Raw genomic sequence first — 132028 nt, forward strand, 5'->3', positions numbered from 1 at the left:
TGACAAACTGCATTGTGACTGGACTAAAAGAGGAAAAAATAAGCCTTTCAAACTATGAACTATTTTTGTGCCATAAAGAATCATTCAACTCTAAAAGGGAAAAACCCTAATTTAAAAGATATCATTATTATATTGAAAGGTGTTGGACTGGATTTAATTCTTTCCATTCCAACATATTGGCCTCAGTTCAGTTTCCACCTCATTCAAAGCAATTAAAAATGTGGCAAATCCTTGATCAATTTTTTACCCTTAAATTGGGTCGGTTCTGAAGTTGTCACATTTTAATGGGTTCAGAGTCAGTTTATGCAAGAGACAATCAAATGTTTGCTTTTAAAAGCCCTATAAAAAGTAAGAGCTTTTAACCTTTTGAATGCATTAATAAAATGCTAATGACATCATGGCCAAGACCACATTTGGAGGTTCCCCAAAACTCCAAATGACTGTTGTGAAAACAGAATTTTAATCAAATGATCTGTTATTTTAACGGCCACTTACAAAACAGGAGATTTATTGAGAAGCATAAAGTTTGTTTGCATGAGTGAAAGCAAAGCTTTTAAGAATTACCTTCTTCTGGGTTTTTTTTGCCCCAGTTCCTTGCAACATAATACTACCAAATATTTGTGAATTGTGACTCAAGTCTGCAGTCTTATTTCTAGCAGAAAATAAAAGGGAGGCTGGAGAGCAAAAAAAAGTGGTGCCAATTTGTCTGCCCAGGCTCTGATTATTGGATGCAGAAATTTTTTTTTCCTTTAAGGGGAGAAGGATTTGGTGGGAATGTTTCTCCCTTCAGGGTGAGATATCTGATATCCATCCCGAGACCAATCATAAGGCCAAACTTTCATGCAAACTGCACAAGGGAAAAAAATTAAGTCTTTGGGTAAAATTCTCATCTAAATTTGCAGCAGATCCCTAGTTTCCGCTGGACAATTATGTCTCTTCTTACCATTTCTGATTGCAAAACACATTGATTTTTTTAAAAAGTTATTTCTGATAACTTGAGAACCCTTCGATCCCTAGCCCCCTCCCCCAACTCTTCGTCCTCTCTTTTGAGTCTCTGTTCCTCATTTCTGTCTCCCCCGTCTAGAAGTGCTATCCAGTGACCCCTGGTGCTGATTAAAGTTTCTCGGGTGACCCCTGAATGCATTTTATTACACTGGCTGGTCATAAAACCTGCTTAAACTGCTGGCTTATCCAAACTCCTACCTCTTCTGTGGAAAGCCCTACAGTCAGTCCAGCCTCAGGCAGGGAAAATACAAACAAGCAAACCAAGGAGGGCAGAGAAGCCTTGAACACAGACTTTGTCAATACCAAGGAGCCATCCGGCAGAGGGGAGGGGAAAACTTAGAATGAAGACAGACACTCACAAGGGTTCTGGAGGAAATCAGCTTAATACTAGTGTAGGTGGGACGTGGAGAAGTAGAAACATGAGAAAAGAGGGAAAAAAATTAAAACCCTTTGGTGTTTTAATTTTGATTTCTTTTTCCTTAAAATGATGTCACAACACTGAAATAGCTTACAAGGTGAAAGGTAAGCATCACTAACACAGGTCAGCATAAGACATCTCTGAAAACAACATACTCCTAAAACGGATCCCAGGAAAACATTTACTCAGCTTCTGGAAGCAACACAAGGAGGTTAGAAGCCTTTGTATATTTATGTATTTACTACATCTAGGTAAAAATATGTATTGTTATATTTACATGGCTCAGGAGAAACCAACTTACAGTGAGGTTTAGTTTAGCTGTTTATTTTCCTGGGCTGCTGAAGGGAGGCAAAATATATAAGATTCACAATCCTGCCTGGATGGAATTTCTGTGGCAGGGATAAGGCATGCAATGCTTATAGGAGAGGCCAGAGAAATCAGCGTTCGAAAGGAGAATGGTGTTATTGCGCATCAAAACCTATCAAGCTTTGGGTTTTCCCCTGGGACTAAAACTGAACATATGCATGTGTATCAAATCCAATTTAAAAAGTGTTTTGAATTTCATTCTCATTCGCGAAATCTGAAATTAAATCGGTAGGGTCAGTTCTCAGCCTTAAGCCAGAGTAGGAGGCTACAGTCTGGAAGTCCATCTGTTCAGTTCTGCAGGTAAGGTGCTACCTGTTGCCTTGCAGGCAACAGGATGAAGATCTGACACACAGAGTCAGCTCCTGGCAGCTGTCCCACCAACCACGGTAGAGATCCACAGAGGCAGGAGAAGAACACACTTTTCCTACCGGTCAGGTTCCCATTGCAGTGACACTGAACCTGGATGAGATCCAGACTCTGCTCTGAGCCCTTGACATTCCTAATGTCGAAGTGACAGGCCCCCCAGTTGCTGGGCAGTTTTTCAATACTTTGGTCATTTTCACACTAGCTAGAAATCTTTAAGAAGGTAAAATCAAGGGCCCAAAGTGAATCATTAATGACTATTTAATTGGCATCTTGTGATTAAGAAGTGATTTGTGGTGGTTACTCTTGACATCATTTTCTTTGTTCATGTGATTTTTTTAAACTCTTAGAAAATGTATGTCATTATTTTCCCTTTTGTTCAAAGAAATACAAAATAACCATGAATTCAACTACTCTGTAGACCAGAAGTGGTCCCTTTCACCTGTTTATACTTTTCGTGTAGTCACCAAGCAAAAGTCAAGCATTTCCCCAAAGATACTGTTAGTGGAAGCTGGTGACTTTGTTAATACCTAGAATGAACTGGTGAGATATGCTTTATTTATCTAATGTAATTGATCTAATGTAATTCATTCAGAGATTCTTCATAGTGAATGATAAATCTGATAACCAGTGACATTCATCAACCATTTTTATTTTTTATATGCAGCCCACATTACACCAGGAAAGGAGTTTGATACTGTTCCTGCTGTTGCTTGCCTATCTACTAGGCCTGGCAATTTACAGATGTAAACACTTCTTACTACAACCATATGGAGTAAATATAATTATTCCCAGTTTGTAGATGAGGAAACTAGGGCTTAGAGAAATTAGGTAATTGCCCAGCTTCCCATAACTAGTGAGTGTTACAGTCAGGAATGTGATTCTGGACAATCTGACTCTCTGCACTGACTTGGGTTCCAATTCACTCTGTAACCAACATCTCTTCATCAACTTTGCTGAGTCCCAAACAGAGTAAATAGAAAGGAAAGATCTGGGAAACAAACAAATGTACACTTGGTTGCTTATTTTATTTTTCTCAATATGTTAGGTCCAGAATATATGTTAAGCCACAACTCAAGGTTATTTTCTTCATGAAAACTTCCTGAGTAAACTAACTTACTCTCCACTTGATAAATCTATTTCTCACCTCTCCTTTCCTCAGTGGAATATAAATTTCTTTTAAATTCTATATATTTTAGTTGATTACATATAGTATGTCTTCTTAAAGGAAGTGATACATTTTTCTTTAAATGGTGGATAGTTTAAATAGTTAAAAAAAAAAAAAAAAAGCTTGTTCCATGCTTTCAGATAGAGGATGTAAAAAAGGAAAGTGGGTGCCAGATGTGCCAAAATGCTAAATAGTTTGGAGTTCAAGTTGAAGCTGGGAAACAGAGAGGGTAGATAGGTCAAAGTGGTAGTCAGCCTTCATGTATTTGATTAAAAAAGATGGTGAGTAAAGTGGTGGGGTGACAGAGTCTAGGAAGTTAAGATATAAAACGACCTAGTAAACACATTTCTTGGAATCTAGCCTAGAAAAAAAAATTATGAGGGAAAAGTTATGTGCAGGAAGATATTCACAATAGCAAAAGTTTGAAAACATTAGAGCTATCCAAAATTGGGAAAATAAATAATTAAATGCTGACATACACACTGTGAAATATTATTACAACTACTAAAAGTGGTAATATAATATAAAGTGAATAAATTACAAGTGTCATTACATTGTTATTACTCTAGGTGAAATGTACGTACAGATGAATAAAGATTGGAAAAGGATGCATAGAAACTTTCAAAGTTACTTTAACAAGAGTATTGGTTTAGGAATTTTTTTCTCTCAATTGTCCAAAGTTTCTGTAGCATTGGTATACAATACATTATCTACAATATAATAAACAATAATATATTTACTATAGTGCACAGTGGCAAGCAGTTATATGTGTAGAAATATTTGCGATATTTCTCTATAATATTTCTATAGCCCCATTATTTTCAAAGGACATTTGATTTATGTAAATATATGTATATTTATAGAAATTAATAAATTGATTACATTTATACATTTTAAAGTGATATTCTTAATTATTTTCCTCTTTTTCTTGACGTCTCCCTCCACTTTCCTCTGTCCCCTTCTCACCCCCACCCCAATAATCTAAAAGGTATTCACTACTGAAATCCCAGTGACTTAACACAATAAAAATTTGTCACTTATTTCAAATCTGATGAAGGTAAGGTGGTCCTCTTCCAATTTGTAACTATATCATCTGGAACATATGACCTTCAAGATCACTATACAAGAAAAGAGTTTTTAACTATTTTGGCCTGCAAGTGACACACAAATTCTACTGACAGACCATTAGCTGAATTAGTCACAAAGCCCCAGCTAAACTGTAAAACAGGCTGCAAAATCAAGGCAGCTCATGGAGTATGTAGTGGGCACTGTCATTGTGACAAATAGCCCGTTTTCTCCTTCCTTTCCACAGTCAATGTCTTCTCAAAAGAGACAACAAAAGTCCTATTCAGGTGCTGCCTCCATCTCAGAGTCCAGGATGTAAATTAGTATCTCCATCAAGACTGGAGAACTTTGAACTAAATACCCAAGTCATCTTCATACCCCAACCCTGCTGCTCAAGATGTTAATAAATAATGTTGGAACAGTGAACAGCCCCCATTTTGAAAGGGAAGAATGGAAGATACACAGCGGTCACTGGTCCTCAGAAGTTCTGAAGTCCTCTGGCCAGGCGATATGAAGGCCTCCTAGCTGGCATGGGGATGTGTGTGTGGGACAGCACCTTGGTCAGCCCCCAGTTCTGCTCTCTGAATCTTCTCTGTCTACTGTTCTCAATAACCTTTGTTTTCCCATACACCTGAAAAAGTCATTTAGGGAATATACCGTCCTTGGAACTATATACCTTTCTCAGTCTACTTTCTGCTTGCAGAAGTTTGAGGCCCTAATTGCCTGGTTTTTTAACAGATTTATTGTGATATAATTGATATATAAGTTGCCCATATTTAAAATATAATTTGATAGGTTTTGGCATATGTTTACATTGAGAAATCATCATATTCAGACAATAAACATATCCATCACATATAAAAATTTCCTCAAGCCCCTTAGAATTCTTCTCCACCTCCCCTTTCTGCCTCCCTCATCCTTAGGCAATAACTGATCTGCTTTCTAGATCATTTCATTTTCTAAAATTTTATATACATGGACTTTATATATAGTGCGTGCTTTTCTTTTTTTGGTCTGTTTTCTTTTACTCAGCATGATTATTTCGATATTCATGCATGCTGTACAGCAGGTGTGAACATCTCATTCCTTTTTATTACTGAGTAGTATTTCATCATATTCCCCTGTTAATAGATATTTGGGTTGTTTCTAGTTTTCGAATATTACCAATACAGCTGCTATGACACTCAAGAACAAGTCTTTTTATGGGAATATAAATTTATTTGTCTTGCTTAAAAACCTAAGCGTAGAACAACTAGGTCATATGGTTGCTGTATTTTTAAGTTTCAAAATCCCACCAAGCTGTTATCCAAAGTAATTGCACCATTTTACACTTCCACCAGCAGTATATGAGAGTTTCAATTTCTCCACTTCCACAACACTTAGTATGGTCAGTCTTTTTAATTTCAAACTTTCTGATAGGTGTGTAACATGATCTTCTTGTGGTTTGGACTTATATTTCAAAAATGGCCAATGACTTTGAACTTCTTTTTGTGTACTTATTTGCCATCAGCATCTCTCCTTTGGTGAAGTGTCATTTATACACTTTGGCCTTTTTTGATTGGGCTGTTTCTTTTCTTATTGAATTTGGAGAGTTCCTTCTATATTCTGGATATAAATCCTTTATCAGATATGTGATTTTTAATCATTTTCACTCAGCCAGAGGCTTGTCTTCTCATAGTAGTATCTTTCAAAGGGCAGAAATTCTTAATTTTGATGGTCCAATTTTCCAATTTTTTCTTTTGTGGGTCATGCTTTTGTTTTGTCTTCTTTAATTTTTTTTTTTTTTTAAATTTTTGCTGCACTGTACAGCATGCAGGATCTTAGTTTCCTGACCGGGGATGGAACCCGTGCCCCCTGCATTGGGAGCATGGAGTCTTAACCACTGGACCGCCAGGGAAGCACCTGGATCATGCTTTTGATGTTATATCTAATAAATCTTTTCCTAACTGAAGGCCATAAAGATTCCATGCATTGCTTTTATCGAGTGTTTTATAGTTTTAGGTATTACACTTAGGTTTATGATCAATTTGAGTGATTTTAATATGTATATGGATGGAAGTTATCCCCCCACCATACACACACATATAGATTTTCAATTGTTCTAGCACCTTTTAACATTATGAATTGTCTTTCTTTATCTCTAATATTTCTTACCTTAAAGTATCATTCGCCTTATATTAATATAATCACTCCTGCTCTCATAATTTTTATCAAATTTGTAATTGTTTTGACCATTATTTTTAGCATTATTTCTTTTTCTTTTTTTTAAATTAATTAATTAATTAATTAATTTTTGGCTGTGTTGGGTCTTCGTTTCTGTGCGAGGGCTTTCTCTAGTTGCGGCAAGCGGGGGCTATTCTTCATCGCGGTGCGTGGGCCTCTCACTATCGCGGCCTCTCTTGTTGCAGAGCACAGGCTCCAGACGCGCAGGCTCAGTAGCTGAGGCTCATGGGCCTAGTTGCTCCGCGGCATGTGGGATCTTCCCAGACCAGGGCTCGAACCCGTGTCCCCTGCACTGGCAGGCAGATTCTCAACCAATGCGCCACCAGGGAAGCCCTAGCATTATTTCCTTTAAAAAATTTCTGTCCCTCCCCTCCTCTCTTTGGGGACTAGAATCACGTGTATATTAGGTTGCTTAAAATTATACCACAACTAACTGAAGCTCTGTTCATCCTTTTTTCAATAACTTTTTTTCCTCTCTGTGATTCATTTTGAATTATTTCTATTGCTATGTCTTCTAATTCGCTAATCCTTTCCTCTGCAATATCTAATCTACCATTAATCCTGTCCAGTGTATTTTTCATCTTTGGCATTGTAATTTTCATTTTAAGAAGTTCAGCTTGGTTCTCTTTTATATCTTCCATGTTTCTGATTTACATATTCAAGCTTTTCTCTAGCTTCTTGAACATATAGAATGTACTTATAATTGTTTTTTAAATTAATTTATTTTTTATTGAAGTATAGTTGATTTACAATGTTTTTTTAAATTAAATTTTATTGGAGTATAGTTGATTTACAATGTTGTGTTAGTTTCTGCTGTAGAGCAAAGTGACTCATTTATATACATATATATTTTCAGATTCTTTTCCTATAATTGTTTCAATATCCTTGCCTATTAATTCTGTCATCTGTATCATTTATGATTTGATTTTGATTAATTGATCTTTTTCCCATATTATCAGCCATTATTGGTTGCATGCTTGATAATTTTTGATTGCATGCCAGACATTGTGAATTTCACTTTGTTGATGGCTAGGGAGTTTTTCATATGTTTGTTTTCCTATAAATATATTTGAGCTTTATTCTGAGACATTGTTAAATTATTTGGGAGCAGTTTAATCCTTTGGATCTTGCTTAAAGCTTTGTTAGACATAGTGGTGTTGAGTCAGGGACTAATTTTTCCTTATCTTGAGACAAAATCCTTCTGAGTACTCTAATCAAAGCTCTATACATTATGAATTGTTTTCACTCTTGCTCACAGGATTTTCCCTCTAATCCTTTCAGGTGCCTTTTCACTCAGTCTTGGGTATTTCATTACATGCATGTGTTGATCATTAGTTAGCTGAATACTTGAGAAGAACCCTCTACAGATGTCCAGAATTTTCTCTTTGTGCAGCTCTCTTCTCTCTAGTACTCTGCCTGCAAAATCTAGCCACGTTTTTACTACCCAGGCTCACATCTCTGTCTTTTCAACTCAGGGAGACTGCCATGCTCCACCTGTACTCCTTCATCTGTGCCCTGATTGGAAACTTTTTCTGGGCTTTAAGCTGGAATAATTGTAGGACTCACCTACTCTGTCTCCCATTTCTCAAAGATCATTTTTCGTCATTATCTCATGCCTAATGTCTTGAAAATCAATTTTTAATATATTTTCTTGGTTTCTTAGTTGTCTTATGTGGGATGGTAATTTTTTTTTGATGGTAAGTAGAAGCCTCCATATCTTGATCAAAATCTCACAGTTGGTCTAAGCTACTGGTTTCTTTGGCAATGTAGTTCCTTAAAATCTTGGTTGGCTTAACACTTAAAAAATGTAGTAGGCTCCTCATCCACTTGCTCAGTTTCATGTGCCAGTAACCACACTATAAATCTTATTGAGGCATAGTTTTCAGATCTGCTTTATGTCTTTGCTTTCTTATCTCTATGCTTGTCTTTCTCAACTTAATAATAGCCACCTAAAGGCTTTCAGGCTTAAAAGTGAGAAATCTGAATGTGATCACTTATGCCAACAAGGACCTTAATTTTTTTTTTTGTTACTATCTTACACTTTTTGAGGTTGATAAGCAACCAGTTTTTCCAACCTTGCATGATCCCAAATTTCTCATCTCTGTAATCCTTCTAACTTCTGCTTGAAAATTGGCCTATTTTTTTTTTGAGTTCATCACTTTCTTATAAGATTCTGACAAAATCAATTAGCAGTAGCCAATATTCACTACTAATTGTTGTCTTTTCTAATCTCTTCTGCTATGCATGAGGTCTGGCCTAATGCCCAAGTTACCATGAGTGATAATTTTACCTTTTCATTTTCTTTTTCTTGGGGGTGGGGGTGGGACACTGTATAACATCAATTTCTATCTTTCTTTCCTCTGATGTCAATTTTCTCACTGCCGGCTTCACACTAATATGAAGCATATATTTTAGATTTTTAATTTCAGCAACATCTCATTTCAAAATATTAATCACTGGATTAAGATAATTAATGTAGCTACCATAAGAGAAAAATGCCAAAATCTCTAAGGCTTAACAAAATAAGTTTAATTTTCCTCATGCAAAGTTTAATGTAGATTGGCAGTCTTCCTCAGACTTGTAGCTATGCCATCTGGAACATGTAGCCTCCAAGTTTTCCAAGGCAAGGGAAGAGAGAAATGCAGGAAACACATCATTTCTGAACTGTCTCATTTTTCCTCTCGGTCCATTGGTCAAGATTGTCATGTGGCCCCAACCTAACTCCAAAGATAGTTAGGAAATGTTGGGAAACATAAGGAGGTAATTGGGAGAAACAAGGGGGACATAATGATTAAATAATTCTTCCACAGCATGCTAATAACTTTGTATTGTACCATTCACATTTTCTTTATGGTCACATACTTCCATATATAAACGTATTATATATAGAAGGATGTGCAATGATAGGATTATGTGTATATAATATATGATAGATATAGTTATATACATATAATCTTATCATCTTATGTGTATACATAGATATAAAACCTTATCATTGTTTTCTAAAAATAGAATCATATTTATGCTATGTTATCTTTCTTTTTGTTTAGAAATATCTACTGGAAATCTTTCCAAATTAACTTCTAGACCTGTAGTTCATTCATTTTAATGACTCCATAATATTTCCAGGTGTGGTTGTACCATAATTTACTATTTCTATACTGAGGTATATTTACTTTATTAGCTCATTTTTTGTCAGTATCAACTGTGTTGTTTTTTTTTTTCAAGAAATTCATGTTCTTTTATTTATTTATTTATTTATTTATGACTGTGTTGAGTCTTCGTTTCTGTGCGAGGGCTTTCTCTAGTTGCGGCAAGTGGGGACCACTCCTCATCGCGGTGCGCGGGCCTCTCACCATCACGGCCTCTCTTGTTGCGGAGCACAGGCTCCAGATGCGCAGGCTCAGTAATTGTGGCTCACGGGCCCAGTTGCTCCGTGGCATGTGGGATCTTCCCAGACCAGGGCTCGAGCCCGTGTCCCCTGCATTGGCAGGCAGATTCTCAACCACTGCGCCACCAGGGAAGCCCTCAACTGTGTTTTAATATATCTAATCAAATAAAATTTATTTCTGGAAATTAATGGCTTTTCCCCTCTATGGGATAGATATTAAAGAGTGGGATTTAATGGGTAGAAGTGTACATGTTTTGTTACTTTTAATATTTTGCCGGATTGGTGGTCATAAAGGCTGAAAATATTCACATTTTCATGTACAATATATAAGAGAACCCATGTCTCCATGAATGTGACAATAGATGTTTCAATACATTTTAGTTTTGTCAATTTAATGGGGAATAAAGAGAATTAGGGAAATGCAAATTAAAGTAAGAATATCTTCATATATTAGTTAGCCATTTGGTTGCCTCTTCGTATTCTTTGCTATTGAGATTCACATCCCATTTTTGTCAAGTAGTAAGAACTTTTCATAGTCATAGTAAACATCTGGTGATCTTCTGAATTACAAATATTTTTCCCAAATCAATTTTATAAATTTTATAAATGTTTTGGGTATATTTCTGCATAATATAAAATATTTAATATTAAAACATATGATATATGATATTTTGTCATTCAAATATGTAAAGCTTAAATTAAAATTTTAATTTTAAATTAAAAATAAAAGTTTAATTTTCATATTATCAAAAAGTCTTTTATACTGCTGAGTCTCTTCTGCTCCTTGATTGTACTTGTTGTGTACTAGATTTTCTTGCAATATTTTATTATTTTTTTTACTTATTTAAGGTTTTAATCCATATGGAATTAATTTTTTCATAAAATAGATTTCAGTTTTATTTTTTTCAGATGGGTAGCCTTCTGTGCCAGCACTATTTATTAAATAATTCAGTATTTATTTTTCTCCTTTTCATATATCAAATCATGTATTTTCTGGGATTCTTTATTTTGTTTTATTGATCTATTTGTTTCTTCCTATGCCTATAACCATACTAATGCAATTTTAACTGTTTACTAATATATTCTGATAGTAAGGCAAGTCCCTATTCACTATTCACCTTTATCAAAATTTGCTTGGCTATTCTCAAAAATGTTTGCTCCCTTATAAACTTTAAAGTCTTTTTATCCATTTTCCCCAAGTCTCTGCAAGGATTAAAACCGAGATTATTTTAAATTTAAACAATAATTTTTGGAAAGTTGACACTTTTATTATATCAGATCTTTTCATCAAGGAATGTGGAAAACTTTTTAAAAATGGTTAGGTAAAAGTTAGTTATGAATCCATCTGTTCCTGGTACTGTTTTTAATGGTAAGTCTTTAATCTTTTGACAATCTCTTCTGTGGTAATTGATCCATTGCAGTTTTCCTGGGTCTTCTTTGATAATTTTGTTAGGAAATTCTTCTTTTCCTGACTTCAGATTTGTTGTTAAAAGTTTTATGTAATATTCTTTTATAAGTTTTTCATCTTTTATGAACCTGTGATGTCTCTTTTTAAATTCCTGCAGTTTTGTGAGAAATTTTAATCACATTACTATTTTTTTTCTTTTTAAAAATCCTATCGCGTTTATGTCTTTTCTCATCAGTCCTTTTAATTGAAGAATTAGACCTTTATTTGAACTTGAGGGAAATCTAATATCTGTTTCATTGCTTCACCTCCTTTTGTGATTTCTTCTTCGAGAACTTCCTTCATTCATATGTGGGGCTCCTGTTCTATCCTCCAAGGTTCTGTGTGTGTGTTTTCCATATTTGTGAAATATTATGTTGTGCTTTGAGATATTACTTTTATTTGACATCTCAGGCCACTAATTTGAGTCTAGGTGGTAGCCAACAATTCCATCAACTCATTTACTGAATTGCTTAGCTCAGAAATTATGATTTCACATACAGGAAGTATTTCAGAACTGCATTTGAATCTTTATGAATTGTCATCTGTCTCCTTCAGCAGCTGTGTGGGTGTTTTGTGCATTATGATCTATCTTCTTTTTGTAGATTGTTGGGCTCTCCTCAACTGATCACTTTTCATTATGAGCTCATTGTCTAGTTATTGGATTATCTCAAGTTGTCTATAGGCTCTTGCATTGTGGAAGGTGAAGCAGAATTTACAAACAAGAGGCTGACTCTTATTGAAGGACTGTATGAAAACCTTCCTGCTTCCAGCTATCCTCTCTCTCTTCTAATCCCAGGTATAATGAGAGTTCAACCTTTGCTTTGCTTCTCCTTAGCTCTTGAAGGTCAGAAGACCAGGCACATTCACTGATACTAATGCCAAACTTCTTCCAAGGATCCATACTGTCTTAGAAACAGGTGCTTTCCAGGTTTCTCAGTCTTCATCTTGGAGATCTCCAGGCTCTCCAAGACCATATAGAAAAAGCCCTATACAACATTTCTCCTCTGGGTGTCCCATAGAGTTTGGGTTTCACTGGAACATGAGTATATACCAATCAGCTTCAGTGGTCTGGAGGCTCAGAAAGCAGACTAGACAAAGTTGAAATAACAGGTAAAAAAAGATACATTCAGGGGGACTTCCCTGGTGGTCCAGTGGTTAAGACTCCATGCTTCCACTGCAGGGGGACACAGGTTCAATCTCTGGTCTGGGAACAAAGATCCTGCATGCCGCAAGATCCCTCACGCTGCATGGCATGGCCAGAAAAAAAAAAAAAAAATACATTCAGGTTACCACCTTCCTAGAAACTTCCCACTATTTTCTATAGAAATTATGGAAATTGAGAGAACACAGTGACAGAGTGATGAGGACTGTGAAAAACTGGGCACTCCACTCAATTATTGCCAACTAGGAAAGAAAACCCTGTGTTGCCATATCTACCCATTTTTTTCAAAAGCAGTCATAAATCCAGAATTTTATGTAATATCTTCCCATTTCAAAATATCAATGACTTGTTCAAATTTATTTTGTAAATACTTTGTGAGCCAAAACAAGTATGTCTGTAAGTTAAATTTAGCCTATAGGCTCCGAGGTTAGGATCTCTGGAGTAGATGGTACTCTGGACAATAGATGGGTATCTCTGACTTTGAAGTTCTGCATCATGGAGGGAAACTGTTATGCCTTCTCTTGAGGCAAGCTCCTTGAGGCAGATCCACATTCTCTACTTAGTTTTGCATTCCCCAAAGTTCCAAGTACAGCATAAGGTATGCACAGGACATTTCATACATGTTTATGGAATGAAGAAAGACAACTCTTGGTACCATCGTCAGAGACTAATGGATCATTGCTCTGGCTTTTGTAAAAATAAACAGTACTGCAGTTACGGAAGCTGCTAATGTGACAACTGAAAATGTAAGAGGGATGAGGCATGGGGTCATGAAAAACAAATTCCCTGAAATTCCTTTTCAGGTAAGTTGGATGTACAATGACAAGTTTTATACAAGACCAGAATATTTTCAACTGTCCAACTTTTCCGTGGCAAAGAGTTAGCTGGACAATGCTTAATGAATGAGGAAGACAGAAAGTTTTGTCCCAACCATGTGGATGTGAAGATTTCATACAATCACCTTAATGCAAAGCTTTGTCTAGTAAGGCAGTGTGAGGATGAACTCAGAACAATGGATTTTCATGATTTTTCTATTTGCCATGCTTCTCTATGAGACCTTTGTAAGGAAAGGAAAACAAGAAAATCATTGTTCTGTATTATACAAGCATGGAGTCTGAATACTATAATGCTGAAGAAATGGTTGTCTGAGATGAGAACTCAAACATGATTTTAAAATTGGAGGGAGAAAGGCCCAAAATCCAAGTTTTGAATTGCAAATCTACTTAATCTTTGATTGGGCTCTGATGGTCCATTCACCATAGTGCTGCTTCTATTAACCTGAGACCTATTCCTAATTACAACCTGCTTTTGGTGTTCCTGGATGACATCAAGATGTGTGGGATTAATAGACAATAACAGGCACACTGCGGAACAATTGTAGCAAAACACTGCATTCCCTCAAGAGCATGGAGGGTGATTTCCTGGGTCAAAATATTAATGTCTAGACTTTCAAGGCTGTTGTTATTATTCTGGGGGAAAAAAAAAAAGCATCATTCTACTGAGTCAACAGACCATCCTGGATTTATCATTGAACTCATCTCATTTTACTCTCTAATTTAAAATTTCTTTGTTTCTCTCTGACAGTTTGAAAACATACTACTATTAACCTCAAAGAGTATTGGATCCACTTATACATGATAGAAATATAATGTGTATAACAATATTACACAGGGCTTCCCTGGTGGCACAGTGGTTAAGAATCCACCTACCAATGCAGGGGACACAGGTTCGAGCCCTGGTCCGGGATGATCCCACATGCCGCGGAGCAACTAAGCCCATGCGCCACAACTACTGAGCCTGAGCTCTAGACCCTGCGAGCCCCAACTACTGAAGCCTGTGTGCCACAACTATTGAAGCCCGCGCGCCTAGAGCCTGTGCTCTGCAACAAGAGAAGCCACCGCAATGAGAAGCCTGCGCACTGCAACAAAGAGTAGCCCCCGCTCTCAGCAACTAGAGAAAACCTGGGTGCAAGCAAAGACACAATGCAGCCAAAAAAAAAATTAAATAAAGTGAATAAATAAATTAAAAAATAATAATAATAATATTACACATTTATTTATAATCTATCTACTTTCAAAGAAAGGATTTGAGGTGGGCTATTCAGAGTAAATGAAAGAGATTCAATCAGCCCTTTCCATCTGGGAATTTAAGAATCTAAGTGTACCCCAAAAATGCCAAATATGGCAATTTTCTCCAGGACTGTCACATTGCCCTACTTCCAAAGATATGACACCCAAAGAGTTCACAGCTGCGCTGTCATCGCAAGTTTAAATTTGACACTGGTGATATCAAAACCATGGAAAATAATTTTTTAAAAGTATCACAGCTGAGTTTTTGGATTACTTGTCATTAAGAAATAAGCTCCAGAAAAAAATAAAGAAAAAAAAAAAGAAAGAAATAAGCTCCACGGAGTTTGATAGAGACTACTGACATTAAAGGATGCTCAGTGAAGGAAATTTATTAAAGAATCAGCTGTGTCAAATGCTGTGCTAGGCCTTCCACATCCATTATCTCATTTAACTTCATAATAACCCCATTAACTAAGTATTATTATTTTTCTTACTCTGTATATCAGCAACAAATTTCAAAGAGGTTAAATACCTTCCCCAACAGCTGGTAAGTGACAGAATGAGGAAGCTTACTCATGTCTACCTGATTCCAAAGCTTCATGTGCTCTTTCCATTACAACTGGAATGTTTGGAATTCAGATTAAATTCCATTTTTGGCCTGGATTAAAGATCTGCTCTGTGGCATCTCTCAGGAGTCAAATAAAATAGAGGCTAATGAAAACAGCTGATTCACCTCCTAACAAAGCATAACACACCACGGAAGCAAGGGACAGGGTCTTACTCTTGGAACAAAATCATGGCAAGACTGAAAGCCTTCTCAGCCATTCCCTCTCAGAGAAGCCACGATAGCTAAAAGTCTACTATGAGTGTTTCTTCCTTATGCCCTCTTTTTTTTTTAAAAAAAAGAAACTATTTCTCTGGAATACAGGAAAGGTTTATACATGAAATAAATTCACATCCAGGTATTTTGTGACTAATCGGATATGCCTTCTTATGAGAGGAGAGAAAAGGCAGTCAACACATTTTTGGTGTGTGGAAGGCAGCAGGGCTGAAAAAAAGAATGGAAATCTGGAAATGAGAGAATGCTCCCTATTTTATCTCCTGCTTAGGTCAAATGCTAGACATAGTACTTGGGAAAAAAGGAGAAAATATGATTCTGGTGTATCTTTCTTGCATAATCTAGAAGCTTGCAATGGGCCTGAAATTTGTAGCCATGTTCTTAATGTGAAGGAAGTCTGCCTGAAGCTATTCATAAATTTTTATTCTATTCTAGTGATCACTGATGATTTGTATCATTTTACAGGCCAAGAATTGGCATCAAGGTCTTTTCTGAACTATTTGCTTTTATAATTTTCATAATCCTATACATGAAAGGTACACTTTGAAAAAGTTAGGAAGAGATTTCTTTACCTTATCTTTGTGAATTTGACCTTTGATTATCATTAAGTTTGAACCACAAATTATGGATTTGGCTAAGACCGGTCCTAGTTAGCAAATTGCGCAAAACCATAGAGAAAAAAAAGAAAAACTTAGTGATTTATTCTGTCTCATTGACTTTCCTGCTTGACTGAATATTAGAAAGTATAATGTAACTAAATATAGAATGTACCTCAGAACATAAGGGTTGAAAGACAAGAGCCAAACTCCAAGCACCGCCTATAGTTGGCAACACACAGAGTTCCGTTTTTAAACAACTTTTTTCAAAGCTTCTAAAAAATTATTATGCTCTTTAGAAAACACTGCCTAGCCCTGTCACATTGAGACAAGCCTGTGGAGTTGGCAGCCATCTTGTGCAGTGAAAGACAAAGTGTCTGGCTCTGAGCCAAGGAAAGCCAAAGTGATCAATATTACATTCTGAAAGCACCAATGGACCCTTTGTCCCAGAACTAACTCTTCTGGGAGATGTGCCAGAAGATTCACGTGTGCACATATGTGCACACATGCAGTAACATGATGATTCAGGAAATCTAGTCATATGGGAAGATCAAAAGCACAGCAGGATATTCCTGTGACTCTGGCATTGGTCAGCAATACTTCAATGTCCACATCCAAATATGAAGGCAGCTTAAAGAGTCCACAGATGGAAGATGAACAGAAACTTGAAAAAATGTACTAAGGCAGCTTATTTTTTTCCCGTTGTCCTTCCACCTACCATGAGCAGCCCTGGTACATTGTCAATCACTCCCTCACACCACTTTGAAGTATGACTCTGTCCCTGAATCCTACAGAGTGGATGCCAGCCTGGCCTCATCTCACCTCTTTAAGCCTCTGTCCTTCAGCACACTCACAAGTGTTTGGAACATATATTGGGGATGGAAGGGAATATGATCCCAGCCCCAAGTCCAGACGGCTACTAGAACACGTCATGTGTCTGGCACTGAAAAAGATCACATTGCCAGTTTAAAACTAGAGAAATGATCTCAGTTTTGAGGGGAAAGAAAAAAGAAAGTCCATGTGGCTGATGAGAGAACAATGAAAAGATACCTCACACACACAAAGATCATTTATCTAAAAATCAAGGTCATATTTGGGATCAGAAAAAAATAGACTTAGTGGATAACATTAATAGAAGGGCCTAATGAGGCACTCTTGCTACTGTTGTCCTTACAAATAAATTTTAAGAACACATTGAGCCAGGGAGGAAATTGGTATTCAATTTAGAACTTTTTCATACGTTTAATATCTGCCTCTCTCATCATGTTTGCAATTTTTACAGTCTTTGTTATGAATAGCTTCTCATCACATTTCTATGAGGGAGATCATCATAATTACAACCTTATGTTACGGGAGAGCAGAAAGAAGTGACTTGGCAAAGGTCATGTGGCAACGCAGTGTCCTAGACAGGAAGGGAACTGATATATCTGGAAACCATTGTGAGTTGTGCATTCCAGTGTGCCTGGCAGAAAACAAGGCTCAGGTTGCCCTAGCCAAAGCCCTGAGCTTATTCAGAAACATGCATGCTTGATGTGGATGTGATGTCTCTAAGAAGAAGAAATCAAGCTTTACTAGTAATAAATGGAGCAAAATCATGTTGGAAGCAATTTCCAAAATTACTGTTACTGCTAGGAGCGTTGGGAGTAAGATAGGGAAAGAATGAACTGCCTTTTAATACTGGAGCATTTGATTTGGCATTTAAATTGCTACAAAATCTGCTCTTAGCTAACAACCTATCATTTGCAAAAGCATATTAATTCATTTAAGGATGGTATCTCTTTCATGAGATGCTCCAGGAGGCTACGTCCTTGTGTTCTTGGATAGCCTTGTATAGTCCACGTGGCGATGGGACAAACCAACACTTCTATCCTAGGATGCTGCTTTGCAGTAGAAACTAGGTGTTTAAATAATTTTAGAAATAAAATATCATGAAGTTCATAATTTCTGAACAATGAATTAGCCTTCTTTCAGAACTTATCCAAACTGATAACTGTTGTTTTTCCACCAGAGTTAAAAAAAAAACTCCATCTCCCATTACAACATAGAAGAGAGTAAGACTGAAAACCCAAATGAGAGAAATTACAGAGTGTTGTAATCAGTATTTTTCAGAAACTGCCTGTTACCAGGTAAGTAAATATCCTTCTGTAGTTGTTTTTAAAACACTGCACTTACTATGGGCACTTTGAAATAAAGTGGAGAAATTGAGAATTTTCTGTAATTAATATTGAAATTCTGATGTATAGAAGTAAACATTTAAATCATAAGGTAAAGGACTAAAACTTCATTGGATACAGAAAAAGTCTACTAAATGAGAATATGACCCAAACTGGACAAGGGCAGACACATATCCCACAGCTATATCTGAACAAGTGGCTTTCCCCAATTATTCCACAGAGAAATTAAATGTTAATATGCCATATAGTTTATGCTTCAAATGCTTTAAAGTGATTATTAAATATTTCAAACAGCACATAGGAAATGGTATACTATCACCAGCTACATTTTTCAAACCTTACTCTCTTGTCATATTTGTTCCAGATCTAAGTTTTTTACAAGGAGACATAGCAGGTACATTTGAAGCTCACCATGGAACGCCACCCTCCACCCTCACCCCTGCATTTAATTTCCTCTCCTCTGTCTGCACCAGTAATTGGAAACTGGTGTGTATTTGTGGTTGTTGTTGTTGTCTTCATACTGCATTATATGTGGTTATATCAAAACCCATTATGCAGCATAATTTTGCACATTTAAAATTTTTACCCAAATGATATAATGTTGTTCACATTCTTTTCTACTTGTTTTCACCTTCCACATTGTTTTCAACATTTATTCAAGTTGATGTATATATGTGTGTGTGTGTGTGTGTGTGTGTGTGTGTGTATATATATATAGTTTAATCATTATAATCACTAAAATTGGTCTACTTGTGTGTGTAAGTTGGGGGAGAATACTATTTAATAACAGTTCACTGATTTTCATTTTTATTGTACATTTTATTTTGTTGTTTTATTTTACATTTCCTTGGTTATAATGAGATTGATCTCATTTTCTGTGGTATTCCTATTCATAGCCTTTGCTCATTTTCCCAGTGGGTTCTTTGACTTTTTAAATTAATTTGTAAGAGTTCTTAATATGTTATAGATACTAATTCTTTGACAATTACATGCCTTGCAAATAACTTATATTATGCTTCTTTCTACAACTGTTTATGTATTGCTGTATTTAATGTCATGCCCCATCTCTATTCTTTGACAGCTCCATTCACCATACACAGTTAATGACCCAAAAGAAATTTTACAGTAACTTCACTTTGCTTTCCTATCAACTCCATTCTTGTTCAATTCCAGATACAACTTGCTTCTGACGCTTGACTCCATTTCCTTTCATTGGCCCCAAATCTGATCTTTTGTATGACATTTAAACTTAGAGGTTTTGATATTCTCTGCTCCCTTAAACTCTTGTCAAGCACTCAACCTTGGTCATCTCAGCTCTTTTCCTCCTGATGCAGATTTTCTGGATTTGTATAACTCATGTACCATGTTCTCATGATGGTAGATCCTTTGGTCTAGCTTTAAATTTCCTAACAAATGCTAAACCTTTATCAACCTGATTTGTTTTCTTCAGGCATATATCACTGTCCTAAATCATCTTGTCCATGTCCAGAATCAAAGCAATACCACTGCTTCTTTATTATCTGTTTCGTGCTCTCTACCCTCCTACCACTATGTAAGCTCCATGAGATCAAGGATTTCGTCTTTTCACCATAGTATTCTCAATACTTTTAGAATGAATGAATGAATCCAGGTGTTCTTTGCACAACCTCTGAACTTTGGAAAGCTAATTCTAGCACAAGTCTTTCTAATTAAAGTTCTATACCATTCTCACACCATAATATACAACCGAAGAGATGAATAAATGAATAGAAGAATGAATGAAGTAATTTCAAAACTGCTTTCCTCCCAATATTCCCTATTTTCAGAATGGAGTCGTCATCTCCTTTTATTTTTCTAGTCCAAGAACCTCAGAGTCATCCTAAATCTTTCTCTTCTCCTTGCTCTAGCATACCCAATTTTGTCAGTTCTACTTTCTGAATATTTGCCCTCCCTCCGCATCTCCATGACCATTGCCCTAGTTTATCTCCATCCTCTTCATCTTCTACATGTCTATCAGAGGGATAATTCTAAACACAAGTGCTATTATGTTATACTCCTGCCCAGCTCTGCCACTAAGCTGCACGACCTTGGGCAAGTAACTTAACCATGTTGTACCTTACAGAGGATTGTTGTGGGGCTTAAATGAATTAATATAATGAGAAATAATAACATTTAGAACAGAACCTGGGATATGGTGACAGTCAATATATGTTACTTAGTATTTTTTTATTAGAACTCAGTATTCTTCAATGAACTTGCATTGCTTATAGGAAAACAAAAATATGTCACAGCACAAAACAACATTTTTGCCAGGCATGTAAGACCTTTACTATTTGACCCTGCCCACTGCTCTATACTCACTTCCCACTCTTCTCACTCTAAATTCTAGTAATACCAAATCACTTTGCATTCTCTATACATAACATGCTTCTTTATAACATTGCACACACTGGTGTCATCCTTTTCAAACTTCTCTTACCATTTAAGTCTCAGCTTTAATGCTGTGTCCTCTGATGAACCTTGCCAGACATATCTTGATAAAGTCAGGTGCTTCCCTGGAAGTACCACTTAACTTTGTGTATATGCCACTTACAGCTATTATCTTACTGTATTATTAAATTTTAAGTAGTATTTCTCAATCTTCAGTAAACTGTATACTTCTTTGGGGCAGAAATAGTTCATTTTATCTTTTTTCTTTTTCCTTTTTCCTAGTACCACGGTCCTGCATTTAGTACATATCCAACAATTATTTATTGAACAGATATATGAATTACCTGGGATGGCCTATATTATTGATAGGGGAATAACATTTTGAATAAAGGAAAACCCCACCATTATTATTCATGACTCTCTGCTGAGAAAAACTCCAATTCTGCATATTTAGTGATTTAAGTATGTAAGCTCATCCTTTGAAGAATCTCATAATTTCTGATCTATTTTACCTTCATATATTCCTTCTCTAACACTCTTCCTTTCTTTATGTAGATACAAGTTTCTGACCTGCATCGTTTTCCTTCTTTCTGAAGAATTTCTTTAATATTTCTTGCAGTGCAGGTGTCCTGACAAAAAATTCCCTCAATTTTTGTTTGTCTGAGAAAATCTTTGTCTTTCACTTTTGAAGGATAATTTCACTGAATAAAGAATTCTATTTTGGTGGATTTTTCTTTCAACACATTAATTATTTCACTCTACTCTTTTGCTTACATGGCTTCTGAAAATAAGTCTGATGCAATTTCTATCCTTGCTGTTCTGTAGGTAAGGTGTTTAAACTCTGGTTTCTTTCAAGATTTTTCTCTTTGTCTTTGATTGTCTGCCATTTCAATATTATGTACCTATGTTTAGATTTTTAATTTTATCCTGCTTGGTATTTTGTGAGCTTTCTGGATCTGTGTTTGGTGTCTATCACTAATTTTAGACAATTCCCAGTCATTATTGCTTCAAATATTTCATCTGTTCCTTTCTCTTTATTTTCTTTCTGATAGTCTCATTGTATGTATATTACACCTTTTGTAACTGTCCCAAAGTTCTTGAGTATTCTGTTCGGTATCATTTCATTCTTTTCATTCCTTTTTCTCTTTGCATTTCAGTTTAGAAGTTTCTATTAATGTTTCTTCAAGCTCTCTGATTCTTTCTTCAGTTGTGTCCAGTCTATTGAGGAGCCCATCAGAGGCATCTTTCATTCCTGCTACAGTGTTTTTGATTTCTGGTATGTCCTTTTGATTCTTTCCTAGAATTTCCACCTCCCTGATTACATCACCCATCTGTTCTTGCAGTCACCCACCTTTTTCTTTAGGGCTCTTAGCACATTAATCATAGTTGTTATAAAGTTTCAGCCTAATAATTCCAACATTCATGTCATACATGACTCTGGTTCTGATGCTTGCTCTGTCTCTTCAAACTGTACTTTTTGTCTTTTAGTATGCCTTATAACTTTTTATTGAAAGCTAGAAATGGTGTACTGGGTAAAAGAAACTGAGGAAAGCAGGCCTTTTTGTGAGGTTTTATGTTTATCATTCTAGGAGTTAGGCTGTGTTTACTGTTTGCTGTAGCTGTAGATGTCAGAGGCTAAAATTTCCTATGGTGGACTTACGGTTGGAGAAAAAGAAATAAAAGGAATCCAAATTGGAGAAGAAGAAGTAAAACTGTCACTGTTTGCAGATGAAATAATACTATACATAGAAAATCCGAAAGATGGTACCAGAAAACAACTAGACTTCATCAGTGAATTCAGTAAAGTTGCAGGATACAAAATTAATACACAGAAATATGTTGCATTTCTATACACTAACCAAGAAAGATCAGAGAGAGAAATTAAGGAAACAATCCCATTTACCATTGCATCAGGAAGAATAAAATACCTAGGAATAAACCTGGGAGGCAAAAGACCTGTACTCCAAAAACTATAAGATGCTGATGAAAGAAACAGAAGATGACACAAACAGAAGGAAGGATATACCATGTTCATGGACTGGAAGAATCAATATTGTCAAAGTGACCCAAGGTAATCTACAGATTCAATGCAATCCCTATCAAATTACTAATGGCATTTTTTGCAGATGTAGAACAGAAAAAATCTTAAAATTTGTATGGAAATACAAAAGACCTTGAATAGCCAAAGCAATCTTGAGGAAAAAAAAAAAAAAGAGCTGGGGGAATAAGGCTGCCTGACTTCAGATTATACTATAAAGCTATAGTAATCAAAGCAGTATGGTACTGGCACAAAGACAGACTTATAGATCAATGAAACAGGATAGAAAGCCCAGAAATAAACTCATACACGTATGGCCAATTAATCTATGACAAAGGAGGCAAGAATATACAGTCGAGAAAAGACAGTCTCTTCAATAAATGGTGCTGGGAAAAATGGACAGCCACATGTAAAAGAATGAAATTAGAACATTCTCTAACACCATACACAAAAATAAACTCAAAATGGATTAAAGACCTCAATGTAAGACCAGATACTATAAAATTCTTAGAGAAAAACATAGGCAGAACACTCTTTGACATAAATTGCAGCAATACTTTTTTGGCTCCACCTCCTAGAGTAATGAAAACAAAAATAAACAAATGGGACCTAATTAAACTTAAAAGCTTTTGCACAGCAAAGGAAACTATAAACAACAAAAAGACAACCCACAGAATGGGGGAAAATATTTGTGAACGATGCGACCAACAAGGGATTAATCTCCAAAATATACAAACAGCTCATGCAGCTCAATATCAAAAAACAAACAACCCAATGAAACAATGGGCAGAAGATCTAAATAGACATTTCTCCAAAGAAGACATACAGATGACCAAGAGGCATATGAAAAGACGCTCAACATCACTAATTATTAGAGAAATGCAAATCAAAACTACAATGAGGTATTACCTCACACCACTCAGAATGGCTATCATCAAAAAGTCTACAAACAATAAATGCTGGAGAGGGTGTGGAGAAAAGAGAACCCTCCTACATTGTTGGTAGGAATGTAAATTGGCATAGCTACTATGGAGAACAGTATGGAGTTTCCTTAAAAAAACTAAATATAGAGCTACCATATAATCCAGCAATCCCACTCCTGGGGACATATGTGGAGAAAGCCATAATTCAAAAAGATACGTGCACCCCAATGTTCATTGCAGCGCTATTTACAATAGCCAAGACATGGAAGCAACTTAAATTGTCATCGACAAAGGAATGGATAAAGAAGATGCGGTACATATATACAATGGAATATTACTCAGCCATTAAAAAGAATAAAATAATGCCAGTTGCAGCAAAATGGATGGACCTCGAGATTATCATACTAAGTGACGTAAATCAGACAAAGACAAGTATCATATGATATCACTTAGATGTGGAATCTAAAAAATGATACAAATGAACTTATTTACAAAAAAGAAATAGACTCACAGACTTAGAAAACAAACTTATGGTTACCAAAGCAGAAGGATGGGGGGGAGGGATAAATTAGGAGGTTGGAATTAACATATACATACTACTGTATATAAAATAGATAATCAATAAGGATCTACTGTATAGCACAGGGAACTCTACTCAATACTCTATAATAATCTATATGGGAAAAGAATCTGAAAAAGAATAGATATGTATATGTAAAATTGAATCACTTTGCTGTACACCTGAAACTAACACAACATTGTAAATCAACTATACTCCAATATGAAATAAAAATTAACTTAAAAAAATTTTTTTTAAATTTAAAATGGGGAAAACATTTCTTTCCAACCTGAATTTGTAGACGTATTCACATTTTTATTAGATCCCTGTGCTCTTCTTTAAAACAGAGGGTACATACCTACATTCAAATGATTTCAGAAAGTTTCTCCAATTCTCTTTTAATAGGATTCATCTTCCAGAAAATTAATAAATATGGAACACAGAAGACTTAGGCAAACTAGACTTTATTGCTGTAAAAACCACTTTGGATTAAACCCAATCTAAATAACTCAGTATAAAACTACAGGAACTCAAAAGGAACAAGATAAAACAACAAAATTATAACAAATAAGAAACTCAGAAGGGTCAAAAATGCTAATATTTAGCAGTATTATGAGCTCCTAATTATTAATTGTGTCACAACTTAGCCTTGTGACACCTCATTACTCCTGTAGTCCTCTTACTGTCCAGTGTTCCTGCCCCTTCACATTCTCTTGTCCCAAACATTACAGCTGCTATGGGCATCACATAAAAATTTGCTGCAATCATTGGCACTTCAGCTTAGTAATTATTCTAAGTTTTTTCTATCATCCTGGACTCTTTGAACTCCCTCACAAATTGGTTCTCTTAAATCTCCAGTCTCCCTTGCCTTTGGACCTTGGATTGCTCATCTGTTGATAACCCAACCTCAGACCATCCTGATTGTTATGGGTTAATTGTGTTTCTCTGCTTCCCCTCCCCACCAAAGATATGTTGGAGTCCTATCCCCCAGTACCTCAGACTATGACCTTATTTGGAGATAGAGTCTTAACAGAGGTAATCAAGTCAAAATGACTGGTGTTCAATATGACTGGTGTCCCTATAAAAAAGGGAGATCTGGATGCAGAGACAGAAACATACAGAAAGATGATGTGAAGAGACACAGGGAGAAGATGGCCATCTCTAAGCCAAAGAGAAAGCCCTGGAACAGATCCTTCCTCACAGCCCTTAAAAGGAATCAATCATGATGACTCCTTGAGTTCAGACTTCTAACCTCTAGAACCGTGAGATGACAACTTTCTGTTGTTTAAGCCACCCAATTTGTGGTACTTTATTATGGCAGCCCTAGCAAACTAATACACTGGTCCTCATCTGACATCACCTTGGAATGCTGCTTCTGATCATTTTTCTTTGGCTCCAGGCACAGAAACCAAATGCAGGCTGTCCTACCGCATAAAACACAGCAGCAAAACAATATTCCTTATGCTCCCTGTCAGGAGAAGTAAACATAGCCACACCTTGGGCTTCAAGAACATTTTTCTTTATGCCTATATATGAGTAATAATTATCAGTCTCTTTCAAAACACATAATTCACTGTTGTATTTACTAGCCAATGTTGTTAAAGATATTGTTCACCACATCACCCATATCCTTACATGGAATCCTGTGTGAGAAACTTGTTTTGAAATTCAGTGTTTCACAATTTGGCAATATCTATGAAAATTAGAAATTAATGATAATCTATGACTAAGCAATTCCACATGGCCCTTAAGGTGGATGCAAGCTTGGATTGTCTAAAGATCAGGAAAAAGGCCGGTCTTAGTCTTTAGGTGCTTCAAGATATGGATCTTTCTGAGACAGTTTGTTCTTCAACTTAGTGAACAATCAAGAGTGGAATAGAGTGAGAAATATCCCTAAAACATCAAATATTTTCTGTTTGACCCTCTTGGATCCTTGGAATTTGGGGCATTTAGAATGAGGGTTTCAGTTCATCATAGATCTCGCCCATACCATGTAGCTGTGACTGTTCACTTTGTGGATCCTCAGACACAGATCCTCAGAATAAGAATAATGGTATTGATATGAATCAGATTACAGGGCCACAATACCCATCAGGTGCGTCTTTTAAAGCAGCTCTATAGCGTAGCTAAGACAGCACTCAAACTGTACATAAAACAGTAATGATAGACTGCTTATAAATTATTAATACAAAAGCTTAGAAACCTTATATGCTCAGAAGAAACAAACACTTTGCACCTGCTCCTGTAATCCTTACATAAGTGAAGGAAGAGCTGTAATTTAGACTGTTTTGTGGTTTCTTTGTCTTCTATCTGCCCCAAAGAAAACAAATACACACACAGCTGTTATAGCACTTGCTTTCTGCTCCAGAAGAGCATAAGTATGGAGTAGAAATCTTGACTGCTTGCAGACATTGCCTAATAACTAAAAAGTGACAAACACAGCAGGTCTCTCGTGGTTCCAGTAAGGAGGCAGTAATTCATAATAAAAGCAACTCTGCACCTGCAGTGATGGCTGTTTTATGCTCATTTGTGCACCAGAGTTGGTCCATGCATAACTGTGTAAGTTTAAAGCTGAGGAAGTAACACCACTACTGTGGGCCTGGAGGTAGAAAGCACTATGATGATCCCAAATCAAAAGAGGGAAGTGACCAGTCCTACTGAGATAAAACCAGTTTCCCAAGCTTGGTCCCATCAAGGCCAAGAGTGACTCCAGTTGAGAGGTAGTGACCTGAGATTAAGTCAGTGCAGTTTTTTAAAGTATATATTTTATTTTTTGCATTTCACAGACCAAAAATTTGTGAATTCCAGACCATGCCCAATTTAAACCTTTTCAAAGGGCCATGAAGTTGCAGTACAGTAAGGTGCTTGGCTGAGGTTGGTGATGTCAGTGAATTTAACCCTTATTTTTGACTATTATTTCCTGTAGTAGTTATCGGTGGTATTGGTCAAAGATGTTATTTTTTAAAATCCCATTGATTATAGAGAGATGGAATGTCCTTCAAAGTTCCCTTTGGAAAGCTCTTACTTTTTCTTCCTACTATAAAGTAAATAATCTTGTGATAATTTTTAAGAAGAATCATTTGGCATAATATGAAGATATCAATCACAAGTGCTATGAAGCATTTCAGAAAAGCTCACTCATTCATTCATTCATCCAACCAGCTCTGATTAATTGCTGAGGTGACTTTGAAACTGACACCTGAAGGAAGAGCAAAAGCTAATCTTAAGCAAAGTAGGTGTGATGACCATTATAGACAAGGAAATGGCATAGGTCCTGATATGTAAAGAGAGGGGTAGGAGGTAAAGTTAATCCAGTTAATGAAAGGAAGTGTGCTAAACCCTGCGAGAATAGAGATGAATAAGGACAAATCCCAGTGGGAGCTTACATTCCAGTAGAGGGAAATAGATATGTGAACTAATAAAAGTAATAGAATGTGATCAATTTTATGATAAGGTGAACGATGGTTCAGCAGGGTCCAAAGATAAGAGTGGTCAACTCTACCAGGCTTTCTATAATGCTTGAGCTGAGTCATGAAATATGGCGATATACTCCCCAGACTTTTCAGAGAATGACAAATGCTCTAGACAGAGGAAACTGAAAATGTGAAGGCAGAAGTTGAAATAGCTTGATACATTCAGGTTGCTGAAGCTCGCTCCATTTGGAATAAGGGTTCATTCATATACTCATTCGTTGAACAAGTTCCTTAGAATAGTGAACGAGATGTGTTCAGTCTATGCCTGCATGAAGACTACTTTATAGTGATGGAGGCAGATTTTTAAAGTACGATGTAAATAAATATATAATTACAAATTTTAAGTGTTTATAAAGAAAAAAAGTGAGAGCTAAGATAGATATAGAGAAAGGGACATGAGGAGGAATAGAAATATTCTTTAAAGTCTAGGAAGTGCTCTTGTGAGAGGTGACTTTTAAAGTGACATCGAAGAATGAACAAAAGCTAATCTTAAGCAAAGTAAGTGTGATGACCATTAGAGACAAGTAAATGGCATAGGTCCTGATATGGGAAGAGAAGGGTGGGAGGTAAGGTTAATCTAGTTAATGGAAGGAAGTGCATGCCATCACTATACTAAGGTGTTTAATCTCGTTCTTGTAGGCAATACAGAACCACTGGATAATGTTGAAAGAGACAAATATGATCATATTTGAATTTTAAGAAATCTACTTTCTTGGCAGGGTAGACAGGTATTGGCCATAAAGTAACCAGTTAGGAAATTGCTACAGTGGTCCAGTCAATGGAAGAAGGATTGCTGGAAGTGAAGTTAAGGAAGGAAAATAGAAGGTGCATATAAAACAAGCCCACATTTACTCAAATAGTAGTGAAATTCAGGAAATTTAAGGCAAAGGGAAGATCAAAAAACCAGAGGAAAACTCAGTGGATATTACTTTTCATGAGACTTCTTTAGGGCCTCCTTTCTGACTCCAAGTATTCTTTTTCCTTGGTATCGAGTTTGCCTACTCAGCCTGCCTTGTTTACCAGAAGTCTACATAATTTTCTAAATATTTTGAAGTTATAGTTTTAATTATGCCTAGGTTATATATTTTTACAAATTTAAAATTTTAATTTTCTATTAGTTGTAGTTTATTTTCATACTTTTCAAAAGGTAATTTCTAACTTTATTATCTTATTGTCATAAAAGACCTGTTTTATTTCTGCTTTTCTGTGGCATTCTTTTTGTCATAAACTACAGTAATAATCGGCACTTGAGTGTGATAACCACAATCAGTTCAACTCTTCTTTGTTTAATCAATCACAGAAGCCAATCTTTGAATGTCTAAGATTTATGTCTTCTGTTAACAGAATCCTGTACACTCATTAACAAGTTAGTTCACTCCTGCCTGAGATACAGAGGCAACTAAATTCAAAAGATATAATATCAGGCAACATTGTGTCTGCCTTCAGTGTCTGTAAGTTTCAGCAAGTATATTTTGGGTACTCAAAGTTTTATCACTAGCATCAAAGAGAATTAAGAATTGTAACCTGCCTCTATTCATTCAACAATGTTCTACCGTTAAACTTTATTAGTCAAACTTCTTTCAGCATACTATAGTTGAGTTTCTGCCCACTTGGGAAAAGGGAGAACAGTGTCAGCTGGGCATAGGGTGAAATGTACAGGGTATCAATGACTGAATGGATCACCAAGCACTACCTGAAATATGCTTCTCTAGGCCTGTGTATGTGTGCATGTATTTGTGTGCACTTCCAAATATATTCCAAAGTATTCAATGTTAGTAATACTATTTAATTTGTATTTATTTTAAGGATGATAAAGCAACATTGTCCTACAGCCTCTAAAGGTTCTTCTTTAATTAATAAATTGTATTATAGTTCCCCATCTGGTTTTCCTTCAGTCTGAATGGCTTATTGGAATGGACTCTACATTTTAGACATGTCCTTGGAAAACCTATGTTCTATCAGTGAAAATCCTGAAAAGTAATAATAACAAGAAACTTGATTGTATCTCTTGCTTCAGTTTTCCAAAAGAAAGCCAATTATAGCAATTTAATTAACCATCTTTCTCGTTCTTTTACCCTAACATGTCTACAGTTGTGTGTTCCTTCTTGGTGTTTCCATTGTAGCTTATGCATCTAAAATAGGGATAATGTATTTTAAAATATTATGTAATACTATATACTATGTTATAAAACTACAAATATATAATCTATTTTAAATGTCATAAGAAAATAAATACACATAATATATAATAAACATTAAAATATAAACCTTTTTCCCCCTATTTCCATTAACTTTCTATTTATTTGGAAATATCCATCTGCTGGAAATGGCAAATAGAAATGGAAAAAAAAGTGTAGTGGATATTCAACTACTGACTACCAAAATGGGATTTTTGAGTCATTTTTTATGACAGTATTCTTAGAAGCCAAGCATTGTGGAAAGAGAGAATAAATCTCTAATTTTTTTCTACTCTTTTTAAAACATCAAGAAGCAGGACAGGCTGACCTGAACATCAAATTCCCAGGGGTAGAGAGAATTCAGAAGACATACATCCTTTCCATACAGGAAAGTGAGCAAATTCTACTTCTTCTAGCCTAAAAGGCTGTGGGAAGAGAGTTTAAAAGACATGGGAGGAGGTTCAGTTCCTCAGTCATTCTCCCCCACAAAGTACCCCCCCTCCATTTCCCACCAACTCCAAGAGATTTTCCCCCTTCTTCCTATTTGCAACTCTTGAAAGAGATGATCTCACAGGGTGCTGTCTTGTACCAAAACAAAAACAAAAATAAAGAACAAACAAACCACACACACAAAAACAAAAAACAATGGAAAGGCTTGGTTTGCTTATAAGACTTGAGCTAGCCCTCCAAATACTCCATCATCTCCTTTAGTGTATGAAAAAGATCCAGAAATTTGCATGCAAGGGGAGGGGAGGTAAGGAAAGAAGTTGAGCCATTGGGCTTATATGGTATTGCTGTGACAAGGAATGAGAGGACTTAACCAAAAGGATCTTAATCCTAGGAAGCTGAATACAGTGAGCTAAAACCGAGAGGGTTGTGCAATGCTAGAGTCAAACTGGAGCTTAATGAGCCAGGGTGGACCACTGGGGCCTAACCAGCTATGAGAAACAAAAGCACACCTTCATCAATAATACCTGTGAAAGGGAGGCCAGGAATAATTTCCAACCAGAAGCTTTGTCATACAGGACCTAGAAATCAACACAGGGCCATAGATCTTATTTGTGGATCTTAGACTCTCTCTTTCCAGCCTCTTTGAGACTTGAAACCCCTTCCTAACATTCTCAGATGCTAACCTAGAAGAAAGCCAGGGGGATGGAATGCAAGCTGAAAGACTGAGTATTAACATCCTCAAGGATAACGAATTATCTTTGAGAAACTATTGAATCCCCAAGAGTCTGAGATACCATTACTTACTGAATTTAAGTTTTTCTTTTGGTTCTACTGGATGAAGGACTAGGGGAATAGATCAATTTTAGAAATTAAAGAAATTACTTTTTTCAGTTTGAAAAATATAGTGTTCAATCATCAACTCTGCCACACAAAACATTTTCTTAATATCTGTTTATCTCCCCTCTTAGTTAGTGAATGTATTGTGGGAAGACCTGTTTTGTTGTTTGGTTTTTTTAAATCTTCAGGTTTAGTAGGCACTCAGAACGTGTTAAGTGAGTGAATTAGTGAAAGAATGAGTATCTAGTGCAGAAAGCCCTGGGGGATTGTTTTACAGGTACCCATTTTCCTGGTTAGGATTTGAGGTAAACAGGCATGAAAAGTGCAATGAAGACAGACATCTTGTTGAGAAGTGAAGTTCTGGATGAAGAGATGAATCTTCAAATATAGAAAGTCAAGGCTTACAAGAGTTACTGTGTTGAATTCTATTTGACCTTTAATCCCAAATGCCATTAAAAGCAACATAAGCAAAAAAAGAATGTTAGAATCTTCACTTCATGTGCTGTCTGACTCACTATTTATACTTTTTATTTGCTCTTCAATAAAGCTCCCTTTACCTCATACATGAGTAATGGGTTCAAGGTTTTTATTAGTCTTCTTGCTGCAGCAGGGTGCAGTAGCTGAAATTCTTCTTCAACCTGTACAAGTACAGATTCATTTTTCAATTGAAGCTGTTATCTCCAGAAAGAACATATTTCACCAACACAATCCAAGGACAGAGTCATAATAACAAGTCTTCCCTCTGGTCTAAGAATAGGAATCTGGCTCCTGGCAGCTGAAGAACATGCTGATGACAATATGCATCCTGATGTGACATGGCAAAGGAATCTTTCATTGCAAACAAAAACATGGCACCTTTCAAAAATGGGGTGGGTGTGAATGTAGAGAAAAAATAATCTAAGTACGAGTGTCCTTTGATTTATAGGATATCTAAGCATACACTTCATAATTCTTTCTTTTCCATTGTTCTACCAAGAAAAATAGTAAGCCTGAATGCTACAATACAACTTCTCTCTTAACTCCATCCCCAGAAAAAAAAAGCAAAGACAGGGCCCCAAACATTCAGTGGTATCTTATTTGGGAATATGGACCCTTTGGTGAGACAGGCAAAGGGACAGTCAAAGACATTCTCTTCTTCCTCATGATATTTCTAGTTTTTCAGTTGCCACTGTAGTGTAGGGTGACTCAAGAGGGTAAATTGAAGGCTAAAGGTAGGGAAACAGAGGGAGTCTTGGAACTAAATTTATACTAAATCTTACATTTACAGTTTCAGACCATTGAACTGGCATTTCTTTATGTCACTGATGCACACCAGTGCAACACACCAATTAGCAAGGTAGTTAAGAGCACATGCCTGACTGTCAGAGAGAACCAGATACTAATCATGTCTGGGTGACTCTCCTGAGAAAATTACTTAATTTTGGTTTCCTTATCTGTAAAAGGAGATAGTAAAACCTCCCTTCCAGGGTTATTGTAAAGATTAAATGAGATAATGGGTTCAAAACACTTTGCACAGTGTTTGGCACATAGTAAATACTCATGAAATAGTAGCAATTATTACTATTATTACAGTTCTGAGGTGATAAAGTTGAGATCATCATGAACACCTGTAGAGCTAGGAGAAAATTGTAATGTCCTTATATACTTCAGACATCTGTTTTCAGTGCTATATACTTGGTATATCATTTAATTGAACACATAAAAGCATAGTTAAGATTTTGCTAAATATCAGAAGGCAATTTGTGAAAATATTTGATGCTTCTTAAACCAAGTGATATTTTAAGCATTTTTTTCTCATGCTGCTACTTATTCTTACAGAAATTCTCTGTGGAAGACAAATGGTAAATGAGTGGCAAGAAACGGGCCTCCAATTCCCTGCTTGAATTATAGTTTCTGTAAGAAACATAATATGATATGTCTTCAGCTTGTGACATGGAAATGGAGGGAACCAACTTTTAAAAAAATGTATGGAACAAACGAAACGTGCTCTTTGTGTCTGGCATTTTTCCATCAACATTATATTTGTGAGAGCCATCCATATTGTTGCATGAAGTATTTAATTCTATAAATATAACAATTTATTTATCCATGATATTATTGTTGAGTATTTGGGTTATTTGCTCTTTGAGTCTGTCATAAATAGTACTGTTATACTTTTTAAAAATATTTCTTTGGGTACATGTTCATATGTTGAACCATCCTTGCATTCCAGGAATAAATCCCACTTGGTCCTCATGTACAATCCTTTTGATATGCGCCTGAATTTGATTTGCTAGTATTTTACTGCGAATTGTTTATTCATGTTCATAAGATATATTTGTCTGTAGTTTTCTCTTCTCATAGTATCTTTGTCTGGCTTTTGGTATGTTGTGTTTTCACTTTCATTCATCTCTATTTTCTAATTTCCCTTGTGGTTTTGTCTTTGATCCACTGTTTGTGATTCAAAGAGTGTGTTGTTTAATTTCCACAAATTTGTGAATTTTCAAGTCTTACTTCTGCTGTTGATTTCATCCTGTAGTAGTGAGAGAATATAATTTAAATAATATTTGTCTTTTTAAATTGATTGAAACTAACCTGGAAAATGCCCCAGGTGCACTTGAGGAGAATGCATATGCTGTTATAGTTAAGTAGAGTGTTCTGTATGTCTGTCAGATCTTGTTGGTTTATTGTGGTAAGTCCTCTATTTCCTTTCTTATCTTCTCTCTGGTTGTTCTATCTATTATTGAGAGTGGAGTATTGAAGTCTCCTCCTATTACTGTAGAACTGTCTGTTTCTCCCTTCAATTCCATCAGCTTTTGCTTCATATATTTTGCACGTCTGTAATTAGGTATGCAAATGTTTATAATATTTACATATTCTTGGTGTACTGAAACTTTCATTAACATATAGTGTTCTTCTTTGTCTCTTTTAACTTATTTTGATTTAAAGTCTATTTTTTCTGATATTAGTACAGCTACCCTTGCTGTCTTTTGGTTACAATTTGCATGGAATATCTTTTTCCTTCCTTTCACTTTCAACCTATTTGTGTCTTTGGAAAGTGAGTCTCTTATAGATGGCATATAGTTGGATCATGTGGTTTTATCCTTTCTGTCAATCTCTGTCTTTTTATTAGAGTGTTTAGTACATTTACATTTAAAGTAGTTGCTGATAAGGAGGGGCTTACTTCTGTCACTTTGCTATTTGTTTTCTATATTCCTTACAGCTTTTTTGTTCCTCATTTCCTGCATTACTGTTTTCTTTTGTGTTTAGTTGATATTTTGTAGTGAAACATTTAAATTTCTTTCTCATTTCCTTTTGTATATATTCTATAGTTATTTTTTCTGTGGTGACCATGGGGATTGTATTTAATATCCTAAAGTTATAACACCTTAATTTGAATTTATACCAGCTTAAATTTGATAACATACAAAAACTCTACTGTTTACAGCTCTGTCACTACCTGTTCCAGTTGCTGATGTCACAAAACTATATCTTTCATATTGTGTGCTCCAAAACCTAAACTAATAATTCTTTCAAATGCATTCATGTCTTAAATTATGGATAAGGCAACATGTAGATTTACAAACCAAAGTTACAATAATACTAACTATTAGACAATAATTAAAAATATATTAGGGCTTCCCTGGTGGCGCAGTGGTTGAGAATCTGCCTGCCAATGCGGGGGACACGGGTTTGAGCCCTGGTCTGGGAAGATCCCACATGCCGCGGCGCGACTAGGCCCGTGAGCCACAATTGCTGAGCCTGCGTGTCTGGAGCCTGTGCTCCACAACAAGAGAGGCCGCGATAGTGAGAGGCCTGCGCACCGCGATGAAGAGTGGCCCCCACTTGCCACAACTAGAGAAAGCCCTCACACAGAAACGAAGACCCAACACAGCCGTAAATAAATAAAATTAAAAAAAATATATATATATATATATATATATATTAGTCTCTTAAATCATGTGGAATAGAGAGTGGAGTTACAAACCATTGTTATAATACTACCTTTTATAATCACCATGTATTTAATTTTATCAAGATATTTATTTCTTCACATGGCTTCAATTTATTGTCTAATTTCCTTTCATTTCACTTTTCCTTTGAGCATTTCTCACAGGGAAGTTCCAGTGGTAAAGACATTTCTCAATTTTTATTTATCTGGGAATGTCTTAATGTATCCCTCACTATGAAGGACAGTTTTGCTGGATATAGGATTCTTGGTCGATAGTTCATTTTTCCTTTGAGTGCTTTGAATATATTGTCTTCTGGCCCCCAAAGTTTCTTATGAGAAAATCTTCTGATCATCTTATTGAGTATCCCTTGTATGTGATGAATCTCTTCTTGTTGTTTTCAATATTCTCTGTTTATCTTTGGCTTTCAAAAGTTTGATTATAATGTGCCTCAGTGTGGATCTCTTTGAGTTCATCTTACTTGGAGTTTGTTGAATTTCTTGGATGTTTATATTCATGTCTTTCATCAGATTTGGGAAGCTCTTTGCCATTATTTCTTCAAATATCCTCTCTGCCCATTTTCTTTCTCTTCTCTTTCTGGAACTCCAACACTGAATAAATGGTCTGCTTGGTAGTGTCACTTAGGCTCTGTTCAGTTTTCCTCAATCTTTTTTCTTTCTGTTCCTCACATTTGGTAATTTCCATTGTCCTATCTTCAAGTTTGCTGATTCTTTCTTCTGCCTGCTCAAATATGCCTTTGAATCCTTCTAGTGAACTTTTCATTTCAGTTATTATACTTTTCAGCTCCAGGATTTCTTTTTGGTTTCTTTTTATGTTTTCTATCTCTTTATTGGTATTTTCATTTTGTTTATACATCACTTTCTTGAGCATATTTAAGACAGTTATTTAAATTTCTTTACCCAGGGAATCTTCCATCAGGTATTTTAAAGGAACACTTTCTGATTATTTATCTTTTACTTTGAATAGGCCATACTTTCTTGTTTCTTTGTTTGCCTTATGACTTTTTGTTGAAAACTTGATGTTTGAATCTAATAAGGTGAAAACTCTGGAAATCAGATTCTCCCTTTTCCCTAGGGTTTGCTGGTTTTCATTATTTTATGTATGTATGTGTTTGTTTGTTTGTTTATTTGGGGCAATCTCTGTTCCAAGGATCAGGCTGAGGTGTAAACCTAAAATCTCCTCAGGTCTTTTCTGAGCCTTCACCTTTCCCATGCATGGTCGCTTTCTAATTTTCCCTGTATGTGTATATTGCTTTTGAATGTCTTAGGCTTTAGTGTCTGTCTTCCAAAAGGGAAAAAAGAAAAAATGAAGTGGGGAGAAAGGGCACTGGCCATTTAATTCCCTTAGAATCACTTTAGCTTGAGGGGAGGAGCTTGAACAATGGGGGAAATGTTACAACAATTACCATCCTCCTTTCTGCACTTCTGAGATCAGAATCAGCGATCAGCAATTAGAGCACTGATTCCTGATATTTGGAGAGTAGGGTCCTTTTTGCCTACCCTGGCTTCCACAAGTTGTGTGTAGCTGCTCCAGCAATGTGTGCACAGCTGCCTGCCATGGGGCTGAGGCTAAGGTATGAGTAGTAGTTGCTACTGTGCTAAGAGCTAAAATTGACTGAAATTAACCTCAATTTACTGTCCAAACCTTCCCCTGAAACTTGCAAGCCTTCAATATACTCCAGAGTTTTAAATTAATTATATTAGACAGATTCTGCCAGCAAAATTGTTGTCAAGGTGGAGAGACAGTTTCTTGGTACTTTCTACTCCTCCATTTCCCCAGAATTCTCTCTACTTCTCATTATTTTTCTCCTCCATACTTCAGTCTGGATATTTTCTTCTGATCTGTTTTTCAGCTATTTCTCTCTTAAGCTGTGTCAAGTATCCAGTTAAACTCATCTACTGCATTTTTGAGTTCACCTGTTGCATTTTTTAGTTCTATAAATTCCACTTGATTCTTATAGTTTCAGTAGTGGAATATTATATTGATTATTGTTACTTTTAAGTCCATGTCTGCTATGTCCAATATCCGGGACACCTATTTCTGTTGCGCATTGTTTCTCTTGGTCTTGTTTCTTAATATGTCTGGGTGGTTTTTTTTTTTAACTCAAATGCTGGACATTTTGTATGAAAATTATAGTGACTCTGGGTGTTATATTCCTCCAGAGAGGATTCAACCTATTTTAGAAGGCAAGAGAGAGGCAAATCAGCTCAATTTAATCTAGGACTGAAGTCAGACTTTGGTAAGGTTCAGTCTTCATCTAAGTTTCTTGCATTCTTAGGGATGTAGCTTTCTATGTTTCCTAACAGAGGGCCTGAAGTGTTCTCGTGGATTCTCCTCCTTGATATGTCATAAACTTCAGTTTTGGTCTTCCTGACCCTTTTGGGTTGCCAAAATTGCTGATCTTCTTTTTATTCACATTATGTTATACTGAACCTTTTGCTTTGTGCAGCTTAATTAGCAAACACCTTGAGGGAAAAATGGTATTACTGTTCTTATTTGTCTCAGCCTCACTTTTCTATGAAATCTCAGCCGCCCCAAACTCTAATTTTTCTTTCTCCATGGCCATACAAATGCATAAAGCTCTGCTGGATTATCTGTTTCTTAGCAGGTACTTTTTTTTCCTTTCCTTTTCTTTTCTTTTTTAAGTCTCTTGTTCCAGTCCAAAATGTGGCAGAAAGTGGCAGACCACCCAACAATTAAGGAGGAATAGAGAAAGTTTGATTTACTTCCAAAAACATTCTTCTCTGGAACACGATTTTCAAGTCCTGACTGCCTTGGAAGCTCTTTGATATTTGGGGTGAGGAGGATATAAATATTTCAGATTTTCTAGTTGCTCTTAGAGGGAGCATTGTTGTTCTGCTACAAGCTACTATATAATAAACAAAAGTGGAAATTTTGAATTTTTATTGAGTATTTACTATTTGCCAAGCACTCTGTTAGATCCTTACTATGTTATGCTACATTTTGTTTTCCAGCAGTACCTTAGATGCTGAGACTCAGATATTGAGACTCAAAGGGACTGCATAACTTGCTCAAAGTTTTTAAGAGGCAGAATCAAGAAATATACTTCCAAGGTTTTTAAAGCTTCTACTCTTTCCACCATACTAAACTCAACATGGAACATAATAGACTGTCTGGTAATGGTTACAGGTTAATGGTAGACTCCTGCTTTATGCCATTTGGTCCAAAATAATATAAAATTGGATATCTGAAATCCTGTATCATAATTTTCATAAGGAAAGCAAGACACCCAACAGCAATGAAAATTAGTGAGATCACTAAATCTTACCCTTCAAATTTTGAAGGAAATAATTCAGACTTCTGGCTTAAAGGAGCAGAAGATGCTCAAAAGAAAAATTACAAAAAGAAGAAAAGATAAAAGGTGAGTGGCAAAAGGAAGTTTTGTTTTTTTTTAAATCATGTATGGTGGTGAGAAGTGGTTCTGGTGTTTTAAATGCAGAGCTGGACACCAGGTTTATGAAAAGCAAAGCTGTATTTGTATAAAAGAGGTGAATGGTGACTTAACAAAGTGTTGAAGTATTAGGTTCATGATCTGCAAAGTGTTGAAACACTACATTATTTTAGACTTTTAAAAAATCAGTTTTCTAACTTCCATTATGTAAATACTTCCTTCTTATCTGTAGTGATGAAAAGCAAGAAAAGAATGGCAGGAAAATGTGACAACTGGAGGTAATAATCACTGCAACTGGTACTATACATACACATTATCTCACAGCATCCTTTTGAGGCAGGAAAGAAAAAAATGTCACTGAAATTTGTTTCCACTATTTACTATGGAGCAAAACTTGAAGTAAGGCAGGTCTGGGTGTGTTTAACATGACAGATAAAAAATCTTTATCTAACCAAACAATAATATACCTAACCAAACAAGTGTAAATAGACAATAGAAGGTGCAACCAGCTTGGTTGTTGACCTATGAGCTAGTACTATAGGAAAAGTGGAGAACTGGGGGACAAGAAGTGAGAGACCTGTTTAGAAAATTAGAGATTTATGGAAGGACTCAGGAGAGGAAAACAGGTGGAGAATGGGCTGTGCTTGGCTCCAGATTTATGAGAGCAGCAAGTCCAAAAATGTAATCCTAAGCGTCATGCCCACTGGGTAAGCACTAAAGTCAGCTGAAGAGCCTCATAAGTTTTAAATTGGCCAAATTTACCCAGGCCCGAGGCGTTTTGTATCTATCCTGTAAGATTCCACCCCACTTTTGCTTGGCTTAGAAACAGAGCTCTAGGGGCCCAAAGTTTAGGAACTTGCAGAGGCAATAAGCCAGCCTGGGACCTCAGCTCTGGTGTCTTACATAGGGCCAAGAATCCAATGAACATGCAGGTTCTCTAATTATCAGAGTGTGGTAAAAAAAAAAAAAAAAAAAAAAAAAATCCACCAGGCTTGAGCATTTCCAGCACAGTATTGAAGGGTCAGCAATGGTTTCCCTGGCAGCGCTGTGTGCTGCTGTTTGCCTAGAACCATTCCCAGTTTTATGCTTCTTAGTCACATGCATTTGCCCAGGATTTTTCTAAAATAGGAAAACAGCAAGAATTTAGCATCCTATTTTTCAATGGAACCCAAAGGAACCTGTAACCAGGGCCATCTGAAGAAGGGAATTAACAGAGCAGAGGAAGGGAATTTACATTTGTTAAATGATGATTATGATAAGGCAATTTTTATGTTTTTGTTTTTTTCTTTCTTAATCCTCCCAACAGCCATTTGTGGTTCATCTGAATCTGCCTGGTTAGTAAGGCTTGAGTTCCTCAGGACAGAGAAGGTATGGCGTCTGCACATTCATATTTCCTCTGAGGGCATTTGGCAAGTCATCCTGACTACTAATTGTTATTATGTTAATATAATGTGAACACACTATAATATTATAGCTACACACTCCCACGTAATGTTGCCTATTCACTTGCTCCAGTGTTACTTAATCTTCAGTTGCAATTCGACAAGCACTTATTGACTTAGTGACAGGATTGATGCTAGTTAGATAACACAGGCAGCATTTAGTGGTTACCTGGATAAGCTGGAGGTCATGTCAAAGAGGGAGGAATTTGGGGTAACTCCTAGGTTTCCTACTGGGGAAAAAGGCGGAGCATGGGAAGATTAGGTTGAGTTCCGTTTTGGACATGCTGAGTTTAAGGTTCCTTAATGACGTGCATGTCCATCAAGAAAATAGCTATTTTTTTTTCAGGGTTTACTATACGGTAAGCAGTGTGTTAATGGCTTGCATGCATTCTCATTTAGTTCTCATGAATGTATGTGGTAGGAGCATGGTTTATCTCATTGGAAAGGTGAGTAAACTGAGGCATAGGGAGGTAAGTAACTTGCCCAGTTTGCCCAAGGTGACAGTGAGTAGGTGGTAAAGCTTAAGATTTAGATATTAGACTCATTGATGAACAAGGGGTAGTTGACCCATGAAAGTATATGAGATCTTTTAGTAACAACCTGTTTACTGGAAAGGACAGTGAGGATGAGGGACAGAACTCTGGATAATATCAATATTTAAGGAGTAAGCTGACGAAAAGGGAACACTCTACGAAGGCCAAGAAGAAGTGGTCATTGAAATAGAGAACCAGGAGAAGAAATTTCAAAAAGAGAGTGCTCAATACTGTCAATTAGAGCGAAGGCATTTGGCAAAGGAAAGTCTGAGAGTACGCATTGCATTTGCCAATGTGCAGGTCCCCGGTGTCTTCAGTGGCACGTGCAAAGTCAGTGTCCAGTGGTTTGAGGAGGAGATAGCTCCAGTGAAACTGCACTAGGTCCTACATGAATATGTTGGCCCTCCCAAACTGCAACAAAATGAACCTATTACCAGCTTGCTACCTGGAAATGTGTTTTTAGTTCTACTTCCTTTGATTATTGCAAAATCCCAAAATAATCCAATAGGGCTATTGGATGGAGGTGGGCGTGGGTAGAGAGCATTCACCCATGCATAGGAGAAATGTTCCTGAGATCCCACTTATGATAAGAAGAACCAGAACGGGGAGGGCAAAGGAGAGTTTTTTTCAAGTCTGGCATAAAATCTTCTCGGAAACACTAAACTATGGGAACCCTGAAGAATCTATCTTGCATTTTACACTTTTCCCCTTTTTTATCGCTAATGAATATATACTAGAATGTCAACCATGAGCAGGAAAACATTTCCACCCCTATAGCATGTTATTTGCATGAGGGTGGTATTGTCCTGTTTACATGTCATGGAACCTACGACCTGTCACACGTGATTATCATGTCAGCTTATTAACATGTCAGAGAGTACAACTCCTGGCTTCCACCTCAGAGGGGAAACTGCTTAGGGTTGGGGGGGTGGAGGGCATTCTGCTAGCCAGATGAGGCAGAGTTCTGCCAGCTTCCAGTGCCAGGGAAATCCTGGACAATAATCAATACCAAACCTAACTATGAATAGGACCACACAAGGACACATGACTGGGAACCAAACCTCCTTCCTACTTTGGTCTGATCTCTTGGCAAGTTTCCTTACTAGTCCAAGCTTTGCTCCCACTTACTTGGGGAGGAATCTAGAAACAGGAGTTATTTTTAAAAAGGATAGGGCAGAAGGAAGGGTTGGAAAGCCACTCTCAGATCCTGGAGGGATCATGAAGAAGAGGGTTCTGGTTAATTACATGATCCAGGGCTTCACATTTTAACAATCATTGATTGATGGATGGAAGTCAAAGCAAAAGCCAAGGAAAGATCTACACATGTTTAGAGATTTTGAGTTAGAAAGGCTCTCCTTCTAACTTTCCCCAAAAGGAAGTCACATGGTGAAAACAAAGTAGTGATTAGGTAACTAAACAGGCCACAGCATTCTCTGAGGACTTCTAAGTTCCCAGGCCAGGCCTGCCGCTTGCCCAGGAGATGAGCATGTGCTCCCAGCCACAGCTTCTCCTCCCCTGACATCTTTCTGCCAGATGGTCATTCTCTAATTCTAGAGGTGCTTGGCCCTCCTGGTTCCTGCAACCTGAGCCGAGAGAACTTTGATCCACCAATTTCCCCCTCCCTCCACCCCTCTGGCGAGCAAGGCCTGGCGCCTGGACGCAGGGAGAGGCCAGGCGTGGAGACCCTTGGCACTCTGAGAAGGAGCTCCGTGGCCCGCCTCTGTGTACCCGAGGTACAGCGTCTGCTCTGGCTCTGAGGGTTCCGCGCCAGCCTTCTCCCGCCTGGCCAGCTGGCAGCAGGAACCGACGCCTTTCACCATGTACCGGGTGAATGCGCTCCTTGCTCATGAATCTCCCTGTAGGGTTATCCGGCTGGTTTTTAATTACAGTCCAGAATCGCAACAAATTACAAATGTTTTGTGTAAACATAATAAGGGTGTGGATCCAATCCACTAGCAATTGTTAATAGAAAAAAATAAAAAGCGAAAAGCTCCACAAAGGTCTAAACAAGAAGAAAATAGCAATTCTGCAGGGTCTATGCCTCGAGGATTTGCTTTCTTGGGGACCCTCCCAGAGCGTCCTCCCAACTCACCCCGCCGCCCCAGCTCCCTGCGGTGAGAAATCGGGGGCTTGGTCCCTGCAGTTGAGGCGTACGGATACCCTGGGAAGGAATGGCCTTCTGGAGCGGTGAAGAGTCCAGGGAGCCTTTTCCGCAGGATTCCAAAATAAGCACGCCGGGACTGCCAGAAGGGCCCTGCCGCCTGTCTCCAGACCCTGCCTCAAGCTGGCATCTCCCTTCCCTTGGACACCCCGGGAGTCTGTCCCCTGGTTCCAACTTCTTCTGGGCTTGGAGAACACTCTGTCAGCCCTTCTCCCGCCACGTAGTCCTCAAATGCCACCCCAGTTCCTGGAGGGGGACTCCCGGGCCTCAGGACTCTAGCGCAGCGCCGAGAGCTGCGCTGTGGCAGCTGGGCCATCCCCGCACAGTCTGCTGGTATTTGAGCTCTCACTCAGGAAGACATTTTGGGAAAATATTGTGCATAGAAATTTATAGATGTATATATGTGTATATATACATACATATATATGCATGTATATGTAATTTGGTCGACAAATGCTAAGCAAATGTGCCCGGTGTTTTTGTTGAAACAGTTAGCATCTTTGTTGGTATTGGTATAATTGGTTGATGTTATTACGAGTATGACAAGTGGATGATGTAAAGGGAGCGCCCGATCCCCCTGGAAAACACAGCGGAACCCAAGTGGAGACGTCTGATTGTTTCCAACTGCCCGCATCTCCCCTGTCGCTACCTCTCGGTCACCAACCAGGCTGACGGCACACTCTGGACAAGGCAACTTCCTCCGAAGGGCGATCTCCCCTCATATGACTGAGATCAATGGGTCTTCAGGGGAAGCGGCAAGTCCTGGGGGTGTCAGAAGCCCCTAGTCCCTTATCCAGACCTTTGTCACAAAAGGCAGTTCGGTTGGTATCAAGGACGAAAAGAAACATTAAAATACAACTGTGTAATGAGGGTGGAGAAGGAGGGAAAGGCTAGGGCCTGCTCCATTTCTGGGAAGATTCGAAGAGGCTGACTCGGCTGCGGGGACAAACCCAGCCGTGCCTCGCGGGGCGTGGAGAGAAGGGAGAAACGGCCGGCCCCTCAGCCGTTTCACCTAAGCTCATGCAGCGGGACGCCGGGTGAAAACCTCTCTATGCGATTAAGTCACGTCCATTCCAGCCGGTGGCACTGACACATGTGGCGCTCGGCTTAGGCGCGCGCAACCAACGGTTTTGGAAATCTCCGCGCAAGGCACCCGCCTCCAACGCTCCCACTCCGGCGGGCCCACCTGGGAGCTCGGCCGTCTCCCACCGGCATCCCGCGAGCCCTGCCGCGCAGCTCGCCCCAGCCCAGACGCGGACAGATGTTTACTGCTTAGAGCCCCGACCACTGGGGAGACGGAGCGACGGGCTCTGCGCACCGCGCGGCGCTGGCTGGGCTCTGGGGCTCCCGGTCCGGGTGCGAGCGGGCCGCGGGGGAGGGCGAAGGGATGGAAAGAGGAGGGAGGGAGTGGGTGGGCTAATGATGAAAAAGTCTCCTCCATCCCGGCTCCTTAATTAAATGCATGGAAAGAACCGAGGCGAGCACATCTGGTTTCAATCTGCAGCCCTTTGATGGCATCAAATGTTCTTTTCCTAGATCAGGGCTGGAAGTTCTGGGCTAACTGTGGCCGTTTGGAGCCCAGAAACCATTTACACACACTCGGACCCTTCTTTCTCTCCAGTCGAGCCTCTGGGCTACAGGAGAAAAAGGGAAAAAAAGAAAAAAGAAAAAAGAAAAAAAAAAGTTTAGTAATCAAGGGAGTGAGGGAATATGTGTGTATGTGTGTGTGTGTTTAACGAACATAAAACGCCACAAAAAAACACTTAATATTTTACTTACCAGTCATATAGTAACTCATTTCTAATGAGACTATTAAAGCTGTACCAAATTCCAACAGGTCATGAAAAAATCGCTCAACACCTCTCTGTCGTCTGTCGAGCTAGGGCTCAGCATTAGAACGACAAAGCATTATCCGTAGACTTAGATGGGGGTTCGTCCACCCCTTTCCGTCCTTCCTCCCTCCTCCACCCCCAGGGCAGCCGGACTGTACCCTGAACCTCCGCTGGAGCCTCCGCCCGCAGCTGGCTCTAGGAGTGCCCCTGCTTCCTCCGCATCTGGGCAGCGCGACCCTCTCGGCTTAGCGTCGTAGCCTGGGGAAGCGACCTTGGCCGCGCCAAAGAGGTTACGAAATTGGCCAGCGTGGGGGGAAGGGGAGCAATTATGACAAACTCCTAGAGTCCTTTCTTCCAGCTAAATAAATATGTAAATTTCCTACTGCCTGGCCCCGGGATTCCTAGCGGCGCGGAAAGACTCGAATCGATTCAGTGCCTTCTAGATCTCCCCCAACCTGCCTTCAGTCCACGGAGGAAGCGTGGGAGAGCCTTCCATTATGATCACTCCTGTCATTTTATTACATTATTTAATAGGCTGCCTCTACAGGGCCAAATGTAGCCTTAATATGCTTGCTGTCTCCCTTGTTCTCAGACGCTCTTCCAGCCCCACCACCCAAAAATTGTTAGAACAGCAGGAAACGTTAAAAAAAAAAAAAAAAAGGCAGAGGGAGAAGAAAATTTGATTGAGATAGTTGTGGATTTTTTCCAACAAGTTTCCCCGCAGCTGTTATCAAAACATGCAAATGAGATTTTCCAACAGGATCTTAAACAAATCTGGAGGAGTTAATGCCGAAGCAAAATAATCAGCCCGTTTGAAGTGACTATGGGTTTCAGTTTGTCTTTTCTCCCCGTGATACTATTGCAGGGGAATGATAATTAGACCTTTACTTAAAAAATCCGAAGGGGCTCTCTCGCTTTCTTTTCCCTCCCTTTTCTCCCCCCTCCTCCCTCTCTCCCTCTCTCGCTCCCTCCCTCTCTCCTTCTTTCTTGCTCAGAAGTTGGCAAAGGGGGTTTTCTTAATCAGACTGTTTTTTTGGTCCGAGGGAAAGGAGGAAGAAGGAGATTGTGATGGAGAAAAGGGGTCTGTAAAACGTCAGGCACCGCACAAAGGCTTTGCCACGTAATTACAGGCTCCTATTAAGTCGAGATCTGCCCTCCCAGGGGTCTCCAATTTTCTTGTATTCCCTACAAAGCCTCCTCTGCATGCCAGTTTGTGCCTTTTGAAGTGCCAGAGAGCTTCTTGATCCAACTGAGAAGGAAAAAGGAGCTCAGCAAGAAGAGGGGGAGAGGGAGAAGGGAACGGGGAAACCCACCACCCTCCTTCGGACTCTTGGAGCCCTTTTTTTTTTTTTTTCCTTACGAAAAGTAAAGTGAGAATCCTGCTCTCCAATACATCTGCAAGACATCACCCTCTCCTCCTGAAACTTTAGTCACTCCTGAGAATCCACAGGAGTGCAGAGAGGGGGAACACGTTTTCTTGAAGATGTTTTAAAGCTGGAACAAGCCTTCTTCTGTTGGTGCTTGAACTCTTGCCTGGGAATAACTTTTTTAACCTTAAAAAAAAAAAACCACTTTGATTCTTCTCTCCCACCCCTTCTTCTCTGTTCTTCTGTTTGCCTAACTCCCCCGCCCCGCTGGCCTCCCCTTTCCTCTCTCCCCCTTATTATTATTTTTAGTGTGTGCGCGTGGACGCTTTTGGAGAGCTGGAAGGGATTTTTTTCTCCTGACTTGCACATAGGGTGACTTTTAATTTTATTTTTTGGTGTGGATTATCTCTTTGGACCCCGCCGGACTTGGCCTCAGGAAAGCAACCGAGGCTGTCGAAGGCTGCTACGCTCTGCTCTACACAAGGGGGTCCCCCGCCCTCTTTCCACTTTTTTTTTTTGTTCTTCCCCTCCTTCTCTCTCTCTCTCTCTCTCCCTCTCTCTCTCTCTCTCTCTCGCTCCACTCCCCCCCTCTCTTCCCCACTCTTCTCCTCTCCCCCCTCGCGCCCACAGCGTTTGGTGTTGATTCGAGCGGGAAGAGGGGGGTGGGTGGGATCGGAGGGGGAGACCATGACCTCCAGCTACGGGCACGTTCTGGAGCGGCAACCGGCGCTGGGCGGCCGCTTGGACAGCCCGGGCAACCTCGACACCCTGCAGGCGAAAAAGAACTTCTCCGTCAGTCACCTGCTAGACCTGGAGGAAGCCGGGGACATGGTGGCGGCGCAGGCGGACGAGAGCGTGGGCGAGGCCGGCCGGAGCCTACTGGAGTCGCCGGGACTCACCAGCGGCAGCGACACCCCGCAACAGGACAGTGAGTGAGGGGCGCATGCCCGCGGGGGTGTGTGTCCCGGGTCGAGGGCGGGGGTCCGGGCTGGGCGGCTGGAGCCCGCCTGGGGCCAGGGGGAGAAAGTCAGGAACCAGGAGAGGTTGGTGGCAGTGGCCGGAGGAATGGCCGGTCACAGACAGAGGGAAAAGGATGAGAAAAGGAGGGCTCCGCGGAGGACGGAGCCAGGGCGGACGCTGGAGGGAGGCCCTGCGGTTGGGGTCAGGGACTCTGCCCGCCGCAGACTCTCGCCGAAGCCGACTGCGCTGCCTCTCCGTCCCGAACGAGTGCGGCTGCCAGATCTTCCCGCTTGCGGGGCGACGGGGCTGGGCTGGAAAAGGGTCCCAGAGCGGTGCAAATTCGGGGAGCTCGCCTTGTTTCGGAAGGCATTGGGTTAAAGATGCTGAGTCGAGTCCGGAGGGCTTCTCCCGGGCGGCGTAAGCGGGTTGGAGGGCAGACGGGACAGAGGTGGCGGAGGGCACCGCGTAAATCGAGCTAGACCCGCGCCGCTCTGGCTGCGCACCGCGCGCGGGCTCCGAAGGCCGGGTGTGCCGGAGAGGCGGCGCCGGAGCGCCCGGCTAGAAAGCCGGATCCGCTCTCTGTCCCCGGCTGTTGCGGACACCTGCATAAAGGTTTGAGACCTCCGGTAGAATGAAAGGCCTGAATGACACGGGAAGACTCAGGCGAAGCAAAGGTAGTGTCCTTTAGGGGTGAAACCCGAGCTGCCGCCCCGCATGAGCCCGCACGGGAGAGATGCGCTGGGGAAGCGCGGAGCGCTGTGTCGCATTGAAGGAGCTCTCCCTACTGGCCCCCAAATTTCCAGAAAAGTCCAGGTATAGTCTCCCTTCCGCAACCTACCTGATTGGTATCGCGCCCCCAAGGAAATCTCACCTCGCGTTATTAGCTGTACCTCAAAAAACGTGACTCGGAGTGTATCCATACGTCCTGGAGTCTATAACAGACCTGTCACCTGCCTCATCCCAGGTGACGTGGGGTTGGATATTTCCTACACAAGGTTGCTAGAGTCAGAACTTGGCTGGAAGTTTTTAAATGAGGCTGATCCCTTTCCATGCCATTATTTGCTGACTGCTATTTCGTCTTGGAACTTGGAGACTGTGGAACCAGGGGGTCCACTGGAATTCTGTGATTTTCAAAAAACAGTGCCAAGGTCAGACTCTCAGAAAACAGATAGCAAAGCAAATGGGACTTAGAAACAGCTGGAAGCAAGGCCTGTGCAAAGTGGTGGGAGGGCCAAGCTGAAACAGGCCGCAGGGAGAGCCCATCTCTACCGCAGGCCGCCTGCTGCTTGCCCTGCATCCTTGGTCCAGGCCTGGGCTCCCCTTAGAGCTTATTAGCCAAAAGCAAACTGGGGCAGATCCACCCTACTACGCGCAGAGGCAGAGGGTGATGGGGAGTCTGACCTGGCCTGACACTAGGGAAAAACTGGGCAACTCTGAGGAGTGAAGACCCGTGTCCCCAAGTCCCCGATAATGGCTAGGCGCAGAGGCCTCCTTGTTGAGGTTACTGGTGCTTTCTGGGGAGCTGCTCAGGCCCAGCACAGGCAGGCAGCATGAGTCAACCACCGAAGGCGTAGGCACTTGTAGCTCAAGAAAATGCACTGTGAAATCATATTATTTTAAAACACTTTACTAGGGAATATTTAAACATACAAAGAGTAGGCAGAATAGGATTATGAATTTCCATATGCCTATTACCCAGCTTCACTAATTCTGCAAATTCTGCCGTTTTTTGTTTTGCCATGGCTAATTATTAATCACAACGTTTATCACTATTCGGAGAACTGAAGGCTGGAGCCACAACAGAAAACAATATTGTGAAGAAACTGCTGTATAGAAAATCAGGGTGCGGCAAGGGAGGCCAGCCAGGGTTGCTTTGCCCCAAAAGCAAGCGGAGGACTGTGTAAAGCAGGCCCAGGGTCAGTGGCCACAGCAAGCCCAGGGCCCACGCAGGGCAGGTCTGGAGAGATGCTGACGGTTCCTGTCGTTTGACTTTAAGTGGACACAAAGAGAGGGGAGTTCGGGTTCATGGAGGCCTCCTAGTGGGTACAGAGCAAGACCGGGCTGAGGCGCCCAGCTGGGAAGCACCCCCAAGCTGAGGCGAGGCCGCAGTGGTGGGGAGGCAGCCCAGGGATGGCTCTTTCAAGACCCAGGCCTGGCGCAGCTGAGGCTGCGTTGAGCACGTGACAACCGCGGGGCGGTTGGCGACAGGCAAAGGGCAGCAGGAGGAGTTGGGGACCGTTTGTCCTGAGGGAAAAAGGGATGACACCTGTGGGAACCTGCCTGCTTGATACTTGAGCACATCACAGAGTTTCTAGTAGTAAGGAGGCCTAGTGGGGAGTGACCCCAGAAAGGAAACAGATTCTGGGGGAGAGGGTGTTTGAGGAAGAATGGTAGACAAACAGTTCCAGAAGGAGGTCACAGAATGCAGAGCGAGGTGATGGGGATGAGCTGATGGACACCTGGGGCTGAGAAAGTAGCCGAGAAAAAACACACACCCAACCCCCCCCCCCGCCCCCCCCACACACACACGCCACAGGCCTTGCTTTCTGGAGATGACCAGGGCCTATCCTTCTAACAAATAGTAGTTGCTTTTAGAAGCAAAGTTTCCTCAACCTCCTTCCCCATCTCTGGGATGAGAATAAGAGGGTTTGGTAAGTTGAGTGGTAGCAAGTGTCCAGGAGGACCCTTGTCCTTAGTCTTGGGCCCCAACCAGGAGATGCCAAGGAAGCTGTCATGAGCTACCTGGAAGTCAGGACTAGTGGAGTCCTGCTGGCCTCCAGTCCACTGTGGGCAGTGAGGGTCAGACTGTGAATCAGAGAAGAGAGGAGCCTCCAGGCAGGGGGGTTGGAGCTAGGCTGCCAGCCGCGAGAGACAGAGGAGGGCACCAAGAGTCAGGCGCTCTCAGCAGCCTGCTGGGAGTCTACTCCAGAGTGCGAACTCCTAAGCTCCTTTGGAGAGACGAGGAACATTTAAAAGACACCTTTTCCTCTTAGAGCTATATAGAAACAGGTCCTTCCTAAACTTTCTGTTCAGCTGAAAGAAGTAAAACAGACTCCACTTACACTTGCAATATTAGATCACTAATACTGCAGATTTTTCTGAATTACAAACTGGAGACCCGTCTTAGCAAAGAGGGGCCAAGTACTGTCCAAAGTGAAGGCTTCCCGCTGATCTCCTGCACTCCACACCACAATTCTGTCCCCCCCTCCCCTGTTTTTTTATTCACTCCACTTTCCTCTCTGTTGAAGGATTTCTTTCTCCTTTGACTGATACTCCCAGCCTAGTAAATTTCTCAAACTTCTCGGTTCAAATATCTTAAGTGTTTAAAGAAACGGTTCTTTAACACGGTTAGAAATCCAGTGGCTAATGGGGGCGTGTGGAGTGAGAAGGGGGTGGTGGTAGAACAGGGGTAGTCAGGGAGAGGAAAGAGAAACAGGTCATAAAAATAGGCAGACCTACTTCTAGGAGGACGGTGCATCCCGCTGTCATTTCTTAATCTGAACTTCTGCAAACCCTTAAAAAAAAAAAGCGCCTGCCTTCCACGTTCCCAACCTCTAAATTAGTGAAACCAGATTGTCCTAATAAGACCTTTTGTTGGAAACACATGTAGTCATAAAAAGGTAGACGGAAAGTCAATTAGACACGCGTGCACACTAGCACACATTCACAAGGCTGTTCTAAGTGTGCACCGGGCGCAGCTGGACCGCGGGCCACGGCGGGATGCAAATGCAGAACAGCGGCGCGGGGAAATCGATTTGTCACAAAGGGAGAGGTGTAAACGCGGCGCGAAGGAATCACCCGCCCAATGCGCCTGCCACATTCCCGGGGGCCCATCTCTGCCGACTCCTGTAGGCCAGAGAAACGCCCAGGAGAGCGGGACCGTTCTCCAGGGCGCTCCCTGCTTGGAATTCATATCGGAACATCAACTCCTCTGGAGTCTCAATATCTGCAACACCTACAGCGCCAAGAAATTTTCCTATGCGGCACCACCCTGGGGCCCTGGAGCCGGTGCCGCCACTCTGAATTTGGGCCTCGATTCAGGCGAGGGGAGCGAACGAAATATACCGTTTTAAGCGTAGCCTGGAATTTTTTTCTCTTTAAAGGAGGCAGTGAAATCCAGGATCAAGGGAGGTCACTGAGTCCCCAAGGTTGAATGTCAAGTCCAGAAAAGAGGTTGTGAATTCTGTTTACCTTACGTGCAAGAAGCAAGGGGCTGAATGGCCTCCTCTTACCATTTCGGAGAAATTGACCGTCTAGTGACTCCCTCCCGCTTTGGAGCGAAGGGCGCTTGGAGTTTGAAGCTTCGGGGAGGGGAGCCTCTAAAGTCCGAGGCCTCGGCTGCCAATACTCCCTGGGGCTCCAGATCCCCCAGGTCTAGAAGACAGTGAGTCACTGGCTCCACAGTTCACTTCACTGAGGAGGCCCTGCCCAAGTCTCCGGAGCGCCTTTCCCGCACCTGGGGCGTCGCGCAAACCTGCATTTTTGCTCGGCGACCTTAACCTTCCCCGGGCAAGCTCAGGTCAGAGTGTAGGGGCGTCTGGCGAGGAGCAGTAGGTCACACGGGTCCCTGCAGTTCCTTCGTCTTCCCAGGGGCGTCATTTTAGATTTTACAACACGAGTAAATAAATCATCTCCAAACCAACAAGATGTCACCCCCCTCCCGCCCCCTGCGAAAACCCCCCAGCAATTTCAGAGCCAAGATCTTCCTACTCCACTGTCTCAGATCAGCTCAGATCCGAATTTTGAACGCCGCTCCGGTCAGCGGCTACCTCCGGGAACCTTTTTCGGTTTTAAATGACATCTATAGATTTTCAACGATGAGGATCCCTAGACCCATTTGATTTTTCTTTTAAAAGATGTGTTTCTTTTACAGTTCCTCTCTCATATCCTGTTTACCTGCTCCCTCCTTCAGCAGGGCCGACAGTCAAAGCAGACCTCCAGCTCTTGGAGAACCCCTCTCCTTCGCGGGGGCGCCAGGGACACGGGTACGAGGAAGTTGCAAATCCGTGCGCGCCTGTGCGTGCGCGGCGAACCCCGCGTGCCTCTCGCTCCTGGCGGTGCGGACTTTCAATGGCTCTGAGAATATGTATTTATTTTTTACCCTTTAGGAGAGATGGAGTCAGCAAAAGCCATAAGAAGTACAATTTTTAGGAATCGGGGGAGTGTATTTGTAGAAAAGGATATAAGGCTTTTTTTTTTTTTTTTGTCCCCCTGAGAGTGGATAAGGGGCCAACTCCCTGTTGCCACTTCGTGTCCAAACATTTACAGAACTACCTGTGATTGCGGGCCATTGTAATCCGATTGGACGCTCTTGTCGAATTCCGGGTTTTAACTTGATGCGGGGCGAGTGCCACTCTCATAGTTTTGGTACACTTTAACTCCCTTTTCAACAATTCAAAGGAGATGCATATGTCAACAGCGTTATTATTTATCCACAAGAATTTAGATTCTTGTAAAATCAAATAGTTTGGTGAGCAGGCTAACAGCACTCAGTTAAAAACCAACCATCTCAAAAAGTAATAATAATATCAACAAACTGCCACGAACTCCTTTTCTCTAAATGCTGTTTGTTATTAAATCAGTAAATGCGGAGAAACATTGCTGAGACGTCTGAGGAGGGACAGTCATCGGTGTTTCAGGGTCAGTGGGTTTGTTTTCCAAACAAACGTAAGTTTTTGAGTAAGGAGTCTCCACCGTGGTCTGAATATTAGTAGATTCTTGGCATTGTCATTTGTCTAATTTAGTGAGGCAGCCTCAAGGAAGTAGTCGTACAGAGAATTATGGCCTATCAATTTTAGGTTTAAGACAAAAAAAAAAAAAACCCCCACTACATTTCACTTGTCCTGGAAGCACTTTTCTTGATGAAAAAATATCTGGGAAGCCGATTACAGGGGCAAGCAACTTCAGGGGAGGGGAGGGGAACAAAGGCACAAATGGTGGTGGGTTGGGGAAATTTTATGAAAGAAAATAAAGAAAACACGTCAGAACAAATCAATCACAAACACAAGTGACTTCTCAGAAGAGTCTGAGTGCAACTAGAATCAAGGATTCTGCTGTTCCCGGAGTTCTCAAATACAGGAATTTATATAGGTCTGAGTTAGGACCAGAATGCAGTTCTCGGGCACTGGATAGCTGTCGCTTTGCTGCACCACGTAATGAGGGAGCTCTAATTCCCAAGAACTTTGGGCCTCATTTTTGCCATTATTGATTTCCCCAGACTCAGCTCCAAATGAGGAATGCATTTGAAAAATGTGTATTAATTTGAATCCCCAAGACCCGAGTTATAAGAAAGAACAAGGACAGGTCCTCTGGTTCCTATTTTGTCTACTTTCAGGGAGTTATTTGCAAGCGATTGGAAATGCTCTTAACTGCCGGATGAGGAGAGACTATACCGAAACTCTCGTGCAGGAGTGGCGGTCGCACCCGGCCAGAACTGCAGGCTCTCTTCGACGCTCATCTATTTGGGGGAAGAGGGGCGGGAGACGTGGGGGAGGGAGTAGATTGGGCGAGGGAGAATTAATTCAGTAATTCAGTGAAGAATTTTAACTTGTAAAATAGAGACACAGTATCTTAGATTTTAATGTTCTCCATCTCTGCTGGCCGGGACGAAGATGCGAAAACCGCCACCCCACCTCCGCCCTTTTCCTCCCAGTTCCAGGGGCGCTGGGGCGCAGCTCTCGGCGAGGTGGAACGCACTCGCGAGCCTTGCCAGACGCACCTCTCCTTGCTGTCTCTCGCCGAAAGGGGGCGCATTCCTCCCAGGTCGGGGCTGGAACTTAACCCCGGCCCTCAAAAACCCTTGGACTCCCGCAGGAGAGAGAGACGTGCTGGAAGACCTCTCTACACAAGTAGCAAAAGATGGGAAATATCCATAGCGTGAAGTCACTGCGGGGACTGCGTAAATATACGCTACACATGCGTTTTAACGGAAACATGGAAACAGCTGGTAGGCTTTGTGCCTTCCTCTACTTTGAAATGAGGGTGGTCAGTATTCCAGGGTTAGCAGGCAGGGACGGGAGGAGAGTGGGACTAGATGACCCTGGATAGGTGGGTGCTAGGGCTGATGCCTGGGTTCCAATGGGAAGGAGAAGATTTGTCCTTATGGAGGTGGGTGAGACATTTCTGTAGATGAACTCCAAGTATTTAAAGAAAGAGGGGCAGTTCTGAGAGACGGAGAGCTGGCAGTAGTAGTGAGATGCTGCAAAACTGCCACAGAAACCCTCATAGTACCTGAAGTCCTTGGATAGGGCAGAGCATTGGCCACCTTAGAGTTAGGCCCTAGGGTTAGGGTAAGCCTCTTCCCCTCAAAGGAAGAGCAATAGCTGCCCCCGCCGTCTTTTGAGTGCCTGCAACTTGGGCACTCACAACCATTTCCAACCCCTGAATCTGACTCCTGGCCTCCACTGATCCTCCCTTTTTGGGCAAGAGTTTCAAGAGACTTACAGGACAGATGAGGATACACCCTTGTACATCTTGGGATCTTCTACTTCTCTCTTGGTCTGTTTCTCACCCTGACATTGGAGGGTCAACAGGACAAGGCAATGCTGGGAACAACAAACGGACAGAATGAATATTTTGTCTTCTTAGCATCGATGGTAGTTTATACATACCTTCCAAGATAATCTTGAGCTTGGGTGTTCACTAGAAACAGAAGCATGAGGCCAGAACTGGAAGGGAAATTGCTTTCCCACAAACGTTTGTCTGAGAGTAAGAACATTCACCCCATTCACTTAATTTCTCATCATCAGTCATGTCATTATATTTTAAGGGACCTCGCAGTGCTGGAAGGTGGTGTAGTTATAAATAAGCATAAAAACAGATGGGTACTCTTCCAGTGCTCTGAATATACATGCGGAGGCCAAATCTCTTCAAAGATGATTGAGATATACAACTTAAAGGCCAAGGGGCTCAACTCAATCAAAATTTGAGCCAGGAAATGCTAAGTTCAATCAGCTTGACTATGGGCAAAGTGAAAGGCCTAGCCAGCACTTCAGATATATACAGAGAACATGTTTTCTCAAGTTGCCGTTGTATTTATCTACACAAATTCATGGTAGTCTGCAAAGGTCTTGGTAGAACTGGCTTGGGTCTGTTGAGTGATAGGGAGTCAGTGTTCCGGCCTTCTGAGCTTGTCCACCATCCTTTTCTTCTTTGCATTCATTTCCTGTGCCCCAACTGGCTGTCCAAGATCTGTGTGCTGTGGAGAAAACTGATGCTAGAGGCCACAGAAGCCTCTTAAATGCTGTTCTAGAATCCTCAGAAAAGGAGAAGGCTTTTGATCAAAATATGTAATGTACTAGGTATTTTCATGTATTTGTCCTCTCTGATGATTCATTTTATAATAGCCGGTTAGAGACTTCTTGGGGATTGAGGTTTGGGAAACTGGTTACTATTCTGCTTCTTTTTCAAGTAACTCATAAATATATGAAGTTGAAAGTTCTAGTGGAAACAGGCATTGAATCTAACTCTTTATACCTGGACACTGACATACATCAACATTAATCCAAACTGGGAGGTGACACTAAATAATTATGTACATTGTGACTTTTCTTTCCATTTTCTACCAGTGCTACTTCCCTAAATACTGGTCTGGATTACAGCAGTCACACACCACTGGGACAGGTGCCATACTGTTGTCTGTGCTCAGTAAATGCTTATTAAGTGATAGAATGAGCTCCCTAAGTTTAGTGGATACCCTTTCTAACCTAGCATAAGTACTAAGCCCCCTCCCCTCCTCTTCCCACTCTAAACCCTTTGCCTTGGAGATCTCCTCTAGGCTCACCATTTTAGTAACCATCTATATACTAATGACTCCCAGGATATAACTTCAAGGCCCCCCCCTTGGAGCTGCAGATCTATATATGCATCTACCTATTGGACATTTCCATTTGAACAGCACAAAATGCTTCAACCTCAAAAACAACCTAAACATGGCACTAATGAGCTCCTTTTCCCAGTCTGATCCTCTCATAACTTTTTCTGTTTTCCTGTATCAAAACATGTGGGTGCAACACTCAGAAACTTCAGACTCATCCTTGACTCCTTCCTTTATGCCTCTGTCCAATCCAACTCCAAATCCCAACAATTTTACCTTCTAAAATCACTTGGATGCATGTCCTTTTTAAATCTTTACGATATCTCACCTGCACTGCTAAGCCAGCCTCCTAACTAATTGGGTCTGCCTGCATCCATGCTTGTCCTCCTCTATGTGTACATGATGGCAGAGTGGATATAACAGATCTTCAAAGAATATTGGTTGAATGAATGAGTGAATGCTAGTGCATTTTTTACAAATATATTTTTTAAAAAATCGTGGCTCTCCTCTTCTTTAGAATTCACAATTACTTTTCATTCTTTTCTATCTTAAGACCAAATTTTGTCCTGTTTTTTTTTTTTTAAATCACTCTTTACAATCTATATTTTTATCTCTGCCCCAGCAACCTGCTCATTCACACACACATGCTGATTCGAACCATTCCCCTACTTTTCACTAGTATGCCAGTTAGGCTAGTACATGTGCTCTAGTCTCTTTTCTGCGTCTTTGATTCTGATCTGGAATGTACTTGCTCCATGCCTCTTTTTTGCAAACCCACCCATGCTACCTTTCAAGGTTCTGCTTCCATCACCTCCTTGTGACATCTTCTTTGTCTGCTTCTTTTAGACCAAGCAAATCCCTTTTCTCAATGCTTACTGTAGAAATAATCAGTTCCTCTACAGGTATTGCTTAATTCTTTTCTAAATGTTTTAAATTGTTAATTTACCTTGAGAATTTTCTTAAGATTAGAGACTTTTTTGGGCGGGGTTTATTCCACAGGTGTAGTAAGCAAATATATCAAATAGATAATTTTAGGGAGGTATTGTACGATTCTTCTGTTTATGCAATCTCTAATGCAAGTAATTTTTAAAATATGAGTAATACCAAAGTGCAATACATGCTTATTTTAGAAAATGTATTATTTTACATTAAAAAGTTTAAGTGGGAAAGTCAACTAAATTTCACCACCCTGAGGTAGACACAGGTAACAGTTAGATGTTAAAGTATTTCTTTTTTATTTTTTACACAATGTTTGTATTAACATTTTTTTTTTATAAATTTATTTATTTTTATTTTTGGCTGCGTTGAGTCTTCTTTGCTGCGCGCGGGCTTTCTCTAGTTGCGGCGAGCGGGGGCTACTCTTCGTTGTGGTGTGCGGGCTTCTCATTGCGGTGGCTTCTCTTGTTGTGGAGCGTGGCCTTCAGTAGTTGTGACGCGTGGGCTCAGTAGTTGTGGCTCACGGGCTCTAGAGCGCAAGCTCAGTAGTTGTGGCACACGGGCTTAATTGCTCCACGGCATTTGGGATCTTCCCAGACCAGGGTTTGTACCTGTGTCCCCTGCATTGGTAGGCGGATTCTTAACCACTGCGCCACCAGGGAAGCCCATGTACAACATTCGTGATGGCTGATTTTTCTTAATTTTTCAAAGACTGTGTTTCCGCCAAATTAAGAAAACACACACACGTTGAACCCACTTGCTTTCATCAGAAAAGTTAAACAAACACACAAACAACAAACAAAAGTTCTCCAAGGATGATGAGAGCTGTGACATCACAGTTATTTCCCAGCGTTCTCAAGTTCCAGTGGGTACATTTCCAGCAGTAAAGACCTTCAGAGTAAACAGTTTCTTTTTCTTTTCTGCTTGTTCTAGCTGGGAACCTTCCCTAGACATGAGCACATGTCTCCTTTTGAAATTGGAAAAGCCTGCCTAATACCTAAAGGACATTCCAAGACCACAGTTGGAGAGTTACTGCTCAAAAAAAATCATTTTTGCATGATTTAGTAAGAAAAGTGCCACAAAGCAAGTTGAGAAGAAAATATCTTAAGGGACTGAAAATTTTCTATTATTGTAGATCCCTGGATCTTGAATTTTCTTTTATTAAATGTTTTAAGACTCATACATGCTTTTGTAGAAAAAAGAGGAGGAAAATGACATATATTTCCCTGTACCCTGTAGAGTGATGATTGGGTTGGATAGCAACATATTCCAGGACACGGTAGTGTGTTCTGACAGAAGACGAAGCACTTAGAAAAATCAAAGACAATGCATTTATCCAGATATGAAAGTCTGCAGTCCCCCAGCCCTTATTTAAAGTGATAATTGCAGAGAAAATATAAATTGTTATTATGAAGTCTATGTAAAAATCATTCCCAGGCAAAATGATGCTGAAACATTTGCCTGATGAATGCAAATATTTTCTTTAGGGAAAGTATTAACAAGTGATATAACATCATGCAGAACAAAATTTTAAAATTATGAATTAGATATAGCTAAATAATTAATCCTTCTCTTTCTCATGAAAAAGGGGGAAACAGGGAGAGTAATCATCATTTTTGAGGATTAAAAATCACTCTTCCCCAATAAAAGTTTCTGCAGTTTCCCACATTGCCTAGTTTTAAAGGAGGAAAGAAGGAGAACCACCCAGAGAGCTCTTTGCCTATAACCAGATGTGCTGTTCAGCTGCTCTAATCCTCAAGTTCGAGGGGAGAACACAGGATGAATCCTTAACACATTTAAGAAATAAAACGTAGTTTGGTTCATTAATCATGAAACTGAAATCTGCAGTTTCGCTACATATATTTCAAAGGCTGAATCCCTTTTGACAAGAGAAGAAGAAAATAATATTACTGCATGTTTGACTGTTATTGAGTCTGTTCTAGCTTCCCTCAGGGAAGAAGAGACTTTTCCGCGTGTGATCATTTTTTACTCAGAATATATGAAGTGTTATTTAAATTTATGTATTTTTTCCCTTACCCTAACATTCTTCTTTCTCAGGGTGATGAGAATATCTGTTGTCTGCACTGTTTTGGATTTTTCTTTTTTGTGTGTGTGTGTGTGTTTGAAGATTCAGGGCTACCTTGAACAGCCAGGAAATTCCAGCTGTGCTTGGGTAGGCCTTAAAAGTACAATTGTTTAAACTGAATTAATATACTCAGGCTGCTGGTTTGCTTAATTCTTTTCCCTTATTACTTGTATAAATTGATGACTTACTTGTCTTAAAGGATTAATAACATTAATAATAGGAATGATAAAGTGAGATAAAATGTGAAACTGCTTCACAAACTCTAAGAACATGTGCCACTGCTATTATGTTTTATAAAGGCAATTCTAAGAAGCAGGTAGGGGTAGCATAATTATTTTTATTTTACAGATAAGAAAACTGTGGCTTGGAGAATTTTAGTGAGCTACTGTTGAGTGACTTAAATCTTGATCAGGAATCTCTTCTGATCCCATTTTAATTTTTTTCATTGTATCCCACCACCTTTGATGTCAACCAGATTCTTCTAGATACATTATTATCTAGAGAAACAACACTGAGTTAGGAAGAGGGACCCCAGCATGCCACTTCATGACACACTGCCATGCTGCACAAATCTCTTTTAATTCCTCTGGCTCTTATTCTTCGTTATAAACTGGGCATATAACTTCATTATAAACTGTGCCTATCTTCCTCATGGGAATGTAGCAGGCCAAAAAGATATTGCATTTGTGAAAATATTTGAGAAATAAAGGGCTAAATTTATGTACATTAGTATACCATAAGGAATCAAATGGAGGCTTTTCTAAATTAAGTTATCAAATAAAGATCAAAAACAAGAATGTATTTCAATACATTTATATCCAGTTCTCAAAAGCAAGAATACTTAATTTAGATTTAGGGGCACTAGGAGGTTCAAAGCATTTTACTTTGTTTTTAGACAAATCCATGTTAAATGATAGGTCTGCAATTTACTTACTGGTTGACTTTAAACAAGTCTCTGGGTCTTGATTTTCTCATCTAAAAAACTGACACATTAATATCTATCACACAGGTTTATTGTTTGGAATGATGAGATGATGTAAACAAAGACCCTGAATGCTTGGCCTTTCCCTGTTCTCCAATTCTACAACCTCTCTGACAAGTTCAGGCTCAGTTATGTATTCAATATGGTTTCCCAATCCATGCTGGAGGTCATTTAATGTCACTGAAATTAGGAATATTCCCATCCTCCAAAAGTCACAGTCTTACAGCATGTCACTTACCAAGTGACCTGGGAGACATCCATTTTTGATCTACAGTTCAGAGCTGATGCCTTAGGATTTTTAATGACACTCCTAAGACCACACCATAAGTTCCTGGCAGAGCCAGGAGTCTGGCTCAGATGTTCCTGACTACGGTCATCTCTTTCAGGCCACCCTCCCCTTCTTTAGCATGAAACAGTATTGCACATCTTTTTAAACTTTGAGATGGGACCAACCTTTCATATTTCCACGTGCTTCATCCATCACTGCAGACTTTATTGTGACTGAAGAAGACAAACACCCAACCCCAATTTAGACACTGAATTTAATGGAGAATATATGACATATGCTTAGGCTACCAGCTGTCAAGACTTCTTATCCCAGACCTGACACAGCCAGTAAGTTTCCAGGAAACCAATCATGTTAAATTTTCTCTGTAGTACAATATCTCTAACATAGCACTGTCATACCACCACTCCTCTGAGATTTCTGTGGGTTTTACTTAATTTTTTTGTACATGAATAATACTAAGTTAAATGTGATTATATATAAAGTTGCCATTCTTTTGCCAACTTAGATTTCCTAACCAGTTGAGTAAGATAAACATTCTGTTCTCAGTTTGATACGTGACCTGCTTTCATATGTATGGCTTTGAAATCTGATAAACCTGGAAGACATACAGACTGCATTTCTATATCATGAAGCATCCAGGACTCTTTATTTTTTCTTTTTGCCAAGCAATTAACGATTAAATCTCCCTGGCATTTTTCTGTAATAGAACAGCATGGCTAATGCTTGTGCATGCGGAGAAAATGGGTCACTGTGGGTGAGGCACTTTGAAGACGGTTTATTGCAGGACGTGTGCTAGCTGTCTAGAGAAGCAGGGTACCATGTACCTTCTGCACATGATAGATGAGAGGCAGATCATCTCTTAAACATGCTCAGTGGGTATTAGTCAGAGATTAGGAGCACAGCTTTGTTGGGAATATCAGTTCCGACATATGGAAAAGTGTTTGTGTGTTTGCTAAAAATGCTTTGTGCGCTTTACAGTGTTACGTAGTCTCTAATTGGGGGTGTAGATAACCGGGTTACTGCTTTCCTTTAGGGAACATGGAGTCCTTCCTCATCCAGGAAAATTATCCTTTGGTCCTTATATTCTTCCTTTCTTTCTCCTATGTACATCTCTCCCATGTGCAGTTCATTTCTAATGATTTAGAGAAAGAGGATAAAGAGAAATAACAGATAATCTGATTCTTTCTCTAATGCCCTTGCAATCTAATCCCGTGTATCTTAAAGTGTGGTCCCTAACTCACCCGCATGCATCAGAAAGAAGAGTCTTAAAATGCAGATTCCAAGGCCCCACCCACACCCAGTGAATCAGAATCTACCGGTCATGTGCATTCTAAATATCCTGGATGATTTTTATATACCGCAAAGTTTGAAAACACTGATGTACACCACTTTCTCTCATAGTAATTGGTATTGAATGATGTTTCTTTGTGACAGCCACTGTGTTTTATGTGTTCCATTGTTATTTAACTCTCCCTAAGTGTCAATCTTATCTTTTCAACCAGGTGTATAAAGTTTTGAAGACAAGGGCAGAGAGGCAGGTATTTTATAACTTCAGAGTGCTTATCACGGTGCTTTTCATATCGTAGATGGCTTAATAAAAAGCAGTTATTAAATAAATGAATGCATGAACAAAGTGGGAGATAAAAAGAGCACACATAAAGCACTCACTAGGTGCCTGGCACTGTTTTAAATGCTTCACGTAAAACAAAGAAAAACAGTTTGAGGCAATTATTGGGGGTTGTAAAAATCCTATGATAAATTTTCAGTGATTGTTATCTCAGCTCTTCTTCTAGAAGAAAAATGTTAAAGAAGGAGCAATCTATCACACAGATACTAATATTTGCAATTTCACTTTAGTTTTAAGTAAGTTTTAAGATGAAAGCATGCCACATTTAGGAAGTTATAGTTCAGTATTTTGTATAATTTTTTTTTTTTTACAAAGTCCTTCCTTTCTGATGGTTGATAAAGTACAGTTTTTCTAATATTTATGCAATTTTGTGTACTTACCTTCTACATGGTCTGAGAAAGCCAAGTTTTAATTTACCCTTTTTTCAGACATTGACTGTGGGAAGGTTGTATTTTGAAATTTCAACATAACTTTTCCAAGTTTGCCATGTTTAGAGACAAATTTATTCCATTAGTGGGCACATACATTAGCTTGGCACATACTAAAGTTACGTCTCAAATATCTCCTTTTAAGGTGTGTTCCAGGGCTTTTGCCCTAAATGGATTTTTCTGTTAAATATCAGGCTTTGCTTTTTTCTACTGAAGTATATCTAATTCATAGATTGCTGTTCAAAGAGTGTGGAGGAGATGTGGATAGCCTCTTAAATGACAGACCATTCAGTTAAAAAGCAACTGCATTTAGAAAGGCAGGGTTAGTGTGATTTTAGAGAGCTCAGAGGAAGAGAATAAGAAAGGAGGACCTTTGCAGAGATGAGAAGGGGCAAAAACCAAGGGGAAAGGCTTTCCTGGAGTCATATCTGCAACAGAGACCACTGCTGAGTTACAGGCCTCTAAGCTCATCTGGGATCCTTTGGTGACCTAAACTTTGCTCTAGTGGTTTATGACATCACTGGCACCCCCTTAGTGGAATTACAACTTCATAATTTACAGTTAGCTGTTGTTTATTTTATATTTAATCATTTGTGGAGCATACTGGCAGTATACTCAGGAGAACTATGTGGTCATGCTCCTGCAAATCTTGTTGTTGCATAATTAAGTACGTAAGAAGTAATTCACCCAGTGTCATAACATCCCATATTTCAGGTCTTGCAGATGCTGGCCTTGGTTGTGATTGTCCTGAAAGTTAGCCCTGCTGACTCACCTTCTCAATGAGTTTTTCTTTGGGCTGAACAGTTACCAAAGACAGCTGGGCTTCCTGGTTTAAATACAGTTTTCTAAGTAGCAAGCATAATGCTTCCACAGAAAGATAATCCTCTATGTGATATTAACTTCTATAATGTAACTGTTAAATGTGTTTCTATTCCTATTAACCCAAAAGAATGTAAAATGTATCCATGATATAACAAAGAAGGTTCTTGAGTTAGCAAAGGGAATTTGGATTAGTCTCTATATTTCTCTGTGTTTGGCCCTGCGGCTCAGAGATGATACCACTTATCTAATGTCTTTGGATCTTTCGATGGAGGAAGGGAGCTAAGGGAAAGAAATTAAGATTTATTGAGCACTCATCATGACCAGGTACTGTGCTGGGTGATTTATACTACTTAATACTGTTTAAATTTTCACAATAATGCTGAGTGGTAGATATTGTCATGCCCATTTTACAAATAGGGTTTTGAGACTCAGAAGGGGCTAAGCAACTTGCCTAAAGCCTCAGAGTTAATCCTGACAAAACCAGAACCTGTCTTGACCCCTCTGGTTACCCGTATTCTGTTATCCTATCACTTATCCTCCAGTGGCTAGAAGAGTGGAAGAAGATGATTGAGTTGAATGGCTTTTCTGTGACGTTTAGTCCGTGGAGCACGGGACTCCTGTAACTGTGGTACAGGACTGTTCACTGGGCTTACAAGTTAAAAAATGCAAATAGTCCTTTAGAAAATTACATTTTTGCAAAGAAAACCCCTCGTGTCACTGGATACTTCAATGACAGTTAAGCAGCAAAGTTGAGGTTAATTACAGGGCTCGGTGAACTTGACTGAAAAGGTGATCTGAAGATAGTACTAGAGAGGAGATTAGGAGAGCCAGAGAGCTTTCCTCAAGATAAGGACTTGATTTTGATCATGGCTCTGACCTTGAACATGCCACCCAGCCCCTCTGAGCTATAATCCTCTCAAATAGAAAGCATACCAGTATAGTTTTTACAAGTCCATTGAAGATTAAATCAGGTATATATGGATCTTCTTTACCTCATCTCACGAGTGGTACAAATCTTTTAAATTGTGTCAGGTCTAATACTGGATTAAAATATTGAAACAAAATGACGGGTCCAAAATTTCTGGTTATATTCTTTCCTGCTATGGAAATGATTTTTTTTTTTTTTTATAACAAAGAAGAGGGTTTTGTTTGAAAGAGTCAGTCTGATTTGGTTGTTTGGAATTGGAAATTCATTTTTCCAGATGCAATGTTATAAGTGGTGATTAGGGTCCCAGGAAGCCTCCAACAGACGAGTAAAAGTATGATATAGACGAACAGTAGTGATGATGGAGGCATCCAGAGGGTTGTGTCCTGGAAGGAAGTGTCTCAGGGGCTCAACAGTGAGGAGGAAAGGGATGACTTCTCCTCTTTACTGGTATAAGACCAGTGCTGGGAAAAATTTAGAACTGGATGAATTTTATCTCTGGCAGCCTTCTTTAGCACCTACCCCCTGACCACCAACGTATGCATTCAGCCCTTCTCTCCTGGTGCTCTCATGTCGTTTATGGTGTGGTCTCTTTGCCCGGTTTCTTTAAGAATGCCACTGAGGTTTTGGTGCCTCGACCATCCTTCTCACCCCTCTTCTTTCTTAGTTCCCAGTGATAAAGATAAACACACAGAACAGTAGTTTAATGGGAAATGATATACTGAATTTTCATCATCTGGACCAACACTCAATAAACCCCGGGCAGCCCAAGGCCCCATCTTCTGAGATTTGCTGATGAAACAAAGTTGGAGGCCTAAGTTTAAGTCTGTCATGATTGTGGAACAGACTCCCATTGCACTGTCTTTTCTGTTCCTCTCACTCATTTTCTCATGTTTGACAGCTATGTTTTGAGTACCTGCTGTGTGCCAGTCACTATCCTAGGTTTTGGAGATGAAGCAGTGAAAAAGACAAATTGTTTCTTCTCCTAAACCTTACATTCTCCTGGGAAAGAAAGGTGATAAACCTGTACATAAACGAACAACTAGATAAATGATTCAATTACACATGATGCTAAGTCCTATAAAGGAAATGAACAGGATTATATGAGCAAGGATATAATGAAAAGAAGGAGCTAACCGTGAGGAGATGGGAGTAAAGAGCCTCTCAGGCAGTGGGAATGAACAGCAAGTGCAAAGGCCCTGTGGCAGGTACAAACTTGATAGGTCCAAGGAACAGAAAGAAGGTCAGTGTGACTGGAAAATAACAAGTGATAGGAGTTTGGCAGATGAGATCATAGACATAGGTAGGGGCCAGGTGATAGTGACCTTGTCGGTCACAGTGAGGAGCTGGGCTTATATTCTACGTGTGATGGCGGTGGGAAGCCAGTGGAGAGATTTAAGCTGGGGAGTTTTGTAATCTGACTGATGAATTTAAAAGAACAGTATGACTGCTATATGGAAAATAGGTATTAGAGGGGAAAGGAGAAGCAATTAGGAGGTTATTGCAACAGGCCAGGTCGGGGGCGATGGTGTTTTGAACCAGCTGTATGGATGAAAAGCTGAGCAGCGGTGGCGGGCACCCAGACTGTGCTTACTATAGGGGCCTGGGAGGCTGATGGGAGCCAGCTGGCTTAGTAGATAAAAGAGGCCTTGCCTGGAGGACTGACCCCAGGTGCTTACTTTTCTTAGCCTCATCTTTTCTGTATTTCCTTACCCAGGTTTTCTCTCAAACTTGCAAGCCTTTTCTCAGGGAGCTCCCTGGAATCAGTTGACAAAGAAGAGGGAGTGGTTGGGTGCAGTGCAGTGTGAAATGTGGGCAATTTTTTTCTCGAGTTTGTGATTTGAAAAGTTTGAGCCTGTAATTCAGGTACTGCCTGTAATTTTCCCAGAAAGGAAGGATTCTGTTTTAAGTTTAAGTTCAAAAGCAGCCTCTTTGTAATTTAACAAAACATCAGAAGGTAGTATTACTAACGACCGCAATTCAGATACGTGATAACTGAAATGCCTTGAGATGTTATTTGTTATTTCCTAGGTTGGAGCTCCTCCCCTTTAGTGTGTGTGCATTAATGCAGTCAAAGGTCAGAAGTCAGTGAGGTCTTTTCTCCGAACAATGAAATACTACGCAGAGTTCAGATGAGCTCAAATTAGAACATTTTACCTACCACTGGTCATCCAGCTAACAAGTATTTATTGTGTTCGGCACCATGTCAAGCACTTTGGAGGATACTGAAGATGCATATGACATGGGCTTTTGCCAAAAAAAAGCCAATCACCTGATTGGCGAGATGAATCTAATACTGGCCCTCACATAGCTCACCTTCAGTGTAATTTTAACACATCCAATCCTGAGATCACCCGTCCTCCATACCTTTTCCTCCTCTTTTCCCCATCACTCAAGGGTACCTCAGGCTACCAGGTGGACCCAGCTCAAACTTTCAACAGCAACTGCAACTCCTTCCTGTCTTCTGTTCTACATGCCTGTTTCTCCAGGCAGACATTTTGTCTCACAGGGGCTTGATCAGATCTTCCCTTATAGTTCTTTACAGATGGAATTTTCTATGACCTGGAAGTGATTCTAAACTGGAGGAAGAATTTCAAACATGTAAGAAACCACTAGTTGGAAAGAAGAAACTTTGAATAGATACATCTTGCTTTTATTTATTTTTTATTTTTTAACATTTTTATTGGAGTATAGTTGATTTACAATGTTGTGTTAGTTTCAGATGTACAGCAAAGTGAATCAGTTATACGTATATCTACTCTTTTGTAGATTCTTTTCCCATATAGGCCATTACAGAGTGTTGAGCAGAGTTCCCTGTGCTATACAGTAGGTCCTTATTAGTTATCTATTTTAGATATAGTAAGGTGTATATGTCAATCCTAATCTTCCAATTTATCCTCTCCCCCCCTTACCCCCTGGTAACCACAAATATGTTTTCAACATCTCCTCTTGCTTTTAAAGAATATTTTGAACCTCCAGTACTTTAAGCATCGTGCAGCTTATAGTACCACGAGAGTTAAGAAATGCCTCATTATCTCACTTTCCTCAGCATTCTAAACCTTCTAACACTTCTCATGATTTTCAAGTTATTTGGCAAATGATGTTATAGTCAGCATAAATGTACAAGTATGCAATCAATTAAACAGACCACACAGAAAAGTTCAGTAGTTGGAAAGACAAACTGGACTTCATATAAACTGAACCTTGGAACAAGCTGACAGTCCCCTAACTTTGAGACTAGAATTCAGAGACGGTTTATTAATTTCTTAACACAGGGAATCTAGACAATATTTTTCCTGCGGCTGGAATATTGGCTTTGCAACAGGGCTTATTTGAGGTTTTATTAGGCTTCTCACTTCTTCTGAGCTTCCACTAATGTCTTTATTAATGATCTGAAAAAAGGAGCAGAGGAAATTGGGTCAGGATAAATCATTTTACACCAGTGGTGGATGGAACCAGCCCTGCACATCTCCTGATGCAGGGGGGACACAGAGGACAGTGTGAGGTGGGGAAGCCCTGCAGCCTGACAAGGCCGGTCATAGTCAGCTCAGACCTGGGAAGGCTGGTCAAAGGGTAATTCAAGTCCTGACTAGTGGCTGACTAGGGAACAACTCAGCAGTTCTCAGAAGGCTGATTCCAAGCCAGAGGATTTATGGAGGCAATCTGCAAGACACAGTTAGAGGGAAGATGATTTGGGAATTACAGTGCTTTCATCCAGACTAGGAAGTTTAAAAAATATTTGTTTTGGTAGGTGAAGCATAGAAGAATTTGGAATTTGAAATCAGAAATCTAGATTTTAGTCCTGCCTATGTGTGCCACTCTTGGCCTCTATTACCCATCTGTAAAATGGAATGATAATGCATGCTTGATTTGTCTTTTTTTGTTTTGTTTTTTTTTTAATGGAGTCTTGAAGGGGGCACAACATGGAAGAAAAGCTGTATATGAGAAGAAACTAACACAACATTGTAAATGAACTATACCCTAATAAAAATTAAAAGAAAAAAGATGTATGTGGTTTGAGGTCTGATCAACACTACTATAAAACTCTAGTATAACAGAAGGGTAGCAAACTGCTAGGGAATCAGACGGTGGGTTTTTCAAACTAGCAGCGTTACATGAGGAAAGGCTTCCTGGAAAAGGCAGCATTTGAACGGGACTTGGGTGTAGCAGAATTTTTTTACAAGTTGGAACACTGTGAGTTAAGAACAATATAAACACTAAGCAAACAAATTTCAAATGGACATGTACCTGTTCAATCCCACAAAGACGCTTGCAAGCGGAAGGGTGAGGCCTGTGAATTTCCTTGGCAGTAGCTGTCATTGCTTCACTCTGTTATAGTTAAAAATATAGACCCTCCGCCTCCAGGCTGTCAATCCAGGCACCTTTCACCAGCATTAAACTCACTTAAAAATGATTTGAAACAACATTACATTTAAAAAAAAAAAAAAAAAAAGCCTGGTAGATTTTTAGTCAAGGGTACAAAAAACAAGTTGCTGTTTGTGTTCCAGATATTTTTTAAAAAATATGGTCTGGTGAGTGGAGAATGGCAGCTTGGAAAAAAATGCTGGCTTTTAGAGGGCCAGAAAACCTAAGAGGGCAAAAGCGGGCAGCTCTGCATTTTATAACCCAGCTTTTCTTTAAAAGGAGCTATTGGAGACCGTGGAAAGGGGGGAAGGAGAGAAGTGGGGAAGAGAACTCACTCAAATAATCCCATGGTTTTCAGCAAGGTCAAAAGTCTGAGAGTTCTGTGGTGCCTTGGGGAGTGGGACTAAGGAAAATGTGACTTGGCAAGGTCAGCAATTTCTGACACTCATTCAAATTCTAGCCTTAGGAGGGTAGCTATTTGATGAGAACGGAGGAAGAGGTGGCATGAATAGATGACATTTAACATCAGTAGGAGACAGGCGGCTGCAGCAGCTTGTGCGCTCAAGTCCAGGAGAGACATTTCCAGAGCAAACAGCGTCACCTCTTAACTGCCTGCATATGGATTTCCCACTTGGTGGATTCTTTTAATGTCGATGGTCGCTGTCTCTAACTTGCACACTCCAGAGGTACTTCATTTCATTATCCCAGAGACTGCACGTTGAGAACCCAAAATCATCTGGAAACTAAACCTAGGCAAAACCTGTTAGAAATGTATACCTCCTAGGTAAACGAAAACAAAGAAACTATATAATATTTTTCAAGTGTAAATACAGAAGGCTTCTGGACTACCTTTTGTTTTGGGGAGTGGAACTAACATTCATTGAGTACCTTGTAAATGGTCATGGCTCGCTTCTCTCCATTAGTTAGAACAATCAATAATTGATTGGACACTTCCTCATCTCCACCCCAAATACAAGTCATTTAAGCGTTTTTTAATTAATACTAGGCTCTTTCCAGAGTAACACAAAGTTAAACAGAAAGCATAGTTTCTATGATATTAAGAGCTTCTTTTAAAAAGGTCACCTTGACCACTTAGGATTCTTTTTTTTACAGGTCAGAATATTGTGAGTGAAGAACAATATAAACACTAAACAGGCAAATTTCAAACTCCATACGTGAAAGCTGGTTTTTATTTTTATTTTTTTATAAATTTATTTATTTTATTATTTTATCTTATTTATTTATTGTTTCTGGCTGCGTTGGGTCTTCGTTGCTGCGCGTGGGCTTTTCTCTTGTTGCGGCGAGCGGGGGAGGGGCGACTCTTCATTGCGGTGCGCGGGCTTCTCATTGTGGTGGCTTCTCTTGTTGCGGAACACGGGCTCTAGGTGCATGGGCTTCAGTAGTTGTGGTACGTGGGCTCAGTAGTTGTGGCTCACGGGCTTAGCTGCTTCGCGCCATGTGGGATCTTCCCGGACCAGGGCTCGAACCCGTGTCCCCTGCACTGGCAGGCAGATTCTCAACCACTGCGCCACCAGGGAAGCCCTCGTTTTTAAATAGTGAGAAATTGTTGGCGTCATACATTTACAGTCTGTTGCTATATTTGGTGAACAAGTCTGTGGGAAGTACTCATGGATATTAAACAAGGAGGACTCTTGGTCTACAAACCTTCTTCTCTCACCTCTTAAAGGAAATTTATTTGGATGTTCAGGGATGCTCCACAGCTTCTGTGAATTCTTTCCTCTGTGTCCTGCGCTAAGCCAACAGGAGAAGAGCTTTGCTCTGAGAGAGAGGCAGGGCCCACCGGCTAAGAATGTGGACTTAGTATAGCAGCCCATTCCCTCACTTCATGTTCTGTGGTTACTCTCTGAGCCCCACCTTCCTTTTCTCCAAAACGAAGAGTACAAAACCTCCCATATAGGGCTATTGTGAGCATCCAGTGAGATAATGTATTAGCGCTGTGCCTGGCATGTAGCAAATACTTGCAGAATGGAAGTTGTTTTATTATAAGCACTTGATCCTTATTTTACAATTGAGCAGACACTGTGGAGTCCTTTATCACTCAGCCATAAAATCTGTGTGATTATTTCCTTGAAATATTTGTAAACATCTGGAAACAATTTAGTCCGAGGACACTTTAGGTAACTAAAGGGACTCATTCTTAAAATGAATATATAGTCTCAGGAGACTCTGGGGTCAGAGAGCAAGTGACCAAATACTTCTACTCAATCCAGAAAGCTTTGTGGTGAGAGAGAGGGAAAAAGAAGGAGGGAGAAAGAGAACGGGTGGGAGAGAAATAGATTTTGCTTAAAGCTAAGGATCAAGCATATTTTGTTTGAGAAGCAACATGTTGCTTACTCTATGATTTAAAAGTCAAAGCATCTAGGCTATATATCTATTTATTTGCTGAGTGACCTCTAAATCCAGTGCAGTACCTCTCTAAAAATTATTATTGTTATTATTATTATTAAATCTATTAACCTAGAGATCTTGGGAGATAAAGCCTAGAACTGCCTGCTGAATTTGGACCTCGAAGCGGTGTAAAATCACTGAAGGGAAACATTAGTACTCAGAGTACAACGTGGATCAGAAAAATGTAATGTTACGTAGTGTAAAGAGATATCTGTGGAATTGGGCTATACTTGCAAAAATGGAGGTATTTGGGGTTTTTTTCTACTTTTCTTAGACATTGCCTTTTTTTTTAAACCAATCCATTTGAAAAAGCAATTGGAGTTTTAAATTTTGCTCTTAAAGATAACACAAAGCCAGGTGTGTTTTGAGGGTTTCCAACTTTTAGCCTTTCAAAATTAATTTCAGATTCATGCTCGGGATAATCTAGACTTTAGAAATTTATTTAGTTGTAAAATTTTATTCAAAAAATTCTGGGCATTCTTACTTATTTAGCCAAATAAGGACATTTATATAAACTTCCTACTCTTTTCTGACTATATTGTTTCATAAAGAAAAGGATACTATAACACCAAAATAATAAAATGACTATAATCTCAGAATAAAACATATGGGTGCATTTAACTTATGAAGAAACTCACTGCTTTGTACTTATTTCCTCCTCATTTTATATTGGAACCTTGAAAGCTTTGTCTTTGTTCTGAGGACTGTTGACTAGGAATCTCTGATCTAGGTATTTTTTGCCTCCTATATCTTCACTATATAATTGCTGATTTTGTTATTGAAACTCATTTGATGATTTCATGGTGACCCTAGTTCAAGTAAAATTCATATTATTCTTTAGCTATGCATTTTCAGTTCTTAGTTCTGTGACAATAAAATTATCATCAATATGCCTTAACAACCAATTACATATTTAAAACCAGATGAAAGATAATCTGAGTAAAAAGGAGACATTTGAGACTTTTTTTTTCAGGAATTATTGATTTGAAGCTGTATGCAATCCATCAGGATCTACTTTTTCCTTATCCACTGGTACCCAAGTTCAGATTCCCCAGCTTCTTAGGCGCAGTGATAGGAGAACTTTACTAATTTTCAGTTATTTCAAAACACCTAATGAAAATATATGTTTACTCTCTACCGACAAAAAAAAAACTTTAAGATTTCTTGATTGGATTGATATTAATTTACTGTAACTTTGTGGAGCATTGTATAGCTCTTAGAATACAGTAGGGACTCATTAAAGAGCTGACTGAATGCATAATGAATGATGATATTCCTGGCTATCACAAGCTAAACGACACTATAGACTGACAATTTTGAGTTTACTTAATGCAAATAACAAATTATAGTTTATTTTCCGGTAAAGTTTTTAAAACATGGAATCTATGGTGGGAGGGAAGGTAGTCCACGGAACTGAAAAGATTGACAGCATTCTTTTCTTGCGTGAAGATGTGAGTGGAAACAGGCTGTGCTTTGAGGGAGTTTTGTGCACTTAATCTTTATGTTTGTGACCAGAAGTCTATGCCAAGAAGCGTGTGATTTTTTTAAACGTTCAGTATATGATTCTAAGGTCCTGATATTTATCAGCTTAAAAACAATCCTTTTCATTTCTTAGATATTTTTCTTGCTTTTGGACACCAGGTGGCGATATGAGGTGAGATGTGGGGAGCTTGGGGCCCTGAGGCTGGATTATGTCACAAGACAGATAAATTAAAAAAGGGAAGGTGTTTTAACGATTTGGCTGTATTTTGGCTGAGAAAGGCTAGGTTGGCATTCATCATCTGTATGAAACACTTTTCTCACCAGATTTCAGGCAATATTTCACTTGGAAAATTCAGGAGCTGCCAGAATGTCTGTAGCTCCTGCTAGCCATTTTTGATTAGTCTTTCATAATATACAAGACCTGCCCTCCTCCCATCTCTCACATTCATTCAACATTTACAGAGGACCTACACTGTTGCACGCACTGTTATATGCACTAGAAATATTGTGTTGTATAAGGTCTGGGCCCTGCCCCGTAGGACCGCATAGTTTAGAAGAGGCAGACATATGAATCCTAAATCAGCAACATGTCATGGATTCTAGGATGGAGTCAGGATCAAGGCAGGATAAAGAAGAGTCACAAAGGATGAAGTTGTCAGCCAAATGGCTAAGGAAGAACTACATGGAAGATACGAACTTTGGGCTGAATAATGAAAGATGAATAGATGTTAATCACTTAGAACGGATTGGGGGAAGGGAATTCCCTTTATACATAACAGTCCATTTTGCCACCACAGACAGTTCAAGTATGTGTGGTATGTACAAGAAAAGTTGGTTGGGTCTTAGCAGTTAGTCATAGTCATACCCAAAAGCAAACTTGGTAGTTAACATTAGTAACCTAGTTTTTGGATTTGAAAACGTGAGAGAATACACTGTTGGCAAAACCCGCCACCTCCTCCTATATATGAGAATTTTTGTGATAAGAGTAATTGTAATATAAATTGAGTTTAAACATTCAAATGTTTTTACGGGGTCAGGATGGTTTAAATATGGGCCACCTGGATTTTGTGTCAGAAAGGTCTGGACGTGTGTTTCTTGAAAGAGTTTGAATTAAAAAAATTTAGAAACTATTCAGAGAGACAGAAATTTCAGAAGATGTAAGAGCCTGGAGAGAGAATAGTAAGTTGGCTTGATGCAAGCACTGCCATTGGGGTCAGAACCAGGGACTGCAGGGATTGATCAGAGATACGCCATTAGAAAAGGTTTGATTGCAGGGAAAAGGTACTAATGGTTTTATCTGGGCAGACAAAAAGAATTTAGAGAGGATAATGTGATGAAAAAGATGCTTGCTTGACAAAATTTGAGGATGGATAATAGCACTAGTTTGGGTTTCAGATGGCTGTGGAGAGAGTCGGGTAATCCTTTCAAGTGAGAGACATGTTTTGTTCGCCACTATTTTTCCAATGCCAATCACAGACCTGGGAAATTGTTCCTCAAAAAGCATTTGTTGAATAAATGAAATAAAGTAGATGGGTTGGGTGCCAGCAAGCAAACTCAGATTGGGTTAAAAAATGTTTATTAGCCAACCTAGGCATGAAATATAAAGTAATGTCTTAGACACTGCCAATGGATTTAATCAGGTCAAATTTAACCCAAGTAATGAGAACCAACTTGTTTTTATAGAGTTGCCACTCAAATGAATTCTGACTTAGAGAAGAAATTACATTCATTTCTTCCTTCTTTCTTCTTCCCTTCCTCCCTCTTTCCTTCTCTCCTTCCCTTCCTCCCTCCCTTCTTTCCTTCTTTCCTTTTTTTTTTCTTTCTCATGTTTTTGCTATTATTTCAGGTACATTGAATTATGTAGTTTTCCCCAGTTCCCATCTTTTCTTCCTCTCTCCTTCTTTTTCTCTCCCTTTGCTTCTTTTTCTCCCCCCATTCTTCTGCATTCCCTCCCCCACCCTTCCTTTTCTCCTCCTCTCCTTCCTCCTTCCCCCTTCTCCTTCCTCTCCCTCTTTTTCCTCCCCTATTCTTGTGTGAGTGACAAATATAGAATTGAAAATAAATAAACTAAAGGAGCACAGTCCCAAGGGTTTAATGTAAAATGGAAATATTTTAACCCTTGTGCTCTGGTGGCTGACAGAGTTCTAGCTGCAGGTTTCAGGGGACCACTCGACCTTCTGTTGGGGTGGGGGAAGCAATGCCTTATTACAACACTTAAACCTACCTTATTGCAACATTAATTCAAGAAATATTTAATGCACCAACATATGTACATGGTACTGTGTTAAGCACTCTGAGAACACAAAGTTCTTTGTCCCTCAAAAAACTTGAGTTGATGGATGGGTCTAGAATCTAGGCTCTAGATTAGATAAACCCAAAATAAATATAATATTAAATGGAAAGTGATGTTACAAGAGACGAACAAATTATTTGATACGGGAGTTATTTTTATCTTGGAAGTCCAAAATTGGAGTAGGATTTATATTTCTGGGAAAGAATATGCATCTATATTAATGATTGTCCAGGATCAGGAAGTTCTTCCTAATAACTGACAATCTTTATGGGTCAAAAATCTAGTTAGTTTTCCATAGTTTCAATATTTTTGATTAAATTCTTAATTTGAAGGGTTTAACTCAAGAGAAGAGCCTTAAAAATCCCAATAAATGGGGTTAGTAAGACTGTTGGAATATTCTTCCTTGATTCACTGTTGAATTATATATTAGAATGTAGCCAACTTTCTAGAATGTAGTTAAAAGATAACCTTACATTATTATTATAACCCTACATTATAATGAGCATTATAACCTTATTATTATTATTAAGTTATGCATTACATGTATCTGATGAAAAATCGAAGCTGTTTTTATTTCAGGTCACTAGTATTCTCTTATTACTTAAGAATTAGATTTGTCCTAGTTGTGGAATCATTTTTTTTTCAAGATAAAAAATGATAGTCTGTGACAAGTATTGAGGATTTAAATGGGTTCAGTAGAGAACTTTCATGGAAATAAGTTAAAGAAGTCTTTAACTAATTAATTCCCAACCACCACATAACACACACTCACCCCTACCTCTCTTACATTTTTCTGCATTTGGGGCTTTTGGAATTTGTATATCATCAAAAAGCCTTACCTTCTGCAGAAAGCCCTTGACCTTGAGGTACCTTGGGAAACTTTAGGAGCTTGCTTAATCCTATATATATTCCAGGCAAATTTTGACAGCCTTACTGCTTTTCATCATTAAGTGATCCTGGAACTTTTCCTAAATAGTTGGGCATATTAACACCAGCATCTTGATTCATTTCCAACCCAACCTTCAATTTATTCCACTTAGGCTAGTCATAGCATTCTTCCCTGCTCGTTCTGTGACCTAAGCCATTTGGGAGAACACTGTGTGTGCTGTTAATATGTGTAGAGTTCTCAGGAGACAGAAGCTATAGAAAAGCCAAATAGCATGGTTTTGTTATTATTACTAATCACAGGGCTCTACCTCAAAGGAATGAGGGTGAGAAAAGATGAAATAGCATTGATAAATGACTTGCGCAATAAAATATGCTGTAGAAAAGTTCTAAATGTTACTATAAAGAGTGGAGACAGCATGCAAATGTGATTAAGGAGGTGCGGCCAGAGGGCAAAAGCTGGAATATGGGTGCACTTAGGGTCAACGAGACTGAATTCTGCTATGATGTAACTTCCCGCACATACCAATCTCAGAGTCATGTTTTCAGGAAACAGGATATTTGATATGACAGCAGTGCCTTGCTTATGAAGGGGACCAGGAAAGAACAACAGTTAACTTTCTTGCTGGGCTACAATCCCCCTCTTCCCCTACCCCTAACCCCCACTAAATTCAACAGTTACCATTGTAAATAATTTGAAAATTGGTGTTGCTAGTAGAACTTGCTCAGCCAGACTCTTAAAAGGAGAACTTTTAGGAATGAGACATTTGATAGTACAGTTGGTATGATGGAGGATGGGTAATGGGGTTGATGGGGCCATTTATTCCTTGGAATTTCTTGGAAATTGAATTAAAAAGACGAGAAGATCAGACCTCGAATTGGACTAAATTTTGAGATGAGACAATCAGAAATCTGATCTGATTGGAGGACAGTGAGATGTATCAGTAGTAGCAAAGAAACAAGTCTAGATAGTATAAATTGCAGGTGAGTTTTTGTCTGCAAAATAAAATGGTTGGGAGTAATAATTCCATTTTATTTCAAACATTTGATTCCTAATTTCCATGTTTTCTGCCTGTGAGAAGAGGGAATAGTATTGTTCACCACAGATAGATACCATAGAGTTTTAGTTTTATATAGCACTTTGCAGTTTTTTTGGAAGAAGGTTGCTGTCACAAAGGATTTTATTACCACATACTTTGGTTTCTAGGTGCAAATGTGTCCAAAATCCCAGGTGCAAATGTATCCAGATTTCAGCACCACAAGGTTTTAGTTTCTCACTTGTGTTTGTTATAGCCCCTGCCAACAAATAAAACACAGTAAAAAGGTTGGGTCAATTTCTAAAATGAATTAAGGAGAAAATGGTAACTTACAGAATCTCTGAACTCACAGTTGAAAGAGCGTTTATAAGTGATTGAATCAAATCTATTCTGGGATCTGGAATTCCTCCTCTGGTATTCCTGGATTAAACAAAATCCAGGGCTTGTTTAAAGGGTTTCACAGCTAAGGAGTGCACTATCTCACAGAACAGCTGTTTTCTTTGTAGGGTGGAAATTATCTTTATAAAATTTATATGAAAATTTTGTACATGTACATGCTTGTGTGCATGTATTATACATATGCCCATTTAGAAGAGGCATATTCCCTATATAACTTCATTTTCTTATTCAAAAGCTAGTCATATGGGCTAAAAAGTGTGAGCATATTTATGGGGAAAATAAGAGAATTGGAATAGTGCTTAAAATCTGGGAAATGTGCCCGCAGTATTTACCACACTTTTAAGAAAGCATATTTAGGCTTTTAGTACCAAGCACATCTTTTTATTAACTCAGGAACTTCTACTATTTCACAATGAAAGCAGACTGTAAATAAAACGTTACTGATTTTCTTTTTTCCTTTTCCTGTAGTAACCAAATGCTTTCAGCCACTGGAGTCTAATGAATAACAGCTGTGCTTGAAGTGTTTCTATAGATAAAAAATTTTAAGTACGATAACATCTAAGGATTTTTTTGTTGTTGTTAGAATAACAATAGATGCGGGAAACTAAGTGGTGGCTAAAGGCATCAGTTCTTCTAATTTGTCATTCAGCCTCTTCATGAAGTAAATTAGGAACTGGCAGAGTCTAACAATCCAGTGCATTGGGAGAGAGGCTGGGGCTCTCTGAACCTGCATGTAGTTGCAAGAACTTGCAATGGAAGAGTCTAGTTCACCCACTGGGATGTCTTTGGGGGCCTGATTTACAAGATATCTGATACTAGAATGGCTAAATGCAATAACTCTACCCCCATGGACGATTAGAGCTACAAGGGGCTGGAGAGGGTGTCCTTCCAAACCTCTTATTTGCAAAATGAGGAATCTGAGGTGATTTACACAAGATCAGGTCGCTGGTGGCAGAACTGTGTCTGCAAATGGAGCGCCTCTTTAATGCCCATTATGTTCCACCAGTGGCTTTTCCAAAGCTGCCTTCTGGTTGCAACTGCCCAAAATAAGATGCTATATAAATACTACATACCTAAATATTCAATCAATTGTCCTCCCCCCCTCCAACCTTTTAGCAAAACCTTTCTGGAATATATTTGACGCTAGTGTCATGTGTCTGTTCACATACACTTAGTGAAGGACTATTTGTCTTTGGGTGGAAAGGTCATTCTTTCATGCTGGGAATATGTACATGCATGAGATTCTCAGGCACAGTTAGATAGAGGAGAATATTTTCTTCTTCAGAGTCAGGATCAGAAGCCTTTATACTGCCAGCTGTACTTGAGTTCTTTTCACTTGGACATATCAACTCCCAGTCAATTATATTTTCTATTAGTTCAAATCATTTCCTATCATAATATTGTAATACTTATATTCAATACTACATAATATTGTAATACTTCAGTTAAAAAATAAAAACTCAAAAAAGAAAGTAGAGACTATTGCCACCAACAGTTTTGGATTTGTATGCTGGCAAGAGTCAAACATCAAAGAAATTTTGCTGCAAAGTTTTTAGATTTGGATTGTGTTAAAAAAAAGAGAGCAACTGAAGTAGTGCTGGTTCATTATTTTAAAATATTAAATCTGCAACACATAAGCAGTGATTTGATTCATAGTGGCTAATAATTATGGATGTGCTTTTTTGCTCTATTCAGTGAGGAATCATTTTTAAAGTCTTTATGTGTGAACTTATAGCCTCATATTGGCATTAGATATTATAAGAATAATAATTACTGGTAAATAATAAAAAGAAAACATAAAACTAGATGTATTTAAGGTCCTGAAACTATTTTATTTATTTGTTTATTTGATCTTTTATTTTTTTTTAATAAAATGCATATATATTCAAGGTAAAAAGAAAAATCACTTCCTGTTAGTTCCTGTTAGAAAGTCACACCTCCAGTCAACAAGAAATCTATAAGAGGTATGAAATCACACCTTTCCCTCCAACTATCCTAACTGCGTCTTCTCTTTTCACTTCTTTTCCTGGATGTACTCTTTTTTGCTCTATTCTCTGGGCCCTTATCTGGCACCCCAGTTGATGTAATGTAACATAGGCTTAGAGTGATTTAGGATGATTTTTCTGGGACCTTCCAGATGTTCAGTGTGGAGACATAAAATATAGATGTGCTTCCCTCTAGACTTCAACATAAAAGGCTTGGGCTTTTAGCTTCCTCTCCCTGTAGTGGTACGTGTCCAAAATCCAGCACAAAAGAGAGACAGCATCCACACCTCACATCTGCACAGGTCACTCATGCAAGGTGCCAGCTAGGCAGGAGCAAAGGAGAGAGTGACACATGAAAAGTCCCAGGGCCACATGACAGTAAGACCAGCCTGGCATGCTTTTCTAGAGCGATTTGGAAACTCAGTGGGTGTTATCCCCCCCACTGCAGGAAGGGTGCTAAATGCATTATTAGTCACGGCCAGCGGTGGACGTGTCTGTATTAGAGAAAAAGAGGCAACCTTGGATCTCAATATCATATTTTTTGTCTTACTTTGCCTCTTCCCTAGTGTGCAGTTCTCAGAGAGGAATGTGCCATAGTATTCCAATGGTTATGAAAAGATAACATAAGTACAGCTGGCAGTCCAGAAAGGATGTGGTTAAGACTTAAGCCACTTGAAGTTCTTTATAAGTAAAAATACCTCACTCAATGGCTCTTATGATTCAATTTTCCAGTTAAAAAAGGGCAAAGAACACATTTTGCCATTTGTGCTAGAGATTAGTATCTCTTTATTTACATGCAAATTACTTTAAAAGCTAGGAAAACCTATAAAATCTTAAATATTCCACACCGGGGACTCAAACTAAGAGTCTTTGTCAAATAAAATGAATTCTCTGAGATCTGCTTTGAGCTACTTTCTTTGCATCTAAGCACAGCCTCTCTTAGAGGAAGGAAATAGTAAAGTTCTCACAGGGAGAGAAAACGTTTACCACTCAGTAAAAATCCTGGGGCCTCGCTGTATGAAAGCTTTAATTTAGCTCGGCTCACTCCTCCATGAGTTAATTTAGAGCACTAATAAAAGGAGATTATTTTTGGACTGAGAATCTGCCTGGTACATTCTTTGAACCTAATAGAGCTAAATAAAGCCATCCAAACTCCTGTGATTTTTGGAGGCGGTCACCCACAAGTGATAGCCCTGTGATAGTTTTTATGAACATAGCAGACCAAATGTGAAGGAACATGCTCTAATCTGGAGAGATTAGGAGCCTCATATATGAATAGACCCGCTTCTTAAACCCATATTAACTGGGAAAGATATGGAATGTGAATGTGCAAGTGTGCCTGAGTGTGCACACGCACACACACACACACACACACATCAGTGCAGGAGGCAGCAAGGAGAAAGGGAAAGCACATAGGCCTAGAAGTAGAATAAGCCGGGTCTCAGCTTTGGCTGTGGTACCTACCTGGTTTCCACTGGGCAAATCACTTAATCTCTTTAAGTCTCAGTTACTTTATTGTAAAAATGGGAACAGTCAAAGGGTTATCATATTGGCTGTGAAAAGTATATACATTCACAATCACCTTGCAAGCCTAATATTTTAGCTTTGATTTTTTTCCTTGCCTGTACCTATTCTGTTTTTTTCTCATAATAAATGTAAGAGAAGCTCATCATAGAACATTAAAGAAGAGTATAGAAAAGACAATATGAGAAAAATATCTGTTATTGCATCACTCAGAGGTAAATACTCTTAACATTTTGATTTATCTCCTTCCAGTCTTTTTTTGCTGAATGTTGTTTCACACAGTTAAGAATATACCACGTGTATAACTTGCATTCGTATATATATGGATATATATGTTCACAAGTGTTCTTTCATAACATTAAAAAGGCTTTATAAACACAAATCTTAATACTGCATATTCCCCCTCCTCCTCATCTTTATCAGCATTATTGCCAACAACATCATTAGCATCATTTATTGATCACTATATACTAAACAAAAAATAAGTGGTTTACATATATTCTGTTATTTTACTTCATTCTGATAAAATACTGATGTTTGTATACTGAGACAAATATAGTCAATAAAAGCAAAATATTGAAGGGAATAATAATATTAATCTGTAAGTCTCTGAGAGAAACTCCAGGACCATTTAAATTAAATTAACTGGCAACAAGGTGATAGTAATACTGACAATGACCTCATACTTCTCTGGAAAGTTAAATCTAAATAAAGATACACACACATGTTTCTTGAAAAAGATGTCGAACCACATATATGCACTTGAGACTAAATTTTTTTTTTTATTTTAAAGTCTGGAAAACAAAGCATCTCTTTGTTTTTCTGTTCCTAAGGGATGAAATCATTTAAAGATGGTTTAATGCCTCAGTGAAATGCAAAAAGGCTTCTTCCAAGAATACATAGGCACCATTCAGGGTTTGGGAGGGTGTTTTAGAATCACAGTAGAGGCCTTTTGCTTATTAAAATTCACTATTTTTCTGACCAGTTAGCCTCTAAATGAAGCAGCTGAGAGGAATAAGACCATATTATTTCCTTAGTTTTCAGAAACCAATCTTGTCATTTCCATTTTTATCAACAGAGCTCATTCAGAGCAGAATTGGAGCAAAGTTGCTGCTGACTTGATTTGGCCAAAGATTCTTAAGTAAGGCCTTTCACAACCATTGCATCTTTTTGCTGAAAGCTTGCTGGTGAAGGGAGAGAGTGCAAGAGATGGGAGAGTCAGCCTTTAAAGGGGAAGAGGGTGGGCGAGGAAGGGTCGAGGGGGGTCTCTGGGGAAGGGGCTCTTGGTGTTTAATGTTCTAATCCTCCCTTCAGAGTGGCCCACTGGCCGCCAAGGCTGGTGTTATCCTGTGTGCAGTGTTGATGGTCTGTAATCCTTTGTCAGAGTAATTGATGGTGAAGTCTGCACTTTTGCAGCTAATGATAAATAGGGCTTTTAAAGGTTATAATTTCTTGTTTAACTGATGCCAGTTGCAAATACTTTGTGCTGAGGAATAATTCCTCTCTGCCAAATAAAATACAGTGGAAGTCTGGGGCGTGTTTTTCAGCTTATTGTTAATCACAGCTTGCCTGACAGAGCACTTTCTGTGCAGGAGATAAATGCTCAGGCCGTCTGGCTGCCAATTTCAGTACAGAAAGGACTTTTCTTGTGGAAAAAGCTTTTCTGTTTCTCCAGCAAACATTAATAAGCCTTGTTTATTTTTATTTTTTTTACTTTTGATTTTTATTCTTGTATAAAACACTTTCAGAGGGGTAAATGTTTAGTTCCTTGAAAAGAGAGGGATTCTTTGAGTTTCTGAATGTGTCTCACTTCTTTCTCTGTTCCATTCTGGAGCTGCGGTGTGCACATAGCTCCTCCAGATAAATGGCAAGAAGGCAACTTTCTCAATTCACAGAAAACTGAATTATGAGCAATGGGGTTGGGGATGAGGATCTTGAGGGGTCTGCCCATTTCAAGACTGAAGGAAAAGTTATAGTAAAAAGCGCTGGAGAATGGCAAAGAGAAGAGAAATAAGGGTTCCTGTGGGCTCAGAAGGAGACAGGCTCGCTTGGATTTGAATTGGACAAAGCAACACAAAAATACGATGAGAAATGCCAGTTTGCCTCAAAGTACAAATGCATGCATTTCTGGGGTTTTCATATATATATAAAATTATACTTAAAATATACCAGTAGAGTTAGCAATTTTAAAATATCCTGTGGTCAATATTTCGTCATATCTGATATTATATTTTTGGAAATTTTCTTTCTTTTTTTAATAAATCAAGTTGCTTAAAGTGAGACTCCTCAGGAGCCTGGGAAGTTCAGTAGGTCTCAGGTGGAACGTTGGAGGTGGAGGCAATACCAGGTAGTATAGAGCCTTTGATGGGTTGTGTTACTGCAGGCTCCTAGTGGAGGGGTGCATGGACTTTTTGGATATACATTTGGACCATTTGGAAAGTCCTTCAAAGCTCTGCCATACAGTAAAAAATTGCACTTCTTCATGTCCTGAATTTGTACTTTGCATCTTTTGTAACTCAGATACACATATACTTAATAGATTGAAAGAAAGATGAGCAGGGAGGTTAAAAACAGGTACATACCAGAGAGATAGTGAGAGATGATGGACAGAGATATTATGGTGGAAGTTTAAGAATCAGAGATGCCTGGGGCTTCCCTGGTGGCGCAGTGGTTGAGAATCTGCCTGCCAATGCAAGGGACACGGGTTCGAGCCCTGGTCTGGGAAGATCCCACATGCCGCAGAGCAACTAGGCCCGTGAGCCACAACTACTGAGCCTGCGCGTCTGGAGCCTGTGCTCCGCAACAAGAGAGGCCGTGATAGTGAGAGGCCCGCGCACCGCGATGAAGAGTGGCCCCCGCTTGCCGCAACTAGAGAAAGCCCTAGCACAGAAACGAAGACCCAACACAGCCAAAAATAAATAATAAATAAATAATAAGTAAATTAAAAAAAAAAAAAAAAGAATCAGAGATGCCTAAAGCATCATGAGCATTAGAAGTAGCAGGATGGGCCACATTATTAGTACTGACTTTTTGAATATATAAAGTGTCGATGTTTGCCTCATGCCCAGCCAAAACCACACTCTATGCAATTAGCAGGATGCTATCTGAAAGGCAAAACTGCTCCTGTCACCCACTCCCCTGCTGAAAAATTCATTACTGACTCCCCTGCACTAAAGGATGAAGTCCAAATGCATGTTTTAGGAGGCCCTCCACCATCTGGCCCTGCTTTCCCTACAGCTCCATCTTTCTCCTCTTCTCAAAGCTCCCAATGCTCAGCTTCAGCAACACAGGAAAGTCAAGATCATATCACTTACCAGCCCTGCGTTCTTGAGATGTCTACTTTTCTGAAACTCTGAAATTAGGACAATGACATGCTCCTTCATGGGGCTGGAATGAGGAATAAATGAAGTGAAAATCCTCTATTAGGAATGAGTAGTACTGCTTTCTATCACTTTGCTCCATCCATTACAAGCACACACCACTCCACACCACCCCTCCCCGGTCAAAGTGTAATTTTTTTCCTTGAAAATTCAGTGCAATTTGTTTCTCCTTTTCTGTGACTCTTTTTTTCATCTGTTAAGGTACAGTTGATCCCTCCTTTGTTCCACAGCTGTGCAGTGTATGCCTCCGTTATTTTACGTAGCTCATTTTGTTTGAAGTTACCTGTTTATAGATCTGTTTTTCCCACTAAACTGTGAGCTCCTTGTGGGGGTGAAGGCCATTGACCTTTCATACCCACCAGCCACTAGGTGTTCAATAAACATATGTCATATTGAATAGAAAGAAAACACAAGATAGGAAACCTGAATTGATTCATCATTGCAACTTTATTTTAATTCCATGGTTTAAAGGTTCGTATACACCGCGGGCATGAACTCAGTTTAATTTGTGGGCTACTGATCGTTCCATCTCTACTCAGACCAAATGCTTTGCTTGCTTTGTTCAAGAATTGCTCATTTGTCAGACTCCCCCTATGGAGTTGGCCTATGTGTGAGGTGCGTGTGAGAGAAAAGCAGAGGCACATTTCTGCTAACAAATGTAGTCTCCATCACAAAAGAACTAAAAAGAGAACTACCCAACTTAATTTCTTAGTGGGGCTCACCGGATCCTTAAATTGAGGTGCTTATCTACGTTCACATCAGATGATATTGAATTTTGATGTTTTTTTCTCATGTTTTCCGTTGTTCTATCACATGAGCACCCTCTGAAGGATAAACACTTAAATTTTTAATTTTAGTTTGATAGCACTTAAGACAAAGACAGTATAATATGGTTCTTCCATAAATGGCAATAGTAGAGTCTTTCAAACAACGTGGGGATTCCTGAAAGCTGAGGTCGTGGCAGTTCAGTGATTGATGATGCTGAGTGTAACGGATGGGTACTAGATCTATGCAATTATCTTGTTCCCACTGGCCTTGTGCACAATCGGATTTATGCTCCCATGATTCTGGGAAGAATTTGTCACCAGTTGATCAGGAGAAGAATAGAAACATCTCGTGGGCTGTAACTTCAATGTTTAACATTTTGCCAAATCAAATGCTCAGAAGTGTTTCTCTGAAAGAAACACTTCTTATACACATCATACGATTGCAACCCAATCATATATATCAAGAAGTTGGTGTATTTATTTATTTCAAATTCTGAGTTAAAATTCTATCCAACACACGCTCACAAATTCCTATGCACTTCTTAAAAGTTCTTTCATTTTTTGATAGTTTTAGGAAGGACATTTTATAACCTCTGCATACTTTCAGGAAAGAATGCTGGTTCTATGAAAGGCAAGCAGAGTAAAGAGTTTCAGAACTTGGGCTCTGTAGCCAAACTACTAAGAGTCAAGTGTCAGCTATGTGCCCCTGGTCAGGCTGCTCAATCCCTCTCAGCCTTGGTTTCTTCATTTGCAACATGAGCATAATAATAACATGACCTATTAAGGTAATGAAATATAAAATATTCCATGTAAAGTACTTAACAGTGATTCTTGGAAAGTAGTAAGTACTCAGTAATTGTTCGTTATTAAGAAATATTAATTAAGTACTTACTTGGGAAATCATATTAACACAACATCACATTAGATCCTGGAAAGCAGGTAAGACAGTTACAAAATATTGTCTCTGCCTTCGCAGAGTTTACAATAATAATGTCTTATTTGTATGCATAGTAGTTTTTAGAAAAAAAATCTTATCTGAACCTCACAACAATCCTTAAAGATTTTTTTTCATTTGTTAGTAAAGAAACTGGAGCATAGTAAGGCTGTGAGTTTGTTGAATGACAGTGAGGGGCAGACACAGGTCGGGCACTCAAGGCTCTGTCTTGAGTTAGTGTCATTTCCAATACACACCAGTCTCTCCCTTTGAGTAGCTATTGAGACTAAAATACATAGAAAACAAAGAAGACAATGTAACAGTGTATAACAATGTGCTAAATTGTGTGAATCAAGCACTTAGTGCAATTAGAGTTAAGAAAAGAGAATAACTCATATGATCCTGAGAAGTTGGAAAAAGTAAAATAAAATTTTTAATTAGAAATAAAAACAATGAACTCACCCACTAACCATTTTTAATTATGAATGTTACTGAACATTGGTTTCTCTTGTATATTAAATTAAGTAAATGTTACTTTACTTAGTTTTGCTAAACTGTATTAAATTATTAATATATTTTTCCTTAAAATTGTATTAAGTGCTCTTTTCTTATACTGTGAACACATTTGGAATATAAATGAAATAGCATATGTGAGGTGTTTTATGATCTTTGGAAGAAAGGCATCATATAAATGCAACCTCTCAACCCTCAGAAGTTATGAATACAATTACATTGTCTCTCTCTAATGGAATTCTGTCCTCTCCAACTGCACTGAGAATAAAGTGGGGAACATAGATTTCTAGTTCTATTCCTGAGGTTTAAAAATCTCTAGGCTGTGGTTAACTTTTGGCTTGAGACCACAAAAAACACACTCCAAATATTTGTCATATCCAAAGGTTAAGCAGGGTACAAAGATGTAATTGATTTATTGGCCATTGCTCACTGGAGTCATTGTATAGGACTGTATGCAAACTTGCCTTCTTAGCTGTACTATATTCTTAAAGGCACCTTGAGAAGCAAGCTAGACTTGGGAAAGCCAGTGACATACATCTTCCTGTCTCCTGTCCTGAGCTCCCTCAAGGGATGATCTTGGAGAAACTCGTCATCATGATAGTCTTTGTTGAAACAAGTAAAATGGTAGACAGATTTGCCCCAACAGATCTGCACCCTGTGTATAATAGACTATACACCAAACTTTTCTTAATCCTAAATGTCAGAGTTTTTCTCTCAGCCTGGGAAATAAATTGTTTTTCTGAAAACTCTCCTTTTGGAAGAGGCATCAACTTGGAATCTAACTAACAGGCCTAAATTCTGTTGTTACTGGATCCTTTGTAACATTATTTTTCCAGCCCTGACAAGAAACTGCTTTTCTAGAGGGACCCATAAAATCTACCAAGTGGCTTTGGTCTGGATTTTGAAACATATACTGCAAATGGTTCCAAAGGCTCGCATATTACTTGGGTCCTAGTGGGACTGTGTTAATGTATAAATACTCACAGTTTAATGGAAGAGCATCCTTAGTGATTCATCTTTAATGCACTCCTACTCCTTTTGTGCCACTTCCCCTCCTCTATGTCTGCATTGTGCAGCAATTTAAGACCCCATTGATATAGCACTTGGTTGTACCAACCAGCACAACTTGGCAATCGACTCACTTGGAACCTTACACACTCTGCCTTGGTTTATTTAAATTTTAAACATCTGAAATATCTATTTAAGATTCTTTTTTGTTTACAGCTGAGTCCAGCTGGCACTGATATCACATGAGCCATTGTCGGGGAGCTCCTACCTAGAAACTAATATGTCAAAATGAGTTACCAGATATAGCTGACATGAGACTAGGTAATGATGATAGGTCTTAACGGTTTTAGTGGGCTACACGGAAAGCCCAAACAAGTAAAATCTTTCACCGTGCCAAAGGTTGGTCCTTTCCAGTGTGGGCAATTGGATCTGCTTTTGGTTCTCATGTTTATAGCACTGTTGCAGTTCAACCCAGGATTCTCTGAGCTGAGTCACACACACACTCATGCAGACACACACCCCCACACACATGCACATGCACACAGACTTTTTATAAAAAATATGTCCCCCACTTCTAAATGTCAGATTATTTTAAAATTCCAGAATTTTATAAAATGGTTTTTCATCTTTGCTCTCTTCTCAACTGTTTGAATACTTGCTAAATCTGAACATTTTCTTTAAAGTTTATCTAAAAGAAAATAAGCATCTATGCAATGCTGAAATAACCCTGATATCCACAAAGATCATCAGTAATGTTATTTAAAACATCAAGAACACTGCAAATTTGACTACAAAACTGTGTATCCTTGGAGTTATATAATATCTAGTTAATCATAGATTCCAAAATTGGAGATAATTAGTAAGTAAATATGTTATTCTTTACTATATACCTCTTTGAGGGCACAGATTTATTCATTGGACAAGTATTTGAAGAAGAATTTATAATTTAAAATCAGGAAAAGATATTAAAAAATCTAATAACATGCCACATTTGATAACAATAGAAATGGAAACCCAGCTTGGCAAAGTTACATGCTTAAGATCACATGACTGGGAAAAAAAACCACATGATTTTTAGTACCAGACAGGTCAAGAACCCAGGATGTCTGACTTTTAATCCACTGGAGTAGCTCCCCCACCCCTGCCCCCACCAATTATATAAAATTGTCTTTATAATACAATTCTATGAAAAGACATAAACATTGGATTGCTGGGGAAAGGTATAAAATCACTATCATGAAAATCTGATCTGGGGTTATGACTAATTAGAGATAAAGTCTGATATAAAACTAGACTCTCTCAAGTCAAGAAGTTAATTATACTGATGTCATTCGGTGACCACCTAGGCTTAGTGACAAACAAAGTTAGTGCCCTTTTGGCTTTTGGGAAGATCTGAGACTGGTGCTAAAACTAGAAGTCTCCAGGAAAGAAAATCATGATAATCCTCTAGCCAAGGAGTTTTACTTCCAAACTGACAGACCTGTAGTAAAGAAAGAAGTTATTAATTATAATTATAATTATATATTATATTATATTATAATATATAATTATATAATTATATAATTATAATTATATATTATAATTATAATTATGCTCTCAAGGGAGGTATGGCCACTACTGGAAAACCTTAGTTTGAAAACAACCAAACAGAACAAAGTGAAGGAGCCCAGCAGGGGTCTGCAAAACACAACTGAATAGCAAGAAGGAAGTTGACTTCCTTGTAGGTAACTCCCTCTTTGGCTAGATAAAAAAGTGTAAAACTGCAGCTTAGGATGGTCTCACTTTCCCAGATCAGTTACTGTATGCACACTTCCTTCAACAAATTTATGGCAAACATTATGTTTATAAAATCTTATTTTCTAAAATCTCTTCTCCCACCTACACACCTAATGCATATTATGTTTTTTCTGTGAGTCACCTGAGTTCATAAAATCTTCCAGTTTATTCCTAAGATGCTTTATTTTAAAGGTGCTGCCTTCCCAGTAAGCTAACCACATCGTCAAACCCTGTGCCATTTTATCAAAGTTGCAGAGGAATAGAGAAGAAATAAGAAGAAAGCCAGCAAATGAAAGTTGAAGAATGGTTTTGTAGTGGAATTAAACACTAGTTTGTCCTGGTTTGTCCTTCCTCTTGGTTCAACATATTGCTATCAAAGTCCTTTCTTGAAAATAACTTAAAGGTTGGAAAAAAATCTAAAGGTAGGGAAAATCTGTAAAAAGACGCGAGGATGGGGAAGGAAGAATGGCTGTATTGGCAATGGATGCACATTGGGAACAGGTGTCAAAGAAGAGAATGATTTAGGTGGTGACTAAAAAGCCATTGTTCTTACCCTTGGTTATCCTCCTTTTCTAGTTATCTTCTTTTTAATCAATAAAACTTGTTATTAGGTCTTTCCTCCATCCTGGTTTCTTCCTGTTATGAGTTGAGCAGTATAAAGTCTTCTTGCCAACTTTCAGATGATGCGGAGTTGGAAGTGGTGGCCATGACATGAGTCACAGTGACACATAGATTACTCATAGGTTTCCACTCTAGGCAGACAGAATCACCTACTAACAAGGAGTTCTTTAGGGCTGTTCAACAGCAGGGGACATGATTCAGTGGGATAAGATTATTCCACATGGATTTTTGAGTGCTTTGCCCAAAACCTTTTTTCTCTCATATGACCTTAGTGCATCAGCTTTCTTACCGGTTAAAAGTCACATATCCCTGGAGAGGAAATCACCATATAATTAAGGTTTAGGTGTGGTTGACAGACAGTAATGTTCTTGTATGTTGGCGAATGAATTAGTCATGCTTTTGCCCAAGCTCCTTTACCAGTGAAAAGGAAGAGAAAACACAGAAATAACTAACTAGAAGAGAACACAACCTAAAGCTAAAAATATATATTTTTGGAACAGAAATAACTGTATCAGGTCACAACTAAAATGTTCAATAATTCCATAATGTGTCATCATTACCAAAGTCAAACATTTAATGAGTGTTACTGAGATGTATAGGGCTCTGTTCTACACACTTATTCACCTGCCTCAAGGCTCTCTTCTAACTGGGGTGATAATTACTGATACGAAGTCGTGTACAAAGAAAGTGCATGAAAGACCTGGATAACGCATGCTCCTGGAATTTATGTGCCTTGCAGAGATTGCAGTAACCCTTCATAACAGGAAAGTTTCTGTGCCAAGACTTTATAGAAACTCATCCCTGAAAGGGCTGTCAGGTTTGGTGGCTGAGTGTGAATCAACCAGGTGTACAGAATAGGCATTTTCACCAAGCACAGTTAACGTATTCATTAGTCATTCAAAGAAAAGAGCCTAAAGTATGCCAGGCACTAATGCTAGAGGCTGGGATACTACAGTTACAAGTCAGAAAAGGTTCCTGCCCCCCCCATGAAACTCATATTCTAGTGTGTGAGCCAATCAACAGCAATAATTACAGATTGTCATAAGTTACAAAGCAGATGGTTCATTCCGATTCTGGAAGGGGAATAGTTATAGGAAGGCTACTTCTCCTTGGTGATCAAAGAGGGTCCCTATGGAGAGCTGACAGGAGGAGGTTAACTATGGAGGTTAACTGAGACTTGGAGGAGGAGAAGGTGCCATCAATATAAAGAGTCAGTGGATAGGGGAAAGGCCTAGTGTGTGTGGTTAGGCAAAGACAGACAAGGTCAAAGAAGAGTATGAATGACAAATGAGGAAGGCGTGATTTGTCACCATCATCAGCTGAACAACCAGAATGGGGTGAATGGAATGACAAGTCATAATGCAGCTGAAAAAAGGATGCTGGACTTCACACGTGACAGAGGGAGGCTCATGCTGACTGTGTCTTCTTACTTGCCACCCGCTTTGGTGTCTCTGTACTCCTCCCTCGCCCATTACTGGCTCTGATGGCCACCACATCTACTGGAATCTCTTTTCTCTGTTTTTACTTTACTTTTCAAGTGCTCATGGCTTCATTTCCCAAATCAACTCTAAAGTTCCTTGAAGGCAGACTACATGTAATATTTGTCTATTTCTCAGAGCACCTACTTGCCTCGTGTGTAGTAGATGCACACTTAATATTTGTTCAAATGAATGAATAAGGTGATAGAGACAGGATGTGAAGGTCAAGAATAAGTGTGACCATTGTTAGTGGCACCAGTTTCGGGATTAGTCTAAAGCGGTTGACACAGACAGTGTCTTCAGCAAGTGTACTGTCACCCAACCCACAGTTAGGTGGTCAAAGCTAGTAGAAGTAATAATAGAAATAACAGTTATTCTCATTTCTGTTAAGTAAATTTAAATGTTAGAATAACTGTTTCTTAGAAACCTCTCAGGTTTCCTCTTTTTCTTGACTGTGATTATAGGTGAACTAATTTCTTTTAAAATAAAGATTCACATTAATTTCAGTTTGGAGACATATCTGCAGAGTACTCTGGGCATACAGGAATGGGTCAGTCACTTCAGCTTCCTCCAGGCATGAGTAATTACAGAATAGTCTTCATCCAATATGTCATCTAGCCAAAGGTTTTCCAAAACAAAGACAAGAAAAAACAAAGCAAAACCAAAAACATAACAACAAAAACCAAAGGACATGGTTCATTCATTGCCTTAAACAAACAATTATTAAAAGTTTTCTATTGGGCTAGATACTGAAAATATAAAAACAATCCTAAAAACCCACAGTGCTGGATTTGAAAGAGATCTTAGTTGCCTAGTCCAACCTATAATTTTTCCAGTAAGAACACTAAGGCCAAACATCACATATTTGGTCAGCAATCCTGCTGAATTAGGATCTGAACCTCCTGATTGCCAATCTAATGCCCTAATTGCCAATGTCCACAATTGCTCCATAACAGAATTTAAAGCAAAATAGAAGGAAATGTGTATATGCCTAGTTGTTATAATTTTTAAAAAACATGTATTGTTTATGTCATAAAGCAACCCCATTTTACAGATAATAAAGTTGAAATCCAGAGACGTTACAGTGTGATACATTTCTCAGAATATGTCAAGCTTTAAACCACTGTTTACACTTTGGCTTTTCTAATTCTTGAAAGAGAATTTTAATTTCCTTTCACTTAAACATTGTTTAAAGATACCAGGCTTCTTATGTTGACCATTTTGGCATATTTTAGTCTTTATATTAGTTTGATGTCAGAGGCCAGAGTAACACCTGAGAGGGGCTTTAATCTCCTCTTTAGCCCTCTTCCTTTACTCTATACAGTGTTACAGTTATCCTTGGCTCCATCTTTATTGTGATGAAAAGCTAATTCTCTGTTCTCTGTGGCTTTCTCTGCTATAGGCATCTGTCCTTTTAACTTGAGATGAAAAAGCATAAGGAAATACAAGTCATGCTTCTATTCTTAAGTGTTCAAGCCTCATAATTGTCTTTTTATCCAAGTAAAAGAGTCTTGTTCCACCACTACTGTCCTTTCAAGAGCTGAGCTGACTCATTAATCATGTACATCTCCTTCATTACTATCTGCTGCCAGCTATGTTTGTTTGTTTGTTTGTTTTAAAAAACGTGTTTTTTTACCATATTTTTCTTCAGGACATTAAAATTTATTACCTGAAAAATTAATCATTAAAAAAAAATGACTTATAGTGGTTGCCTCCCATGAAGACACCAATTTCCACTGCTAATGTTAAGACAGATGTTGTGTCTTTTACAAAATAACAACAAGTCTTACTACAAAGGGAAAATGCTACTTAAAGAAGACAGGAGCTTATAACTCCTCTAGAGCTTTGTTTGTAATCCTACTGAAGTACCCGGCGCTTCCAAGGGGCCCACACACCTGGAATACTGCAAGTTTAGAAAGCTTTTAAAATCTCCATCAGAACTCACTCTTTTCCCAGAATTTGCTCTCCTTGGTTTCTTTTTATCCCTTTGGAATTCACCAAAATGCTCAGACATTTAGAAAAAAAAAGTCACTGAATAAATATTGAGTAGTATGACCCAACTTTTGTGTTTTTAGACATGTGGCAACCGAATTAGTCAACCCGAGGCAAACAGGCTGCGAAATCATTGAATTTTCATAGCCTGGGTTTTAGCCCTTGGTTGTCTTCTTCCTTTTTCCTGTATTTTTTTTAAAAACTTGTTTCTAGTGAGATTACTTGTTAAAGGAACAGGTTGCTTAACTGTCTTTGAGTCTTAGAATCTGCCTGCTTTCTGAAAGTTTCTTTTCAAAATTTTAGTTGAGAAAGGAAAATTGATTGTCTTGTTAGAAAGCCAGGAATTGACTAGCAGTAGAAAAGTGACCCAAACTGCACTGATTTCCATGTGCAATTTTGGGTCTATTGTCATGTTTCAGTTCTTTTTAATTTATAAAGTTTTTACTCATTTTTCATGCTCCCTAGATCTCAACTATGCTCTCCATCAAACCTAACTAAGCCAGATCAACATATTTGAATGTTTTTCTCACTATCTCCCCGATTATGCTGTGATAGAGATCTTAGTGAATAGTTAGATACCAACAAACAGTAAGCAGAAGAAAAAAGGAAGACCAGCGGTGGTTTTGACAATCCACCTCCAAGAAGAAATTGCAGCAGCAGTGGTAGCTGTAAAATCCACCACTTACAAAACAACTGCTATGTGCCAGACTATCTGCCTGCTCTGTGTTCATTATATTTTCAAGTGACCCTAGGAAGTAGGTAGTCTTACTTCCATTTTATTGTTTTGAAAATTGAGGCTCAGAGAAGTGAAGTGTCTTACTCAAGGCCACACAGCTATTAAAGTAGCAGGGCCTATAGGAGAACACAGGTCATTCTGATCGCCAAGCCAGTGAACTTTCCTCTCTACTCCACTGCACTCCCTCCTGATTATAGTGTAGTTGGCTCTGAGTAAAACATTCTCATTTTCCACTATTTTAGACATCCAGAAATGAATTGAAAAATGAGTAAATAAGTGATTCATCCGTAGAGAATTGGGAGTAGGTTACATATCTGAAGCTGGAATTTTATGTCTTTATCGAAGAGAAGGTATTTCGTGCAGTAACTGAACTCCTATGATAATAATTCCAATATATGAATATTTTATGTCTGATTATTAATTTGTATTTACTGAGCATTGATAAGAGCTTCAATTAAATACACATGTAAACTTTGTACTCTGAAGTTATAGTCTAAAATAGACCCAGAGTCACATGGAAAAATGATAGCATGGGGAAAATTGTCAATATAGTCCCAGAAGAAAGCTAGCGTTCCAATATAGGGCTGCATTGGAAGGCTTGCTTTGTATCGGATATCCTCAAGGTTCTGGTCAGGAATCCTTTCAGAAAAATGTCTTAAGAGAGTTAAAGTAGATAAGATGATATGGATTGTGTTGATATTTTTGACTGTATGGAAATGTATTGGTCCTACAGAGGTGAAAGCAAATATGTGAGATGAAGAAGTGAAAAGCAGTACAAACTGTATTATGATACTTCATATTCTCCAGTATTTTCTATTTCAAATGAGAGTTGGTTATATTCAGAGAGCTCAACTTTGAGCTGTATCTGCTTGAAACCACTATAGCTTTACACAGAGCCACTGATCCATCTTTTGGGTGAAAACCATTCAAAATAACATTATTTCACACTTTTTAGAGCATTTTATTCTCCAAAGAACATATATTCCCCCAAATGTTTAAGGCCTTTTAATGCTATTTTCTAAGGTTTAGGACTCATACTTGACCAAAAATAAACCATGTCTATGCCAAGTTGACAGTAAAGGAAAAAATATACTCATCAAAGACCATGATGCAAAGTTCCGGTTCTGGCAGCCATGACCCTAAGGCGAGTAATAGCTGTACAGTTGGGCATTTGTATTGGCTGAAACCTGGTCACTCTTGACAGTTGCTGGGATTCAGCAGTGGAGGATACGAGGTATGCTGCCGAGAAGATGCAGATGTGCTGCTGAACTCGGCTTTGGTCAGTGGGATGTGCTAAACTCAGTCTACACTCATCCCGGTGAGGACCTACGTGCCATTTATCGGAGCACTTATTAAAAGGATGCTGTCCTAATTACAATTGGAGCTTAGTGTAACCAAAGAAGCTCAAATGAATGCCATAGCTGTATCTCACTGCTTTTCATAAGCCTTGCAATAAAAGCTAAACAGTTTTTAGTGGCTTTTACAATTATACTTCCCTTCAATTTTCCAAAGGTTACAGGGCCTGAACCACACAAATCCCATTAAAGTAAGTAGTTGTTGTGCAATATAAGTTCCTTTGAAAACATTCTTCAATGCCCATAAAATGATCAGCAGCTTGCTTTTTAGATCCGCTCGCCTGCCATGTTTTCAGCCAAAAGGCAGATGACAAGCTTTGATGTGGTGGTTGGTTTCTGCTACTGAAGCTGGCGTTTTATCTTCTTGCATCAGATTTCTTCTCAAATTGATGTGACTCAGGCATACGAAACACATTTTTTTTCTTCAGATTTTATTCCTAAAATATGTTTTTGCTGTACCTTTAAATTACATTTGGCTGACTGATTTTGGAATCTCAAGGGTCCCACAAGGTACAGAGCAGGAGAGGGTCAGGGCCTTTGGGAGTACACTGGAGCCTGCACAGTGAGTGCAAACCTTAGTGTGGGGGGACCGCGGTGTGCTGCGGGCTCCTCAGGCTTGAGGATGGCACCCCTCCCTGTCTTCTCCACCCTCCCTTCAGTGAACCTTCAGCAGCCACGAGTGAAGTTCAGAGTGAATTTCAAGCTAGAGCCAAGGACAGAGCTATTGTTCTCTTTAACTTCTACTTGAAAGCGTGAGGGGTCTCCTCCCTAGAATTTACGACTTTCTTTCCTAAAGAAGTGCTTGATAAGTATTCTAACATCCTGTTCCATCGGAAACACCATTCTCTTTAGCAGCTCTCCCCCCTGCGTGTTCCTATTTGTTGAAATCATTCATTTATCTTAGATCTGCTTTTCTTGTAGGGAATAAAAAAGAAGGACCAGCTCCTTCATTTACGGAAGAGTCAGACCCACCCAGCTTTCTCCCATCTCTCTAAATCTGGTGGTGAACCTGTTTGAAAAAGAAACATGGTAAAAAGATTTTTTCCCTCCACAGGTAAAATTATCCAGGGACAAAAGATAATGTTAACCTAATTATTTACTATGCACTGTTAAAAATAATCATTGGAATTCAGAAGTTATTCAGCCCTTACGTAAAACCTTATGTAAATCACCAAGGTTCTAATTTTCTGGGACTACTTCTATACCACAATACTATTATAACTCTTTCAAATTTTATTGTCATTTAATCTATCAAAAGATCTTATGTCTTTTATATAGGAATACTTGAGCGCAGCGAGGTGACAAAACATTTACATAAAAAAGAAATGAACCATAATTTTTAAAAAGTATTTGATTATGTACTAAAATATGTTTAGGAATTTAGATATGGAGAAATCAATATAGATTGGCATTATCAGCAAAGTTTTATAGAGAAAGTAGGATTAAGATGTGTCATAGGAGACAGAGTTTTGAACTGTGTCCTAAAATGAAAGAAAGGGAAGCACTAATATGAATGTGAGGAGAAGACGGAAGATGAGGGTTTACTACTCTGCTAAAGTAACCCTGCACACATTTAATTGATGAAGCAAGGACTTACAGAGGCCTTTGAAAAGTGAAATCCAAGAACATCTGGATCAAAGTTGCTGTCCTAGATGAGAATGGTTGCATTTTTTTAATGGCTCTTCTGGCAGGAATAACAATGTGTGATACATGTGGACCCTGTTCCTGAGACCCTCTTTATACAGCTAGTTTGGATAAACCTATCTTTCCCATAAAATTTTTTCCTGGGGTAGTGGTTTTCTATTTATATCTCTGGTGAGTCATTGCCCCTCTCCTGCACAGGGTGTATGTTGTCATTGGCACTTAAAAGTAGAGTGGAATTAGAAGTCCTGGCTTCCACACTACTATATATAAAATAGGTAACCAACAAGGACCTACTGTATAGCACAGGGAACTATACTCAATATTTTGTAATAACCTATAAGGCAAAAGAATCTGAAAAAGAATAAATATATATTCTTTTATATATATATATATCTCTCTGAATCACTTCGCTGTACACCTGAAACTAACACAACATTGTAAATCAACTATACCTTAAATTAAAAAAAAAAGAAGTCCTGGCTTCTAGCTCTGGCTCAGTCACAGCTTGTATTGTGATTTGAGGCAAATCACTTCATTCTTCTAAGCCTCATTTACCTCATCTGTAAAATAAAAGGGTTGAATTAGATAATTTCTCTGGTTTCATGTGGTGCCAATATTTTACGACTCATGAATCCAAGTGAAAATTAACCTGCTAATAAGATCATTTTTCTTATTTTTATTAGAAAGCATGGCAGTAACTGCATACTTACAATTTACTCAATCATTCATAACATACATAATCATCCATAGAATCTGTAAACACCTTGGATTTGAAACATGATTTTGATAAAAATGTATCCATGTACCCTGTGGTTATCCTGCAGTTTGGTGAACCCTACCCATTTCAGAATACCAAAGAATTAGCTATTTCCTGATGGCCAGTTGGCTGTCAGCGTCCTTGGGCAGCATCTTTCAAAATCAACCTTTACAGTAGCTGTTTTTACCAGAAAGATGATATTCCAGCAATGATAAAAATACACTACTTTCTCTACCCAGTATTCAGCCAGAGTTCAGAATCTGATAACAGTTCTTATCCCAGGTGTTTCAAATACCCCACGTTTGTAAACCTGTACGATGTTCACATTTTCTCTCCTGCTGCTGATGAGATTGTACTGATCCTGTTCTGTGTTCTTGGGGGGAAACAGGGAGCTCATAGTTGGTGATTAGTGAGCAAAGACAGACGAGCCGAAGGGCTGCCGCTCAAGCTGTCTCTGTTGCCCCCTCACTGTCTCTTTCTATTATACTTGTGCTCTGAAGGACATTTGCCAGATACACTCCTTGGACCCCTGTTATTTGTGTGTCTTTTCTCACCTTCAACATGATCTGGACTGGTGTTTTCATTTGTTAAAAACAACAAGAACATTCACTGGGAAACTTTTGCTGGAATCATTTCAGGTCATCATAGCTATTTATTCTCTGTCATAAACTATAATTCTCCATTTCCCTTGCTCCCATGTCAGGGGAGTTGGTGGTTTATGGGGGACAGGCAGTGGAATTTGAGTGAAGAGTGGAAGATTTCAAAGAACTGCTGAGAGACTATGCAGCAGGTTGTAGTACTAACAACAAAACATAAAAAATTCTTGTTCTCCATCATAGTTTGGCAGTACAAGAAGAAATGGGCTTACCAAACAGCATAAAGGATTTATAATTTGTGGTTATACCTGAGAAAGCATTTTCTTTGAGGAAAGAACACAAATCATGGGATTGGCTTAACAAGGGATTTCCTTTATATGATTAAAATAGCCTAGGGTCTAATTGGTCTCAGTCTAGGGTTGGTATGGAAGCTAAAGATTTTTTGCAGACTTCTGTTTAATAGGAGCATGAAATACAGGTGTGGTGCTGTCAAAAGGCCTGAATGACTGAGAGAGACCTGAAGTGCAAGACATAGAACTGTAAAAAGATTTAGAAAGAGAATGGGAGCAACAGGAATGCCTTCAAATATTCAAATAGGAAGGAACATACAAGTGCAAGGCAACAGCTGAAAGATGTATGATCCTAGGTGTTTGAACTCTAGTGTTGACATTATTGTAAACTAATTTTGCTAATAGCTAAATAGTGGTAAAATCAGGGTTGTTGGATGGAATATTCCAGGCATTGATAGATCCCAGAAATCATGATAATTAAATTGGCTCCATTCTCAAGATGCCACTGATCTGACCTTCTTATTGAGAGTGTCACAAAAGCGCCTTCAAAGCAGGGCTCCTAGTTGAGGTACCACAGTGGAAGAAACTAGAGAGGTGGTCAACTCTGAACACAACCATAAAGCTGAGAGAATAGGTGTCAGCAGCTTCTTAGCTGGAGGAATGTGGTTGAGATCATACTGTTTTTTGTTTTTGTTTTTTTTTCCTACAGAAACAATTTTCTAAAGACAGGAAAAGTTTCACATTTTCCCTGGACACAAATTCAACAAGCACTTACTATATCTAGGTACTTTAACTATCAGGAAGGAATGAGCAGTCTCTCTTCTGAGCTCCAAGGGCATCACTGATGAAGCAGCACTCATGAAGGGGTCTCTCATGAAAAGGTCTTGGAGGCCTCAGTTAGGCACTGAGAGATCTGAGCTAGGAACTCCTAGATTTAAGCTGCACTTTGAATCCCCACCCAAATCTGGAACATGCCCTCAATTTGTAATAATACTACTATAGCTCAGGGGTGGATCACTCTCCTTGGGGCATTAGAATTCATGCTAGTAATTTTCTTGAGTGTTTTGTGTGTTTATAGTCAGAGAGGATCAGGAGACTTTACATGTTGGAAAAAATGGCTGAGAGCTACTTTCTGTTGAATGTGGAGCGAGTGGCCATGCTCTTCTTTCTCTCCATCTTCACTCTCACTCATATTTTTCTTTGAGCTGAGTGGGGAAAGTGATTAGAAGTGTGAGTTCAGTTCATCAGGCTGAGCATGTGACTTGGGCCTGAGCAGCTCGAGCTATAAATCTCTGAGTGCTACACGGGCTCTGCAGTGGCTTGGGTGTCAGGGTGAGGGCTTGATGGTGGTGTTAGCACAACTGGTATTCCGCTCAGCTTCACACATGCATCATTCCTGTCGGGGCTGAAGGAGGGTGGCAGGACAGGAGCACACTACTCTCTGACTGCCATGGGCAACCTGGATGATCAGCTTGCCAGGGTGCCTTTGGGGGCATTCAGAGAAAACCAAGGAGGAATCTTGACAGGTGAAAACATGGGGAAATGATTCTCCAAAGGTTCCCAAGAGCTCAAAGCCTTAGAACTCAAATTTGGAGTGCAACTGTTTCAGAGATGTTTCAGGACTGTTCTTGAGTTCTTAGAGGGTGAGTCTCAGGTCAGTGTCAGCTTTTGATGGTGTTATAGCACGAGCTCTGATCTAGGCTGAGGCCCCTGAAGCCTGCCTCAGCAACAGCATGGAGCCTTGAGCAAATACAGTTGGGAGTTACTTGCTGTTTCCAGGAAAATGATTGGTAAAACAGAGATCCTTCTAATACTGTCTAAGACAAATGAGGTACAAAGCAATCTACTCTCCTTCCCCCATCTCCAGAGAATATGGAGAGGAGTTAAATTTTCCTTTAGCCCTCTTTGACAAAACAGGCTTCAAAAAAAAATTTTTTTTTTCAGCATACAAAAAATATCCCTCCGACAGTTCAGGTCTGGTCCCAGATTTAGAAGCAACGACCAAGCATCAGAACTGCTGCGGGTTCTTGGCATATGAAACTGATAGCACCAATGCCTGCATTTGCACACTGGAAGTGGCATTTGGCTATAGCACTTTGATAAGCATGTGAGCCAAGGAAACAATCTCACTGTAGGTACACAGTAAAGAAGTGTAAACCGGGACCTCCAACGTGACTTTTTAGCTCCTTGCCATCAATTTCTTCTATTCCAGATGATCAGCTGAACTCAGAGGAAAAGAAAAAGAGAAAGCAGCGGAGGAACAGGACAACCTTCAACAGCAGCCAGTTGCAGGCTTTGGAGCGTGTCTTTGAGCGGACACACTACCCAGATGCTTTTGTGCGAGAAGACCTCGCCCGCCGGGTGAACCTCACCGAGGCCAGAGTGCAGGTAACCGGAGTATTCCCCTCCTTAGGGGCACATCTCTGAAGACTGTTGAAAAACACAACTTGCAGGTTTCAGACCAGAGCCGATACTAAAAAGAATTATAAACGGACAGCATGAGAACAGAATCAGTTTCTAATTGTGTTTCTTTTGGCAGCAGGGTATTTTTAAAAATTGCAGTGAATGCCTTTCAGTAGGGCAGAAAATGCCTTGCTAGAGGTCTCCTTCCTCCCAATGTTTCTCACTCTTCCAGATCCATGTTATAAACATTGTCTATGGGAGCATTTGACTCTGCACCCTCCCTCCTCCACGTCCCAGCTTTCGACTTGAGCTGTAGGGTGGCCGGAGAGACGAACTCTCTGTCCTCGATCTCAGTTTTCTTCCCCAGACTTTGGGAATATCCAAATCTTCAGGAAATGTATTATAAATACACACAATTATGGACATGGATGGGAGTGGGAAACGAACACACCAAAGACCTTGCCCTTAGGAACTGCATTAAGAGCACATTCAAATAGATGATTTTGTGTTTCTATGAAGTAAAGAAGGGTAAGGGCATGTAAGACAGGGGAAAGAGAATAGCATGTGTTTCTCATATGAATGCCATGAGACATCAACTACAAGCCAGACATCTAGAAATAATACAACCTGTGATTAGGAATAATAATGATGATAATAATAACTAACACTAGTTGAGCCCTTATATGCCAACTAGTGTTTGTAGTTACATAAACTAACCTGTCTAATCCTCACAACAATTCACTGAGGTGGATAACATTATTCATCTTGCAGATGAGGAAACTGAGACTCAGAGGTTAAAGTAGTTTCCCCAATGTCACACAGCTAGGAAATGGCTGAACTAGGATTTGAAGACAGATATGCAGATTCAGAGTTCATGATTTTAAGCACTACAGTAAATTTTAAATAAATAAGAGTCTTCTGGCTAAATGCTTTTTCAAGCAGTGCTTTGCTATCTTTGCTGAGAGTCAAGATTTTATTATTTTCCATATTGCCAGTGGTAGGCTGCTCTTTTGATAAAGAGGGGTTGTGGGCCAAATCTGTCTTGTCTTCCCGAATGAATTATTGTTTGCATATCTGTGTTCAGTCTGGGCTTAAAGGGTTTCTTTCTGCAAATAATAACCCTCTTGATGGGGACTTGAGCTAGACTCAAAGGGCGTGGAGGGTAGGAACTGTATCTAGTACCCTATGCTACGAGAGACATTCGTTGAGTTGAGGGAGAGGGTCCTAGAGGTCCCTTCAGCCTGAAGAGAGCGTTCAAGAGTTTTCCCCATGGGAAACAGGGATTTCACCTAGAAGTGTTCCCCAGGAGAAAAAAAAAATGTCATTGACAAAAGGGGAAAGTTGCCTGGGCACTGTGGTGCCCCCGAGGGTAGGTGAGGAGAAGGCATACGTGAGGATGCGTATGTTACTGCATGGTGGTCTCTCAGGGTTCAGATGAGAGTGGTCCACAGGCACAAACTCAGTTCTGCTCTCTCCATCCTGCAGCCCAAAGCAGAACTCGGAGGTCTGCCTTCCCACATCCTCTTCCCCCATGCTGCTCACCACAGCTCTCCAAACACGTTCTCTGTTTCTACTCTTAAATCCCTCCCTCTCCTTCAAAACCCCATAAGTTTTATACCCCAGGCTTGGCCTGCAGTGGCCTAATAAATAATTTTAGGCCAATAACCCACAATTCCTGAAAGTATCATTTTTGCCATGGTGATCTGAATTTTAAATAAGGAAACCTGGACAGGGCAACGCTGGAAATTAAAAAAAAAATGTGAAAGAACAATTTTGGGTTGAGAGCTATTTTGGCCCCATCACAACAATGAGCAAATGACTTTCTTATATGCTGAAACTATTCTATCTTCCACCTTTTCCATCCTGCTACGGTCTAATGTCTTTTAGAGTTGTGAACATTTCCCACGTGAGCAGGACAGAATTCTCCCTCCGTGACTTTATTCTTCCTCCATGAAGTCTTACCCTTTGCCAGTGTGAACCACTCCCTCTGACTCTGGCCTTCTTTATATTTATGGCTTTTATCACAACATGACATGTATTATATTGAGTTGTATGTGGGCCAACTTCCCCAACTAGACGGTGAAGGCCTCTTGGATGGAAGCCATATCTTATCATCTTTGCAAAATTCACTTTTTTCCCTCAAATATTTATCGAGCATCTGTTATTCGCTTGGAACTGGTTTTGGTTTGCTGGGCATAAATAATACACTGACCTCTCTCCTTAAAGATGTTACAGACTGGGGGCAGAGAAGACAGATGTGCATATCATACTGTTATCATAGAGTAAGATGATTCCTACAGTAAAGGAATGTTCAAGAATTAGTGATAGACCAGAGGAGGGAATGATTAAATCTGCCTGGGGAAAAAGAGAATACATGAACATTAAGCAGCCATTCTGAGCCAAGTCTCACAACAACCTGTGAGTAGGTATAATTATCTTCATTTGATTGGGAGACAAAGGATCGGAGAAATTAAATAACTATCCAAGGACAAACTTTTAAAGTCATGGAGCCAGTGTTTTTATCCAACTCTGTTATGTTCTTTCCACTACAACATTTCACAAAGAAGGTGATATTAAAGTTAAATCTTAAAGAAACATGTCTTTGGCATGTGGACAAAAGGGAAGAATATCGCAGGCAGAGAGAACATTCAGTGTGAATACACGTAGGTGGGAGAATAACCAAATATATTTGGGAGTCTTAAGCCCAGGTAGGATTGGAAATGATGAAGGGCCAGTGCATGAGATTCAAGTGATACAGGATGTGGCTGACTTGGTGGACGATGAGCTAATTCTTGAACAGTCTTTGTTCTATGGTAAGACATTTTGATTTTAATCTGTGGGTGATATAGAGTCAGAGGATGATATAAAGCTAAAGCGAAGCCCTAATACAATTATATTTGCATTTAAAATGATAACTCTAATAGCAATATGAAGGACACATTAGAAACAAAAGAAGTGAAGCCAGAAAAGATTCTGCCTCTACTGATTTGCACCCTGGTCTTCCATGGGGCACCAATCACGTGGTATTTTATGTGAATGTTACCAACTAGAACTGTGAAATTGTCCCACTCCGCACCATAGGATTTCTTTCTCCCACACCTTGTCATGCTTTTCCATAATTGCACTTAAAATTCTTGTAATTTTTCAAATTTACATGTCTATCTTCTTTTAATAGATTGTGAGCTGCTTATGAGCAGAGAATAAGTCTCACCTCTCCATTCCCGGTATTTAGGCCAGGGTCTAGAACGCAATCGCCAGAGACTTCTTGAATGAGTAAATGAATGAATAAAATACCACGACAGTCTGGAAGAGTTGTAGTATCATCAGTCAGATGTTCTTAAGCTCAAAAACTCAGCCATTTATTACTTGTGAGAACTTCAACAGATTACTTAATTTCATTGAAACGGTTTCCTCAACTCTGAAATAGAAATAATAATACCTAATTGTGGAATTGTCATGATAACTAGAAATAATGTAGGTAACGTTCTTATATAAGTTCCTAGCCCTAATAGCACTTAATAAGTGGTAGGTTTATTATTAGCTGTAGTCGATGATATCAGTACTGCCTATTTCCTTGGAACCCTACAATTAAATATACTCCAGCCAACTTCCAATTTTCAGTATCTGCATTTCTGTTTCACAAGTTTCTTTCTAGAACTTCGGGAGACATGCCAGAAGTATTGGAACATTTATAATCAATGACTGACAGGAGCCAGTGTACAAATGCATAATTCTCTCACCCCTCCGGTGGGAGGTGTGTGCCCTGCATTCGTCCTTAGAGTCCCTTAAGGACTGGGTTCCCACAGAGGAAGCTGGTTCAGTAGCACAGTTAGAGGTTGCTTTTCTTCTGTCACTTCCTCCCTCTCTTACTGATATTCCTTGCACCTCCCAGATAAATTATTTGCTCCTTAAATCCTTGTTGCAGGGTCTACTTTTGGGAAGATGGAGAATTTTCTTTACATATCCAATAAGTATTATGAAAGCAGTTGAAGTTTTTGCCTTTTGAAGAATTTTGAAAAAAACTTTTAAAATGCCATTGTATCTGTGCAGAAGTCTAACGAGATTTTTCTTTTTTTTTTATTACAATTACAATAGGGATTATAATCCATATTTTGCTGTCACATGGGTTAGTCATGGATCCCATCTCTGGTGGCTTGATTATTGGAAGTACCTCATGGTCCTGTTCTAATAGTCTTTGTCCTTAACAGCCCTGGAACATGGCCCACCAGGGAAGGATTATGGCATGTTTTCTGTTGTTCTGGGAAGAATTCCATACTTAGCCTGTATCTTCCTTGGGAAGGTATTGCATGGTAAAAATCAACCAGGACTTGATTCATGGAACCTCTTCTTTGTTTCTTCTCTCCCTCCTCATGCTCTTCTCTCCTCCCGACAATCTTCCAGGTGTGGTTTCAGAACCGAAGAGCCAAATTCCGCAGGAATGAGAGAGCCATGCTGGCCAATAAAAACGCTTCCCTCCTCAAATCCTACTCAGGAGATGTGACTGCTGTGGAGCAGCCCATCGTACCTCGTCCTGCTCCGAGACCCACTGATTATCTCTCCTGGGGGACGGCCTCTCCGTACAGGTGAATGACTGGCCCACTCTCCCTTGCTCCACTTCCACACGTTTCTCAGCGGTTGGTCACGTTTAAAGCTGCTTGTGCAGCTGGCTGACATTTCTTACTGGGTTAACCTCTTCAGAGACATTCAACTTGCTGACATCCCCAGATTTTCACAGGAGATTACTAGTTGCCCCAGGAGCAGGGTTTGGGGCAGAAGAGAGAGGGGCAGGCCATCAGCAATCTCCTCTTGGACTCAGGAACTCTTGCAGAGGTTTCAAAGATGGGGAAGAATCTAAAAGAAAAGATCATTAAGCTATGCCCAGAGTCCCTCTTGTAATCATTCTGGAACAAAACTTCACTCCATTTCCAAATCTGATAGATTGGTTTGATTATGCACAAGTAGGAATTTAACATGTAAGGCTCTAAGTGTAGGACCAAAGGCAAACTTCACAATAAAACTGATTTTGAATGAAAAGAAAAGAAGTAAGGAAGGAAAAAAAGAAGGAGAGAGACAGAGAGAGAGAGAGAGAGAGAAGGGGAAAAAACCCAAGATCATTCAGATAACTTTCATGGCCATAGTTCTTTGTTAGTAGGTGGGGATGCCTTATGATCCAAGATGCCTTCCTAATCTATTGCTAATTCTTGTCTACTTATCTGAAGTTCTTTGAGGGGTTAGTTTGTGTGTTTTTTTAAAAAAAAATTATAAAAAACAATGTATAATTTACACTAAATTTTTATATTTAAAAGGTGAAAAATATTAAGGAAGCAAATAACAGAGTATTATTTCAATGGCTTGGAAAGGCTTTTAACCTCCATTTATTATGCTGTCTAGAAAATACAGATTAATGCCAGAGGGAAGCTGAGAAACATGTGCCTAATGCATTGTCATCAGTCTAAAGTGTCTTTATTTGAACCTAAACCTGAGTATTCTTAGAAACCAGGTCAAGGCTATGTGTTCTCTGGCTGATGGCAGTGGAGGAAGAAGTATTTACAAATTCAGTTATTATGCTTCTGTTTACCTTTTTATTGCTAAGGTTAATTAAAAGTTTAAAGAGAGGTTTTAAACTAATTATAAGATTATCTCCCAGTTGATGCTGAGCTACTGATGTGAAATGCAACATTAGTGAAATGCAAATACTTTCAAAAGTTGATCACTCTAATCAAAGCAAAAAACCTCACCTAAATATTCTCTCTGTTCCAAATCAGTTCCTTGAAAGAAACACCATAAATGCATTTGGAAATTTCTTTTAAATTCCCCATTGTGAAATTAGCCTGAATTGCTTTGGTCTTAGTACATGGAGACTCTATGCATAGGAAACTGGAAATTTCTGTTGCTCTCAGACATAGTATGCCTTGCTGATTTCAAAAGATTAGTCATATCTGTGTGTCCTATTTAAAATTTAGACTCCTCGCCCATAGGATTTACTAAAAACATATTTTGAAGACCATCGTGAAATCATATATTCTTTAATATTTTAAATAAGTGGAAGACTGCTTTGTTTTTTGAAGAAATATTGATAGTTCATAGGCTCATTAAATGGCTTGGGAAATGGATGTGGATCAGAGCTTGATGTTTCAAGGTCTCTGGTTTGAATTTGGTCACAACCAGGAAGTTCAGCTCCTTTTTCTTCCTGGATCCTAGTGAGGACATTTTCATACCAGCTGTAATAACCCAGATGGCTGTCACGTGGTCCTTACCAGTGAGAGGCGGAGGGCAGTACACTGCATGAGTGGGGATGAAATCTTCCCTGAATTAATGGCTAGATTACCTGGACCTCAGCAGAAGTTCAAATCCTGTGCCTGCATTATACATACTATGTATATGGGCATCTAACTGAAATTATTATGCAATTTATGTGTGCTATTTGGGGAAGTGTTCTATTTTAATTTGAATGATTATGTAGAAATACTAGATACACTTTAAAAAAAACACTCATAATTCCACCATCTTGAGATAATTAGTGTTTATTTTTGCAATTAGGGTTCAGTATTTTATATAGTATAGACTTAGTATAAATACTATTTTGTATTCTGCTCCTTTCACTTAAAAATCATATAACCTAGTACTTCTTACTCAATTCATGGTATACTTTTATATCATTTCTCTCTTAGACACAGAGTTTGTAAAAAATAATTAATTAAAAATTTCATAGAATCTGATTGTTCATATTCTGTATGAAGAATAAATTAATCTCCAGATTTAAGTAGAAAAATGATGGTTTAAGCAGTAATTTAATCAATAGTAATGTTTTTTGACCCAATGTTGACTGAAGTGTTTATATTTTGATTAATTTCTAAAAGTGGCACAAAGCTATTTTGTTTCTTGGAGATTTTTCTGCTATGTTTAGAACCAAAATACGTTATGATTTCACATTTTGAAGCTTGGTAGGAAATATAAGTCTTGTTAAGGAAATATAAAAGAAAACCAAGTGACGAAAAGCAAAGGAAATGATAGACCTTTTGTGTTATGGAAAATTAACTTGCTATTTCTGTTGGTGCTATTATGTCAAATTAGTTATCTCACATGTGACATTCATTAAAAGGCATTTCTCTTGGTTAATCCTTGGATGCTCCTGTGTGGCAGCTCTGTCCTTGATCTGGTTCCAAAGAACAGACCGAACACTTGCCCAAGTTTAAGCCTTCAGCAAGCAGAATTAGAGCCAGGGCTCATGATCCCTGTTTCTGTCCAAAGTATTAGGCCACATAACCATATTTTCATTCAAATTAAACCTTACACGATATTAAAAATAGTAAATAGTAAAAGACTAGGAAACTACGTAAACACGCCTGTTTGATTCAGGGTTTGTCTCAGATCTGTGAAGCAAGCCTGTGACTGAGGTCCACATTCTGGGGTGTGCGGGCAACCCCTGGGATGAGAGAGGCAGCTTGGTCATGCAACCCAGGGACAGTGGAGCAGACAGTTTTGCCGGAGAGGACAGTTTGCTCACTTCCACAGCAAACTGTGGAAGAAGAGAGGAGGAAACCAAGACTCAAAGCAGATAGCGTGCATATGGTCAGAATTATGGGATGGGAAACAGCCAACATATTTTTTTCCGGGTGTCTTTTATATCTAGATTGGTGGCTGTGTAATTTATCATCCAAACTGGGACACTTTTGAAGTAAAAGGGGAGTGCTATTAATAATGACACTAGGACAACAGGCGTAAACTGGGATTGTCCCTGGCAAACTGAGACTTATGGTTCACTCTATTTATAGCATGTCCTGACCTCCTTCATTCCCTCGAGGGTGTTAGAGGTGATGATATCAGGTAGGCAACTGAGTCACCAGAAGGAACAAAGCATTCCTTAACAGGACACTACTGTCCTGGCAGGTGTCTTCTTTATCTACCCCTAGACAGTTGAAAGAAGCTTGTCTTTGGCACACATGCTCACTGCTTAGCTCAGAACTGTTTCCTTATGCAAATGAAAGCACACACAAGCACTAGAGTTATTAAGACTCATTATCTTGTACTGCTTTGCCTCTCGGGTAGCAGTGATTTACCAAGTCCTGGACTTTTGACTGTTGTTTTAGATGAAGTAGTCAAGAAACCTTTCTGCAGAGACATCCCTTCCTATGAAAGATAGATAAAGAATGGCCTGGCTCTGCAGTGTTGGTCTGGAGTGCCATTTCCAGAGGGAGGGCTGGGCTTCAAAGAAAACTAATGACAAGTGAAAGAGAGGCCAGCGATCCTTATCCACAATTTCCCTCCCCCCACCTTCTCCTCCTCCTCCCCTCATTTGATCGTGGTCACGGTGCTGCCTGACATCTGCTGAACGCATTTGGCTCATTTCTCCCTTTCACACTTTCAAAAATAGATCCTCGTCCCTCCCAAGATGTTGTTTACACGAGGGGCTTCATAACGGATTCTAACGGAAGACACTGAAAAGGTAACTTGTCAGAGGGGGAAGAGGGCGGCTGCTGGGGGTAGGGTTTAAATGGGAATTAAGTATATTCAAGAAAGTGGGGCTTAACAGTCCTAGAAATGAAAGCAGTGAGGTCCTCAAGTGGGGAACACCATTGGAAACCAAAGCTGCAAGAAAAGACGTCCATAGAGTTAAGGGTAGTCTGATAGCCTAGAGCAGGGCTCTGCAAAGATTACTGGGCGTATGAATCACCTGGAATCATGGTACGATGCAGAATGAGATTCAGTAAGTCTGGGGCAGGACCTGGGAAATGTACCTCTAACATGCTCCCACCTGATGCCCAGGCTGTTGACACTTGGTACATACTTTGAAGAGTGAGGTTTTAGAGGAGATGGGACAGAGGTCAGAAGAACTATGTTCTTGTCCTGGCTCTTGTTGTTCTTCAGGCCAGTTGGGTGATGAATCTCTTATGTAACCTTGTATCTAAGCTTGAGCTAGTGATAGTTTCCCTATTATATATCACACAGGGGCGTTTGGAACCTACGGTTAAGCAATGCGCATTTCAAAAAGAGAAACAAAAATCATTGAGACAACAGAAAGATGCAAGTCTTCATATATAAAACATTTCTAGAAAGAAAAGTTTAGAATGGTGGAAGCATCACTGAACATGCAGTGCAAACTGAAGGCTTAGTAATGAAATATGGCCCAAATGTGTCCACTTTAAGAGCTAAATGTACGTTTAAAAAAATCAACTTCTGAGTTTTAAAAACAGAAGTTGGAAATGATTATTTAAATCACAAAAGATCACTTCCAAAAGAATTTATCCAGTCTCTCTTTAAAAGTAAATTTTCCCTAGGAAAACTCATATTGAATTTTCTTAGATGAAGCAAGTATACCTCTGCTGTTCTTGCATTGACAAAAGAACAAACCAAACAGATGATCTCCAACCTCTACACGTCACAGACAGAGTCATGAAAACCTCAAGCTCTACAGCCTTTCGAAAAATCCCAAGCTGGGAAGCCTTAGGATCTCAGGAAGACACATGGACTTCTTGGGCTGACAGATCTGTCTTTGGGGTGAAATTTTCCATAGCTTGTCATCATTTGTCCAAAAGGGCCAAATAGAAAACAAAGTTAGAGTTGAAAACTGAGTCAGGTAGTATTTTTCCCCCAGCTCTCCTCAATTGTTTCGTGATTTGTGGGATTTGCACTCTGGGTGATTAGAAAGCAGAGGGGGAGACATTCATAAGTTTCCTGGCTTTAAAACCATACCATGTATAGTATTGTCCATACTTCCTTGGTGTTTGGCAGTCATTTTAACACGTTATCTCTCACGACAACCTCTCAAGGTAGTTTGAAATTATCAAAAATGATTTGTCCCCAGTGAAAACAAAACTCTAACACTGCTGGTGGTTAGCATTCTGCTGTCTGTGGCTGGACTCCATCTGTTAGGAATCTCCAAATAAGGAGAGAGAAAAATTTCAAGCTTACTTAAATGTGTCAGCTCTGTGCAAGTCCCAGAGCAGATTTGCTGAATCAACAGATGGGATACAAGTATTTCTTTTTCATCTCTAATTCCTCAATGCCCTGTACACGGCAATGCCGTTTCTTGGTCACAGACACAGAGAACTTTACATTCTTCAAAACTAAATAGAAATATTGCTTTGGCCAAACCCTATAAGCCCAGTCTTAGTACTCATGTCATGTCTGCATCCTGTTAGAGGAATAGGCAGAAGGCAAGACCAATGGACAGGATCTCTACGTGTTGGAAAGCAGGCTCTTGGTGTTATCATGTGCTTAATAAACGACCTAGTTTCAACCTCATCGTTTTAGCCCAGGAAGCTTAATCCTGTTTAGGAAGGAGAGGTCATTTTACATGGTGCGAATGGCCCCATTAATTTGGTTGAAAACAGCTTATTAACCTCATTGGTTTCTGTCTTGTGAGAAAACATTTCAGGGTTCTCATTCTTTTCCTAACACAGAGCTTTAGAAGTTTTGGCGACATGGAAAACAGGTGGTCATGAACAATCTTTCAGACTGACAGCCACTCAAGGCTCTCTTGCATCTGTTGTCACTTTTGGAAGTGGGTCCTCTCCATCATACTTCTAATGCCTTTTTAAAGCATGACTAAGCTGCTCTTGGATTAATTTTGTCTTTTCTGACCTGTAACACGTCTTGCTTATTACTGGTATGTCAAAGGACTGGTCCCTACTTGCCTAAATGGCAGTTTTAGTTTAAGTTGAGAAACTAGATTCATGTCAAACTACTGGAGGGAAAACATACTCGTTTTCTTTAGTGTGTGCACACAATATCACTTCAGTCTCCGCCTATAAAGTTGCGTACTCTAAATGTTTGTTTAGAGGCTGTGAATTAAGATGGTCTCTGTTCTTTTATCCTATTTCTTATGGCTATGCGATGCTGAAATAAGTTAGACCGATTTTTGAAAGTTTATAGCTTTCCTAAACGTTTATAGAGTGAAAACCTTATCACTTATCAAGCGTATAGGATATTGCAAAACTCATTCATTAATATCAACTGCTTTTTTATTCTCGCATCCCTCTAACTTGAGAGCTACATATAAGTCATTGTCATGGTCTCACTAACACAGTGGTGTCCTTAGAACAGCACCACAGTACAATTAGACAAGGGTGCTGTTCTCAACTCTGCAAACACAGGTTGCTATTTAAGGAAAAATGTCTCAGTGAAAATCCAATCTCCTGTGTAAAATATAACTCTAATTTCATTAATTTGGTTTTGAGATGGGAAGTGGATCAACATTCATCTCGTCTGGGACACTAACATCTGGCCTGCGTTAGAGAATCTCAGTATTTCCAAGATATGTGTTACCATACTAAGTCTTCAGACTAGAAAACCAGATGATACTAGCAAATTATGAAGTAACTGCAGCAAAATGGTTATATAATAGATAAAATTGAAATCGCAAATACAGTAGACATTTCTAGAAAACAGGAACATCATCTTCAGTAAACTAATTCTCCATGGTTCTAATTCCCTTTGTCTGCTAAGGAAAGTGACCACACCTTTGATCATCACAAAAAGAGAGAATCTCTATTAAATAGGACTTTGCTTGTCCAGAATCTCAAAGGATGGAAAACATATCCCCCAAGAAATTGGGCCAAATACGTAAAAGCACAATACTCCATGACAATCTACAGTTTGCCACCAGAGAATTTTTTTTTTTCTTTCTGCTCTCTCATGAAGTTTTAGCCTCCTGTTTTCAGAAGCCATTTAATTTTATTCTCAGTACTTAAATAATACAGATAACTCAAAATCTCAGCTTCTCTCCTATGCATTTAAAATTGTACTATGTACCATCTTTAGGACTGAATTCTCTCACAGAAATCTGGCTGAGAAAGGCTGATTTGGTTGATGTCATAATCTATAACTTAGGTACATTTCCCAAATCCAATTATCTTTTTTCTTAGCTACTTAGATCTTTTATTTCTTTGAAATCTTAGATTTCAGTATACCCTAGAAATTTCTTGAGTATGGGATTTATGGATTTGCATATATTTCTGGTAGGGTCTTGAATGGAAGCATGTAATTCATACAGAACTTAAATGATAATATGTATATGGGTTTTGAAAATAAATGAGACTTCTTGGTATATTGTAACAAAGAAAAAAACTTGTCCCATTTTAACAGATTGTTCTGATTATTTATCTCACTCCTAATTGAAACCTACATGAATTGGGACTCTTTCTGTCTTTGTCTTTTGGTAGACAGTAGTAGAAGTAATAGTCTATTCTATAAGTCTAACCTGCACCAATATTTGTTCATTTTTTACTGTTAAAAGCTATTTATGGTGGATTAAGAATATGCAATCATCAGTCTTGCTTTTGTCATGTCCCTTTTGATTTTGCACATTCGATTAAGATAGCAAAATTAACGGGAAGCACTGGTTCCTTAAAATAAAAGCATGTTGGTAAAATATTTTTAGAAATCATTACTCACAGCAGGATGACAGAGATCACTGATATTGAGTAGGAATCAGTTTAATCATACAATATCTAGATATTTGTCAGTTACTTATCTATTCATTAAATACTTTCTTGAATGCCAAATATGTGCTAGATATGGTGTTAGTTCTACCTGGGGACACAGTGGTGAACAAGGCAGATGTGGTATCTCATCTATGGGGTTTATAGTATGAGGAATTAAAATAAGTCCTAAAAGGAAAAGTACAGGGTGCTATAGATAAATCTAATTTTGTGTAGACAGTTAAGATCATGTACCCAGAAATGAGTAAGAGTGAAACACACAACAATGAAATAGAAGAGTGTAGGGTTATTTTGGAACCCGTCTGAGTCTTCCCCCTGCCATAGGACACAACCATAGACACTCACACTCACACACATACCAGTGTTATAAGGGTCTTAAATTAAGGATTATATTTCTGGAAAGACCTAATTATACTTTTTAACCCAATTTTCCTGGGTTAATTGCTAGTAACTGAGCTGAAATAGGCTCTTGTGAGTCTTGACTCTAAGTCTTGACTGTAAATCTTGACTATGTGGTGTCCCAAATAAGTATTAATGATACAGTCTCTCTATTTGTAGAGTAGCTTTAGTTTTTTCTTTCTGGTCTGTCACTTGATCCCCAGAACCACAAACTCCTGTGTGGCTGACAAAATTGCATAGGAATGCAGGCACCAGAAGAGCACATGTCATTCCATTTATAAGTCTATCTCATTCCAGCCCTCAGTTGAAAGGTATTTTGCTAATCTTAGAAACAACTAGGAACATTTTCATTTAATTAAAATGAGTTCCCTTATAGCTGTTTAGTATCAAGTAATGGATAATTTGCATCCAAGTCTAAGAAACCTTTACTTTTCCTTTAAAAGAAATTCATGGGTACAATTAACGGAAAACCACCAATTACAAATTTCTGCCCAGTGGTATTCCTAGGTCTTAAATACAGTCTCTGACAGTGAAAAACAACTTTGGGTTTTTCTCAGCAATAAGAACAGTCAGAAACAGTTACCTCTGAGGTCAGGAATACTGAAACTGGAGCATTTGCTAGTTTATCTAAGAGATTTAAACATTTCCAAAATAAGACTGACCCAAAAGACAGTGTAAGCTGCTCAAGTACTTTTGAGTAAGTTATAAAATCAAGGCCAATTGGAATGGAAACCTCTTGATTTGGCAGTGCTTGGTACTATCAACCAGTGGATCAACAAAGGCAGAGAAGTCATCTTAGATTATTTAACTGGTTCTCCAAGTACACTATTTAATATGGTATTCAGTGATTATCTAAAATATGTTAGGATTAATGTCAGCTACCTAGAATGAGGAATGAAAAATGCCCCTTATTCAAATGCCTCCTTCTCTTCCTCCTCACTCCCACAAGCTGGTGATGTAGTCAGGACAAGATTAAACACTGTTTTAACTGGTCAACTGATTAAACACCTGTTATCCACCATAAGTAGCTTTCTTCTCTCATCCCAGAAATAAATCATTACTCACTGTATCCAACACAGAAAATACTTTCCCCCTCGTCTTGTTCCATGCTCCACTGCTTTTCCCTGCCCTTCAAAACACTGCCACCCTTTTCCAAGGGCCTTAGACTAATGGAATCTGGGGCTGTAAGGGACCTCAGAGGTCATGTAGTCCAACCCACCTGCCCCTGCCTGCCCCCATCCTGAGACTTGTACCCATCTGGGGCACAGACTTGCAGCTTTATGAAACTAATGCCTGTTATTCTCCCTGCTCTCTCCTTTGTCCCTACAGCGCCATGGCTACTTATTCTGCCACATGTGCCAACAATAGCCCTGCACAGGGCATCAACATGGCCAACAGCATTGCCAACCTGAGACTGAAGGCCAAGGAATATAGTTTACAGAGGAACCAGGTGCCAACAGTCAACTGAGGAAAAAAATAATTAAACAGGCCTAAGAAGAAATCAAAAACCATAAGACACCTATCCTGCTCTGTCATTTCTACATCTGCTGGAAAAAAATAAAAACAAACAAACAAACAAACAAACACAGAACTAAACTATTGGGACCATGGCAGAGAAAAGCAGGAGAGGAGCAAAATGAAAATTAGTTAACAAATGTTCCTCCTCCCTCTGGGATACCACCACCACTTGTTTCTGTGTGTGTTAATTTTGTTTTTCCTTCTATTCATATGCTTTGCTTGATATATTCTGAGCTTCTTCAGTTAAGTTCAGCCCACCCACCCCCATGATTGTATGGGTTTTAAAAGAATCTACAGCAGCCAAAGAAACCATATATGTATATATATTCAGAATAATTGCCTATAGTCTCCTCATTGACCTGTTTGAACCTCAGTGTCTTACACTATCCTTCTTCCTAGTTCTCTGTACAGAAGCTCTAGGAACTTCTGAAAAGCCAAAGTCTTTCTGAAGAATCTGTGCCAGACATAATTCCCTTTCTCATTGTCTCCATCTCTGTTGGTCATGGTAAGCTTGTACCATCAGCTACTGGAAAGAAAAAGCAATTGTATACAACATCTGGTCACTGGCCTGTCTGATCCAGTGTGATTGGCTATGTCTGGCTAATTCTAAGCTCTAAGTTCTAGATCTAAGCTCTAGATTTAAGCTCTAAACTATAGAGGATAATATTACCATCACTACCACCCTTCACCCCTATCCAATCAATCAGCCATCCTAAGTTAAAGATATTTGTTGTTTCTTGAATGATTTGCTGTCATAACGCTATTTGATAGAAGACATATTTTTCACTTGAGAGAGGGAGAGACATTTCTCTAGGAAAACAAAGACTAAGTTGTGAAAGGCATGGCCTATATCTCTTTGGTGCCTTAAGGGTAGTCAGATGCACACTTATATATATACTGTATATATTTATATATTATATATATATAAAATATTCTTGCAAGCTTGAGTTTGCAGTTTTTCAAACACTACAAAGAGCAAATTTCACACCATCACCAGTGTCTTTATTTCTACAGTGATAAGACTTTTTATTAGGGATCTCATTTCCTTTCTTTTGCTACACAAAATTCTCATTACGGCCACAGAGCAATTGATAGGGCAGCTGTTTGAAAACAGGTCTAATTTTCACATTAGGGTTTTAAATAAATTAGAAACTATTTGAGGCTATGAAAATGTCCTTGAGTTTGGCACCTGAACTCTGGTCGAATGCTGATACCTTCTGATCTATCACGGGAATTACACTTAGAAGAGGGAAAGCCATTTAGTCATCTGTCCTTTTTCCACTCAACAGAACTCTGAAAGATACATCTTTAAAGATGTATCTTTCAGATTTCAGAATACTTAAAGGTTTATCTAAATTCTAAAAATTTAAAAGGCAATTGTGGGCTATTTTTATCTTCTAATATATTGAAATAAAGTTTCGTGTCTAGGGCTGGGAGCCAGGACTGACCTTTTCTTTGTTTCTTTCTCTTTGTTTCCACCTATGCTTTTGTAACTTGTCAGGTAAACTTGACCAAACCATGTTACCATGCTGTGCCTTGGTTTACCTTTTTTGTAAAATGGGTTTAACAATACTTACCTACCTCACAGGGGTGTTGTGAGGCTCTAATCATTTGCTTCTTCATTCTTTCCTGTATTCTCTGTATGTCCAGCGCTTTGTAGCCATGGGAGGAAAGGGAATATAAAAGTATACCATGTTAATAGAAGGCTGCTGTACCCAGAAGCCTTGTTTTCTAGCAAGGAAATGCTACCTTGCTGTAAATACTTATAACCTTGTATTTGGAAATGAGAAATAGGTTTATATTTGCAGACCTCTCAAAAAATCACATCATTTGACCAAAGAATAATTTAAGACACACAGAATAGACATATCTTTGACTTATGTTTTCATCCTGACCAACTTGGATTTCTAATAATTTTTATCAGTAATTTGAAAAGGTTTAGATTGATTTTGGCCAAATATGCCAACTCTGAGTGACAGGCAAGGATTTGGGATTTAAGATGCACTTTCAGTACAGATTTGTTATTTTCCCTGGAGTATCAGATTAAGCTAATGGTGGTATTTTTTCAGTCAAACAGCCACCAATCTGAAAATGTATTTCCTATGTTGATTCTGAACTTCTTTTATTAAGAAGGAAGCCCATCTTATACATTTTGCTTTCATCAGTTGATTCCCTCTTCTTTTAACATACTATTAAAACATTTCTTACTGAATGGTTTGTGTAGGCTGGCTGAACAACACACATTATTTGCTTCCTAAAGTATTCTTCAACTAATTCTTTTGTCCCACTAGCTGCTGCAGATTATCAAGTTTCAAAGGAACAGTGTATCCTAACAGATTAAAACATTCTTTGTGAAATGAGTGCAGTCCAAGAAATTGGTGAACTTTTGGAGTTTGGGGAGAACAGCTAAAAGAGGATTTGGGTTATATAGTGCAGGGAAGAGACATCATACGTGAAAAGATTTTGCTAAAAAGGGGGAAATCTTAGAAGAGGGAGTAAAGAGATAGAGGATCATGTAAAACAAGGTCATTTGAAACTTGCATCCTGACATTCATTTCCAGTGATGAAGAGAAAAGCCTGAACCCATAACCCCAGTGCTGGATGAAATTAGGCAATTTTACCCAACACCTGAGCAAGTGCTGTCCAGAAATATCATAGAGTAACCAGTGCTGTCCACCACAGGAGCTTTTATTGCTAGTGAATCAATACCACAGACATCTATTATGTAAGCATCTGATGGAGAAATGTACACAGGGTACAAGCACTCAATTTTGTTCATTCGTTATTGATTAAAAAAATAGAAGTTTGATATGTGATTTGGAGGAGTAGCCTTCTGGCTCCTAAACCAGGTGTCAACAGAGGGCCTCAGGGACACAAAATTCAAAGGCATATCCCTGTTCCTTATCATCTATACCCAGATAACAGATGAATACATACAAACTATCTGTCTGTGTCCCCAGTCCCCCCCCCAAACAAGGCGCTGATTTGTAGGGTACTTGGCAGGTTAAATCAAGCAGGAAGAAGTGACCGGATAAAAAAGGGAATGACATTTAGGGTATAAAGATCTCATAAGAAATGTAATATGTAAATTATATCTTGCTTTATGATGTAAAATATACATTGTTTGCGCTAGAATAGAAATGATTCCTTTTCAATAAAAAGAAAGAAGGATACTACTATGTTTGCTGAGTCTGCTGGTTCTTTTCTCTTTGACCTTCAAAAACACATCTGCTAAGATCTAAGATTGCACTCAGAAAAGAGTGAAGGTAAGAGGGATTTATGAACAAGAGAACTTCTATCAGAGTGTAATAATATTTTCTAAAAAAGGGAAATAATCTATTGTTCTCACAAACAAAGACAAATGGTGGGAGAAAGAGGGGACTTTTTTAGTATAATGGATAAGTGTAAAGTGGATCTTTTAGGAGAGTTTTGCTATTTTTCATCCACATCTTTAGTATCCACAATAACAGATATCATTAGACAAAACAGATTTTATATAAAGCACAGCCTTTTCTTTTAGAAAAAAGAAGTAACAAAGTAAAATTTCTTAAGCACCTATTGTTATAGCATTGTGTGTGGTAACTGGTGGAGGCGTGATAGAAAAACTAAATAGGAATCGAGTTCTTTCATACAAATTAAAATCTGATTTAAAAGGCAACTACAGCGTGAACAAATTTATGCAGTAGTTCAAGACAATAAATTAATGTGTCAAAGAAATAGAGCAGATGGGAGTTCAGAAGAGGAAGCAAGAAAACACTGTGAACTGGAATGGGAGAGGGTTTCATGGAGGAACTGGGACTTGAGTTTCATCAGCAAGGATTTGGGCAGGAGAAGGGAAAGTGATGACTTTCAGGTAGGGGGAGTGGTATGCAGAAGAAAGGAAGAAGGCAGGGATACGGGAATGAGGAATTTGTTCCAGGAGCACGGCAAGATGGGCCTAGATGGGATGGAGAGTTTATTTTCAAGCAGAGTAGAAGAAAACACTGAAGACTGAAGCTGAGTCTTCATCTTGCAAGGTATTATGTGTCAGACAAAGGAGTGTGGACTTTTCCTCAGGCCATAGAGATTCATTGAAAGTTATAAAGCAGGAAAAAAAAATGCCATGCAAAAAATACTTCTTTAGCAGGATTGTTGTGGTAAAAGAATAAACTAGCGCAGAACAGAAACTGGAAGCACAACAGAGAGAAGGGGAACAAAAAACAAAGGATGAATAAGAAATATCTTGCAAGGAAAGAATCAATAGGACTTTATGATGGGAGAAAGAGAATGGAGTCAAAGACAACCCTGATTTGAAACCTGGGGACTAGGGGGATGAATCACTGACAAAAATCAACAAAAATGGGAAAGACCCAATTACAGGAGAAGATAATTGCAGTTTTAGATGTATTATATAGTACCATTTGAAAACTAAAATGTAGGGACTTCCCTGGCAGTCCAGTGGTTAAGACTCTACGCTTTCACTGCAGGGGGCATGGGTTTGGTCCCTACTCAGGGAACTAAGATCCCACATGCTGAGTGGCATGGCCAAAAATACAAAACAAAAAACTGAAATATAAGTGTCCAGTAAGTGAGGAAGTAGGGCTTGGAACCAAGGTCAAGGATGATAGAAGTTTGGGATTCATCTTTAAGGAGGTGACACCTTGAGGTACAAGTGTGAATAAGTTCTTCGAGAAGAGAAAGTGTCATTGTGACTCAGATAAATATTTTAATAAGTGGCTGTTGGAAGTAGTTTAGCCCAGGGAGAAAGACAGGACTTTGAAGAACATCTCCAATTAGGGAGAGAGTTACTGAAAGCAATTTACAAGGAGATTTTTGAGAAATAAGAGAGAGGTCAGCTTGTTTGTTATCCCAGAGTTAAGGAAAGAGAAGTTTTCAAAAAGAAGGGAATGCTTAATATACTCAAATGCTGTAGAGCAGACCAGCTAACTGGGGGTGGGGAAAAGGCCATTGGGTTAGTGATTTTCTAGAGTACAGTGTACTAGAGTGCTGAAAGAAGAAGGTACATTTTGGCAAGTTATGGTAAGAAGAAGTGCTTTAAAAAAAATGGAAGCAAAAAAAAAAAAAAATGGAAGCAGTGGCTATAGACCACTTGCTTGAGACTTTTGGGATTGAAAGTGTATTAATAAGGATCCTGGGGCTTCCCTGGTGGCACAGTGGTTGAGAATCTGCCTGCCAATGCAGGGCACATGGGTTCGAGCCCTGGTCTGGGAAGATCCCACATGCCGCAGAGCAGCTGGGTCCGTGAGTCACAGCTACTGAGCCTGCGCGTCTGGAGCCTGTGCTCCGCAACAAGAGAGGCCGCGATAGTGAGAGGCCCGCGCACCACGATGAGGAGTGGCCCCGCTTGCCGCAACTAAAGAAAGCCCTCGCACAGAAACGAAGACCCAACACAGCCATAAATAAATAAATAAATGAATGAATAAATAAATAAATAAAAATTAAGGATCCTTTTGGTGGCAGAAACTTATCGCACGAGTTCAAATTACAAAGAGCTTTACTTAAAGGACGCTAGGGTTGCCCACTGAACCCAGAGAAATACTGCTGGAGCCAGAGTAGCCCTTGGGATCCCAGACACTGGAATGAGGCCCATACCCTTAGACCTGGCAAAGTCCACACACCCTGCCTTGTGTCTCATTAGCACTCCTCTGACTGTGCAAATAGTCTATGGGGCCAGATGGATGTGCCCACCTGGAATCTGCACCACTCATTGTAGACCATCCTTCAGGCATTTGGGATTTGGAATTTCCTGTCAGAATGATCTGGAACCTGCTTTCAGGGTTTCCATAGGCCTCTTTTCCTGGGACCACTGTTTTTGGGGGATGGGGTATGTAGATTGTCCTAGGATATGTGTGCTGCAGTTGCCACCTGTGTGCGCGTGTCTACTTTTGGCGTGGGATGGGGCTGAGGTGAGAAGGGAAGTGGGTAGGCCACAGGCTGGGGGCTAGGTCCTGGCCCTTCCCTACACTGCCATGTTGTGAAAGAAATTACAAAGCAAACAGTCTGAGAATTCTGGATGTGAACCTGGTTCTTCTGGTCATTATGGAGGGATTCATTAATGGAGGAGAGTGGAACATAATTGTTTAGCGGTTTGTTAGCCTGATTTATAATATAAGTGTGTGGATGTAAATATGCGGACCTTCATTTGTACTCTTGCCTGGATATGGCTCTAGCATCCCCATGGATGAGAGACCTGGCTTGGCTGCCTTTTGATTTAATTTCTGGAGACTCCATTAACTAGAAATCAGTGCCAGAAAGCTTTTTGAGTCATAAATTTTGAATCTGAACCCATCCTGACCCCAGTTTTTTTTTTTTCTCTTAGAAATAGGACTCAGAGTTCTGTGCATCTGTAGGACTTCAGCTTGAAGGCTTCTTTCAAATCTTCCTTGGGACAGGGTGACAGGAGAGTTTTGAACAGAGCTAATCTGCCCCCTATTAACCAACATCCCAATTTATTGTGATTTACATGGGCTGGGGTTTGACACCTTACATCAGGTCTATGGGGAGAGAGAACAGCAGAGAGCTTGGAGAAGGGGCTGAGAAGGGAGATTTCAGTTATTGCTTTAGCTCCTCTTAAGCCCATGTACTTTCCACTGTGTTTCAAACTTCCTGACTTTGCTTAAAAAGGGGAAATTTCTGTTACAGTTCACAGAGTTTGCTATGGTCTGACCCTCGGGAGTCTTGGAGATCTGGCAATGGGTTGAGATCCTCCTGGTTGCACAGAATACCTCAGGTCATGGAGTTCTAGATGTGAGGGCCTATAATAAATGACACTCCTCTTTTACTTACCCATTTCTATACTGTTAGGTACATTTCTGTTGCAAGTGGCAGAAACCCAACCGAAATTAGGTTGAGGCAGTATAATTAGGGTATTTATTAGATGGATGGGAGGTAGGCCAGAGGAAGAAAAGAGGAGCCATGGGAATCAGGGTAGCTCTGAGAAGCTCAGCTACCGGAAGAGACCTGACATCACCAGAACCCTCTGTCTCTCATCTCTGCAGGGAAATTTTCTCCATGGAGTAAGGAAAGTGGCTGCTGACAGAGGCAGACTTACATCCCTTCAGCTTTAGCAGAAAGATCTGAGAAACCAGCTCTTGTTATAAATATCCTGAGAGAGGACTTTAATGTCCTGGCTTGGTTTATGCACACTCATGACCCAATCATTGTGCCTTGGGGGTGGAGGTGTACTGAGCCTCCAGACCAGGGGTGTCTGCCTTTTTCAGGCACCACTTGAGCACCAGTGAACTCCTCTTGTCCTCACTTCTACCTGTAGTCACTACTGAAACACTCAGTCCCCAGCATATTTCCAAAGTCTTGTAGACAGAACATCAACTAAACCAATGTATAAATGCTCCCCACTTTCATTTTCAGGCATACAGTTATTGGACATCAGTCCCCATAGCAGTGGTGGCCACCTTGATAATGGATCCTTGTGTTGGTTTCCCTTTTTTCCTTTTTATTCCTTAAGCCCCTCAATCCTGCTCCCTGGGATCATTCTCCAAATAAACTACCTGCATGTCAGCCATTACCTCCATCTGTGCTTTTTTTTTGGGGGGGGGGGGGAGGGCTCTGACTAATACGAAGCTCTATTCTCTTTTGCTAGGGGCATCCTCGCCAAAACTATGTGGATTGAGTATTGGGGACCTGTTGTTACCAGATGAAAGAGAAGGAAATGAAATGTAGGCAGATAAAAATAACACAAGCAGGTTGTCCCGAGCAAGGAAAGAGAGAGAAACATTTTTGACTATAAATTGCTTTCCATCTCAATTGGTATTAACTCTTTCTTCTCACTAATGTTGGCAAATGTTTGCTGCAAATACTTCAGTTAAAATCATACCAATTCCTTTCCTCATTCTTGTAGCAGAGACAGCTAGCATTTCAACAAAGTCCATTTACTCTTCTTTCTGTGCACATGGGTAAGTCTCATTCCCCAGCATCCCTTGCAGTAAGGTGTGGTCTTGTGACTAATTTTCAGACAATGGAATGAGAGAAGCGGTATTTGACAACTTCAGTCCTGGCTCATAGCTCCCATCTATGCTTTTCCTTGCTCTTCTTCCCTCTGGCTGCCTGATATGACAGCCTCTGATAAACACTGGGAACCACATTTTAAGGATGGTAAAGCAACAGTCAACTTGGGACTTGGAAAAGTGACTTCAGGAAGCAACGCTGCAACTCTCGCTGAACTGGAAACATTCTGGAGTGTTATATGGTGGGGAAATAAAGTTTTATTCTGTCAGTCCATTACATGACAAGGTCTATTTGTTAACTGCAACTCAGCCCAACCTAATACCTCCTCCCCCTTTCTCCTCCCTTTCCATTCTTCCTTCCTTCAATATCACATGCATTTCAAGATCCTTGCAACTCATTGACTTACTGTTTTCCATGAGCATACATTCTTATTCTCCCATACTGGACATTTGAATATTATAATATATAGTTTTATAGCATCTTGTGCCCTTTGGATAATACCTAATTAATTGAATATTGTAGTAAATGAGTACACTAAATATCACTTTCAATAAATTAGTGCCGGACACTCTGGAGTTCCTGGAAAATATCTCAAAATGTTATTCTAGTTATAAAAAGGCAGCATTCTTGAAAGTAAGATAGCCAGGTCATCTACAAATTGAAGACATCTGAAAACTATTTCTTAGAGCCACATATTTATTTGCTTAGTGTCACTCAGTTACTCAGAGGTAAAATAAGGCTAGCAATCCTGGACAGCTAGAGAAACTCACACATGTGCACAGAAAGATGTGAACAGAAATGTTCATTATAGCACGGTTTGCAATAATAAAATATTGGAAACAAATAAAATGTCCATCAAAGAGAGAATAAACAAACTGTGATATATTCATACAATGGAATATTATTCAGAAATAAAAAATGAATAAATGAGAAATGGCTACACATATCTACTTGGGGACCTCTCAGAAACATAACTTTGAGAAGAAAAAATAAAAGTTGCAGAAGGATATATGACACTATTTATATAAAGTTTAAAAATGCACACTAAAATCACACATTGTTTATAAACACAGATGCATGTGGTAAAAATACACATACATATAAATAAATAAAAAGATGAAATGAAAAACAATTTCAGAATACTATTTCAGAAAAGGCAATTTCTGAGTAAGGAGGTAAGGCATAGGATTGGAAGGGGCACACTGGGTGCTTCAAGTAAATCAGAACTACTTGATTTCTTAAAAAATATGAAGGTGCCTGCTCTTCTGGTGAGATGGGGCTGGGAGACGCTCTCCTCACCTCCTTGCCTGGGTGGGCATTCAGGCTCTAGGGCCGACAGAAAATCTTGTTTGAGGGTCCCACTGTGTTCCCCGGTCAGAGTGCTGCAGCTGAGGAGAGTGGCTGCTTGGGAATACTGCTCAGGCACTGCAGAAAGCCTTCTTGGAATCTGACATGTTATCACTTTGGGACCATTGGCCTGCTGTTCCTGACTTGGCCACATGAAGGCTCAGACTGTTCCAGTCTCTGAACTGAAGAGAACCAACACTATTAGCATATCTCTCACCACCATGAATGCAAGGTATTTCAATGAAGAGTATCAGGAGGACATCTACAAATCCTAGACTGGCATGTACAAGTTCTGAGGAATGGTAGAATAACCCAATGTATCTGGGTGACATTTGGAGACAGCTGGGACAGAGCTACAACAGGGCAATGGCTGACACCCAACTCATAGCCCACCTTCTCCAGCCATGTGGCTGACAGGGTCTTGGTGCTCTGGCCGGCTGTCAGGCCTGAGCCTCCGAGGTGGGAGAGCTGAATTCAGGACATTATCCACCAGAGACCTCCCAGCCCCACATAATATCAATGGGCGAGAGCTCTCCCAGAGATCTCTGTCTCAATGCTAAGACCCAGCTCCACTCAACGACCAGCAAGCTCCAGTGCTGGACACCCTATGCCAAACAACTAGCAAGACAGGAACACAAACCCACCCATTAGCAGAGAGGCTGCCTAAAATCATACTAAGTTCACAGACACCCCAAACCACATCACCAGATGCAGTCCTGCCCACCAGAAAGACAAGATCCAGTCTCATCCACCAGAACACAGGCACCAGTCCCCTCCAACAGGAAGCCTACACAACCCACTGAACCAAACTTACCCACTGGGGACAAACACCAAAAACGACAGGAACTACGAACCAGCAGCCTGCGAAAAGGAGACGCCAAACACAGTAAGTTAAGCAAAATGAGAAGACAGAGAAAAACACAGCAGATGAAGGAACAAGGAAAAACCCACCAGACCAAACAAATGAAGAGGAAATAGGTAGTCTACCTGAAAAAGAATTCAGAGTAATCACAGCAAAGATAATCCCAAATATTGGAAATAGAATGGAGAAAATACAAGAAACGTTTAACAAGGACCTAGAAGAGCTAAAGTGCAAACAAACAATGATGAATAACACAATAAACTAAATTAAAAATTCTCTAGAAGGAATCAATAGCAGAATAACTGAGGCAGAAGAATGGATAAGTGACCTAAAAGATAAAATAATGGAAATAACTACCACAGAGCAGAATAAAGAAAAAAGAATGAAAAGAATTGAGGACAGCCTCAGAAAACTCTGGGACAACATTAAACACACCAACATTCAAATTATAGGGGTCCCAGAAGAAGAAGAGAAAAAGAAAGGGACTGAGAAAATATTTGAAAAGATTATACTTGAAAACTTCTTTAATATGGGAAAAGATATAGTCATTCAAGTCCAGGAAGCACAGAGAGTCCCATACAGGATATATCCGAGGAGAAACACACCAAGACACATATTAATCAAACTATCAAAAATTAAGTAAAAAGAAAAAACATTAAAAGCAGCAAGGGAAAAACAACAAATAACATACAAGGGAATCCCCATAAGGTTAACAACTGATCTTTCAGCAGAAACTCTGCAAGCCAGAAGGGAGTGGTAGGACATGTTTAAAGTGATGGAGGTCTGGGCAAGATGGCGGAAGAGTAAGACGCGGAGATCACCTTCCTTCCCACAGATACAGTAGAAATACATCTACACGTGGAACTGCTCCTACAGAACACCTACTGAACACTGGCAGAAGACGTCAGACCTCCCAAAAGGCAAGAAACTCCCCACGTACTTGGGTAGGGCAAAAGAAAAAAGAAATAACAGAGACAAAAGAATAGGGATGGGACCTGCACCAGTGGGAGGGAGCCGTGAAGGAGGAAAGGTTTCCACACATTAGGAAGCCCCGTCGCGGGCAGAGACTGCGGGTGGCAGAGGGGGGAAGCTTCAGAGCCATGGAGGAGAGCGCAGCCACAGGGGTGCGGAGGGCAAAGCGGAGAGATTCCCGCACGGAGGATCGGCGCCGAGCAGCACTCACCAGCCCGAGAGGCTTGTCTGCTCAGTCGCCGGGGCGAGCGGGGGCTGGGAGCTGAGGCTTGGGCTTTGGTCGGATCGCAGGGAGAGGACTGGGGTTGGCGGCGTGAACACAGCCTGAAGGGGTTAGTGCACCACAGCTGGCCGGGAGGGAGTCCGGGAAAAAGTCTGCAGCTGCCGAAGAGGCAAGAGACTTTTTCTTGCCTCTTTGTTTCGCAGCGCGCAAGGAGAGGGGATTCAGAGCGCCGCCTAAATGAGCTCCAGAGATGGGTGCGAGCCGCGGTTATCAGCGCAGACCCCAGAGGCAGGCGCGAGACGCTAAGGCTGCTGCTGCTGCCACCAAAAAGCCTGTGTGCGAGCACAGGTCACTCTCCACACCGCCCCTCCCGGGAGCCTGTGCAGCCCGCCACTGCCAGGCTCCCGTGATCCGGGAACGACTTCCCCGGGAGAATGCACTGCGCACCTCAGGCTGGTGCAACGTCACGCCGGCCTATGCCGCCGCAGGCTCGCCCCGCATCCGTACCCTTCCCTCCCCCCGGCCTGAGTGAGCCAGAGCCCCCAAAGCAGCTGCTCCTTTAACCCCGTCCTGTCTGGGCGGGGAACAGACGCCCTCAGGTGACCTACATGCAGAGGCGGGTCCAAATCCAAAGCTGAACCCTGGGAGCTGTATGAACAAAGAAGAGAAAGGGAAATCTCTCCCAGCAGCCTCAGAAGCAGCGGATTAAAGCTCCACAAACAACTTGATGTGCCTGCATCTGTTGAATACCTGAATAGACAATGAATCATCCCAAATTCAGGAGGTGGACTTTGGGAGCAGGATATATTAATTTTTCCCCTTTTCCTTTTTTTGTGAGTGTATATTTGTATGCTTCTGGGTGAGATTTTGTCTGTATAGCTTTGCTTTCACCATTAGTCCTAGGGTTAGGTCCGTCCTTTTTTTTTTTTTTTTACTTTTACTTAAAACATTTTTTTTCCTAATAAATGTTTTCTTAATAATTTTTTCCTTATTTTCTATTTTTAGAAATTAAAAAAAATTTTAATAAGGTTTTTATTTTAAAAAATTAATAAATCTATTTTTAAAAATTAAAAAAAATTTTTCTTAATAAATTTATTCTTAATTTTTTTCTTATTTTTTATTATAATAGCTTTTTTTATTTTATTTTATCCTCTTTCTTTCTTTCTATTTTTTTCTCCCTTTTATTCTGAGCTCTGTGGATGAAAGGCTCCTGGTGCTCCAGCCAGGCATCAGGGCTGTGCCTCTGAGGTGGGAGAGCCAACTTCAGGACACTGGTCCACAAGAGACCTCCCAGCTCCACATAATACCAAACGGCAAAAATCTCTCAGAGATCTCCATCTCAACATCAAGACCCAGCTTCACTCAACGACCAGCAAGCTACAGTGCTGGACACCCTATGCCAAACAACTAGCAAGACAGGAACACAGCCCCATCCATTAGCAGAGAGGCTGCCTAAAATCATAATAAGGCCACAAACACCCCAAAACACACCACCAGACGTGGACGTGCCCACCAGAAAGACAAGATCCAACCTCATCCACCAGAACACAGGCACTAGTCCCCTCCACCAGGAAGCCTACACAACCCACTGAACGAACCTTAGCCACTGGGGACAGATACCAAAAACAACAGGAACTACGAACCTGCAGCCTGTGAAAAGGAGACCCCAAACACAGTAAGATAAGCAAAATGAGAAGACAAAAAAACACACAGCAGGTGAAGGAGCAGGGTCAAAACACACCAGACCTAACAAATGAAGAGGAAATAGGCAGTCTACCTGAAAAAGAATTCAGAATAATGATAGTAAGGATGATCCAAAATCTTGGAAATAGAATAGACAAAATGCAAGAAACATTTAACAAGGACGTAGAAGAACTAAAGAGGAACCAAGCAACGATGAAAAACACAATAAATGAAATTAAAAATACTCTAGACGGGATCAATAGCAGAATAACTGAGTCAGAAGAACGGATAAGTGACCTGGAAGATAAAATAGTGGAAATAACTCCTGCAGAGCAGAATAAAGAAAAAAGAATGAAAAGAACTGAGGACAGTCTCAGAGACCTCTGGGACAACATTAAATGCACCAACATTCGAATTATAGGGGTCCCAGAAGAAGAAGAGAAAAAGAAAGGGACTGAGAAAATATTTGAAGAGATTATAGTTGAAAACTTCCCTAATATGGGAAAGGAAATAGTTAATCAAGTTCTGGAAGCACAGAGAGTCCCATACAGGATAAATCCAAGGAGAAACACGCCAAGACACATATTAATCAAACTATCAAAAATTAAATACAAAGAAAAAGTATTAAAAGCAGCAAGGGAAAAACAACAAATAACACACAAGGGAATCCCCATAAGGTTAACAGCTGATCTTTCAGCAGAAACTCTGCAAGCCAGAAGGGAGTGGCAGGATATACTTAAAGTCATGAAGGAGAAAAACCTACAACCAAAGTTACTCTACCCAGCAAGGATCTCATTCAGATTTGATGGAGAAATTAAAACCTTTACAGACAAGCAAAAGCTGAGAGAGTTCAGCACCACCAAACCAGCTTTACAACAAATGCTAAAGGAACTTCTCTAGGCAAGAAACACAAGAGAAGGAAAACACCTACAATAACAAACCCAAAACATTTAAGAAAATGGGAATAGGAACATACATATCGATAATTACCTTAAATGTAAATGGATTAAATGCTCCCACCAAAAGACACAGACTGGCTGAATGGATACAAAAACAAGACCCATATATATGCTGTCTACAAGAGACCCACTTCAGACCTAGAGACACATACAGACTGAAGGTGAGGGGATGGAAAAAGATATTCCATGCAAATGGAAATCAAAAGAAAGCTGGAGTAGCAATTCTCATATCAGACAAAATAGACTTTAAAATAAAGACTATTACAAGAGACAAAGAAGGACACTATATAATGATCAAGGGATCGATCCAAGAGGAAGGTATAACAATTGTAAATATTTATGCACCCAACATAGGAGCACCTCAATCCATAAGGCAAATACTAACATCCATAAAAGGGGAAATCGACAGTAACACAATCATAGTAGGGGACTTTAACACCCCACTTTCACCAATGGACAGATCATCCAAAATGAAAATAAATAAGGAAACACAAGTTTTAAATGATACATTAAACAAGATGGACTTAATTGATATTTATAGGACATTCCACCCAAAAACAACAGAATACACATTTTTCTCAAGTGCTCATGGAACATTCTCCAGGATAGATCATATCTTGGGTCACAAATCAAACCTTGGTAAATTTAAGAAAATTGAAATCGTATCAAGTATCTTTTCCGACCACAACGCTATAAGACTAGATAATAATTACAGGAAAAGATCTGTAAAAAATACAAATGCATGGAGGCTACACAATACACTACTTAATAACGAAGTGATCACTGAAGAAATCAAAGGGGAAATCAAAAAATACATAGAAACAAATGACAATGGAGACACGACGACCCAAAACCTATGGGATGCAGCAAAATCAGTTCTAAGAGGGAAGTTTATAGCAATACAAGCCTACATCAAGAAACAGGAAACATCTCGAATAAACAACCTAACCTTGCACCTAAAGCAATTAGAAAAAGAAGAGCAAAAAAACCCCAAAGCTAGCAGAAGGAAAGAAATCATAAAGATCAGATCAGAAATAAATGAAAAAGAAATGAAGGAAACAATAGCAAAAATCAATGAAACTAAAAGCTGGTTTTTCGAGAAGATAAACAAAATTGATAAACAATTAGCCAGACTCATCAAGAGAAAAAGGGAGAAGACTCAAATCAATAGAATTAGAAATGAAAAAGGAGAAGTAACCACTGACACTGCAGAAATACAAACGATCATGAGAGATTACTACAAGCAACTCTATGCCAATAAAATGGACACCCTGGAAGAAACGGACAGATTCTTAGAAATGCACAACCTGCCGAGACTGAACCAGGAAGAAATAGAAAATATGAACAGACCAATCACAAGCACTGAAATTGAAACTGTGATTAAAAATCTTCCAACAAACAAAAGCCCAGGACCAGATGGCTTCACAGGCGAATTCTATCAAACATTTAGAGAAGAGCTAACACCTATCCTTCTCAAACTCTTCCAAAATATTACAGAGGGAGGAACACTCCCCAACTCATTCTACGAGGCCACCATCACCCTGATACCAAAACCAGACAAAGATGTCACAAAGAAAGAAGACTACAGGCCAATATCACTGATGAACATAGATGCAAAAATCCTCAACAAAATACTAGCAAACAGAATCCAACAGCACATTAAAAGGATTATACACCATGATCAAGTGGGGTTTATTCCAGGAATGCATGGATTCTTCAATATATGCAAATCAATCAACATGATACATCATATTAACAAATTGAAAGAGAAAAACCATATGATCATCTCAATAGATGCAGAGAAAGCTTTTGACAAAATTCAACACCCATTTATGATAAAAGCCCTGCAGAAAGTAGGCATAGAGGGAACTTTCCTCAACATAATAAAGGCCATGTATGACAAACCCACAGCCAACATTGTCCTCAATGGTGAAAAACTGAAACCATTTCCACTAAGATCAGGAACAAGACAAGGTTGCCCACTCTCACCACTATTATTCAACATAGTTTTGGAAGTGTTAGCCACAGCAATCAGAGAAGAAAAAGAAATAAAAGGAATCCAAATCGGAAAAGAAGAAGTAAATCTGTCACTGTTTGCAGATGACATGATACTATACATAGAGAATCCTAAAGATGCTACCAGAAAACTACTAGAGCTAATCAATGAATTTGGTAAAGTAGCAGGATACAAAATTAATGCACAGAAATCTCTTGCATTCCTATATACTAATGATGAAAAATCTGAAAGTGAAATTAAGAAAACACTCCCGTTTACCATTGCAACAAAAAGAATAAAATATCTAGGAATCAACCTACTTAAGAAGACAAAAGACCTGTATGCAGAAAATTATAGGACACAGATGAAAGAAATTAAAGATGATAGAAATAGAAGGAGAGATATACCATGTTTTTGGATTGGAAGAATCAACATTGTGAAAATGACTATACTACCCAAAGCAATCTACAGATTCAATGCAATCCCTATCAAACTACCACTGGCATTTTTCACAGAACTAGAACAAAAAATTTCACAATTTGTATGGAGACACAAAAGACCCCGAATAGCCAAAGCAATCTTGAGAACGAAAAATGGAGCTGGAGGAATCAGGCTCCCTGACTTCAGACTATATTACAAAGCTACAGTAATCAAGACAGTTTGGTACTGGCACAAAAACAGAACTATAGATCAATGGAACAGGATAGAAAGCCCAGAGATAAACCCACGCACATATGGTCACCTTATCTTTGATAAAGGAGGCAAGCATATACAGTAGAGAAAAGACAGCCTCTTCAATAAGTGGTGCTGGGAAAATTGGACAGGTATATGTAAAAGTATGAAATTAGAACACTCCCTGACACCATACACAAAAATAAACTCAAAATGGATTAAAGACCTAAATGTAAGGCCAGACACTATCAAACTCTTAGAGGAAAACATAGGCAAAACACTCTATGACATAAATCACAGCAAGATCCTTTTTAACCCAGCCCCTAGAGAAATGGAAATAAAAACACAAATAAACAAATGGGACCTAATGAAACTTAAAAGCTTTTGCACAGCAAAGGAAACCATAAACAAGACCAAAAGACAACCCTCAGAATGGGAGAAAATATTTGCAAATGAAGCAACTGACAAAGGATTAATCTCCAAGATTTACAAGCAGCTCATGCAGCTCAATAACAAAAAAACAAACAACCCAATCCAAAAATGGGCAGAAGACCTAAATAGACATTTCTCCAAAGAAGATATACAGATGGCCAACAGACACATGAAAGAATGCTCAACATCATTAATCATTAGAGAAATGCG

General features: G+C 39.4%; 1 protein-coding gene across 2 annotated transcripts; it reads left to right on the plus strand.

Moving 5' to 3' along the window:
- Positions 1 to 45489: 45489 nt before the first annotated feature.
- Positions 45490 to 117888, plus strand: PRRX1 (paired related homeobox 1). Of its 2 annotated transcripts, XM_036856568.1 has the most exons (5): positions 45494 to 46776; positions 100157 to 100332; positions 104749 to 104930; positions 108722 to 108793; positions 114519 to 117888. In XM_036856568.1, exons 1-4 carry the CDS (start codon positions 46536 to 46538, stop codon positions 108774 to 108776), a joined length of 654 nt encoding a protein of 217 aa, XP_036712463.1. In that variant the 5' UTR covers positions 45494 to 46535; the 3' UTR covers positions 108777 to 108793; positions 114519 to 117888. The 2 variants fall into 2 exon arrangements, with proteins under 2 accessions (XP_036712456.1, XP_036712463.1); XM_036856561.1 differs by lacking the exon at positions 108722 to 108793 and having other exon boundaries at positions 45490 to 46776.
- The last annotated feature ends 14140 nt before the right edge of the window (positions 117889 to 132028 follow it).

This window comes from Balaenoptera musculus, chromosome 1 (genome assembly GCF_009873245.2).
Source record: "Balaenoptera musculus isolate JJ_BM4_2016_0621 chromosome 1, mBalMus1.pri.v3, whole genome shotgun sequence".
Lineage (NCBI taxonomy): Eukaryota > Metazoa > Chordata > Mammalia > Artiodactyla > Balaenopteridae > Balaenoptera > Balaenoptera musculus.

Bases quoted from the DNA above. Each gene is read 5' to 3' on its own strand.
- PRRX1 (XM_036856561.1), top strand. From the start codon at position 46,536: ATGACCTCCAGCTACGGGCACGTTCTGGAGCGGCAACCGGCGCTGGGC. The intron at 100,333-104,748 runs GTAACCGGAGTA...ACAATCTTCCAG, and splicing joins TCACCGAGGCCAGAGTGCAG to GTGTGGTTTCAGAACCGAAG. The intron at 104,931-114,518 runs GTGAATGACTGG...TTGTCCCTACAG, and splicing joins GGGACGGCCTCTCCGTACAG to CGCCATGGCTACTTATTCTG.